At 36.1% G+C, this 113,761-nt stretch overlaps 4 protein-coding genes across 25 annotated transcripts; 1 reads left to right on the top strand and 3 right to left on the bottom strand.

Moving 5' to 3' along the window:
- Nucleotides 1–296: 296 nt before the first annotated feature.
- On the bottom strand, nucleotides 297–4,577 carry yy1a (YY1 transcription factor a). Its single transcript, XM_051868764.1, has 5 exons — nucleotides 3,907–4,577; nucleotides 2,247–2,409; nucleotides 1,776–1,836; nucleotides 1,406–1,564; nucleotides 297–1,285 (listed from the first exon to the last, which is right to left on the bottom strand). The coding sequence occupies exons 1-5, from the start codon at nucleotides 4,412–4,414 to the stop codon at nucleotides 1,103–1,105; spliced, it is 1,074 nt and encodes a 357-aa protein (XP_051724724.1). The 5' UTR covers nucleotides 4,415–4,577; the 3' UTR covers nucleotides 297–1,102.
- Nucleotides 4,578–5,569: 992 nt separating this feature from the next.
- On the top strand, nucleotides 5,570–11,562 carry degs2 (delta(4)-desaturase, sphingolipid 2). Its single transcript, XM_051868765.1, has 3 exons — nucleotides 5,570–5,824; nucleotides 8,714–9,456; nucleotides 10,375–11,562. The coding sequence occupies exons 1-3, from the start codon at nucleotides 5,743–5,745 to the stop codon at nucleotides 10,516–10,518; spliced, it is 969 nt and encodes a 322-aa protein (XP_051724725.1). The 5' UTR covers nucleotides 5,570–5,742; the 3' UTR covers nucleotides 10,519–11,562.
- Nucleotides 11,563–12,199: 637 nt separating this feature from the next.
- evla (Enah/Vasp-like a) lies at nucleotides 12,200–48,523 on the bottom strand. Of its 9 annotated transcripts, none has more exons than XM_051868750.1 (15): nucleotides 48,117–48,523; nucleotides 39,087–39,131; nucleotides 27,051–27,219; nucleotides 26,590–26,767; nucleotides 20,700–20,757; nucleotides 19,961–20,022; nucleotides 18,112–18,900; nucleotides 16,177–16,436; nucleotides 15,958–16,061; nucleotides 15,825–15,861; nucleotides 15,654–15,696; nucleotides 13,568–13,628; nucleotides 12,945–13,005; nucleotides 12,791–12,848; nucleotides 12,200–12,686 (listed from the first exon to the last, which is right to left on the bottom strand). In XM_051868750.1, exons 2-15 carry the CDS (start codon nucleotides 39,104–39,106, stop codon nucleotides 12,649–12,651), a joined length of 1,938 nt encoding a protein of 645 aa, XP_051724710.1. In that variant the 5' UTR covers nucleotides 39,107–39,131; nucleotides 48,117–48,523; the 3' UTR covers nucleotides 12,200–12,648. The 9 variants fall into 9 exon arrangements, with proteins under 9 accessions (XP_051724710.1, XP_051724711.1, XP_051724714.1 ...); XM_051868751.1 differs by lacking the exon at nucleotides 48,117–48,523 and adding an exon at nucleotides 43,152–43,450; XM_051868754.1 differs by lacking the exon at nucleotides 39,087–39,131 and having other exon boundaries at nucleotides 48,117–48,522.
- A 348-nt stretch (nucleotides 48,524–48,871) lies between these two features.
- On the bottom strand, nucleotides 48,872–108,472 carry eml1 (EMAP like 1). Of its 14 annotated transcripts, none has more exons than XM_051868732.1 (25): nucleotides 108,301–108,472; nucleotides 74,039–74,221; nucleotides 73,680–73,733; nucleotides 70,368–70,497; nucleotides 68,919–68,960; nucleotides 66,209–66,343; nucleotides 66,045–66,073; nucleotides 64,794–64,820; nucleotides 60,957–61,086; nucleotides 59,888–60,037; nucleotides 57,846–57,915; nucleotides 57,527–57,637; nucleotides 57,234–57,329; nucleotides 56,987–57,121; nucleotides 55,902–56,001; nucleotides 55,432–55,583; nucleotides 55,199–55,324; nucleotides 53,586–53,717; nucleotides 53,314–53,381; nucleotides 52,941–53,029; nucleotides 52,714–52,811; nucleotides 52,300–52,387; nucleotides 50,733–50,828; nucleotides 50,356–50,486; nucleotides 48,872–50,155 (listed from the first exon to the last, which is right to left on the bottom strand). In XM_051868732.1, the coding sequence occupies exons 1-25, from the start codon at nucleotides 108,455–108,457 to the stop codon at nucleotides 50,030–50,032; spliced, it is 2,655 nt and encodes an 884-aa protein (XP_051724692.1). In that variant the 5' UTR covers nucleotides 108,458–108,472; the 3' UTR covers nucleotides 48,872–50,029. The 14 variants fall into 14 exon arrangements, with proteins under 14 accessions (XP_051724692.1, XP_051724693.1, XP_051724705.1 ...); XM_051868733.1 differs by having other exon boundaries at nucleotides 57,527–57,634; XM_051868745.1 differs by lacking the exon at nucleotides 108,301–108,472 and adding an exon at nucleotides 106,410–106,491.
- Nucleotides 108,473–113,761: the final 5,289 nt, after the last annotated feature.

The raw sequence follows: 113,761 nt of genomic DNA, 5'->3' as shown, positions 1-113,761 counted from the left end.
GTAATGTAATGTTAGTGTTGTGATTTTTTTGTTACTGTAACTAAATATAATTATTACAGTTACATGTTATGATTGAAACAAACATACATTTTCAAATTTTACATTCACTGCTGCTTGTAACTGTTGTCTACTAATGCAATAATACTTTTTGACAATTACCATGAACCAGACCCATATCACTTTCAAGAGATCATTTGTGAAATCAAATGAAATTAAAAGCAAGGATTGTGCAGCTTTAAGTCAATTGAGGGCATTTAGCATACAACAGCATGATAAATTCAGGCTCTTAGCAACTGCACAGGGGAGTTTAGCTTTATTCCATATCATCAAATAAATTAGAGAATTCGATGGAAAATTGTCTTTTCACATACTGAGTAGATTGTTACCGTGTTACAAAAGAAGGCATGTGTATGTAGTAGTACTTCCTGAAGCTGGATAAAACTTTTAATTGGTTAAACACAATCTAATCAACATATCTATTATCTACATGATTTCAAAACATTTATACAGGTCAGGTATACAAAATGAGATACCTGCACAGGATACCTCTCACAAAGAAAAGCTGTATTTACATTGAAAAAGAAAAAAAAGCTGAACGCCAACTCATTCTCCTTGAAGAAAAGCATTCACAGATTTTAAGTCTCAGGGACAATACACGCACGCGCACACACACACACGCACGCACACACACATATTATGACAGCTCTACGCTCTAAAAAGTGTACAATATGCACACTTTGAAGACATCTAAAAAGCAGTCTTTGTCTTTGCAAACCAGTAGAAACAGACACACTGATGGACAATTTGCTTCTTTGGGCTCAGGATAATGAGCATCTTGTATGTGAATGAGGGTCCACAAAAACAATCACATCTTCGAAAGAAGAAATTCTCATAACCGGGAAGTTATTTAATTCAGGTCTATACCATGAGAAGGTTGACGGGATAGTTTGGTATCAGGTCCTCATTCACATTTCAAATCCCATCAAAATGTGTGCTGAGATTCTCTTAGAAAAGAATGGTTCTAGAAACGACATACAAAGTGGGTTTTGGAGCAGGAAGCTGTTGTCAGAGTCTTTAGGGAAACTTTCCTCAGCGAGCGATCTCACTGATTGTTTTTAGCTTTCGCGTGTGTCAAAATGTGAGACTTCAGGTTGGTGGACTGAGCAAATTTCTTGTTACAGCCATCAAACGGGCAAACATACGGTCTGTCTCCAGTGTGAATCCGCACATGTGTGCGCAAGTTAAAGTCCAAAGAAAAGCGCTTTCCACATCCTTCGAAAGTACACTGTGGAGGAAAAGATGATAAAACATTAGGACATTTATTATTTATATTTAATTCAGATCCACACTATTCTGAATAACATTATCCATTTTTTTTTTAAGCATTAACAAAAAATAATCTTACCTGGAAAGGTTTTTCACCAGTATGAACCAACTGATGTCGTTTTAGCTTGGAACTTTCCACAAACGCCTTCCCACATTCAGCGCAGACATGAACCCGTGGCCCATGGGTGTGCAAGTGCTTTCTCATAGCGGAATTGTCCCGAAACATTTTTGTGCAACCCTATTATAATAAAGACAATGATGATAAACAACTAAAATCCTAATAAAAAAAAAAAATCAAGATAAACTAGACAAAATCATTAATAAATATTAAACAGTGATTCCATCTTGAAACTGAAGCACAATATCCTAAATCAGCACTTCTGCTACAGAAATTGAACAATTCTCACAAATGCTAAAAAAAAAAAAAAATTAAAACAAAAGGCACTCACTTTGTGGGGGCAGGCTATCGTCCTTGGAGAATCGTCTTCTTTTATTTTCCTCGGCTTCATTCTGTATTGTGAAAAATATTAAGGGTAATCATTTGCATGCGTGTTGTTTAATCCAGGAGTTCGGTAATAAAGAACATACTTAAGTAAAAAACTAAAGGCAGTTGTGACGGTAAAATATAATTTGTATCTAAAACATACAGACTTGTGATATCAGTTATTTGTTTTTGTTTTTCAAAATGTTACATAAAAATCAAATCAATACAACAATAACAATGCAAACACAACAAATGTATAAACAGATTTATTTGCTGAACCAATTGGTTTTAAAATCTGCAAACATAAATTCTCTCATGCACGACTGCTACTTATATAAGCTGGTGATGATGATTGACAGGACTGAATGATTAGGCTCCTACCAAACCTACATTTGGAACTTCATATACAGTTTCAATCTTTTTGCTGAATACCCACCTTGCAAACTCTGCCAGCTGTTTTGGGTCTGACAGGTCAATACCAGGTATGCCACCAGGGGGCAGTTTTTTGCCTGTCATATACTCGGAGTAATCAGGAGGAGAGTTTTCCCCAATGATCTGCTCTTCCACCACTGTCTCGTGATCGACATCTTTCTTATCATCTGTCAAAACACAAGATGAAACGTTTAACAAAGTACTTAATCAAATCACACACGCTGTATTCATAATGAGAAAAACGTTATAAGGACATATATAACAAACAAAAACTAAATGCACTGATGACAGTCAACACTCTAGTCATGAGTGATTAATCTTCAGGATAAAATAAATTCTCTCTCCATTTTCTCTGAAACAAATGCATAAGCAATTAATATGCTGATTATGTTATTGTGGTGTACTTTCAATTTCAGTCACCGCACCCAAATATGGTCATTTTGAGAATATAGAAATGCAATGAAGAGCGCGTTTCATGTTTTTTCCACCGGTTAAGTATTGCGTTGTGTGAAACTGATGTTTCAAACAAACAGACGCGTGACGCGCATGCGCAGTGTGTTATGGATTACGGCACACTCTTGAACGAACAAACACTTGAACCTGCACCCTATGCTCATGTTCTTTACTTTAATATTCAAGTAATGCTAAACATTTTGGTCGTTAGAGCCAGGACTCCCATAAAACGACGCATCAAAGTGGAAAACTTAAGAAACTAATGAATAATACCCACAACAACAATAACGAATATTACTAATATAATGCAACATCCAGTAAAGCTGCTAGGCTCCAAACGTCGACATAAAATAACTGGAGTATACTAGTAGTTTAAATATTTGCATATGTTTCAGTATTTAAACAACACATTTTATTTAAAACTATTCCAAGTTCAAAGAGATGATATTTTTCTACACAAGTTTACACAGTTGTTTACCACAATTACAATCGCCAAGATTTCACAGCTACAATAAATACTTCTGTATTTTCCCAGATTACACAATTTGCTTTCCACCATAAATATTCGAATATGTATTAATAATAATAATAATAATAATAATAATAAATACGCAGTATTTTAAACATTAAATAGCATTTTAAAATCAATGCGGAAAATAAATCTGTCTGTTAAATATGTACTAATGCTAATCACGTCTTACTAAACTGAGAATTATCGCTCCACGGCACAAGGAACGGCTAGATGTATCCTAATTTGCCAGTTACAACATTTAAATACGCGGTAACATTTGTTTATTGAGGGAATGAAGCGCCGTGAGACAGATAGTTTGCAGACAAGCAGCAGATCGTGTGACTAGGTCCCTCCCCTTCTTCAAAATGAGCTGCGCCATTGCGGCCTGCAGCAGCGCGGCGGACTCACAGCGCCTCTCTCCGCTCCCGCCGCCATCTTTCCCCGCTCACACAACCGCCATGTTTCGGGGCCGCCGCCATAATGGTCTGGAGGAATATGGCGGCGCCCATCCACACTTAAAACATGGCTTCCCATCAAAACAAAAACATTTAGACCGGGGCCATACTTATAAGTGGCTTTTCGGTCTGAAAATCGTTTCTGGCACTGGGCTATCTGGCAGCTTTATAACAGGCTCGAGAGGAAGAGGGCCCACACGAGGCCTGCGCGAGAACAAAGCACTTGATGTGATGTCAAAACTTACCAGATGCCCACATAGTGACGGAAAACTCCCCCTCCAGTGTTTTGATCTGCACTTGCTTCTGCTCCCATTTGCGTCCGCTCGCCTCGGCGGAGTTAAGGAAGCTCTTTTTGACCACTCTTTTCCCGCTGCCTCCCCCTTTCTTCATCCTACCCGACGGATTCTTGCCAGACACGGTCACCAAAGTCTGCTCGATATATTCCTCCTCTGCCACCGGAACAGGGACGGGAATGAGGATCTGGTCCTCGAAACTGTCGTCTGCGTGGAGGTCTGAATCATCGCAGCCAACGACCTCCTCGCGAGTTTGGACCAAAATCACCTCCTGATGATTAACGTGGTTAGGATCGTCTGTAACCAGAGGCTGCAGAGCGATCATCGGCTGGTGCTCGTCGTCGTCTCCACCGACCACTGTAGTCTCGATAGTCTCAACTTCGATTTCGTGCAGCTCGACGATCTCGGCCGGCATCTCCGAGCCGTCGGTTTCAATGTACAGTGTCTCACCCGACGCCATTCTTGGCTTTCTTGCTCTCCGAACTGATTTCAAGCAAGCCCTGTGTCAAATCAACGACCCGCTCTCCCCCTCCTTCTCCACTAACAAACAGACAAAACTCCGTCCCACATTGACTGACTCCGTTCACGGACTCTGCCTGAGGATCAGCAAAGCGAAATCTCGCGAGATCTTGTTCTTCGTTTGACCTCATTCTCACCACTAAACTTTTGTAAAATAGTGGTGTTTAGTTTTTAATTCTTCATTGGCACATACTTTGAAGAACAGCTAATAAACTGCATATCCATAACAAAGTAAAAGAAGTTTATTTTGTTCTGAAACACGTAGTTTTAAGTTCAGTATTGGTTACTCAAGTAGGCAGATTTCTGTTGTAGCCACATGACACGGAAACTTTTTCATTGTGTATATATATTAGCAAATATATTTTGGATTGACATAAAGAGGGTTTATGTCAATAAACCTATAGATTTACAACTAAGTGGAAGTGATATACAATAAGATGGAAGTGGAAGTGATATACTAAGTTACATTTATACATAGCCTACAATGAAATGGTCCGATACAAATATTTTACTTTAACGTTTTGTATTTGTTGTGTAATGTAAAAGCAAAGAAATGTGATGAAAGCATGTGTTGTTATTATTAGGTATTAATAGTGAAATGGCATACTTTTCATAATTTTGTTTTATTTCTATATTTTCTTAATCAGCTATACTTTGTAAAATTATATATATAATTTGTGTTATGTGTGTGTGTGTGTGTGTGTGTGTGTGTGTGTTTCGTTTTTTAAATGTTCGTTTCTCTCATTAGGCCTTATACATTAAATGACACAAGCATCACATTACATCTAAATTTGTCTGTTGTTAAATGCTTTTTAGGCTATTTGATGGAATAATAATAATAAACGCCCCCTCGTGGTAAGGTGACGTAAACCTGTCTAGACCAGAATTACAGGACTGTGACACTGCTAAAATATATCATAAAAGGGGGGAAAAATAAATAAATAAATAAACCAACCTTTACTGTGTAATTCGTATATTGCCGCGCGTATATTTTAAATCAAATTGCCAAACATTCCACAGTCAACCGATTTGCGTCTGTGGCAAAATGTAATTTTCTTATTGTGACAAAGCAAACTGTATGGGCTAGGCTGCTCTCTGACAGCTTAATCTCGCCACTTCGTTAGGGTTTCGATTGAAGTTAGTTACCGTTGGTATAGACTTTCAGGCACACCTTCCATACTTGTCTTATCTAAGAGGGCGTGTCCGAAACGAGTCTAGTAAGCGAGGAATCACCTGAGCGCATTACACCAGCAGCACACAGGTGTAAAAATGGGGAAAGCAGTTGGACGCTGGGACTTTGAATGGGTTTATAATGAACAACCGCACACATGGAGAAGAAAAGAAATATTAGGTAAGTGTAAATCAAATGACAGAAATACAACTTTAAGTCAGCAGAATTCGTTAAACATGCTGTAGAAGTCATGTGGTTTTGGCTAGCCGACTGACTTAAATTGAGTTTAAATATCCACTTAACCATTTGGGAGCGTGTTAAATTTTGTTATCTGGTTGTATATCTTGTGTTGACAAAGATATATAGGGTGAATTCAGGTTGATTGGGACACTTTCCAATTTATCACAATGGCAAAAAGTGTCCCAATCACCATGAATTCACCCTATAGCTCAAATGTGTATCAAGAAGCACTTTATCTCATCATGACTGCCTATCACGGCATAACTCAAAATAATCACTGATTATACAGGAATTCGGACGATTAAAATGACATTTTAATTCTAATGTACATCTTCCCGAACTAGTTTAAAATTCTAAAAAGTATATTCAATATATCGTCCAATATAAGAAAAAAAAAAAAAAAAAATCCCATATCTTCCCCGGAAGAGTGAGCGCGTGCCGGTGACCCAGCGTGATTATGGGTGTGCTTGTATGTGTGAAGAGGGAGCGTGAAGTGAGAATTTTCCAATTTCTTTCTTTTTTTTTTTTCGTTTATATACTCTGTCGTCGTGTTATATATGCAAAATATTAACTCCTCTCATTCTACTTGTATTTGAGGTCAAGCACACTTTGCCATATGTTTAGTTTAATGTAGCCTAGTTAGACAAGACATAGGCTAGGTGTAGACAGGTAAAACATATAGATGTGTTTTTCCTGGATCTACCAGACAATGGCTTTAGGCGATAGTAATTTGTGTAAACTGATTCCAGGCATTATTGGCTCTATGGCAATGGGTCTTACTTGATGACAACATTCTAGTCTTATGACCATAACAGTAAAGATATAATGTCACAAGCTCAGTTCCCCTATAAAACACATTTATGAACAGCTTGGAGATTTCAACACAAAAATAACAAGACAGAAGGCCAGGGGGAACGTCCCCTTTACTGTAATTCTCCATCATTATCCCCCCAAAACACCTCTTGTTATTGATAAGATATTGTGAAGTCACACGGATAGCTTTACACCTCAAGATCTTTAAATATTAATAGTGTATTCTTTTATCATCTTGAGACCATTTCAGAAGGGATGATGACTCGGATACTAATATATATATATATATATATATATATATATATATATATATATATATATATATAAAATTTGATATTTTCAGTAACATGAAATACAATGTAAAATATTATATATAATATTGTATAATGTAAATATACATTATTTTATACAATATTTTTAAGTAACAGAAAAACTTGGTGTTAAAAATTATTGGTGTCAGTGCAATCCAAATTTGTTTTTAAATTATTCTTGTTTTGCTAAAAGACCATTTAGTTATTTGTATGCCAAAGCACCACCTTGGATTGTATTAGCATCTGGGAGTGGAGTTTGCGGTACCTTTTATTTACACACTTTATGGCATTTGGTTACTCATTACATGGATGAACTTGTACAATGTTCAGAAGCACAGAATGCAGGTTTGATTACTTTAGGCTTGAATACGACTTACAGAAGCCGAAACACAAACACTTTGTTCAAAATAAACCTGTTTGTGCATTTACATGACAATAAGCCATGACAGGTGTGATCTTGTTCAGATTACAGCAGAGACTCAAGGGGCAGGAAAAGTCGAATCAATGAATCTCCAACTGCATTTGTACACCTGCATGTTTTGTGAGCGCCATTTGTTTGACATATGTAAAATGCAAAGGCAAAACAAATACACAGATAATTTGACATATGGAACTGAAATCAAGAACATGTCCATGTTTAATGGTGCCCATTTCATGATTATCACTGCTTGTGACTGTATTACCCCTAGATAAAAAAATATGATTCGCATGTTCCCATTCACTCAAGCACAGACCAGTAGAAAACCTAGCAATATGAACAGTTTGCATACAGACATTATGCAAATTGCATGAAAAAAAAAAAAGTGTTATGGCAGATTTGCATGCAGGTCACATGTAATTGTACAGGTGAAAGTGGTCACTGTGAAATAGATGTTTGTGGAACTTAGATATTCTGCAGCAGCGGATGATAAACAGAACATTAGTAGGGTAAACAAATCTACTAATTAAAAAGGCACACAGTCCGGGGAGCATCTCCCGTGTGGGGAAAATTAGTAATAGGTTGACTACCCTACCCTTAACATGTTTAATGGGTTACCACTAGCAACTGTAATAGTCATATTATTTTTTGCAATGCTAAGTATAAATAACATGAACTTTTTAAGATGTTTGTTAATAGCATCGAATTAAGATGTTATTATAATAACATCTTAATTTAAAAAATAATCCGCTTCAAAAGTGATGCAAGCATAATTATTTTAAGTGTTAATTTAATGAGGTTGTGAAGGCTTAATTTCAAGTACAACCTTTCTTTAACCGAAAGTACAACACATCCTTGAACATGAATAAGACTTCAATAAAAATCTATAATAATCCCTGTAACAAGAAACTAATTTCAAGAGCTCAAAGAACAGTTTATATCCTTTGAAGGATTTTTTTTTTCTTTTTTCACTATTGCTGTCAATATAGGAACTATAATGGAAAAGGTTGTTGCTTGTGTTGTGAATATTTTTTTTATTTTTTTTAATGTGTAAGTTTTATGTCTCTCATCACTCTGCGGTCTCTTTCTGCTCATATTATAAAACAATTTCCCTCAAAGATGTATTTTTGTGGCAATTTGGTCATCTCAAATCTCTTTAGTGACACAATTCAGATCATATGTGTATATATACACACACACGTTTGTGTATATAAATGATAATAATAAAAAATGTAGCTTTTTTACTATTTAAACTATTTTTATCTTGACCTTGTTCTCTCTCTTCAGCAAAGTATCCTGAAATCAAGTCTTTGATGGGTCATGACCCCCAGCTGAAGTGGGTCGTGTCAGGGATGGTACTCACCCAGCTGCTGGCATGTTACATGGTTCACGAGCTCTCCTGGAAGTGGGTGTTGTTTTGGGCGTATGCATTCGGTGGCTGCATCAACCACTCTCTGACCCTCGCCATCCATGACATTTCACACAACGTGGCCTTTGGCACTAAAAAGGCTCGCTGGAACCGCTGGTTTGCCATGTTCGCCAATCTCCCCATTGGCTTGCCTTACTCGGCATCCTTCAAGAAGTACCACATCGACCACCATCGGTATCTCGGAGGAGATGGCTTGGACGTGGATATTCCAACCGACCTTGAGGGCTGGTTCTTCTGCACCCCAGCCAGGAAGGTGCTCTGGCTCTTCCTCCAGCCTTTGTTCTACGCGCTCCGTCCGTTGGTCGTGAACCCCAAGCCTGTGACCAGGTTGGAGATGCTGAATGCAGTCGTGCAGTTTGTGGTAGACATTATCATCTACTATTTTTGGGGTCTCAAGCCTATAGTCTATCTTATTGCTGGCTCTATACTGTGCATGGGCCTGCATCCCATCTCTGGACATTTCATCGCTGAACACTACATGTTTATGAAAGGTCATGAAACCTACTCTTATTACGGTTCTCTCAACTTGATAACCTTCAATGTGGGATACCATATGGAGCATCATGACTTCCCCAGCATTCCTGGCAGCAAATTACCTGAGGTACGAGTTTATTTTTAGGGATGCGCAATATTAAAATTATGATATAAGCCGATAATTATGGTAGATATTAAAATTGATACTATTTTGTTTTAAAAAAAAAAAGTCGCTGTTGCACACTAAAAGTGAAATTCACAACATTATAATGTACACAATGAAAAATCATTAATGAATATTAATTCAGTGTTTTAAAGATGAAGGTTAGATGATGACAAAGTTGATCTAAATATAAAAACGGAGGAAATTCAATATCCAATACTGACTGATGCTGTAAAAGATGCCAATATTGGCTGATAACCAATATTGTACTAGTATATGCCTATTGGATAAGTGTCAGTTTAGAGTTGCTGCCTTGGTTTATCTCACTCACACAAGAGATTCTTCATGCATAAGCGTATAGATGTGGTCCACTATGACCATTTACAGAAGGAGACCAGATTTTTAACTCTAAGTAAGTTTACTTTTCAGGCTAGTGCTCAAGTGGAAACGTCTTGGCAATGTAATGCTCTGTATTGATTTTGACACTGTTACTGATTAAGAGGAAGAATGTGACATTTGACATTTTGATACTAACTAGAAAGACAAATATTTGCTAAACTCTTTTTCAGGCTTCATCAGTGTCCATAATAAAAAATTAATTGCGTTCATAGTTTACAGACATGCCTTGGTTCTTTTTCACTGAAAGTGTGATGTCTGTAAGCTGATTGCTTATGCAGTACATTGTGTCTGTTAATGTTTAAACCATTAAGTATGATAGCACTAGAGACAGGAAACCAGCGCTTCATCTACACTTTACAATCTAGCTGCATTATTCTTCATTCATATTTCTTGGTTCACATAATGCATGTCATACAAAGTATATAAATAGAAATTTCGTAAGTAATATTTATGATTTATTTATGGATCTTTCTCATTTTACAGGTCAAGAGGATTGCAGCAGAGTACTATGACTCACTCCCTCAACACACTTCCTGGATGCGAGTGCTCTGGGACTTTGTATTTGATGACACCATCGGTCCCTATGCCAGAATCAAGAGACAATACAAACTTGGCAAAAAGGAATAAATTGGGTATTAGACTACTGATCTAACCAAAGAGTACTACACAGATCTGCAAATGAAACATAACTGGCACTTGCAGGCTATTAGTTGAAAAGGAACAAACCTTTTTTTACACATGAACCTGCAAACCTCTTCATTCTGTCACAGCATTTCATTATAAAGATCCATCGGAACAATATCCAAACTATTACTTCACATTCCCTGAACCTGGGACCATGTTACATGATTTGTAATTTACTGTTTAGGTGTATCAAAGCTCAGTTAACCTTCTCAAAATATTTCCATACATTCATTCCTACCCAAGATGTGAAACTTTGTATTAGATTCTGATATTGTTCTTATGGTGTATATGAACAAAATGAATGCAGTTGTTTTTGTGTATCATTGCCAATAGTTACTCAAATATATTGAACTTCTGAGATGCCAGTTAAGATGTACCTGAGGAAAGAAGTGCTGAGATGAAATGTGAGTTTAAGCAGATATGAAATGCCTTTTCATCAGTGAGGCCTTTTTGAAAATCTAATATTTTGTTTTGTGCAATGTTGTGTAACTAGAAGAGTCTTTAAATTGTGTTTAATATGTTCTGTCGTTTGCACTGTGACAGTTTAACTGAACGCCACTGTGATAAATATGTTGTGGAATATATTTGTTCAGCACACTGTAATTCAATAAAATTCTCTTACAAGATGAATCTGAATAACGGCTGACAGATTTGTTGAATTTTCAATGAAGATGCAACATTTGTTTTTATAGAAGCATGAGACAAGACTTTTTTTTTAAAAGGAGGAAAAGCTTTTAAAGTTCTTTAATTCCATCAATCTCACACTCTCACCATGTGATTAATTTAATTGTAATTTTTGTGAAATATCAACATCAACTTTTAAAATCAGGATCAACCTAATTAAACCAGGATACATTGCACAATCAAACATTTCACCCAATTCTTTCAATTCATCTCACATTGTTGTTTGTGTATATATATATATATATATATTTTTTTTTTCCATGTCCATCTCTTGAGCTCACCGAAAGAGCGTCTATATTTAACCTCATACCTCCAAATTAGTTTAAAACAAAGTTCTAGTGAACTTCTAGGGGCCTCATTTAAAAATGTTGCGTAGAAACCATTCTACATTTAATCTAAGATCATTTCTCAAATGTGCGTACGTTGTCTGAATCACACAATAGTTCTCTTTTCCAGAAATCTATAAAAATCGCAAATGATTTTGAAATTGTGAGCAGCTGAATGGTTTTAGATCTCCGCCCTGCAAACGCACCCTAATTAATATCATTAACATATAAAAGAGCACCAGTGAAACAGCCCAAATCCTTTTTTTGTAGAATGGAGAGTGGAAAGAATTACTTAGATTTCCAAATACCTGCAGACTCTCTGCCACAAGGCAGTGCGAACACCTGCTTAGAACCTGATGTGGCGCTAAGCACTTTTCCACGTCAAAGACCGTTTTTATAAATATGTGAATGTTGGTGTGGATTTAGGCGTACGCACGTTTTATAAATGATGCCCCAGCATTGGCCAAAACAACAACAACAACCACCAAAATGTCTCAAACTTTTTTAACTATAGTAGTTTGCTGACAGTTCACTAGCACAAATGTGTGCAGTTTGTACTTATTAAACCCAATGATTAAGAGCAGTAATATAAAATATAAAAGGCTGACAATAACTGTCGTGCAACTTTGTCTCTCTCTCATTTAATATAATACAATTCTTAACAATAATAACAATGACCGATGAAACAATATAAACTTAGAAAACAAAAATATCTTCATTAATTTCCAACTTGTTGACTTTAAGACTTGAAAGAGCGAGAGCAGCAAGCTGCACAGTGGACTGTCTCAACGTTCATACTGGAGGAAATAGAAAATTCAGTGTGAAGGTCTATATTTCCATCTGCTCATCCATACACACACTCACTCAATCCATCACTCCAATTCCTTCTGTTTCTCAGCTTTCCCTTGTCCTTCTCAGTAATTCCTTGTTTCTGCACAACATTTCTGCAACTGAATTTTCCGTACCATTGCAGACATGCTGCGAGAACGTTTTCAAGTGCACGTTCCTGTACTTCCCCGAACCTTCAGTCGTTATCAGTCGTCGTCATTAACATTTCATAAGACTATGTGGAGCCAATTCTCAGCAGTTCCCTTCTAATGGCTAAAAGAAAGAGAAAAACATGTAAATATTCTAAAAAAAACTGAAAAGATATGCACACATTTGTTTTAAATGATCATGCATCTCACTGTTCCCCCAAAACTTACCATCAATGATTTCTTCTTTTACTTTCTGCAATTCTCGCACAACCTCCTCCAAGATCTCCTTTTGGACACAACAGATTTTATAATAGTTAGCAGACCAGTCCATCCTCATTTCTTGCACAATAATAGTATATTCTGAATGGTTTTCTGAACTAACCTGTTTCATTCTGTCAAAGTCAAATGACTCTGCATCACTGGTGCTTCCGATTGGTTTTGCCCTGTATAATGTTCATAAACATTTAAATACAATTCGAATGATCAAAATTTTACCTGCAAGTCATGTTTGCTGTAAAAAAAAAAATTCTTGATGTATTAAATATTAACATGGCTTTCTGATGTAATCTCAGTTTTTATAAAGGGTTCATTTTCAGAGTTCAAAGAGGTCATTTTTTGTGTGTTTACACAAACACTCAATGCAAGCTTACACAAAACATAAAACCTGCATTTTTGCAGTTGTCAGAAAGCAAGCTGAACCGGCTTTGTATGCATTTAGGTCATTCCAAGCTCATGTTGCCCAATGCTTTACTTCCTTAACATGACCATTTTTATTGACAACCGAGGCATTTACTCACGTATGCAAACCCTAAGCTTGATAAACTCATTCATTTCACTGCTCTGGTGCAATCCATCTTGGAATGCCTCAACGAATGTCAATTTTAAAAGGAACCGAATGTTGTAAAATAACAAGAAACTTTACATGTCAGGAGACAAAGAACTCACTGAACATGAGTTCAGTGAAAAATTAAATGTTTACTGCACCATAAACCTGTTAAAACATACCTTGACACAGCTGAAGACTTGTCTGCAGAGTTTGCCCGTTCCCATGGCTTCTTCACAGGATCTAAGAAAAACATTTAAATAATGGATGATTCTTTTGCTCACCAAATCTCAATACACCTTATAATTAAATTAATATATTTTTATTTTGATAGTTTTTACAGATTTAACTTAAATTTACAGGAAAAATTTTCATTAACTGATATAATGTTAATTTACCAACCTACTGAAGTATTACTATCTGTTTTGTACCTTTATAATACACTGACAACCACCAAAAACAGAGGTGCACACACAGTGTCATTCAACACTAAACACCATCATGGTAACACACATGACATTAAAAAATGCAATAAACATTCATTTAACAACATCGTATGTAACATAAAACCCTAACAAACCTAACTGATAAGAAAAAAACTAAGAAGAATCATAGTGTCATAAAGGGAATTCTGGCAATGTCAATTTACTTTTTACATTTCTTGAGGACGGTATCAGACCTGCGTGAAGTTGGCCGCCCACCCAATAGTCTCAATGGTTCGCGCTCCGTTTGTGCTAGTTTGTGCTAGTGAAATTTTCCTTTGTGCTGCTTTGGTTTTTAAAATATTAAAAGAACATTTATAGGTCATTCTGAGGTCACTCAGCCCACCACATGCTCCAAATTCACCTAAAATAGTCTCGTTTGTTTGTGCTTCGTTTGTGCTGGTTTGTGTGGGTGAAATTTCATTTGTGCTGCTTTGGTTTTTAAAATATTAAAAGAACATTTATAGGTCATTCTGAGGTCACTCAGCCCACCACATGCTCCAAATTCACCTAAAATAGTCTCGTTTGTTCGTGCTTCGTTTGTGCTGATTTGTGTGGGTGAAATTTTCGTTTGTGCTGCTTCACTCCGCTCATGCATGCTCACTCAATGTCCTTGTCATGATATCAGCTGTCCGGATCAGTAGCACTTTCATCCTTAGCCTATAATCTTGCTGCTTGTCTTTTCAAATGTGATTATCTATCTGTCATGCTGTGAGCGCTGCTCCACTTTTATAGTTTTCACAGCTTTCTTATTAGAAAATTATTTGAAGAATCAGAAATTATATAGGCTATTGTAAGTCTTCAAAGAAATGTTTACTCTTAGCCAACTAACTTTACACTTGTGTATATAAAATATTTAGCCAAAAACGAAACAAGATTAAATAAAAAACATCTGACTCTTTTCTCTCATAATATGTAAAACCAAGAATAACAGTTTCATATGTCAAAGAAATATGGAATCATCACAGAAAATACTCCCGGTACACAAATCAACGTTGTTGAAAGGTTTATATAATATTGATAATTGAAATGATAATTGATCATGATTATATAATTAATTGATAATAATTCTTTATTTGTTTTTTGTTTTTTTCATTTTGTTTTTTTAAAGAAATAAAGAAATAACAACACTGGATGTTTTATTGGGGTCCGGTCCGTGTACCTGGTAGGCTAATTTGATTTTCTACTTAAAAAGAAATAAAGAGAAATAAGAAACGGTTTGATTTTTGTTTTTTTCGGTTTGTGTAAGAAATGGAAAAATGAAAATCAAGCCAGATTTTTTGTAATTTTATTCATGGGTAAAAATGAGATTATTCTTTAATATTTGTTTCGCATGAGTGGCGCCCTGAAACGCCATTCAACTCATCATGTACTCTGCAAATTAGTTACAATTTTTCTGTTTGGTTGTTTTTCTTAAATAGGCCTTTTAAGAATAAAGTAAATACAAAAAAAAATGTCCTCAATGTTGTTTTAGATCACATAAAGCCTGCATTGGGTGGGGGGCCGCAGGTCGAAAACCAGCATATTAGAATGATTTCTAAAGGATCCCGTGACACTGAAGACTGGAGTAATGATGCTGAAAACTCAGCTTTGCCATCACAGAAATAAATTAGATTTTAAAAATATATTAAAAGAGAAAGGAGTTATTTTAAATCTTAATACTATTTTACAATATTTCTCTTTTTACTAAAAAAAGAGCATTGTTTTAGTGTTTTAAAAACATCAAAAAACTTTTACTGACCCCAAAATTAACAAAAAATAGGTTTTGTAATAAAAGAAACACCACCTGAATTTTGTCCACGGGAGGAAGGGGATCCATTAGAATCCTCCTGCAAGAAGATTTCAGACTGATGTGATGTGATATAAGAATAATCACAGAATAATAACAGTGCAATAATCAAACATTAAGAATTATACAATCAATGTGTGTTTAATGAATAGTGTACAAAAATCATACATTTTGACTGTCTTCTGGTTTCTCTGAGGCCTTCCTCCTACAGAATGACCATATTTAGCAATCAAAATTTGTATAACCACAATTCATGCATCATTAGTTATGAAAAAGAGACAGGAAATGGATGTGGTCTGACCTCCTTGCTAAAAGGGCATTCATTTCCTGCATGAGACCCTCTCCACCTCCTCCACTGCCACCACTAGAGCGATTGGCATCGTTTTTGCTACTGCTTTCCTCCGGCTAGAGAAGATAAAACATGGAATAATCAGGCACCAAGACACCCTTATTGCACTTACTGCATAAAAAAAGAATTATGTGAAACATGTTGAGATCCAGGAAAGTTTGGGAAAGATACCCGCTGAACTTTACGCAGCTTGGCACCAGCCAGAGCTGCAGCCAGGCCTGCCGGAGCAGGACCTCCACCAGCCGGCAGTGGAGGTGGGGCAGGAGGGGGCCCTGTGGCGGGTGGTGGCGGCCCGGGTGGTGGTGGCCCAGGTGGTGGCGGCCCAGGAGGGGGCGGAGGGGCTGGTGGACCCGCCATGGGTGCTGAGGTAGGGGGGTGAATGGGAGGGGTGGATGAGAGCATGGAGGGATGACCCGGTGGGATGGGAGGACCTGTTGGAAGAAAGAAAAGAACTACTGTTGTATTCTAGACTGAGTGCTTAATTACATATTCATTGACATGAAATAGACTGCAACAGTGAACATTTGTGTTGACTTAAAGGTGAAGTGTTTACGTTGTGCATCACTAGCAAAATTGTAGAAACCGGAATTGCAAACAGGTTTCTGGTTCCCATCATCTGCTATTGGTCAGAAAAACAGATAGCCCCACCCCAAACTCACACCAGGAGACGCTCAAACAAACACTGCAAATGTTCTGATAGCACCACAGTGTTTACAGTTTTTGGGGAAATAAACCTATAAATAGACTCAGCAGCAAGGATTTTTTTTCCCTGCTGGCTCAGTCGGGCTGGTACTTTCAATTTATTACCCAGGCCAGTTCTTCCAAAAGAATGACAAATTGTTATTTTTAGCTGCAAAAATAACATGTAAAACATGTAAAAATCTTTTGAACTCTTCATCAAAGGATTCTGAGTTTCCGAAAAAAAAAAAAAAAAAAAAAAATCCACAGGAACACTAACCAGTACAACTGTTTTCAACATTGATAATAATAAGAACTGTTTCTTCAGCAGAAAATCAGCCAATCAGAATGATTTCTGAAGGATCATGTGATACTGAAGACTGTAATGATGCTGAAAATTCAGCTTTAAATTACAGGAATGTAACAGGAATAAATTATATTTTAAAATATATTCAAATTCTAATAATATTTCACAATATTACTTTTTGTAACTGTTTTTGATCAAATAAATGCAGCCTCTGTAAGCATAAGAGACTTAAAAAATATAAAAATAAAAATCTTACTGTCCCCCAACTTTCACATAGTGAATATTGTTTCTGTATGAAAATAATTTCATAAGCAAATTCACAAAACACACTGCTGAACAACAATGGCATACAATAAAATTCTGATTAGTGTGTGGTTTTCAAAAAAAAAAAAAAATTCTGATGCCTCCAAGGCATTTCTGCAAATTTGACTTAACTTTATTTATGTCAGCCAGCTAGATAATATTAACTTGTTGACAAATCAAAAGAATTTGAATTTTAATACATCACAGAAAACCAAGCATTTAAATTTGCAAAGTGGATGTACAACAATGAACATTCAGTGGAACAAAAGAAAGAACAAATGACTGGTCTGTCAAATGGCCTAATTCTCTCTTGTTGAGCCCCATCTTATTGTTAACCAACCGTTTTAACATCAAACAGTTGACACATTTCACTTTTATGATCTGCAAAGAACAAAATCTCTGAGAAAAAAAAAAGGAACATAGGGTTAAAGTGTGACGCATTGCTTAAACAATACGAACAAATCACCTTTGAGCAAACACAGATGAACATCACTGTGATGTAGATGAATGTTTACCTTAAAATCTTAAATCCTCCTTCCTCTATTCAGAACAAAGAAGGTGAGGCAGCTGCCATTTGTTCAAATGAGCTGCTGTGATTTTGTCGTATAACACATGTACAAAAGTCAACAGCCTCACTGACAATGCTGATGGGCCATTATTTGCATATGGTTTCAGTACAAAGACTGTACTGTTCTCTTTGGACAGCTTTTGAGATCAGCATGTCATCAGCCCAATTCCACAGGACAGGTGTGTGAAGTCTTTTGGTGGTGGGCAACTAATTACGGAGGGGGCAGCTGATGGGTGTCTGAAATACTTACTGCTGGACGCTGTGGCGTTCTGATAAACAGGCGAAGGAGACGTCTTGGGCGTGGTGTGAGAGGTGGGTGTGGTGTCGAAAGGGGGTGTGGCCTGGTATAGCTGCTGCGGGTGGAGGGCGGGGCCTTGGATGGGCTGGCCAATGAGAGGGGGCAGGGGGCAGGACAATTCTTGTATGGGATACTGTGAGTGCAGTGGTGCTCCGGAGGTGACCTGCGTAGGAGGGGTTTGGTATGGGTAGTACTCCTCTGCCTGGCTATTGGATGACTGCTGGTGCTGTGTTACAGGCACCAAGTGGGAAGAGTTAGCGGGAGCTTTAGGGCCACAGGTTGGGCCGTTGTTTAGGGGCGGCAGGGGGAGGGCGACAGGCAGGGCAGGTTGTTTGACTGGCACTGCCATTACAACGGGGGCCGATGTAGCAGGTAATGGGGCATACATGTGGGCAGAGGACCATGTGGCGTGTTTATGGTCCTGTTGGGCGGTTGGAGGAGAAAGAGGGATTTGCTTGACATTGCGAGGTGGAGGGGCGACACCTGGTTGTACTGGGGAGAAAGCAGAAGCCAGAGAGGTGGAAAGCTGGGAAAGCTGCTGGGCCTTTTTTTGAGGGGAGTCCACAGTACGGTAGCCGCTCTCCCGTTCTTGGGAGGAAGAGGAGGTGTGGGAGGAAGGTGGCATGGGGTTAAGGTGAGCATAGGAAGGGGGGAGAGTGTTAGCCCGATACTGTCTGAGGTCATGCAGAGCGGTTTCGGACTGAGAGGCAGATGCTGACACTTTAAACTGAAGGGTGGAGACTAAGAAACAAAGAAAGAGACAAACGGTTCAACACAAATGACAAACGAAAAGAGAGAAAATGTGAGAGTGACGAAAATCAAGCATCAAACTGTACAAAGCAACTGAAAAAGATGAAATGTGAGCAAAATATAAGATTTTTAAAGCACGTTATATGCTACAGGTGAATCTCACAAAAACATCTACATGTAGGCCAGATTTCAGAAAAGTAAAAAATGGAGAAATAACAGAAAATTAAGCATATTTTATGACCAACATTTTATTTCATTGTAACTCTATCTTCATGACAATTAAACAACCCTCCAAAATTTTAATTACAATAATGGATCCGTATGTTTTACTTTTGAGATTTTTTAACAATATTAGTTATTCTCAAAGGTGATTCAGATTCTCATTACTGTGACACAAAAGTACTAAAATTAATTACATTTTTCAACTGAGTATATAAATACAGACACATTTGACAATTTTAATAACTAAATAAATAATACTAAACTTATTAATGTAAACAAATATTCAATAACTACTACCATGATATGCATTTATAAATTATAAAATATGTCAAGTATATATATATATATATATATATATATATTATAGTTATTATTTTGCATTACAGAAATGAAAATGAGATCTGGATTAATTATCATGAAGTGCACAAACAAATCTTAATTGTCCTTCAACAGGCTTAATTTTCTTTAAGCAAAATGATTTCAACATGTTCTTGACATGTTTCATGAGATTCACCAAAACAGAACTCACAAATGCTGCTTATGGCATTATGAAAAACAACTGTCTTGAACTGATTAATGCTTAAGCAGGTGCTGAAACAGAAAGAGAGCTTGTGTGTATGATAGAGGATGGGCAGTATGTGCTGTTTGGAATAAGGATCTATTCTCCGGCCAGGGAATTTGATATTCCTCAGTGTTAACATTTGCCCAAGTATACAATAAAGCCTGCAGGGTAACTCTGTGGTTGTTTTACAAGTGTGTGTGTGTGTTTTAATTGCACAGTATGTAGTCTCATATCATATTTCACAGTGATGTGGCATCCTTAGCCTACCTGCAGAGCCAGATGTTCGTCGTTCCCTTTCCATCTGCATCTGATGCTGGTCCATCATTTGCCTAGAAACAAATGTTAACTCACTTAAAAGTAAAGTGAAATCTAAACACTCTCAACCCACTGTATAAACTGCTTACTGACATGCGCACTGGAAAATAAACATTTATGTGTGCTCACTGCTCACACTCCTGTTGTGCTCATCAAATTTTAAAAATGCTAGATTGCAGGTTTGCATTTGACCACTAGAGGGCACAATCTAGACTTCATGTCATGACAGCAGTTCAGAAGTGTACTCAATCTTCATGACAGCAATATGTGAAGAATACTGAGTGTAAAACCAATGAATTGAGTAATTTCTAAAACAGAATACACTGAACACACTTTGACCTGTAATGTTAAAAGTAAAGTGTGTAATTTCATTGCCAGCTGTAGTGGCACTAAATGAAAATTCAGTTTTGATTTAGTTTCCCAAACACTCCTTATCTGCAATTGGTCAGGCCGATATTCCCACCCCATACTCAATCACTGTCACTGTGTCAGAATGGTCGGGATGCTTAAACAAACAGGAATATTTTGAAAGTGCCACAGAGAAACAGCGTTTACGCCTTTCAGGGAAACCAAAAAAACATTACAGGCTTCACATTAGAAAAGGAGCATATTTTGTAATTCAGGCCAGTGTCCAATGTGACATGTGACAGATGTCTCAGAAAAAGGAAATGTCATTAGAGACATTCCGCACCTCCTTTGAGCCTCGGCGTCATCTGTCACCGGTCCATTCTGACGATGTGCTGCTGGACCTGAAGAAAAAGAAAATAATTGTACCTTATCATTTAGATATTTTATTTAATTGTCTCTCAGGAACTATAAAATGTGTCTGATTGACTTAATATATCTTGACACCTTATGGCAGACTTGATTAGTACAGTAGTTTTCAACTGGTTTTGTTTCAGGACAGAGATTTTGCATTGGGCAGCTGGTTTATGTCATCTGACACGTCTTGTATTCTTCGTTATATAGTATCATTTGGAAACGAAACATTTGACATTGGTCGGTACAAACCATGCTGCAGTTGAATCTATATTTAATACAATATTGATCAAGCTTTCTTTTAGTTTTATTAGTGATATTCACAAATCAGGGTATGTCAAAAAAAAACGGTTCACGTTTATCTGCCTACTCTGACTAGCTTCTACTAATTGAAAACTGAATGAGTTTGATAAGACACATGGCCTTTGACAACAACATCAAAAGATATAGGTAGTTTTTCTCCGTCCTAAACTAAGACAGGTAAGTGCTAACTAATCAAACTATTACAGTTCAATAAATCCATTATGAGACCAAACCATATTATGCCAAAACAACTATAAACTACAATAATGTCATGTCACAATTGCCCTCATACCAAACACCTCATTACTGGTAGACTTAGCAGTCGTTCTGAAGCCACCATAATTGTTCTGTTGAATTTGTTAGGGTGTGAAGGAGCTCTGCTAATAATGGCAAACACGGATCTCAGGTTACTGAGATGATGACTATTTACGTCATATGACATTCAGGAACTCAGTATGGGGCATGCATGGAAGCTCAAGGGAGTAAGGAAGGCCCTTCTGTTCAGAGAAAGGTCCTTAGTGTGGGCATATCTAATGTGGTTGATAATCTTTGGTTACTAGGCACCATCAAACATAATTGAGTTTAGCTCTATCTACTATGAAATTTAAGGTGGCAAAATAATGAGCTGTTCACACAGAGTATGCAGGGGTCACAAAACAAATAAAAATAAAACGCTAAAAAAAGATGGCCAAACAATGGCCTGTTTTTATAGAGAAAAACAATTAAAAAATATATATTTATTAAAATGTCTTGTCTTCTAAAGGCCCGTTCACACCAACGACGATAACTATAGCTATAAAAAGTTTTGAGTTTTAATAATCGTATCAATTCTAAGAGAAAGAAGGAGTCCACACCACAACAACAACTGTACCAACACGGAGGAACGATATTGTTGGAATCACAATGCTTTTTTCCAGCTGATGAATGATAAAACTCTGACAGCCAATCAGAATCCACCTTACTTTAAAGATCTTGAGAATTTAAAGTGGTAGACGACATACTAAAGTGTGTGCTTATGAGAAATATAATATAGTTATCTTTATAGTTATCATTATTGGTGATAACCGGCCTTAAAGCCACTATTTTGTCTATTCAGTGATCTGCCACAATAATGTCATGTATTATGTCATGTATAATATAGATAGACTATAAGTTACATTGCGTAATTCGTTAAATTAAAATCTGAAACATTACACAAATACCCCAGCCAGCATTTCAGTGTTTATTCTCCCATGAATCAGTATCATGGATCAAGAAAGAATCACTTTGGAATTTTGAAAACTGAATCAACGTCAATATCGCAACATTGTTTCAACGTCTCAATTTTAGTACAGATCTTCAAATTTCAACACTGATTTATATATATTTTTTAACCTTCTTATAACCATTTAGCATCAAACATTGTTTCATTGCTATATCAGCATTACTTCAACATTGAAACAACTGACAATATTTCAGCCACATTTCACTGTTGATAAAAAGTAGATAATCTGCGACTAGGACTGAACAAACAATAAAAAGCAATAAAAATCATAAGCGGATGTCTTGAAATAACACAAAACACACTGATCACAGTGACAGTTTATGTTTTCTATATTATACCTAAAAAGACTGAAAGAACCACAGCATTTAAATAGTTAACAACAAGGCAGCACTGCAGATTATCATAAACAACAACTCCTCCGCAGCACATGAAATACATATAATAAATACTAAATACAGCTCTGCTTGATGAATAAGTAAGGGAGTAACATATGCCGTTTCTTTGAACAGTTATTGCAGATTGAGTAAATAAGCATGACAAACGAGACAGCTCGAAGACCTTGGCATTAGCAGTTGTCAGCAGGCTCAGACTGGGTCTAAACAAGCTGCAGATGAAGCAGATGACAGGTGCGATTCAGCTTCCACATTTAATGATTAAATGATCCATGTCCTTAAGGTGATTATGGGAGCTAAAGTCTCACTGAATTTAATGCCATTATGCAGCGTCATATCCTGAAACGCTCTTAATGACTTCCAAAAAAAAAAATTCCTCCTTCAATTCAATACAAGATCCATATTTTAATGAGAGTACAAAAATATCCGTCATAAATCTCTGTGTAATAAAAAGTGCTTATTTAGAAAAAGGAATAGCTATAATAAAGTATGTACTCATGCTGATTCTAAGAGGGAAAACAGCTTGTCGTTGGCAAAAAAAAAAAAAAAAAATCTGAATAACTGCAGCAGGACTGAATATCAAGTCCCTCAAGCAACAGGAATGGGAATATATTCATACGTCACACGAAAGCAGCATTTCACACAGTGTCGCAAACATGCAATCCACCTGAGGTCCTGTCCGCAGCAGATGGTCCCATTTCATCTGTCCCTAAATCACTGATGAACATCATAACAGACACTATATAACTACTGAAACTCTTGAAATATTGAAAAGAAACATCACATACATCTTAAACTATAGGAAAAACTTAAAGTTAGTCAACTTTATAATATAACAAATTAGTCAATATAGGATCTCCATAAATGGACCAACAGCATAAAAATCAGAGGATCAAGCTTACTTAGAATAAAACAAATATACAATATAATTTCACAGACAGAGCCTTACTGAATAAGACTGCATCAGTACTGTGAGAACTTGGTATTTTTTATGATAGGCTAGGGACAGCCACGGAAAAGAGGAAATTCAACAGAATTATGTATAGAGATTTATGAAATGTCAATTTCCAGACCATAAATCATTAATCCAAACCCTGCTGAGCATTTTGGGTAATGCCGCATCGTCTCACTTCACCAGTGGGCAAATATAAAAGTATCTTTCTGCTAAGAGTTTGGATCAAGACGTGAAAGAAATATCTTAATATGGACACTTCTCTGACAAAATATAATTTTGTGTGCGATTCAACCATAATGCTTGATATCACAGATGTGCACTGTGTAACCAGACATCATATAAAGCAAAGATATTACTCCTGATCACATATCCATCTCTGCTGCAGGTCGTGGCAGCTTAATACACTGTGTGATTTATTTCATGAACTCGAATTGAATCCTTTGCAATAGCAACATGCTGATAAATGGCTGCAGTACGAGGGTATTAAAATGGTTGGTGCGACTCATGCTGAATAAAGTGAATGGATTCTTAGTTTTAAGTGCTTCCCGAGAGTTAAATCTGGAGCTCTGGATTTTATTGTGATATATGGTCAAAGCTCTGGAGGGGAAACACTAAAAAATCTTATGATTAATTTGTGATGAAGTCTTTGGACAAGCTTTTGAAGTAAAGTATAGTCAATATTTACAGTGCTTTATGACGCACATACCATATCATTTGGTGGCTGCGTGCAGCAGTAGAGTCCCTTTGTACCAAATACACATACCCTGGTGATCACTGAGCTGAAATGATGATGTCCACTGAGATAACAAGAAGTGGAAACACAGATACAATCTGATTGGATTAAGGGAACCGCTGGTCATTTGTTTGATAAACCCTGCCATTTGTTTATAACACACCACTTGCATAATATACATCTTTAGAGTATTTTTTTGAAATGTTAACATAAAAAAAGCTAAAATTAAAACTAAATTTAAGTGTTATATCAGGTAGAAATAGCTCCTTAAGGTAACAACTGCTGGTTACGATTTTTTACCTTTGCCTTCAATTACTGAAACTGATATAATCATTCAGACACTCTTTTAGCAAATATATAAATATCTTGCTTCAAATACCAGATTAAATCTGAAAAATGTGTTTCCTCTGTCCTTCCAGGGCTTACCAGAACTTTAACTGAACTGAATAAACACTGTTTGCATAAGCACAACATTTATTTGATTTTCATGTTGGTTTAATAAATGTTTTTCCTCAATTTTGGAAATGTTGAGATTTTTTTAATATTTTTTTAAAAGCTTGACAATATATTCAATGAAAGGATATTTGTCAGCTGTTACAAATTATTATTAATGATATTAATAGTATTGTTTTTGTTGTTTATCATTGTTATTATTATTTTTTATTCATTTGGCTTTAATGTGACTGATTAATTTTTTGCCATAGCCTGACAAACTCAATGAAACAATCGTATTATGTTTTTTTTTTTTAAACGGCCATATCAGTCATGCCCTAATGATAGTCAAAAAATAGTCACAACAAACACACAAGATCCCAAACCCGCACACGCCTCATCACGAGCTTCTGACAGGCACTGTGCCAAAAACCACTGAGCAGCTTCCACAACCCCATCCTCCATCAAAGACACCACAATGGCCCATCAGAGGCACCGCATCACATTAACACATGCAACTTAAACCTCCAGCTTCCTCTTAACAATACTTACTGCTGAGTTTTATTACTGTGGAGCTGATCCGTCGGATTGGCCCCGGGGAAAACTCCGGTCCAAGCATGGCTCTACAGCCCTCTAAGGTAACTTTAATCTATGTACAGATATCTATAATGGTGCAGTTTGAGCTCCACTACCAGGAGGGAACTGGTAATAACAGTCAGGACTCAGGACAGGTGAGTTCAGGCAGGTGAACACCAGCTTCTCTCTTCTCTGCATGCTAAGGTGCGAGTAGCACTTCTAAAAACCTTTGCAACCTTGTCTAGAAACATTCAGAACCCGTGGTCTGAGACTGTTTGGCTCCATGGATATTTTAACCAGGGCTATGACCCCCCCCACATACATCTTATAAGTAGCAGCAGCCTGAAACCAGAGAGGCCCATGTGCTGTTCTTAAATAAGAATTATACTACACTTAAGAGTACCACGTATAAGACCCAAACAACAATATTTTCAGTGTGAATTTACACTATATTCCAGACTACTAGTTGCCATTTTTTGAAAGGAATTACAGTGAAATGATTGTAACACAGCAATTTATTTACATGTTCATAGATAAGCGATAAACAATGATGTCAGTATTGGCCGACGCTGCTCACGTGAGCAGTACGACGCATGCTTGTGATGCTGATGCAGGAGCCGGCCAATAATGAGTCGGCGTTCTGACGTTGAACCTGGAAGCGCTGAATGTAAACAGCGTATGAGAATGGCACAGAAGAGAAGATATTGTTGAATAAAGTCGCTATTTTTGTTTTGTTTGGCACACAAAGAGTATTCTCGACACTTAAAATTAAGGTTGAACCACTGAAGTTACGTGGACTATTTTTATGATGTCTTTAGTACCATTCTGGACCTTGAAAGTGGTGGTTAAATTGCTGTCTATGAAGGAGTCAGACAGCTCTCGGATGTCGGTCTTATGGGTGTGGAATGACATGAGGGTGAGTACTTAATGAGAGAAATTTCATTTTTGGGTGAACTAACCCGTTAAGTAGGTTCGTATAGGATGTCATTGCAAATAATTATTCCCAAAAACTTACTTTGAATGCCTTTAAATTTATTACTCATATCAAGCTAATCTCTAAAAATGATAATAAATGACAGAAATAATCCGAGTAACACCTAAACAAACACCACGCAAGAGTAATGCAGCAGAGTGTGGCACAAAAAAATACAAGGTCATGTAAATTACCTGCATCCTGAGAGCTCAGGACATTGAGCGCAAAGAGCATGGCAGTGGAGAAGGTGGTGGCCTCCTCTTTGCTGGCAAAATTCAGCCCGTAAACTTGTCTCGCATCACGCCATTGGTGAAAAGTTGGCGTGGCCTGGTTATATTTCAGACCTTTCACAATGGAGTAATTTATAACGACCTGGAAGAGTGGCGATATGTGGTTATGTATCTGCATCTGTGACATTTTCTCTGTAATCAAACTATTTCAAATGCTCTTGAAGCAAAGGGTCAATTATACATTCACATAAATGGTGTTTTGGGAAACTACAGAAACAGAATTTAGATGTTAAGATGTAAAATGACACAAACCGAATGGAAAGTTCATTGAAAGTGACTGTAAAACTAAAGCACACACTGTGTACGGTAAGATCATATCATACAGTCTCTTCTTTTTGTGTTGTTGTGCCATGTTCGTATCTCACCTGCTGGTCCTGCAGTTTGACTCCCACCACACGGAAGCTATTGTTGACAGTGTTGTGGTAGATGTTGATGCGGCTGAAGCCTTGCTGGCCCGGTTTGACTGGCACCCATTTTTTGCTGGTGTCATCATAGATCATCACAGAGGCTCGGGCTTGACATATGCTCTGTTCACTGTGAGGAAAAAACAGGGACACTGATTCACTCTGCTCAACAACAAAAACCACAATGATAAATTACGATATGAGACAATGACATACAGATGTCAGACAGAAAGTGTCTCTTAGCAACAAAAATAATGTTGCAACTCGATTTGTGCATAATATTTAGACTCTCAAATAGTCAATGACATTAGATACAACCCGTCAGCTAGTTATGAAATAAAAGACTGAAGAAATCCTGTAAAAGAATGTTTATTCCAGAAGTCAAAAACATCCAAATCCATGACAAACCCTTCAAAAATGTCCTTCGCCCTTACTGTGACATTATGGCACAGTAATTGCCTCACTGAGTTTGTTTGAAGACACTGAGCAAGGAGCGGGTTTGTCATCTAAACTAATTATATAGTGCAATAGGCAGCTAACGAGAGAGGCAGGAATGTAACCGTGTTGACTGCTTGATATGAGACCACGTTTTAATTAAACATATGAGGTTTACTGCATCTTTAAAAAGAAATCTTCTGTTGACAGGGTGAACAACTAACATAAAGAGAGAGTAAAAAGTGTGTACTGTATGATCAGCATTAATATACCTTGCTAGCTTACACACACAAACATAATTATTAATTATTCCATATATATTAATTGTCACACTTTAGTTTAGGGTCCAATTCTCACTATTAACTAATCATTAAATTTCACTTTTGCCACAATAAACTCTTAATTACTGCTTATTAATAGTTAGTAAGGTGGTTGTTAAGTTTAGGTATTGGGTAAGGGATGTAGAAAATAGTCATGCAGAATAAGGCATTAATATGTGCGTTTTTAAGTACTAATAAACAGATAATATCCTAGTAATATGCATGCTAATAAGCATAAACTAAAGTGTTACCATATTAACATATAATTATACATACTAATTTACTTATTTTTATATAAAGAGGCTTGTTATTGTATAATTATAAGTATATACACAGTATATACAGTATATACAGTATATATATATATATATATATATATATGTATATATAAATATATACGCACACACACACACACACATGTATATATAACTACCTACATACATATACATATATATATATATATATATGCATTTTTTGCACATTAGATTGAAACATTGTGATCAGTACATATAAACTACTGTATATTCAAACCTTTCACAAACTTCAAAAATCTCAAGAGTCTGCAGACTGCAATTAAGTAAAAAAAAAAATAATAAAAATACTACAGCCTTGAAAGGTTCACACAAAGAAGATCATGCAGAATAAGGCATTAATATGTGTGTTTTTAAGTACTAATAAACAGATAATATCCTAGTAATATTCATGCTAATAAGCATAAACTAAAGTGTTACCATATTAACATATAATTATACATACTAATTTACTTATTTTTATATAAAGAGGCTTGTTATTGTATAATTATAATTATTGTATAATACCTTAATTTGATATATATACAGTATATATATATATATATATATAAATATATACGCACACACACACACGTATATATAACTACCTACATACATATACACATATATGCATTTTGTGCACATTAGATTGAAACATTGTGATCAGCACATATAAACTACTGTATATTCAAACCTTTCACAAACTTCAAAAATCTCAAGAGTCTGCAGACTGCAATTAAGTAAAAAAAATAAATAAAAAAAATACTACAGCCTTGAAAGGTTCACACAAAGAAGATCAGTTTCCTGTTGGTGTGCCAAATTAAGCTAGGCAGATTTCCACCATGACTTCTATACACCCTAAAACATACTGTACCACCACACCCATCTCCCACAGAAACACCCAAACCCAGCCACACGCGCCTTAAACCCAGCTGTATAACTGGAAGAGCAGCAGCACATGACCAAAGCAATTCTTACTGACACCAAAACCAACTGATAAGATACAGCCATTGGAAAATTGATCTGAGAATTAAAGTAAGATGAATCAGACTCACCTGTTTTGTGACATTATGCCAAAATAGAAAATTCAATGCATAAATGGACTTTATATAGAGTTGTTTAGTGGGGGCTGGACTACCGAAGAGAGAGAACTCATAAAGAAACAAGCATTTATGAGAAGTGAAATAAGTGAGTTTTTTTCCATTTTTTAAAAGATGTGTTTGTACAAACTCAGCTCAATTAAATACAACTTTATATCTGCACGTTTGATTTTCAAAATGTGTATGTTTTACCAAGTCATGGATAGAGGACATGAAGTACTTTTGGGATCAATATACTCTATCTATATCTATTTTAAACAGCATTTTGTATTCATGCAGCTTTAATGAGCTCATATTAATTGTATTAAATATTTGAAAAAAAAAAAAAAAAAAGTAAATCTATTAAGTATTTGTCACGCTACAGGACAAACTAGTATAGAGAAATTTAAAACTGATTTAAAAAAACAAAACAATAAAAATGGCCTATATATATTTTTTCCCCATAATATTATTTGAATTTATTAATATATATTTTAAACTTAAAACGTGATGTTAAAAAAAATAATAATAATGCATCAGCCACCCTCATACAATGTTACTTTCATATAATGTTACTATTGTAAGATGGAAACCGCACATTTGCACATTTCATGCTTTCGCAACAACATTTTCTGTCATTCACTACTCTCGGTTCTTCATTCTCCACACTTTCATGCTTGCCTTACGACAGAGCCTATTTCTAGCATCCATCTGGGGTTAGAGGGCGGCATGGCAGATTCTTCCCTGTCCTCTTGGTTTCATTTCTCCCCCCTAGAGCAAGTCTGAAATAAAGTACACAGTCTCTCCTCCACCGATGATGCTTGGTCGTCATAAATTACATCCTGACGGCTCTTTGCTTCTATAAACATCCAATATATTTAGACACAGGGCTATCTCGGTTTACTTCTTCTAATAACACATCACGCAAGGCCTCTCTTTCTCTCTGACTATTTATGCATAAAAACATGGGAAAACTTGCCAATGTTGTCTCAAATGGAACAAGAATAATTATCAAATAGAATCAGTATACCAAGACTTTCCAACAAAACCTGCACTTCTAAAGGGTCAGTGTCAGTAAAAGCAAGCTATAAATATCAGAGTCAGGCACATTTAAAACTTAGAAAGCTTTATAGTCTGTCCCAGAACTACAAAGACAGTAACTGAGCAGAGTTTTGATGTTCAAAATGTGAAACTACAGAACATTCTTAAAGTACTCTGACAACGGCAATTAATGTGTAGTAAAATTATTTAATATTTATTTAAAGGGGACCCATTATAAACTAAGTCTAGATTTTGGGATCTACCAGAGTAGGTTTTTTTGCCTGAATGTTCCAAAAAAAAAAAACCTTATTTTTCACATATTTTACATTGTTGCAACACCTCTCTCCCCAGCCTGTCAGTAACGCTCTGTTTAGTTCTTGTCTCTATGAGGCCCCTCCTTGCAAAAAGTGTGATGTCCTCTGATTGGTCAGCTAGACCGGTGTGTTGTGATTGGTCAACTGCTTTGAGGGTGGTTAGGAAATGTCCTGTCCCTTACCATAATTGGGAGTTTCAACACACTACTAATGCAACTCAATCAGGTCCCGCCCACTTTATTTTTGTATGCTTTGGCCAATGATTATTTAAATTATGAATATTGTGAGGTCTTTGTTCACGGAAGTAAACTCATGACTAATTAAGGCATTTCAGAAACAGTGCTTACTGATATAGAGAAAAATTCTTTGGAGTAGACTTTGTGATTTGTAACTTTGCAGAACTTGTTCATACTCAAACAGCAACAATACACACTAAATAAAGTTGAAAATGTAAAAAAGCATAATAGGACCACTTTAAAATCTCATGGGGTACTTTGAGCAAATATTTTAGGTCAAAGAGGTTCCCAAAAAAGTTTGTGAATCCCTGATTTAAGGGCACAGGTTGGAGCTACCATTATTTACAATATATGTCAATTTCAAGCTTTTAAGTGTCTGAAAATCTATAATATCTCTGCTATTTTTGAATGACTGTTAATAGAGAAAGATGGTGTGGCTATAGCATCTACCTGCAAATACCTTAGATTTTTTTTTTATTTATTAAAAACAAAGCATGAATTCTTGTTTGTCATTTTAGAGCTGTTTAAATTTAGAGCAAAGACATTTTATGAGTAATGTGCTGCATTAAAATGTTTGTGGCTGCTTTAGTTTACTCTTACAGTATCATATTTCATTAGACACAACAAAACCTTGCCAAATGAGAACAGATATTTGATCACTGATAAAAATGCACTAAACAATCATTTTGCAATTGAGTAAATCTGCCACAGTGCCCAACAGGCATGTGACTGAAAGGAGGCCACGCTGAGAGTCTGAATACCCCACAGATCTAATGCTTTTACTCCATAAAGCACCACTATGGGGCAGGGACCTCTTGGGCCTTCCAGCTATGACCCCATTAGCTGAATGCTCTCTAATGTGGATGAGTGCGAGTAAATGTTCAACTGTTAGTGTGTGATAGAGAAAGCCACATGAACCCGACTTTGTAAGGACACTACAAGACATGGGAATTCCTGATGAATGTATGCATAGTACTCACATGTCACAGGCACAATATACTGTAAGAATGTTTTCTGATGGCTCACGGTTGCCATAGGAAAGACCACAGTTTGGGAGAGATGAGTGTTGCTAAGTGATGGCAGGGTCAGGAACAGGCTAGACTCCATTGTTTGTCCATTACATAGCACTTTGGTGCATAATAAATATTATTTGTTTTTTATTATAAAATTGTTTGTTGAGCTCTAGACTGTTCTGCACACCTGTGCAAGTTTAATCTGCGCACTTTTAGTTACAGTATATGTGAAGAAAATGGGAATTGTTCAGAGGAAATGAATGAAAACATTTTTTTTTTAAATAATCCACAGTGACTAGTATGATGGACTCATTTTACAACAGTTCTTTCTGGTTCTTAAATCTGATTGGCTGAGAGCTGTGTGATATTCTAGTGATAACAGCACTCCTACCTTTTCACCGTTTGTATCACTCTGCTTGAAGCGACTGTAATGGCAGCCGAGCAAATCCACCATATTTTTTTACAAATATACACTTGTTGTACCACGAACTGTAGTTTTAAGAGTTTTTAGGCAAGAATATAGTTGTTTAGACCTGAAATTTGTGACTCATATTTAATTATAGCACATATTTTACAATTTGTTTAGACGTTTTCGGAGATGCAAGCTCCAGGCAGTCGGCAGCCGTTCAGTGCTCGTGTACCCGCAGAGAACGGCTTCATCTCGGCCAGTGCTTCGCTTCGGGGATTTGCTGCTGGCTCTTATAGTGTTCAAACATGAGATATTGCTCACATATATAAATATTATATATATATATATATATATATATATATACACACTACCAGTCAAAAGTTTGGAAACATTACTATTTTTAATGTTTTTGAACGAAGTCTCTTATGCTCATTAATGCTGCATTTATTTCATAATAAATACAGAAAAGCAATAATATTGTGAAATATTATTACAATTTAAAATTATGGTTTTCTATTTTAATATACTTTAAAATATAATTTATTTCTGTGATGCAAAGCTGAATTGTCAGCATCATTACTCCAGTCTTCAGTGTCACATGATCCTTCAGAAATCATTGTAATATGATGATTTATTATCAATGTTGAAAACAGTTGTGTTGCTTAATATTTTTTTGGAACCTGTGATACTTTTTTCAGGATTCATTGATGAATAAAAGGTTAAAAAGAACAGCATTTATTTAAAATATAAATCTTTTCTAACAATATAAATCTTTACTATCACTTTTTATCAATTGAACACATCCGTGCTGAATAAAAGTATTAATTTCTTTCAAAAAAAAGAAAGAAAAAAAAATTACTGACCCCAAACTTTTGAACGGTAGTGTATATTGTTACAAAAGATTTCTATTTTAAATAAATGCTGATATTTTTTAACTTTTTATTCATCAAAGAAAAAGTAAAAAGTATCACAGGTTATAAAATAATATTAAGCAGCACAACTGTTTCCAACATTGATAATAAATCATCATATTACAATGATTTCTGAAGGATCATGTGACACTGAAGACTGGAGTAATGATGCTGAAAATTCAGCTTTGCATCACTGAAATAAATTACATTTTAAAGTATATTAAAATAGAAAACCATAATTTTAAATTGTAATAATATTTCACAATATTATTGTTTTTTCTGTATTTATTATGAAATAAATGCAGCCTTAATGAGCATAAGAGACTTCGTTCAAAAACATCAAATATAGTAATGTTTCCAAACTTTTGACTGGTTGTGTATATTATATATATATATATATATATATATATATATATATACACAAATATACATATATAATGTGTTGTATACCTACAAAATATACAAAAAAAAATGATTCAGCCGAAGTGAAAATGTTGGATTGTAAGAGTTCAACTACATTTTTCCAGATTTTTTAATATATATATATATTTAATAACTAGATAGTTATTACATTCCTGTAACAGATGTTTGGTGATCTCTTTAAAACCAATCAATAGTTGACTATTCATTCAGGCAACTCACCAACTAATAAATTTTGAAAATATGTAGTTCTGCACATTCCAAGCCAAGATACTTTGAATTCTTTCAAGACGGCATAAGAGAAGGGCGAGAAAATCTGTTATCGGCCTTAGACTCCCAGTTGATAAGCTGCCATAATTAATAAAAGCTGTGAAAAGCCTGGCATTTCCCATTTGGCTTCTGCCATCATCATCACACCCTCAGTGAACCTGGTCTCCACTCACCCAAATTCTGTCTCAATAACCAAAAGAGAGAGAGCTTGACAGGGCTAGGCTCCTTTTAATCTCATGTAAAAAACATTTTGTCTCAGCTCAAGGCCAAACACAAGGTCCAACTCTGCTTATGTCTGGTCATAAGATCTTCAGTGCCTCGTTTGCCCAGATTTCAGAGGAAAATAACAGAATGTGCCTAAATTGGCTCTAAGCCTATAGTGTGCTTGTCTACACTGTGCATCTGGATATATGCCTGGATGTTACACTCTTCATCATTTGATCATCATTTAATGAAGAACCGATGCCATGATTAAAAGATGTACATAAACATCTCTTTTAAATTAAATTACTTTTACCGCGTGCTTTCTGCGGGTGATAACAGCGCAGCATTAATTGCACATAGCAAGTTTTGTAATTGGCACAATCTATAATAAGCCTAATTTGCATAGAAATAAGCAGAGTTTGACATGTATGACACTGAATTAATTTAAATACTTAAATGTCAGTGCTACTTCAGTGCACATAGCACCTGGTCAGTGAATAAAACCGTTTTGTTTTTGTTTTTTTGCATTTGAAATAACACGCAAACACAAGTATTTACTGTGAGACAGTTCAGTGAAGCACTTAGAAGTACACACTTAAAATTATAGTTAGGTTATTTTTAGCTTATAGCAAAAATGCTACACAAAATGAGCCCTGTAAATGTTTCTAAAGCAAGTAAAATATGGAAGTCCCCTGTTATTAGAGTGTGGGAGGATGGATCTGAAACAAATGAGAGTTTGTAGGAAACGGGGATGCATTTTTTAGCTTGTAACCCAGTAATCATTTTGGGAAGGGTGGGAACCAAGCTAAATCTCTGCCTATGAGGGACACTTCCCACTCACAGGGCTTCTGAGGCCTAAGAACCTGGATTACAGGCTGACTTCCAACAAGATCTGGATTTAACGTCTCCTGCAACACAGTAATCTACATCAAGCAAGTAAATGTCACAGAGCACAGAGGAAAACAAGGAACATAATCGGCCGCTACATAATCAGACTAGGGCTAGAACGACGCATCGGCAAAATCGATTATGCCGATTATGCACTGTTTATGTTCATCCCTAATCGTGATGCTTTATCACAATTGACAGTGTGTTATTAAAGGTGTGAGATCATCCATCAGAAACAACCAACAATGACTTGACAACAATGAAACAGTAATCGAGTGCAGAGAGTAGCCTAAGTTTGAACTCCACGCCTCGCAGCTCGCACCCACTGCAGCTCCGGTGGATCTGCAGATGGACGCAAATCATTTCTCTGTCTCCGTGAGTAAACTAAACCCATCATGATTGTGCAGTTCACAGTGGCTCTCACATTCTATGACATGGCAGACAACTAGTTGTCCAGTGCGGTTCCGTTCATTGAGTTCTGAGTCCTGAAAATGTGCAGGTGTCAGAATGGGGTTGTCACACATATAAAAAACAAAACGCTGTATGAACACAACCGTATTACACAGCCTTACTACCCATTAGCATCTGAATGAAGAGTTTTGTTTTATGTGAAACATGACAGGGGATTAGGGATGAACATAAAAAGTGTATAATCGACGTAATCGATTACGTTGACGCACCGTTTTCAGCCCTAAATCAGACTAATTGTAATTGGTTTTAGTTATTTCATGGTATGCAACGATGATAACAATAACAAACTACACTTTTGAAATAACATATGTTTATTTTATCAACCAAACATGATATTTAGCCAGATAGCTAACAAATATTGAGTTGAAATGACTATTAAGACTCTTTTGATCTGGCAGCCATGAAGGAAAGTCTCTTATTCTCACCAAGGCTGCATTTATTTGATCAAAAATACAGCAAAAACAGCAATAATGTAAAATATTACAATTTAATAGATGTTTTTGTAACATTATAAATGTCTTTACTGTCAAACTTTTGATCTGTAAGTGTGAGCTAGTAAAGAAATAAAAAAACACAAACTATTAACAATCATGAGAACACACATATCCTTTGCAGTGAAAACAATCCCAGAATGCATTGTACCAAGCTTAGTGGAAAAATAAATCCAAGGTGAGGTGAGCAAATTTTGAGTATCATACCATATTACTAAAGCCAGCAACTAGTGTCAGAATTTATGTTAATGTAAATATGATATTTTTTGTTAACTGTTTTAATATTAAACATTATAAAAACATGAATAAATAAAAACATTATAATAATTAGCCTGTTATACAACTACTGGGGCATAATGATACTATTAATGCAAAAAAAAAAAAAAAAAGTGAATGTAATTTATTCAGTAAAATTTGTAAAATAATGGCAGCATTGGCCATTTGTCCACACACCACGAATACAAATATGTGTCAGCTCCTAAAGAACATCACTTAACTTCAATGTATGTCAAATTTACCCTCCCCCCAAAATCCACATCCATACACACACAGGCTTCACTAAAGTTACAATGATAGAAGCAGTGCTGATAGCCTAATGGTCTTTTTTGCTTCTGAATTAATGTGCTTAAGTGCTCAGCTAAATGTTTCAGGCAGGGTTATGAGGTTTATAATGCTAGATTTATCCTGAACGAAGACTGTGGCATTATCTGTCATTCTCTAAGGTGCACGCTTTCAAAAAACTTACATTTCAAAAAAAGCTAAGATTACATTCAAATCTTGCTAATTTCACATATGGCTTTTGAGGTGAAAATTAAATGAGGTTTTGACTGAGAGGAAGATAATATCTAAAGAATGTTCTCAATAAAGCTGGATAGGGTTAGACTGAAAGCTGGTGCATGTCTTGTGTTTTACTGCTGGAGGTACTACAGAAACACTCACCACATCTTTTTAAAAGAGTCACTGGACCGAAAGTGAACATCTCCCCTAAAGCAACTCTTTCTTTAATAACGGCATAAATTAAACATGGTCCCTCACAGAACATCTTCACAGTGTTTCCACATAAACCAACCCTCAATAATAATTCATCAGTGAGCATCACTAGTTCTGCAATTGCTTGAAATGGTTCACACTAGCAAGTTAGCAACCCAAAATTGGGGTGCAAAACCTTCTAAATAGATAAAAATAATACAAATAAATAAATAACAGAAATATATATATATATATATATATATATATATAAACATAAATAAATATTAAAATAAAATACATTAAAATACATTCAGAACAGGAAAATAAATAGGCTTATCAACTTTAAAGGGGAGCAGAAAACACATCCTTTTTCCATATCACATACACATATAGTTTTTCTAAATTTGTGTACAATATTGATACTCTATTGCCTTGCCACTTGATGTTCTGAAGCATTTCAGATTCATGCTAGGATATAAACATAAACAATCAGGTTCCTTCTATTTCCTTGCGCCAAAAGAAACATCTTCAGACATGTTCTTCAACCATTTTAAAATGTTTAATAAACCTCACATTATGTTCCTGATGTGAACTGGAAATCACACTGACCTTATTTTGCATCCACTCGTATGAAGACCAGAGTCACTGTGGCTCTGTGGTAGGCAGAACTGGACAGAATGAGCATCCATCTCTCATAGATCCACAAAACAGACCTGTACTGCTCAACGGCAGATGTGAACCCTCAACCAAACGTGCTTTAATGTATCTCAAACACATACGTAAAATAGACCTGATGTAGTACAGCACAACAGATGTGTACTTCCAACCAAACAAGCTTTAAATCATCTAGAGAGCCGTTCCAAGATTAAATAAGCAGTTTTAAACGTCATAATCCCATCATATCCTCAAAAAAAAAATAAAAAAAACAGGCAAATGACAATCTGTAAGGTTGTATGCTCTCAGTTGATGTGACAAAGTGGAAAGAAAGTAAAAGCAAGGAAGAGAAACAGGGTCAACAGTGAGTGAGTGGTCAACAGTAGGGTCCCACTTTCTAGCACCCGGGTGTCACAGGATCAGGTTTTCCCCTGTAAGAGAACGGCCTGACAGTAGATGTGTGTTGTTTTGTCTAACCCTGAGGGGGATTACCTCATGACGCCCAACCCCCCATCCAGCTGTGACCGAGGAATTGAAAATGAGACAGTGCTAATGCTACTGCTGTTCCTTTTAGATGCTTCTTAATAACATTGCTGCATCATAATCATATTCTAACACTGTTCTAATCACGTGTTCATGTTTTCATAGACAGGTTTTCATGTCATATTTTTAACATTAATGGGCCATGCCCCGCCCCCCGCACAAGCCCCGCCCCTGAGTACTCGATTACTCGTGTTTGAAACCTATCGATGATTGAAATGAAAAATTGCCAAAAATGCCCATCCCTAGTGTTTTCAGCAGTGTTAAGCAGATTCTGATTGGCAACTCTGATTGGCCATTGCGTTCACACGTTCAACAGAAATGATTGTGATCGGCTACGATGCTCAATCCTTGTAAAAACACACTGTAAATAAAAACCTTTGATGCTTAGTAAGCACTTAAACAAACACAAACGAAAGTGTTTGAAAGCAACATGTACAACAACTTGTAGCAAAGATGGCATACAATTAAAAACTAGTGATGTGCTGAAATTTTTTGGCCGAAACAGTTTTGGAGGGCCGAAATCATTTACTGAAACGGTGACATTTAATTAGCGCTTTTCCAATGATGCATCTTGACTGTGTATCAGCGTCTGTTTAGTGAAAATGACGAGGATAAGCTACAAGTAAACCTGTTAGCTGTGAAGAAGATAGGGCTTGGTTAACAATATCCCTTTTTTATTTATTTATTTTTTTAATCAATCTTCATTTTGATGAACAGAGATCTTTAAGTATATGCTGTTTTTAGCTGATGCGTGAACAAAACTTCACTAAACATTATTTGTAGAGCACCTACCATCCAATAATCATAAACTTTTTGCTATGTTACTTATGATATAAAAAAGTCTTTCAAATTCTGCCAATTATAAACTGAAATTCAAACAATAAATGTGATTTGGTGCTCTTTAATGTGGCATGACAGATTGTTATAGCCGCTTCAGATCATGTGAACATATTACCTCTTCCTCTTTACTACTAGTTATAGCACGAAATAAACATGAATGAACATCAGAAGGAATTTTGAAAGAGACAGTACAACTTACTGAAATGTATCATGTCTCATGTACTCTCCAAATCAGTGTTTCAACCTAAGGAAGACATCAATAAATCAGCTTGTAGACAATGTCACGTAATGTTACATTTACCTCAGGAAAGTATTTAGTCAGCTACAAAAAATACCTCTCCTCTAGAGAAGAATTTTGCCAAACATATGCACTATATTACATAATCATTATATTTATATATAACATGGAAACAGGTTATTACAGCCACCTTTTAAATATTTATTTTTCAATAACAAATTGGAGTAGAAACAGAATTGGATCCTTAAAAAGTTTATAAAAACTGCCTTATGTGCAGTTTAAATGTTTATAATTCAACAGTTTTATTTGAGTGTTCATAATAAATCCGATCAATTATTTTTGGTTTCGGCGTAGAGTTTTTGGCTAAATGAAAACTAATTTCTGTTTCAGTGTGTCAGTAAAAAAATCATTCACCAAATCATTTTTGTGAGAGAGGAATGACAGTTTTACAGTACATTTACTACTTACTAGAAATGTCTGTGGCAGGTCACAAAAAGGACAGTCAGCCAGACTGTCACTGACACATTTAAAGTGAAACCAGAGGATATGCTAGCCAGCATACATTGGTCAGCATTTTATCACACAAGAGTGACTTTCAAAGAACTGACAAAATGAGAGGGTTGAGCACTGGAAACTAGCTGTCCACTTTAAATGATGACAATAGTTCTCCCATTTTTCAGTGACCTTGAAGTTTAACTAACTAAAGCTGGCCAGCATTAATTCCAGTATGTTGAGGCTAAAAGAGATATGAAAATATGAGATAAGGAAAAGTGCTATTGTATTAACCCAGAAGGAAGATTGGAAATGGGCCATAATGGAAAGAGAAACCAGGACTTATGCTTTATTTTAAGTCTTTATTTTATGCAAATCTCTTTAATCTTTACAAATATCAAAATAAGTATATTTTTTATAGTTATGATTAAATTTACTTGTAGCATTTAAGTTTTAAGTGTTTAAATATAACATTGGCCATTTATCAGTTATCAATTATAAAATTAAAACAACTGATTTATCGAATCAGCCAGAATTTTAATATTGGTGCATCCCTAGTTATTTTAACAAGCAAAAATTCATCAAGACTGCAATAAGAGCACTGCAAATATATATTTATATATATATATATATATGCTATAGGTGTGATATGGTGAACAGACAGATGTTTTGTGTCATAGAAGCTACTATATATTGTTGATTTCAGCAAGAATACTGTATTGAACAATCAGAAGCCAGGACTGGAACAATCCCTTCTATAAATGGCCTATACAACTCTCTTTATTTTTTGCAACATAATATGTCTCAATTAAAAAAATTTTTTTTTTTTTGTATGTTTGTTTTGTCCATGCAGTAGTGCGATGTTCCAATTCTTCAAAAAAAATCTTCCGTTATGTCATACAAGCTTGGAACAACATTTTTAGGTGAGCTAGCCCTTTAACCTACACTAAAAAATGCTGGATTAAAAACAACCCAAGTTGGGTTGAAAATGGACAAACCCAGCAGTTGGGTTAAATGTTTGCCCAACGTGCTGGGTTGTTTTATTTAACTCAACTATTGTTTAAAAATTACTGTATTACTTGCTTAAAATGAACCCACAATATGTTGAAAATTAACATTAATATGTTTAATAAATGAACATTTATTGATGAATGTTAAACTATAAACATTTACTAAATTGTTTATTAATAAATGTTCACCTTTTGATTATTATTGTTTCCTCTAGTAATTATGTGTCTGATTTTTAATTTCCAAACTATTTATGGTTCATTTTAAGCCAGTCATATATTTTTAAACAATAGTTGGGTTAAATAAAACTGCCTATGCAGCACATTGGGCAAACATTTAACCCAACCGCTGGGTTTGTCCATTTTCAACCCAACTTGGGTTGTTTTTAACCCAACATTTTTTTAAAGTGTATGGTTAAAAAAGACATGACCCAGGATTAAGTGTAGTGAAGAGCCTTGGCAAAGGCAGTATTTGTGCTCAAGAGCACAAAGATTGGCACAAGAATGGCCTCTTGCAGGATTCAAACCTATAACCTGGTTACATACCCAGTTCCCTTTACAACCATATCCCCACCATCATTCCTGCTGTACTGAATTAAACTTTAAATTGCATTTAACAGCATTTTCTCTGATCAGATAGCTATCCAACCATGAAAAGACCAGGTGTAAATTCCCTCCGAAATGCTTTTGAGACAAACCACTTCAGGGGGTGGTTTGGGATGCATTTCAGATGAAACTGGCAAAGTGTAAAAGCCATGTATGCAAATTTTACTACACCCAAAATGTTAGAAAAACAAATGTGAGAGTGTTATACCGGCTCCTGGTAGCCAGATATGACAACGCTACTGCAATACACCTCGCCACAGATATGGCCCAAATATCTGAACAGTTGAACGTCTTTCTTCAGCAAGCAGGCTGCCACAAATAAAATTCAATATTTGGCGTCACATTCTGAAAGCTCAACACAGAGTTATTTTCATAGTGGTGAGCGCTATATTCTCTCAATAATGCTGACGCAGCTCACTCTCCTATTGCGGTCTTTGATCTTGAAATAAGCTGATGTTAAATAAATTGCAGCGCATGTCTGTTGCTTTCGGTGACGTGAACCCTGTTGTATTTGCATATAGCATGGGAACTGAAGATCTCATATTCATTTTGTGGAGAGAGACACATGTGGTCAAGTGTAAATAAAACAGTTTTAACCAGTAAAAATGCATTAAGTGACAAGTGTAAATAGGCCCTTAATGGGGAGAAAAAAGATCAGGCTTTTATCACTTTTAATTGTCAAAGCAACTTCTATGAGCAGTGAGACATCTTATGCATTAGAGAAATGCATCCTATTGACTAGAATTAACCTAGACATCAGACCTTGGTATCGAGTTAGGAAGCAGTTTCCTTGGTGATGAGAAAAGTGGACAAATGGCCCATACCCTTCCCCCACCTTCTGGTCATAGTACACCAGGTGCCGGACACTCTAACTAATCCTTATCCTTAAAGGCAAATAATTTGAATAACTAGTGCGCTAGCAATCAGAAGTGAAAATAGGTTCATATTAGGTTACAATTCTTTAGAAGACAAATATAGAAAGAAAACAGTCAGCGGCAGACAGAATGAAAGAGGAAGGAGCTGTGTAGTCAGTCTAGTTTCAACAAATCTTCAAGGATTGTTTTGCCTTCACTGGTTACTAATAGGTTACCATGTGTACGTCCTGTAATACCATGAGTATAACTAAAAAATTGTCTCGTCACTGTCAGTACATTCTAACCTTGGTGTCTCTGAAGCAAAATAAAGAGCTTTAGTGAAGGAATTGTATGACAAAATTGGCTCTGCTTTGGAACAAATGCTCAAAAAGATCTCAAATTCAGGCTCAACCACACTGTTGTCCCTACATGGCACATGGCTTCACTGCCTGGAGTTCTTCCCAGTTGTGGGACATCACATTTTCATTTCCTGTAAACTATCTTGCCTAACTCAGTTTTTTTCCAGTTTTACATCTCCATTAAGCCAAAAATACTCAACATTTTCTGTCTTGAATTTCAAAGAACATTTCTTCCAAAGGCTCATCCACAACATCCGTATACAAAAACAATGTACTATACAGTATACACTGTAAAAAGATCCTCTAGTCCTAAAACAGTCTGCAGTACACAAGTTGCAGGATAAAACTCACAATGCTATAAAAATACAGACTGAAAATTCCAATCCAGTGTCCTGGTTTTTTATTTAAACCCATGTTTTTCCAAAATGCTAAATGACTCAACAGTAAAACATGGAGTGGGTTTGGGACTCCTGCACTGTAGCTATTGAACCCAAGCATGTTTTTAAAGGTTAATCAGTGCGTTCCACTCAGGGAACAGCTGGCGGGAAAAAAAAATCACTAAGTTAACATACTAAAAGGCACTTCGATCATTCGAAACCGTTATGAAGTAAACAGCAAAAGTTTTTTTTAAGGCGAAACGTCCGGTAATCCTCAGAGGAACTAAACAAAATAGGGTTATATCAAAAACCACAGAGGAAAGATTCTTACCCATAGTCATCAAAAGAATACATATTGGGAAGCTGGAGCGCCGAAGAAACCAAGGAGAAAGAAAATTCCTTACAGCTGGATGAAACAAAAAGAAAACAAGGAAAAGGAGGGGGGATCAAAGCGAGAAAAGTCTGTGCCTATTTCATCCCTCATCCTCTCAGCTAGGTAAAACACGAAGTGCACTCATTTCTGAGATTCAATAATGCAAAAACAGGCAGTGTGCGAAAGAAAAAAGAGATAAGGGAGGGTAGGAGAAGAAAACGAGAGAATGAGAGAGAGAGAGAAAAAGAGAGAGAGAAAGAAGGAGAGAGGGAGACATGTGACAGATACGGACCAGTCACCTTGTCCTGCTCACATCCATTCTTATCCACTCAAAGGATTGGAAGGCGGTCTGTGCCTTAAAGAAGTCTCTTTCCACAACAGAAATACAGCCGAGAAACAGCCACATGACCCTTAGACACACATACACATATTCTCATTCCTACAGTTAGAAGCATGCAGAAGAAGGCTGCTGGTATTCATTGGAAGAAAATATTTATCTTGATGAGTTTAAATCACACAGTTTAGTCCAACAAGCTTAATCAAGCATGTACATAGGAAACTGTAATTATATACATATAAATATGTATATATGCATACATGCAGTACATACTCTGTGTATATATAAATAATAAAGCATTCAATTTAACATATTTGATTGCTTTTTTAAATATAAATAACTATATTAATATGTAACCAACAATTAGCCTATATGTTAAGATATATGACATGGTAGTACATATAACACGGTAGGAGTTAGCACGGCAGGTTAATTTTGATTCGGACAAGAATAAAAGTTATGATGACTTGCGGTTCAATAATGAGTCAGATTGAGTCAGTACTGGTCTGGAAGATTCAGTGAATGATTCATTAGAATAATACAAACTAATACATGAGTCTATTTGACCAATACATTAGTAGTATTGTCTCATAAGTACGGACCCCGCACATTACATGCAGAAAACAATATATATTGTGGTCACGAATGAATGGTTACTTTCTATGACATATTAATTAGTTATTTCTGTTAAACTGTGGCCACATTTGAATAATCCTTTCCCTCGTTTTATGTGAATCATGGCCACACAGTAATAACGCTTTCCCTTGTTTTAATCAAATTGTGGCAATGATTCAACTAAAACGAAGGAACAAAGTAATAAGTTGAGAGACCTGGGAACAAATTCTTAAAGGGATAGTTCACCCAAAAATGAAAATTTGATGTTTATCTGCTTACCCCCAGGGCATCCAAGATGTAGGTTACTTTGTTTCTTCAGTAGAACACAAATGATGATTTTTAATTCCAACCGTTGCGGTCTGTCAGTCGTATAATGCTTGTCAATGGTAACTCCATCTGTAAGAGTCAAAAAAACATGCACAGACAAATCCAAATTAAACCCTGCGGCTCGTGACGACACACTGATGTCCTAAGACAGGAAACGATCGGTTTGTGCGAGAAACAAAATAGTATTTATATCATTTTTTACCTCTAAAACACCACTATGTCCAACTGCCTTGCGCATCCGGTTGGTGAGGTCTGAATGCGCGTTCTGATGACGGAAGTGATGTCTCAGGCTTATACTTCAATGAGTGTGAGACATCACTTTCGTCATCAGAACGCGTTCAGACCTCACACACTGGATGCGCAAGGCAAACCGATCGTTTCATGTCTTAGGACATCAATGTGTCGTCACGAGTCGCAGGGTTTAATTTGGATTTGTCTGTGCATGTTTTTTTGACTCTTATAGATGGAGTTCCCATTGCCATGCATTATACGACTGACAGACCGCAACGGTTGGAGTTAAAAATCATCATTTGTGTTCTACTGAAGAAACAAAGTCACCTACATCTTGGATGCCCTGGGGGTAAGCAGATAAACATCAAATTTTCATTTTTGGGTGAACTATCCCTTTAAATCATGACCACAATATCTTGGTGTTTTTTTGTTGACACATGCAGGGCTCTGTATATGAGATTCATTTGTTTGTGAATCTGACAACAATGATTGCATCATAACAAAACCTCCCAGAAGGAGTGAGTGATTGTTTTTACTTCCCCTCTAGAGGCTGTGCTTGTACTTCACTGGGTGCCATGGACAAAAAAAAAAGAAATTCGCAGATAACTGATATTTTGAAAGTTGATAATGAAACTTTTAAGAAACGTATATACACTGTGGCTCAATAAAATATAGTGCCATGCTGTAGTAAAAATTGTTTGTGCTGGAAGAGGAGTCTCTTGGTTCCTTGAAAATGACAGAATGAATCGTGACAGCTGGATTTGATACATCTTCGGGGTCTCAGATAAATTACGCAAGAGGAAACACTTCCAGGAAATACATTTGCTTTAGCTCGACAAGTCAAAAATAACGAAAAGACAAAACATCCTCATAAACAACAGCAAATATATTAAGCATTACTAGCAACTAGCAAATCTGACAGAAGTGTTTCAACCTAAAGAGACAGGCATTTGTATCATTCCAATGTTTAACCGAAAACAGGATCTTCTACATACTGTTGAACTCATACACGAAAACGAACACAATCCATGTGTTCGTATGGTTCAGCTAATCAACAGATCTCATTGCCAGTGAGTATAAAAAGCTCATTTTATACACTCATTACTGCCTGCCAACAAATTAGGGCCAGGTCTAAGTGGGGTCTAAGATTCTCCTTGTGCCCCCCTCCCCATCACCACAGGATTTTTGGGGAAAAAAATAGTTACACACACAAATTACTAGGGACAGTATGCGCTGTACTTCTCTAGCCCACCTCATGGTGTGCTCTTACAGCTCTCCCTCACAAACTCGCTCAGCACTTTCTAGCGTTCCTGAATTGAATCAAGTCTGTGAAGTGAATGCCCTAACCTCTCCATAATGGAGCACTAGTGCTAAAAATAGCCTATATTGTGAAGTAAAGACTTTTGCTCAGAGAGTCAAGGGTTGAATAAATCATTCCACTGAACCGGTTCCTCAGTTTCCTGTTGGCGAGAACGCAACCCGGTCCAGCACAATTTAAGACTTCCTTCTAGTCCAGACAGAGAGAGAATAAAGGAAAGGGAAAGCAGACACATGAGGAAGACTAAAGAGAGGCTGGAATAAATGCACTTATATGAAGATAATGAAAAACTTATGTGCATGTTGATGTTGATATTTTGTATGAACTTACTGTACATGCTTACTATACAAATTTACAAGTTAGTGATTTCACAATAGCTTAAGGGACTAAAATCAACTGTAGAAATCAGATTTTTATTTAAAACATCAAGTGAAATTTCTGCTCACTACAGTAAACCATTTTCCTCTATAATAATTAGTAAATTAACTATAAACAGTAGTCTTTTCTTAATTTTGAGAATTACAATTGTGAAGTGATAAATATCATGCTCACTCACTGTTATTTGTGATTTGATTACAGATGCATTTGTTTCCAAAGCACAACTAACCATGAATACAAGAATCGTTATTACCAGATTTACTCTGAACACACCCAGTGAATATCCACTGCACGGGTGGAGACTAGCGCATGTAATGCTCCATTCATTTTATTAACGATAAAATACTTTGTGTGGTCACGTTTATTGAAAGTTCAATGAAAATCATCATGGCCATCGGCATCAATAGCCTACTCTGCATCTCGGTACACTGAATAAGCGTTACACACCCCAAATACTGTCACTATCTCCGCTGATGTCAGCAGAACAGAAAACAGGTGAATAATCTGCTCTCTCATAAAGGGCCTCACCTCGAGCTTTCAGTGGCTGTGTGCCAAATCCTATGAGCTGACTACCCAGAAAGCTTTTCTGTGGATCGACTTCTGGGCGTGTCCTAATGATGGCTAATAGTGTTTGATTTGTAAACTCATCAATTATTTAAATTCATCTTTTTAAGTTACCAAATCGCTCCATGAACTGATTCATACTTTTAAATGCGAATATAGGAGCGGCAAATGGCAATCAACCTCGCATTTATTTTGTTGGACTTTCAGAAGGAATATGAGTCCATGGGTCCATTCGCAACCCCACTATGCTACTCTTACTACTTTTACCATATCTTTCTATGGCAGAATTGGTAAGAGTAGTACTCTTGCTGTTCCGAATTGAGCAGCTGTTTGAATCTGAACTAAATTTTGACCAGCTGAGATCTAGTGAAGAGCTTATAATATGTGTAAAGGAGTCAAAACAGTGGCAGGAATCTCTTTGTCACACACACAAACGAAGATCTGCTGCGAGGATACGCAATTCTGATGCCTGTACCAAACTGTAATGGGCAACATCGTGACTATAAAGATGTATACTTGAGCTTTTTACCCTTTTTAGGGTCGCATCTTGTGACATTTTGTCGTTTTTGGTTCGTTTACATGTCTTTGGTCCATGTTGCGTTCATATTTCAGTCGAACCACACCAGAGTTCATTTGGAAGCGGACCGAGACCCATATCTTTTCATTGGTCTCAGTCCACTTGTTTGGTGCGCACCAGGGTTCGGATTGGCAGATCCGTAGTCAATACTGTATTAAGGGTTTATAAAGATTTATTTTGATTGTGTACGATTTACCATTTTTAAGGAATCAGTTGAGTGAATGATTCAATGATTCACATAACACATATAAGGGCATTCACTTGTCGCCACCTACTGGCGAAACGGTGAAACTTCTAAAAAAGGTGACAGAACGAACGAGTGAACAAATCTTTTTTAGTGAACGGATAGATTCAAGTCACTGGGATGAATCAAAATCGCCAACTCTATATAGGCCACCCAAAATGCTGTCTAGATAGGGAACTCACAAGATTTTAAACAAACCCAATTAATAGCTGAGATTAGCAGTGTCAAGTGCTATAAAATACATAAATATCTATAGCAGTGCATTTATTTATATACACCAATGCATTTTAATGTATAAATTAATTTATACATGCAGTGTCAACACAGCTTACCTCATTTTCTGATGATATCCCCACGAATATGGATGTAATAAATAATTAAAAAGGTGAAGGAAAAAAAACTTAGCAAAGCCACAGAGGCGAGCTGCTCTATGTAAAGATATCAGCGCATAAATATGTATTTTACTGAGTATTAATACAACACGTGTACTATTCCATAAAACAATGGTCAGCTTGAATGTTCAATGCTCATCCAGCGATGCACAGCCGGTCCTCTGATCAGAAGCAATGCAGATGTCTCGAAAGATCGACAGCATATCGCTCTATGTCACCACAGCTGAATAAAACATATCCCATGTTTAGCTCATGGTCGCGCCTACAACATCGATCTGAATCGCGGACTGCAAACGCGCACTGGAGTTGCCATTTTCCTCCTCCGTGTAATGACAATGAGAAAGGAGCTTATCGGGATAGTGTAAAAACAAATACGAAGAACAGCGACCACTGGTGGCCAATATGCCGCACTGCAACTTCCTCTGAGCCCTGCCTCATTGGGTTACTGTTATTTCTCCTCTTCCTGTTATTCATGCTCATTTGGCTCTGTTGTATAAACAGGCAAAAACAAATTATGTTTGAAGATGAATTATGTTTAGGAATGCGTGTGCTGCTGGTCAGGGCTTCATTGTTTAGAGTGCAAAGGGTTTAACAAACAGATGTAGAAACTACTATATGTGTTTTCATATGACCCTCTTGTTCTACCTGGGTAGATGGTTTTACAGTACATTATATTTTCAAGGTGAAACAACAGATTCTTTTTCCTTACTTTTCCCATTTTATTATACATTCATATACCATGATATTGTCATGTGGCTGTGGATTTCCATTATCCTTCACACCAACCTTGATCCAAAAAGCCTATTTGGTTAAAAACACAGCTTTCTCAAATTTCAGAAAAATGTTTGCCCTCTCTTTTCATGGCTATGCCATATATCTGACAATGAATATGGAAAATAGGTTAGACAGTTACAAACAAGCTTGTGCATGCTTAGTTTTATTAATAATACTACAGTCATTTGACTGTAACTGTTTGTTTTCTCAAGCGGAGGTTATGAAAATGGAGCTTAACTCTAATGTAATTGTGCACTACATTATGACGTTCACTTAAGCTAGTTGATGCACAAAACAGATTTGATGTCAGACTGAGGATTAAACTAAATCAGAGATTGATGGCTCTAGTGATTTCACAAGTCAAAGTCATTGAAGGCCTTAATCTATTTGACTCTGCAATACAGTCACTTTGTTTCCCAAACTCGTGCTTTTTTTTCCCTTGAGAAGATTTTGATGGCTGATTTAAAAAAAAAAAAAAAACTTTTTACATTTCCAATTCATGGAACACAATAAATATTTGAATACAGCAGAGGATAGAATGAAATCAACCGTGGGAATGTGGCTGCAGTACCGCGACATACCAGACAGTGGCAGCAGAGGTTAAAAAAAGATTATGGAGGCAGATTTTTTTTTTAGTACAAAATGATGGTTAACGTGCAATTTATCAAAACACAGTCAGTGTGATAGAGTATAATTGATGGTATTTTTTAAGACTCTAAATGATACATTTGAAGTTACCATGTTACAGTGTTAGTGCTTTGATCACATATATTGGTCTTATATATACTGGACTGAACTATTCATTCCAAATATGTTCCTCCATGTGCTTTGGCATCACATTATCTTTGACCTTTAGAGCAGATTCTTTAGTTTGTTATTCAAAGACATCTCTTTCATAGCCTAGGGAGTGTGTGAGACAGTCAAAACAGAGAGTCATTTCAAATATTGGTGTCCTGAGATAACAATTAAAGGCAAATAAAGTCGAGACTCCACTTCAGTCTGTAGTCGATGGCTCCACTTTTGATTTCCCAAGCCACTTGATCCCAGAAAAAAGAAAGTTCAGTGTGACAGTGGTAGTTTTACACCACACGCCACTGCATTACGCTCATGTCCTTCCCTCCTGTAGAGACTAAGTGGCTGTCGTCAAACAGGAAGTTAACGTTGGTGACGTGGCTGCTGTGTCCACCGTAGATGTGACTAGGAGCCTGCAGAGGTAGATAGAGAGAAATAAGACCATATTTTAACATTACGTGGTGCTAAAATGAATATCTATCCAGGGCCATCGCTAGAGGGGCGAAAGTTGGTTAGAGGGGCCCAGCCTTATCAACCTCCCTCCCATTCCTCGATACCCCAGCTACGGCCCTGTATCTATCTGATGTCTAAAAGATTTAGTGCTGTTTCTTACTCGAGACTGAGAGCAGGGGAATGCGAAGAGATGAACTTTGCCAAAGTCGTCTCCGGTGGCGAGCAGCCTCTTTGCATATGAACTGCACACAGCATTGATGTCCGTACCATCTGAGCCATCCGGCCACAGTCCTAAAGAGTAACACAAACAGAAAATACATGACATTTTCGTATAGATTTATTGCTGTACACTTACATTTATAAAAAATAACATTACTAAATAACACTATTGTGCAGTTATGAACATATGAGGAAGACTGTGACATGTTCAGTTGAGCTGTATTTATTTACTATCACTACAAATTAAACTGAAATGTAGAAATTTAATATTTTTAATTATTTCACACTGCCATGCATTACATAAAACATTAACCTTACCAAAAACATGGAAGCCCAGTGTGCAGGTGAAAGTGGCCCATTCAATATCCCGGGTGGTCTCCACACTCACAACTTGCTTGCACACAGAGGGAATCCCTGAAAGACAACGATGAATTTATAGTATAAATGGATGGATTTAACAACAAGATGTTGTGGGTTGTGGAGTGTGCAGTCAAAGAAACAAGAACAACAACAAAAAATGTAATTTTATAAATGTTTTTCTTTATTTTGAAAGATGTGCATGAAAGAAAGACTATTCTGTCAGATGAGAAAGCTGTTGATTCAGTATCTGCTGTCAGATGAGATGTTGTCACTTGTCAAGCTATATGTCAGTGTCATTATTCGTAACTTGAAATAAAAAGACTCGCACCTCAAAAAATGAACTGTCCTGTCCTATCAGACGTTATACTGTGCTCCCACACAAATGCGGAGGAGTGTGGTGTATATCACTTCACTATATATAAAGACCAAATTAAATAACGAGCATGCAACGTCATAGTTACGTTGTCCATTAGTAAATCATGAAATTACCCAAAAGTACCAATAAATTACATTACTGGTATGTCATGTAGATGGAAAGGATTTGCATGCAGGTATAATGTTCATTTTATTCATCAAGATCAGTGTCCATGTGTTTTATTAACAGTTTATGTTAGTTTTGTATATTTACCAGTGTAACTGCTTAAACCAAAATACCACTTTATTTTCACTTTGTGTTATTTTCTATATTTTTGATGACTGTGGTGGATCATACCAACTTACTAACTTTATTGTATTAACAAAAACTAATTTGGGACTGCTATTTAATAGCCTTAGCTTATATTGTATATTCATCAGTGTTAGTGATAAGTAAAATGGGGTGGTACTTTTGTGTGTGTGTGTGTGTGTGTGTGTGTGTGTGTGTGTGTGTGTGTGTGTGTGTGTGTGTGAACCATTTTTGAGGAATAAATTTCCTTGGTACAAAAATTTGGGTCACAGCTTAATGACAATGGGAAAATGTGGGTCTCATGGCCAAACCAGTTGAGAACCACTAACTTGAAATGATTAAAATAATAAAAAGATTATCGGGTAGAAATCATAGGTAAAAATACTTGTAAAAACCCTTATTCAGTAAATCATGACTGGAAATGTCAAGTAAATTCATTGCGATCCCTAAAGAACATTCAGCTCTTAAAACTATAAATTATAATTATTTTAGTTGGTTATTTAAATCTATATGGACATACACACACACAAACTTTACAGAAAACCTATCAGTCTATATGAGGGGGTCTTTGAATATCATTGTGTACAATGGGGGGCTATCGAGTCAAAAAGGTTAAGAACCATTTATTTAAATAAAAGTTTAATATTGAGTATATTCATGTAACTGTGTTTGGTAATTTCAGCCATACTGTATTAAAATGTATTGATTAAATGAATGTAACTATGGTTGTGGTCAAGTAATGAAGGAAAATAACTATGCTGAATGGCTAATATTGTCCTGAACATGATCAATAACATCTAGAAAGATTAAAAAAAAATACTTTAGAAATAAAGTACCAGTCCTCACTGTAAAGATACTTACAGTAAAGGATCTCATAGTCTCCTGAGTTGGACACCAAGTACTGAGAATCCACAGACCAATCCAGATGGGTGATGAAACTAGAATGACCCTGTGAGCAAGAACAGACAGAGAGTACAAACATAAAAAAACAACATTAATTTGAGGAGAGATGTTTGTTTATATGTGAACAGAAAAAATATATAACATGGCAGTGTGTTAAAATTCTTAAAAATAATTTTCATTAATCAAAATAAAGCTGAAATAAAATATAAAAATAAAAGCTCATTCAAAATATTAATAAATACTATAATACTATATACATGATACTAACATAACACTGTGATGTGGTAGAATCAGTTGGTCTATGGTCTATAATAATCTATTACACACTTTAATTATACAAAACAAGTCATATTTTTGCATAAACATACTTACTGAGCACTTTCCAACTCTACTGTATTTCTTGCCATTTTCTGCCACAGCATAAATGTAGATATAGTTGTCATGTGACCCAACTGCAAGGAAATTACCATCTGGAAGAAATAACCGAGGGGTTTCAACTTAATCAATTGCAGATATTTTAATAAGTGCTAGTTTCTGGTTAACTTCCTAATGTTTTCCCAGCAAGCAGTGAAAAAGCTGCTAGAGTAATTAACTCTAACCTGGAGAAAAGCGCATAACCGACAGCTGCTCGTTCCCATCCGTGTGCACCGTGACGAGATCCTTCGATTCAGTATCAAGAACAAGCCACCTGCATAGATTGATAATGAGTGAAAGGACAATATTAAACACACAGGTCTGAAGAAACTGAAACATAATAAAAGGTTAGACTCCTAGATGAGGTCTTCATCCAAAGCCTTTATTAGGAAATCAAAGACGGCTGAAGAATGCTGCTGGGATGGTATTGTGTTCCTGTGTGGCATTAGCATAATAATAAGTGTTTGAGTCTTTCATGTAACACTCTATTAGACCACTTTCCTGAATTGTAATGATGTGTCAGGGACCCCATTGATGAAAAGAAATGGCTTGCCTCACCTGCCCATCTGTGTTCCTATAGCAACCGTTGCCCCAGACGGGTGGAAGCCGGCCGATTGAGCGGCGTCCTGTCCATGAGGGAAACACACATACATGCTCAATCAAACATCCTGTCAACACAAATGCGGTTACATCTCAGCCTAAGGAACAGCAGAGCTCTTTTCATTATAGTTGCAGTAGTGACAAGGTTTTCAATAACAAGAAACCCATACACAAGCTGTGAAATGACACTACAGTAATGCAAGTGAAATCTACAGAGGCAGGTCGCTCACCTCCAATGTTTTGGTCCAGATGGGCTGATGAGAGCCAGAGTCCCACAGGCAGACATGCTTGTCATAGCCACAGGTGAGGAACTGATGCTTCAGCGGATGTACAGTCAGGCCCCATAGCTCATCTGTGTGGCCCTAACAATCAAACGGATGCGAACATCAGTTTGGTTTGAATGTCAAAGAAAGTTTTAAACATCAATTATATTCTGTATTAGATCCACAAATTGAATTACTCTTTTACACTAAAAAGATTCATTTTGCTTCAACATTAATACATTTTAAATTAAATACAATACATTTTAAATATAATAAATTACTATGCCTAAATCATTTAAAAATAAAATATCAAAAACTAAAAGTTTTAAATGCTACAAGTGAATGTCGGCATCCTAACATTATGATGTACAGTATGAAAATGGATATTCATTTTGAGATTTGCTAAAGATTACATTAAACTGCTATTAAATTATTTATTTAAATATTTTAATAGTATAAATATTATATATGTAATAATAATTTTATAATTTTAATGTATTATATTTTTAAATATTTAAAGTTTCATCTAAATGTAAAAATAGGAAGAAATTAGCATAATAAATATCCAGTATCCAATATATATAAAATATTGACCAATACAGATAAATTATTTTGTCTAAATAATTTCATTTAAAAAATACAAAATTTAATTTAAAAATAAAACATCAAAAATCAAGTGATTTTAGGCATTACAACATTATAATGCACAGTATGGAAAATGGATATTAATTATGAGATTTGCTAAAGATTACATTAAACTGTGTTATTAAATTATTTATTTAAATATTTTAATAGTATAAATACAATATATTTAATAATTTTATAATTTCAATGTATTTTATTTTTAAATATTAGCATAATAAATCTTCTTAGCATAATAAATATCCAGTATCCAATATATATCAAATATTGACAAATATATATCAAATATTGACAAATCAAATAATTTTGTCTAAATAATTTCATTTAAAAATACATTTAATTTAAAAATAAAACATCAAAAACAAAAATCAAAAGTGATTTTAGGCATCACAACATTATAATGCACAGTATGGAAAATGGATATTAATTTAATTTTGAGATTTCATAATGATTTAACATTTATTGTTATTAATCATTAAATTGTTACTACATTATTAATTAAAATATTTTAATAATTTAAATATTTTATAAATGTGTGTGTGTGTGTGTGTGTGTAATATTTAAATATATAATAAAATATGTAATATTTAATATTTTAATTACTATTGTTTTATTTTTTAAAAATAAACTAATTATTTTATTAAAAATGTATTACTGAAAAGACAAATTTTAAGTGAGTTTTTGATGACAGCAAAGGTCTGAGAAATGAGCATGATAAATACTCCAATATATATCTAATATTGACCAGTATAGACACATTGTTCTCTAATAATTATTTAAGTAAATAATTAGATGTTATGTATATATTATATATGTTCTCAACAAACCCACTAAAGTATTTTAAGGACCCCAGCGGGCCATGGAAATCCTCAGTTTTACTCTATATACATTACTATATAATTTACTCTTGGGTATTGTACATATACTGGTAAACTTACCTGGGTGATCGGTATAAACTCCCCATCCAAACTGCCTTGTAGGACATAGTTTTTGGTTGTGCCAATAAGAACCGTTTCTCCCCGTCCTTCAGCCACAGTTCGAATAGGGCCATATAACTCAGGCACCTGGAAGTAACATACAAAATTGAGGGTAAATTATGGCTAACTGCTTGAATCTGGTACTACTATTCAAGCATATAAATGCACCAATATTATGTCTATGTATGCCTTACCTCCACAGTTTGAATTTTTTGATAATTTTCATCCCATGAGATGAGTTTACGGTCCTTCCCACCTGAGACCAGCGTCCCATTTCTCAACATGCAAAGTGCAAAGACGCTCGCCTCATGTGCTCCCTGAATGGCCAAGCTAATACGATTAGATCCTGTGAACCATGACCAGAAAACAAGCATTATATAAACCAAAATCAGTATAACAATCAAAGGTGTTCACAGCCTACATGAAAAGAGTCTTAATGATTTGTGTAAAAACAGAGCACAATTTTTCTTTTATCATCATTAAATAAAGAATGTTTTGTCGGCAGCAGCAGGGCCACCCTTAGATAACACACAGCTGTTATGCTTTACAAAATTCATTATTGTATTTTATAAAGAAGATATTTTACAAAGTTCAATGGAGGTAGGCTTTTACAAAACATTCAAATAAATCAATGAATAACTCAATAAACCTTTTATTCTTTTACCTTTGCCCCACACAAGTATATTTCCACTTGAGTCTCCAGTGATGGCGTCGCCATTTTCTGAAAAAGTCACACACAATACAAACTTGGGCTTCTCTTGTTTCTGCAAGAAACATAAATATGACTTTATTTTTAAAGCAGAAATGCAAAAGATGTATCACACACACACAAAAACAGTGATAATACATGTGTTTTATATATTCTACAACTACACAGTGAAATGTTTGGACACATTTGATTGATTGATTTATGTTTCTCATGATCTTAAGAGCCTTTAGAAAAAAGGCTTATACTTGAATGCCGGAAATTAGTTTTGGAGACAAATATAACATTCATGAAAGAATTTAATACTTTTATTCAGCAAGGACACATTAAATTGATTATAAAGACAAAATATTTCTATTTCAAATAAATTCTTCTTGTGAACACTTTCACTCATCAAAGAATCCAGAAAAAAAATGTATCATGGTTTCCACAAAAATATATATATATAAAAAAAATCAGGTTTTCAACATTTATAGCAAAAAGAAATGTTTCAAATCAGCATATTAGAATGATTTTTGAAGGATCGTGTGACACTGAAGACTGGAGTAATGATGCTGAAAATTCAGCTTTGCCATCACAGAAATAAATTACATTTAGAAATATATTAAAATAGAAAACAGTTATTTTAAATTGCAATAATATTTCACAATATTACTGTTTTTACTGTATTTTTAATTAAATAAATGCAACCTTGGTGAACATAAGAGACTTCTTTCAAAAAAAAAAAAAATTACAAAATCTACTGTATGCATTTCTTTACAAAAGTAAAATTTTAGTTCATTTTTTAGTTTATGCACCAGATGAAGCTAAAACAGTTTTAATCTGAACTTTTTTGGTTACTACATAATATAAATTCATATACTTCCATTTGTGCTGTTTTATATTTTTGATGTGTCTAAACTTTTGACTGCTAGTGTACATAATGCACAAGTTTTACCATATCTAAACATGCATCATACTATCATTTATCAAAAAAATGAAATTTAAATAATAAAATGGAAAAGTTTCATTGAATTTGACCACAAAGTCTTATGAGAGATTACCTCAAAAAGACCCTGTTTTTTCACAAGAGACCCTTTTTCTAATGACCAGAAGTAAAGATGTGATTTTCCACACGTGACAATTATATTAGCATCTGTCGGGTGGAAATCAGCAGCAAAGACTGACTCATTGGAGCACTGTGAGGGCAGAGAAAGAGAAGTCGTAAAGATGTTGCCTTTGTTGACATACAAGGTACACATAAAAATAGACACTGCTATCTGTCAATATACCACATTAGGAAGCACTCACCTTGACTTCAGCTAGTCTTTCTTCCCTCTGCCAGTCCCACACAGAGAGAATGTGGTCATTGGAGTCATCCACAACACACAACCAGCTTCCACCATTCTGTATGTTTTAAAAGACATTTTTATCACTCTAAAGCTCTTTTGACGGGTAAATTTAAAGAAAAGAAAAAAAAAAAAAAAAAAAAAAGAATCACCCATCCAGTACTTTTTATTTTATAATAAAGAAATAGGCTGTATTTTGCTGTGGCACATGAGAATGTTTGTTTGATAACATAATATAGAGTGACTGGCTCTTACCGACTTCGAGAAGGAGAGGCAGACCAGAGCTCGATCAAAGAAACCGGTTCCAAGGATGTGCAACGTGTTCAAACTCACAGAGTCCCACACTCGCACGTGAGGAGCCAACTGCTGCCAGACACAGACAGACTTACTGAGCATATTAGACCAATTAAACTTCTATTTGAAGTGGATTTGAGATTGTGATCATGCACATTTGTTATGACAGACCCCTGAGGCACGTGTGTTAATTAGGATATATTGCTAGATCAAGCCTGTTATATTAGCAGTAAGCTATTAATGTGCGCGATTGATATCGGTTTAAAATATCTAATCTTACTTTTCCATCTGAGGATGTGCCAGCCACTTGTCCTGTTGCTATGGTGATTTTATCAGGATGGACAGCGAGGCTGTAGGGGAAGAGAAAAGAGGTGAAAGATGTAGACAGCTGGGACTGTTGAAGAGGCGATGACACAGCAGTGAGAGGACACCACACATTTATGTCATGTGAGTCAATGCCGTCACAACGCAATGACTTTGCGCATTATGAGTCACAGGAAACAGATCTACATCTTAATCACAGGTCTTTGGTTTCTGTTTATGCTTTTCTTGCTCAAGGGCTTTGAATGAATAGCTTTGACATTCTGTAAATTCCTATACAGTTGAAAAAGTATGAAGTTTTACGTGTTTAGAACAAAGTCTTCTGACAGTAGCTGTGTTGTAGCTGTCTCTCAGCTGGAGGTCAAGTGGAAATGTACTCGCTTTGTCATATTTTTCTTCGTCCGATTTTAAGTTTGGGACCCCAGAGTCGTCATTGATACACAGTACCATTCAAAAGTTTGCGGTCAGAAACATAATGTTTAAATGTTTTCGAAAGAAGTGTCTTATGTTTACTAAGGTTAATACAGCAATGTTGTGAAATGCTACAATTTAAAAGAACTGTTTTTTATTTTAAAATTAATTTATTCCAGTGATGGCAAAGCTGAATTTTCAGCATCATTACTCCAGTCTTCAGCGTCACATGATCCTTTAGAAATCATTCTAATATGCTGATTAAATGTTCTGTACAATTGCACAGCAGAAAATTAAACAGCACTGCTCAGACATCCTTTATTCAGCATAATTTTGAAATATTAAAGCTGCAGAATATGTGAATAATAATTTAAGCAGCATTATGTTCTTTAAATATGGCCATTTATTAAAATATTTAAAAGGGGTGATATAATGGCACTTTTACAAGATGTAAAATAAGTCTCTGATGTCCCCAGAGTGTGTATGTAAAGTTTTAGCTCAAAATACCCCAAAGATCATTTTTTATAGCATTTTAAATTTGTCACTTTTGGAGGATGAGCAAAAACACTCCGTTTTTGTGTGTGTCCCTTTAAATGCAAATGAGCTGCTGCTCACAAGAAGAGGGTGTTAGCAACGCCGATTACCCCAGACTCACTGAAAATGTCAGAAACTGTTCAGCCTTTTATGTTCAAACCGGAGTCGGACAATAATGAAGAGATTCAAGAAGAAGTGACAACATGTAGAATGCAACAGGACATTTCTGAATGGTTAGTTGATGAATTTATGTAGCTGATGTGGAGTTAACTATCTTAAAGTCACTGATTAGCATATTCTGTCATGATAATCTATAAATCACTCGTGTGGTTCAATATTAATATTATAAAGTGACTAGAATATTTTTGGTGCGCCAAAAAAACAAAATAACGACTTATATAGTGATGGCCGATTTCAAAACACTGCTTCATGAAGCTTCAGAGCATTATGAATCAGCGTGTCGAATCAGTGTGTCGAATCAGCAGTTCGGAGCGCCAAAGTCATGTGATTTCAGCAGTTCATGATTTGACCGAATCATGATTTGACACGCTGATTCATAATGCTCCAAAGCTTCCTGAAGCAGTGTTTTGAAATCGGCCATCACTATATAAGTCATTATTTTGTTTTTTTGGCACACCAAAAATATTCTCGTCACTTTATAATATTAATATTGAACCACTGTACTCACATGAACTGATTTAAATATGTTTTTAGTACATTAATGGATCTTGAGAGAGGAAATGTCATTGCTGGCTATGGAGGCCTCACTAAGCCATCGGATTTCAACAAAAATATCTTAATTTGTGTTCCGAAGATGAACGAAGGTCTTACAGGTGTGGAACGCCATGAGGGGGAGTAATTAATGACAGAATGTTCATTTTTGCGTGAACTAACCCATTAATTATTATTACTCAGCACTTAAATGTATAATTGCACTGTAATACTGACACCTTAAAATAAAGCGTAACCCCAATGATGTTACCAAGTGTGACATCGGTGTATGCTATAATGACCACATGGACAATGACATAGTATGTACAGAAGTAGAAGTCTTACCACTTGATATCATCAGTATGTCCAGTGTAGTGTCTTTGCAGTTGCTCATCCACATTATACAGCACGACCACAGAGGCAATGAAGTAAACCGTTTCCCCCGTTGGAAGCAAGTACAGGTTGGATCGACAGTCGCGGCCCCGGTAACCATAACTGGATCATAGTTAAAGTCATCATGAAATTAAAATGGACAATTCTTGTTTTTTTACGGAATATTTCAGTATTTATTATAAAAGATTTATCTGTGCACATCACTGTAATATTTAATCAAAGGAACTTCCCCTCCCTATAGCTGCGACATTTCTTCTCTTCTGTGATGACATGTTTACTGGCATGAGCACGGGACAACCTGTCACTCACATGAGCACGTCACAACAATAGCAAACCACAACCATCCAATCAATTCCTGATTGACAAAATCAAGCCCCGCACTTTTTTTTCTTGTTTGACAAGCCATTTCACTCAGATATACGTAACAATAGGGAAGAAAAGACTATGGCAACTTCTGTTTCATGCTGACTTTATGAGCAAAAACTACTCTAGATGAGCTTAACAATGAACAAACCTCAGCTATGAAGGGCTTTTTCTGTGAAAGGGAAAAAGCTTTACATTTTTATTTTTGGTGAAGTTCCAAGCTGACCACTTAATATTTTCTTTAATTTTTATGTTTCATTGATTTCTCAGTTCTGTCTAACAAAGTCCTTTTCAGAGAATGTACCAATGCCTTATGGGTAAGATGTGCAGAAAATATCCCACTCTGACAGGCTGCAGTGCTCAGCAGAGCCAGAGAGAAACCAGGGTATATGATAAGACATCATTCATGCTTCAAAATTCAGCAACTTTGAATGTGAATATGGAATTAGTACATCACAATGAATTTTACCCCATTTTAAGGTCCAAAGTTTTACAGTATGCACAATCATTTTTTAATTTTGACCATGACATTTTTACCACCTTTCTGTGCAATAATAAATCACAGTTTAATTCAATCTCACAGCAATGAGCGTTTCAATACAAGAATCAATCTAAATGCAACTCCATTTCTATTTCACATGCAGCAATAAAAGGATACACCCAGTCTAGTTTCAGTTTTTTTGGAGGCAAGTCAGCCTTTGTTTCCAGGCAATATGTGTCCACCAGGTCTTTGGGCATGTACATGGTGATGGGTCGTCCCTTCAAATACATTTTGACATACCCTTCATCTAGAAAAAGCAACACAGATTTTTAGAGCAAGAAAATGCATGGGTCACTGAAGGATTGCTGTGATCTGTTGTGGTTAATGTCACCAGATTTTGATTGAGATAGAATAGTTAATTTGATTGAGATATAATGAAGACTACTGTTCAAAAGTTTGGGGTCAGGGACTTTTTTTTTTTTGGAAGAACTATACTTTTATTCAGCAAGGATGCATCAAATTGATCAAAGTGACCATAAAGACATTTGTAATAATGTACATGTTTTAAAGCTTTTTAGCATCAACTAAAAATATTTAAAATGAACTTTGAACTTTCTATTCATCAAAGAATCCGGAAAAAATGTCTCACGGTTTTTACAAAAATATTAAGCATCACAACTGCTGTATGTTTGATCAAATAAATGCAGCTTTGGTAAACAAAAACATTAAAAAATTGTACCGACCCCAAACTTTTGAATGGCAGTGTATTTTAAGAGGTTATTAAATGTTAATTCAAGACAAAATAATAGGAATTTTATCCCAAAAGGAAGATTAGAAGGAATTGCAACATAGTGTTTAGAATAATATATATTATGTTCTGAAAATAATAAAATAGGTCAGTGAGTTTTAAAAGGAAATGCTTTGATACATTTTATTAAGTACAGTATTTGAGATACAATGCAAAGTCAAATGCAGAAGCAAGTGAATATAGCATTTTCATGGTTTGATAAATTAGTAATAGACAAAATAAAGTCACAGATAGGCATGCATGCAAACACAAAGGAAAAGGAAATGTACAGTTAATAAAATGCACACTTGAACAAAACAAACCTATCCAAAAGCAAAAAGACAAAAGTGTGAACATGCAGCTTAACATACACAACATGAAACTCAACCAAATGAAAGTGAGACAATCAAAACAAAAAGAACAAAACAGAACAAAAGAATCATAAAGATCCTTAAAAACACCTGACTACGGCTAATATTACAGCTGTTTTGATCAGTAACAGATTTGAAAATACTGGCTGGGAGATTTGATTGGGCTCCTGTAAGTGGTCATATCTAAGGGCGAATGGACTGACTGAGAAGTACACTTCCTCAGAGGAAGGGTAAACGGAGGGATCTTTTGGCTTCCAAGCCGGGCTGCTCTGTCAGGCAAAATCTTGGCCTCTGGTGGGGTGTTCGCAGACTGCGAGGGCACAGCTGACGTGGATTTGGGGGGTTCGGTAGATCCGGTCCTTTTTGACGGTCGGTGCAGGTAGATCTGCACGGTTACTAGGTGAAGTGGTCAAATTGGACAGGGCAGGTGCAGGAGAGGGTGGAGAGGTGGGATGAAGTATAATCATGATCAGACATGGTCCAACAGCTTTAGATTCCACCATACTAACAAGACGACAAGGCTTCCACAGTACTAAGAAACCACACTGCAAAAAATTCTTTTTCACAATCAGTATTTTTGTCTTGTTTTCTAGTAAAATATCCAAGATCAATTTAGCAAATAAGTGTAAGACAATTTCCAGACAATATCTCAAATTAAGAAGCTTATATTTGTTATTATTCTGGCAAAAAAAATTAAAATTCTTCTTGTTTTAAGAAAACAAGATAAGAAAAATAAACTTTTTTTAAACTAAAATTTTGATCTGGTTTTAAATGTATATTTTTTTTTATTCTTTCTGGAAAGCAAGCTAAAAATGCTGATTACGAAAATGATTTTTACAGTAGGTAGGGGAGGCACATGGGAATCTATTATCCTAGAGGAAAACCAGAAATACTGGAAACAAACTGAAAAAACATATTCTGAAGAAACATTACTCTAATTTCCCAAGTAATATTTGGTATTTTCATTTGCTTGCCTTACAAGTTTTTTGTGACTATAAAACACAATGAGTCATTCACCAGATGTTGCATCAACATCTAAGACTAGTTTGGGGAAAATAATTTCCACTTAGTGACATACTGCACATAGACCTGCATGTGTCTGACATTTCATTTCAGATTTATGATAAACACCAAACTACAGTTTCAGAGCGGGAAAAAAAACAAAAAAAAAAAAAACAGAAGAGCTGGTTGGCGCAGGATGATAAATGCCCTTTACGGGACGGAAAGAACAAACAAGTGTGCGTGGAGAAAAAAAAGTGGCATTAAACTATTGGACTAAAAACCATCCAGCGAGCTGCTGTGTGACTGCAGGAAACTGTTGTGTTCCCATGGTGCATGTGGAAAAACAAGTGCCATGAGCAGTGAGCAAAACACCCAGGAGCTGTCAGAGCAGCGTCACTCAAGAGTTAACAGCTTGTGTTTTAGCACCACTGCAATCAACCACAGGTTGGCATCACTCAGAAGGGTTGTTACAGAGAGTGTGCATTAGTTTATTGGGAAGGGTGGCATTTCTGGAGGAAGGGTGGGAACTTCTATCACACACGCATTTGTCTAATCAACCCCATTACGCAAGACAGCTCTGTGGATGCTGATTCTGTCATAATATGAAGCCAGAGCTGTCAAAGTCAGACAGATTACTGTCCCATAGCAGTATAAACTGTTTAAATGGACATTTTACAGCAGAAACAATCAATGTAAAAGAGTAAAAAACCTCTTAAAGACTCCTAAAAATCACAGGTTTGTGGCAAAAATAATTTAGTTTAAAAGACATATGCCAAGTTCTTAAAAATGTACTCTTTTTATTAGTGTTGGAATCATATGGTTTCAAAAAAAAAAAAAAAACATCTATCCCATTTTCAAAAACGTTTATATTAATGAAAAATATGTTCCTGAAGCCCAAAGTATAGTTCACTTTTTATGTGCACGCGAGGGTCAGCGTACAGTGTGCATGACGCGAATTTCGTCATCAGAAGAGTACACGCACAGCCAGATCTTTGTAATCGCACGTACTTGTATGCGCAAGTAGCACATGCATTTTTTTGCAGTAATTAGTTTATCCACAAGGTGGCAACCATGCCCTGGGGGCGTCAATTCACAAGGTAGTCGAAGAAAAACCGCATAAACAGAACAGAATGGAACGCATGCAAGCTACAGCGACAATGAAAGCCTACATAGATGAGAGATTGTGCGAAGAGGTTAGAAAGTACGCTTATATGTACAACACTAGCATGAAAGAATAACATGTGGTGAGAGATTGCTCAAAACTGCGTGTTGCATCGAACGCCTGTGTATGCGTACGAGTCAAATGAAGTATACTTAGCAAGGCTGTACGTTCGACTGAGCGTGTACACTAGCGTACGCGTAAAAAAACGAAGTATACCCAGGGCTTTTAGATCTTCTATACATATGAGTGTGCACATCCTAATTATTATTTTCAAAATAGTTTTTAAATGTTTTTTCAGAGTAAGTTGTTTTTTTTTTTTTGTTTTTTTTTTTTACAAATAACATTAATTATCATAATTTGTTTGAGTTGCACCACATGACATTTTACCTCCTGCACTAACCTTGCCTTGTCATAAAAAGCTCAAATTATCTGATATTTTAAGCAAATTATGTCATTTCCTGTCATATCAAACACTGGTTGTTCATGGGGTCTTTATTAAAATAATTTTACAGTATCTGGCACTTCATAAATAATTATTCTCCACTCCACCAGCTGTCATTGCATGTGTAAGCAGAGTTGTAATTGCCTTCTTTATTTGTTGAAGTGATTTAAATAACTTCCCTCTGGCTTTGAGAACCAAGTTTTATCCACAGAGCTGCTCACACAAAGGGCAGTTGACAAACAGTGCCTACCTTTGCAGTGCGTCACACGTCGCATCCCTTTGTGAACGTACAGAGACAGAGACAATCATGTAAGATGGCAGAAGACGGCTCATGGAAAGACAGATCCCTGTTCATAAGATCCCAGGTTGCCATGTCTGGGTAATTACTCTACAAGCTCCTCCAGGAAAGTCGTTTCATTTATCAAGCGCTCTATTTAACAAATCTCCACTGGTGTTTGATTAATTTGGTGTGCTGTATATTTAACATCTGGAATTGCTGTCATGATGACTTCAATTAATCACAGTATTTGGCACAGTTAAATACAGCAGCTGGGTCAAATGTACAGTAAGGAACATGCAAATCCAGCCTACAGGCAGAACAGCTAGTTTTATTCCGCCTCAAGAGGCTGCGCACACTGGACGCTCTGCTTTTACACTGACACCAAATCAAATTTGTTCTGACATTCCCAAGAACTGCTCCTGAATTCCTTTGTACTCTTTAAAAAAAAAAAAGAAGCCTGCACAGCTTCTGACCAGAACTGATGTATAATAATAGATAAACACAGTGACTATAAACGGCTATTGGACCTTGAAAATTTCATGCTTCTTTTTGTTCAATAAAGACCCTGTACTTTACAGAATTATGTTAATTACTCTCTCAGTACAGTTTCTATGCATAATAACTATAACAGAATTTATATTATATTATATTATATTATATTATGTTATTTTATGTTATATTATATTATATTTAAAATTCTGATTTTGTGACCAAATGCATCAAAATTATAAATTTGACAATAAAATTGAATAAATATAAAAACACAAAATATAAGTATACAAACATAAAAATGAGAAAAAGTGAAAATGGTTTTGGTAAGAGATGATGTTACTGATAAAATAATAGCAGGTAATTGAACTGTGAAATGAACTGAAATAGATTGTACAGCACAATATAGACCAATGCAGTGACAGTGACCTTCATGAGCCATGACTGGAGAGCACACAGGCAGAAAGCTCTGAAAACCTTTTTTTCCTCCCTTCAATTTCTATCCCTCATTACAACATCTGTCCACCTTCTAAATGAGCTGCTAAACAAAAGAGCTTCTGGGTGGTCAGCCATTCATTTAATGGACATGTGGTTTACCAGAGCTAGCAAAGTCTGCACTTTTTGGAATGTCCGGTCAAAAAGAGAAATTACAGTATAACCGTTGCTTTGTTTGTGACTGATCCAGTCATGATTCACACTCTATCACATTGGAACAGGGCACCCGACTCTTACCTGCGCTGAAAACAGGTTCCCTCTGTTTGCTGCAGGGGGTGAGAAAGGGAACATGTCACCCAAATGTGCTTGTCTATGTGTGTGTGCAATGTTTGATTGTATGAGTCATTCTTATTCAGTTACCCCTATTAGGTAAGCATAATTTAATTTATTAATTTCCATACTTTTCTGTGGCTTTCTTGCCACTGGAGTTGCTCCCTGTGGAACCAGTGCGTGTGCGATTGTTTTTGGAGTCCACACCACTGTCTTTCCTGTTGTTGGGGCCGACTTGCTCGGATGAACTTGTTCTCTTCACAGTGCTATGGATGATAGAAAGCAAGATATTAACATCATTTTGGTCATTAACCAAGAAAAGGCACACCAAACCACCAACACTTGACAATGCTAAAATATTCCTGAAATGAAACATACTAGTGAATGGGAAAATAGAGCGTTTGCTTTTTTTAATATGACACACAAAATGTTAGATTTGAAGATACTGCTTGAATTATTCATTTTAGAATTTATTTTAGAATTGTTATACACACACACACACACACACACACACTGGCGTTCAAAAGTTTGGGGCAACAGTTATTTGATGAAAAATACAAGAAATAACTATTGAAAAATATTTTTACAAATTAAAATACCTGTTATTGCTGTGATGGCAAAGCATCCTTCAGAAATCATTCTAATATGCTGATTTGATTATTAATCTATGGCCTGGTTTCCCAGACATACAGGGCTTAGATTACACCAGGATTAGGCCTTTTTCAATCAGGACATTTATGTAGCTTTTATAAACATGCCTTAGAAAAAAACATTACTGGTGTGCATCTTGAGACAAAACAATGGTACTGTATATTTTAAGATATGTCAGTGCAGGTTGCTTTCAGTTAAAACAGCTCAAACACGCATTTTTGTCTGGAATCAGGCTTAAGCCTTGTCTGTGAAACGGGGGGTAAATGTTTCCATCCAAAGTTGCAAATTTAACTTGTGTGCAAAATTGGATTATCGCATAAAACATTTGGGAATAAAGCAGCGTTTCCATCCCATGTGTTCAAGACAACAAAATTCTCACTTCCTGGGAAATTGGTGCAAAATCTCTGTAATAAAAATGTAAGTTGCTGCAATCAGGGAAGAAACTGTGACTCTTGTTATCTTGTGTTTGGATGCTGGTGTTTGGGAACGCAATCATGGGAGACGCTTATGGGAAGTCATTATACCAAATCATTCTGATGACAGACTTTGGCTCAGGCATTTCAAAGTGACTAAACCAACATTTGAGTGTCAGGGTCACATTTAGATTCATTGGGTTTTTGTTCCTGTGTTTCCTTCAGTTCATCCTCCCTGTTTGTAACCTAGGTTACTGATTACCCCCACCTGTGTGTAGTTTAGTTCTCTATGTAAAAGTACTCCGTTTTGTTCAGTTCACTGCTGGTTATCGACATTATTAAAGTGGTTTTCATCTATGTTCTCCTGAGAGTCTGCTGTGTATTTATGTTTGTGGATTAAAGATGAATTAGATTGAATTCCTTCGTCATTTGTGTTGGATTGCAACCACAAATGTGACTGATGCTGTGCATTGTGTGCAATGAAATTGGTCTGCTTGTTAGTTCAGTTATCCAATAATATCCACTGTTGAGGCAAAGTCACATGAGTTTTTTTGTCATGAAGGCATTTATTTGGTAAATGTGTTTCCGTCGTAGTTAATGCACGTCCTGTCGGATGAAAAATGTATCCGCCTCAATTGAGCGCATATGTTTTTTTTTTATGCATATTTTTTAGAATTTAAGGCTGTCCAGAACACATGCAATAAACAAAAGAACCAATGAAATATTAATAACTACAACTATGTAGTCAATGTATGCTTATTCTTATGAGCTTTTAGTTTTTCTAAGCATTGTTTGCATAGTAAAATAAAACCTGTAGCTGTTTACCCATTATTTGACAAATAATTTTGTCAGATAAGTACCTTTAACTGAAATGTTTAGAGTTTTGTTCTTCCCTCATATTTAAAATAATACAATTTTGACAGTTTAATCAAACTTGTAGGTTCATTAAAAACAAATCCCCATAGCCTATACCTCAAACAGAAACATTTACAGAGAAAAAAGGAAATGGCAACGTAGAGATAATACTGGCAGCCAATCCCAGCCAATTATAATAGACAGCCAGCACCGGCTATCCACAAAGAGGCAAAGCAAACATATATAAGACAAACAATCAAAAGAAATGTATTCAATTTTTCCTCTCTCTGTGACATGTTCATGCCCTGATTTGTTGTCTTTGTGCATTAGAAAGGAGTGAATTGAGCCTGGGTGCCCTTTAAAACTTGTCAACAAAAGAAAAGACCCCATCAGCAGTCCACTGGTTGCCAGGCTCAAGTCTAATCCAGACAGCAGGTCTAAAGTTCATTTGGCCCAGCCATTGGCGGATGGTGTTATCCCATGTTAAATAGGCTGCAGGATCTTCATGCTTTGTGAAGCTTTTTGTCAATAATGGCACTTCAGGCATACAAGCAAGTGGGTATAAAGTTAGTCTATAGCCTGCACAGGGCTCTCGCTTCAAGGCATGATGGGAATAGAAGCTTTACAGGCTGCATTGAAAGAGTGCCTGAAGAGAAGCTGAGGAAAAAAAAAAAAAAAAAAAAAAAATCTCCAAGCCAAATAGTGCCCAGTTTCACAAGAATCAAAGCAAAGCTTATCTCCCAGTGCAGTGGTACTTCCTGTGGGATCCCCAAACTTTCACAGACTCAGTTTGCTAGGGTTTTAAGCTGTTCTCAAATAATGGTTTAAAACCAGGCCTTTAAAGCATTTTTGTTATAAAATATCAGAAGTCCACAGCACTTTTGAGAAGATTGCAGATCCTTTTGGAAAAAAAAACTCTCACCTGTAAGGTGGCCTTAGAAGAAACCTGGGCAGATGGGACAGACTAGAACATGCAACAGATAGGAAGAAGGGAAGGGGACAGAAAGGTCTCACAGGATGACAAATACATGTGACAGACAATTGGCACTCACAAACAAAGACACTTAGGGGAAAGCAGCAGTCGTCAACTGGGTTGTGTCTCATAATAATAAATGTCTGTTTATTCATTAATTCAACTACATGATGTGGGAATTTATTAAACAAAGAAACATTGTTGCTGCACAGCTGGAGAATTCATGAGAGTGATTGTTTCACGAATATTGTTTTTATTGTCATTTTGATTACCATTCAAAAGTTTAGGGCCAGTAAGCTGATTTCTTTTTTTAAAATAAATGAATACTTTTATTCATCAAGGTAGCATTAAAATGATCAAAAGTGACAGTAAAGACATGTATAGTGTTACAAAAGATTTCCATTTAAAAAAAGTGCTCTTCTTTTAAACTTTCTGTCCATCAAAAAAATCCTGAAAAAAATGTATCACAAAGTTTCTCTATCTGCTACCTAATTTAAACCTGTTCTTTGTCATCTAAAACCAAGTTGCCCTGCATTCCTTCCTACATCAAAGATGACTCGCTTGAGAACCAGTGTCTTTCAGGTTTAGCTTTTTTTTTTATCATGAAGACATGAGCTGACCTTTATAAGACAAAACCATGCACTGTTATCTTTGTATTTGTATGCACTGGATGAAATGTCTATTATACTGAAAGCTGATCCAGCATTGTACAGCAAAACAATACAGACAATTTCATCTCCACTCCACTAAAGTAAAAAGACTGAGAATAATATTAACATTTTAATCTTTATTTCTAAAATGAAAAAGAGCTTAGACTAAGCCTTCAGTCATTTATGGATTAACCAGACAAAGATGACACAAATATTTGTTGTTTGACCAATGATGAATTGACTAGATGAATTGATTTGATAGACAAAGTAGTCTTGAGTTTTAAGAAATACACTACACCACATTTAAAATATGAACGGATTTCAAAATACTAGACATCATATACATCATAAACAACTGAGGGACACACACTACCAGATTTTCAAGTCGTTCCGAACACAACAAACTCACACAGAAACATGCGCCTCGCTGCTAGGAGACTCATGACAATTGAAAACAATGTTCTAAAATCGTCTCAAAATATCAAACATGTTTGGTATCCTCTGACTGGATGAAATCAAAGTCTGAAGCTAGTCTGTGCCAATCATAAGCTCATTTTTTGTGGAGTCTGTCAACTCTGATCTGCACAGGTCAAAGTAAATCTGGCTCAACTTCACCCACTCACAAGGTGCATGGAATAAATCAAATAAACACATTTTTGTCAACTACATCAACTCCTCCAGACTGCAAATTGGGATAGGGACAAAAATCTGGACAAAGTGTATTCCAATCCAGCCTTTAGTCTCTTACCTTTTGGTTGCTGGTGAGTTGTTGTCCTTCTTGGAGCTGGAGGGTGATGGCAGTGTACCGCCTTTCTTTGACAGGACAGTACCGTTATTGACCATGGGTCTCAGGGGCAGGGCTGCAATCATCGGTCTAGCTGAAAGATGGAACAACACATGGGCAGAATTACACACAGCACTGCAGTCAGATGATCAGTGTCTGCTGTTTCTGTTCTTTTTCTAAACTAGCTCCAGTTCACAGTATGTCAAGCTTTTAATAGCCAATTTTACATTCTCAAAGGCCCCATGAAATTAATGTGTGACGTATTTCCTATTGAAACAGGAAGTTTGGGCGGGACTCATCCCTTTTGTTTTAAATGACCAATAGGCTTATTCATGTCATAGTCATGAACAATCATTTGTTATTTGCTAGTTGGATGAATGTGATATTAGGGACATTCTCATTTTATCATCTGATTGGACAAAAATCTGTGTAGTGCAGGATGAGTCATCAATATTCTTTGTTATCCCAAAAGATAAATGTGACCCTGGACCACAAAACCAGTCATAAGTAGCACGGGTATATTTGTAGCAATAGCCAACAATACACCGTATGGGTCAAAATTATCGATTTTTCTTTTATGCCAAAAATCATTAGGATAAAGATCATGTTCCATGAAGATATTTTGCAAATTTCCAACCGTAAATATATCAAAAATGTATTTTTGTAAGTAATATGCATTTCTAAGGACTTCATTTGGACAACTTTAAAAGGGTTTTTTCTCAATATTTTTTATTTTTTTGCACCCTCAGATTCCAGATTTTCAGAAATAGTTGTATCTCAGCCAAATATTGTCCTATCATAACAAACCATACATCAGCTTATTTAATCAGCTTTCAGGTGATGTATAAATCTCAATTTCAAAAAATTAACCCTTACGACAAATATAGTGTATTTAAAGTGAATTTTGAGTGAAAAAAGTGAATTTTGAGTATATTGGCATATAAATAAGTCTATAGATAGAGTAATTCTGGAAAAAAGTAACAGAACTCTCATTTTAATTTCTTATTATTGTTGAAAACAGTTGAGCAGCCTAATATTTTTGTAGAAACTGATTTTTTCTTCTTTCAGGATTCTTTGATGAATAGAAGGTTCAAAAGAAAAATAGAAATCCTTTGTTACAATGTAAATGTGTTTTACTGACACTTTTGATCAATTCAGTGCATCCTTGCTGAATAAAACCATTAATTTCTTTACAAAAAAGAATCTTACTGACTCCAAACTTATGAATATTGTGTGTATATTAAATAATTAATGGACCTCACAGTAAACATTTTCAGATGTCACATTCAATCAGGAATTTAGGAAGAACCAGAATAGAACAATAACCACAGAATTCCTGAGCTGTTTTTTTCTGGCTTCCTCAGACTGTCCTGCAAGAGGCTGAGCCATGAATAGGCTCCATTAAAATGCATTTGTGGTTCACAAAAGTCTTGGATGGTGAATGTCCTTTTGTGCAATTCAAGTACTTCATAGTGCATCCACACCTGCAGTCTAACTGCTGATGGCATAGATTTTTGGAGAGCCTTTATTTACTTTATCCTATGAGTCTGCATTATTAAATATTCATCACAGCAGAGCTGCTTGAATGTGTGATGAATGTGTAGGCAGTGACACAGAGATAGTAGAAAAAAAATAAAAGAAAGAATGAAGCAAAAGTGCAAGTGAGAAACAGAGGAGGATTTTTTTGTTTCAAAGACATCAGCCCGCAGAGAGCGTGAAGGACTTTGCAGAAGCATAGCATGACTCATCTTGCACACCCTTGGAAACAGGCAGAGGAATGGATAAACTGAACATAAGCTAGCCAAAGTACAACTAACTAAGCATTTCTTTAGCGGTTTAATGGAGGAGTCTTGGACCTCATGTTGACATTTGGTAGCACAAATGCAGTCTGGCTAATTAGTGTCTGACACCAAAGCAGAAGTGTGTTTCAAACCTTTAAGACGGTAAAGACATGTGACTTTAAGTATCCACTTTATCCTAGAGTTCAAAGGATTATGTGGATGTAGAAAAGCTTTGTTAAACAAATAAAAAAAAATTAAATAAATAAAATAAAATAAATACTCAAGGCAACAAGCCACTTTTCATGTCTGTTAGACCAAAAGTGAGAGATATTAAAATATGGATGTGGTAGATTGTCAGTCGAGCATTAAATGTAATCAGGACTGAGAGTTTGTTAAGCACACTAACAAGAATCTTATAGTGTTAATCTCATTAAACTCACAAGAACTCTAGACATTTAAGCCAGGGCTTTATGTCACACATGCTGGAGTGAAATTAGGGATGCACAATATATCAATGATATTAAAAGTATCAGCCAATATTTGTGTTTTTTAATTGTCTGATTAGGTTGACATTGAAAGAAATACCGTAAGTTCCACTCTTTTCATGAGCATTGATTTAAAAGTATATTTTTACTATTTATTTTTCTCCTGTACATTATGATAATTTTATCCATGATTTCACTTACGTGAAAGTTTATTCACTTAAAGGGCTAGTCCACACAAATATGAAAACTTTGTCATCATTTACTCACTCTCATGTCATTCCAAACCTGTATAACTTCAACGGAACACAAAAGAAGATATTTTGTAGAATGTTGGTAACCAAACAGTGTCAGTTCCCATTGACTGTTTGATTGTATCTTGTATGGGGAACCAAAACCAACATTCTTACCAAAATACCAACATTCTTCAAAATACTTTCTTTTACCTTCCACAGAAGAAAGGAAGTCATAAAGTTTAAAACGACATGATGGAGAGTAAATGATTACAATATTTTCATTTAGAGTGGACTGTCCCTTTAATTGAAATTTAGTGTGAATGCTGTACCATATTTTTTTTTATCAGACATAACAGAAAAATGAGTGTTAATTAAAATGAAAATAATTAATTAATACATTTGAAAAGAATTTAGTATGATATAAATTATTAAGCATCTTTAAATTGAAGCCAGTAGATTAAGATTTAATCTCTCTACAGGATTCCTGTTACATAACTCATGATTTATGCATGTAAATTGAAACGGAGTCACTCAAATACTCACATTGTTTAATATTATAATAAACATCAGCTTGAAAATTACAGTATTCGCTTTGCATATTAATCAACATGCTATAATTACAAAATAAAATCAATATCAGCCAAAATGTCTATATCAGTGCATCCCTAAGTGAAATATAACGAATATAAAACTCATTCCTCAGTGGTCATGCATTCTGAAGCATGGTGAAGAACACAGATCCAGTGAAGTGACTGAGACACGAGCCCCACTCCCTACCTGGCTTCCCAACAGTGCTGTCAGAGGAGGGAGAGTCTCTCCTCACTGCTGCTTCTAAACACGTTCACAGTATAAGAGAACAGTTGAAGGAGTATAGGAAAGTAGAGAAGATAGGAAATGAAGAGCAACGTGACAGAAAACTGCAGCCGGAACATGGATGGGATTGAGATGAAAACAAGAAATGGCCCACAGGTGGTTCTGTAGAGAAACGTTTTCCAGCGAGGCTTATAACAAACACTGAACACTTTCTAGCAAAGCAGGTGAGATAGAATGCAAAGCTGAAATAAACAAACAGCACAGTCTGGAGACTCTAGATGAGGTGACAATGAGTCCAGTCTTGTGTGAAGGCCTTGTGTTACCTTTGGTTGGTCCTTTCCTGTTGAGCATGGCCTGCTGCTCCTCTGAGATGTTCAGTCTCCTCACCACGTCAGCCAGCGCAGACTTGAGCAGCTGAATCTCATCCTCCTGCATCTGAACCCGCTGTTCCAGAGAGGCGATCCTGTCTGTCACCTCCATACTGCTCGCTGCCGAGGCACTGTCATCTATAACACACACAAAAAACTCAAATATACGGAAAAGCAATGCTAAATAAATTCAAGATTTTATCCAGTGTATCTATCAAATTCATAACAGTTATTAGTAAGTACCAACGTTAAAGTCAGTGTAATGAGAAAAAATGTGGGCTATGACTGGATTTCATCCTCGGGAATTGATTGGATCATAGGAAGATGGGAGTTGCTAACTAAATGGAGGCAGATCAGAATATCATTTTGAAGTCAGCTGTGGAAGATATTTAGTCCCACCTCCACCGAGACATGCATCATGAAGAGAACAGATGCCGTTTTGAGGGGGAGCTTAACATTTTTGATTAAAGATTTTAAGTGCACATAAATTAATGGTAATTTAAATATAATGTTGGTCCCCAAATCCCAGTTTTAAAAACCTTACCAGTACGTAATATTAATAGTACAATAAATGTTCTGTGCAACTTAAAAAGGTTCTCGAATGGCATTAGGCTAACTGAAACCTGAAATGTCAAAAAAAAGCTAAAGCTAAAAATGTCAACCAAAGTAGACATCACACATCCCACATTATTAATAATGCAGTCCATTCCAGTTTATTTGTACCATATGTGACCATTAAATTTTAAGCCAAAGCTTAATTCAGCAGAGTGCTTTTGAAAGAGTCAGTGAAGGATGGCCTAACATCTTCATTACATACAAACATGCTGATGGTTTTTGTAGCACCCTTATCTAATGGCTGCTGACCCTAAAAAAAAAACACTTTCTGTTTCTGTTTCTCTCTCTCTCTCTCTCTCTCACACACACACACATAAAAGAGCAACTCAATTTTTGCTAGGTGATTAGGAAGCTTTGTAAAATCAGTGGTATGAAACATTTATGAAAATTAGTGCTTTCAACCCTTCCTTGAGAATAACATCTTCATTAATAATTATACACTGACTGGGAGAAAGCAGCTGGTAATTAAAGCAATAAAAAAAAGAGCTATAACATGGTACTTTTTTAATATTTATAATGAAGCCATTCAGTTAATTGGGTGTTTTAGTATATATATTTTTTTAAAAATCTACATCTTTACATCTGTACAATCTTATTAATTAAACATTGTGTTTATATCGTTTTAGGTCAGATTGGTACCATGAAATATGTGGGTGACACATTTTAACAGTTAATGTATCATGAACACACATGAATTACCAATGAACAATAGTGTATTTATAAATTAACAATAATCTAGGTTAATAAATGCTGTAAAAAATGTTTCTTGTTTTTCTTAATACCTAATGCATTAACTAATGTTAACAAATTGAACCTTGTTGTAAAGTGTTACCAGCAATTGGTTAATAATAATTTACACTAAAAAGTCTTGGCTTTGAATTAACATTTAGTAATAGTGTTTAAAATATGAATTTATAGAAAGTGTGACCTGAATTATAAAAATGCAAACTATGAGTCATATTAGCCTGAGTAACTGGCAGATGGGGAGCTTGAGGCAAAATAAAAAAAAGGATAGTTTTGAAACTGAAATTTAGATAAGTACCTTCCACTGCAAACATTCAATCACTCAGTGTTTCCTTACCCCAGCTGAGCTGTATAATTATACACTAACACACACACACACACACATCAGCTCAGCGCATCTAATGGCCTCCAGCCATTTCACTTAAAATTCAGTTGCTCACCCTGCAAAAACTATCATAGTCATTAATGTTCAGTGGTGATTAATCACCTCCTGAAGATAAGCCTCTTTATGCAACACTATTTCACCCTGTCAGGATATTCAGATAACCCTTAGATTTACACCTACCTGCACAAACCGGCCCACCTTACCCCTGTGTATTGGGAAACCATCCCAATATCGCAACATTCAAAAGGTTCCTGTTGCTGGATCACTGAAGGCTGCACTAAAGCTTTTTATGAGTGCATCATGAACAAAGGAACATACAATGTGAATCTCTACATACGCACACACATGCATCAACCGCAAGACAAAACCTAATAAAAAATGACTACTAATAATTAGAGCCACAAATCATGCTGTTTGCATTGAAATTGCCTCTTTGATGGATGAAATTAATCACTGATTGAAGCCTTCCCACGGCTTCGTCTTTTCAAAAGCTCCATGGGGAGATTATTCAGTTTTTACTCCGAGCACAAACCCAGTTTGCAATCGTTCTGAAGCCGCTGGTGGCATAATGCTAATAACTAGCACAATAAATGACTGTCACATCTGCTCAAAGGCTGAAAGTGCTTCCTGTTCATTTGACAATTTCACAAAATTATACCGCACTTTACAAAATTGTACCTGAATGGTCAGAGATAGAGTATGTAAACATACACTTATTTAATACACATATTTAATTATATTCCTTGTAAACGCTAATGCTCTCCAGTGAACTTCTCAGCTACGCATGACTGCAGATGAACATCAGGGACCGTGCACTTCGACCACATTAAAAAGCATTAGCGGGAATATATCAGTGCAGCATGAACGGACACAAATTGCAATTCTTGTTGCTGTTCGTTTTGTAAAAACAGCAGGATTGGCAGACATCCATATCTGCTAATGTGTTTCAGAAATCAAATTAACTGCTAAGACTGGGGATGCACTTCCCTTGCCATTGTCTCTCTATCTCTGTCTTTCTCCCACTTCCCTGAATTCAATCTCGTTTTGTTTCACTGTGATTGGATTGGACATTGGCCCATCTCTAGCTTTATGTTCCACTGAAAATGACTGTGTTCGTTAGCGCATCACTATCCTAGCTAGATCTCCTTCTAACTTCTGTTGTTCAACACTGAACATCTCATCTCAATCTATTATCGGGTGATTATAGAAGCTCACACCAAAAAAACTGAAAAGTAAAAAAAAAAAAAAAAAAAGAGATTATTCTCTGAAAATCTTGACATATGTCCTAGATGAGAAAAACAGCAATGTTCTAGGATTCTTTTTAGTCAAATCTTTTTAAAGTGCCCCTTTTTCAAATATTACCTTTCATGCAGTGTGTAATATAGCTGTTTGTGAATGTAAAAAGTCTGCAAAGTTTTAAAGATCAAAGTGCATGACAAAAAGTTATTGTCTCCTAAAAGAAAGAATTGATTCTGAACTGCTGAAATAAACAATTCCAGTCTCACTTCCTGTTACATACCTATGTCAATGTAACAAATTTTTATAATTGACCCGCCCTCAAATACTGTAGTTGTAGTTGAGGCCTGGAAGAGTTTGGGTCGTGTTGTTGACCATTTCTGAATCCACTTTGCATGCACTTCAAATGGACAAGGACTCAATACGGAATTAATACAGAAAAACCAATGGCATCGCTATTATTGAGTATCATGTGCTGAGGAAGCCTCTGGAGCTGAAATTCAGACGTGGTAATAGGCGTTTTGTTTCTGACACGCACTGTAAGCAGTAGACCAATCACAACAGACTGGGCCGTCTGACCAATCAAAATAGAGTAGGCATATGGAAAAGAGGGGTTTAGAGAGACTGAATCTTTGGGTGCTTCTCAATTCTTATTTTTGCATCCTCGTTTCCTTTCCTCACGTCTTAGCTCCACCCCTTTAGGATGCAAGGGAAGGACACAAGGAAAAGACGCGAGGACAGAGGAATTGAATCAAGTGAAATTACATCCTCGCTCCCATTAGCGTCACTTCAAAGCGTCATCAGCTGCACTCGAGGGATCTGCCCATATGTTGTTAAAGTTTGGTTATTTAAAAAAATTAAAATAAATATTAATAAAGCAAGATGCCCCGTTGAAATATGTGAGATGTAAAGTTTATTTAAACTGCAAAAGTAAAGCATACCATTTAAATTATTGTGACATATGAAGGGGGAGGAGAATTTATACGTGCGCCAGGTTTTTAGACGAGAAAGACTTCCGCAAAGGATACACCCGTGTATCCTCGCTCATGACTCCTCAGGAAGCTTTCTCACTCCTTGTTCCTCGCCTCCTCGCGGTGCAATTAGAGAATTGAGATGTCCTTCAAGTTGGCTGAGTTCGATCGGTTTCCGGGTCATAGGATGGAGGACGGAGGAGCGAGGAAACGAGGAGGGATATTGAGAAGCACCCTTTGAATGAACTGTTTTCAGACACTTTGAGAAATGAGGTGATTATTATAAGAAAATGAAAGTGTTTTTTGACCTTGGATGCATGTAAACCTATTGTAGGAGACCTCCAAAACAAAATTAGGAACCTTTAAAATAGCATAATAGGGGCACTTTAATTAACTAGTTGATCCAGCTCACAAAATTACTCATTATTATAGATAGAAAAAGAGTGGCATAGTCTTTAGAAACTTCATTTGTGTTAATATCGGCATAAGATTGTGTTGTCAGAGATGGTCTATTGGATTTTACAGCCAGATTCGTCACTAGGAACGGCTCAATCCTATTTTGCTTCAGACAGTTTGGTGCATGAATTGAAGTCAGATACAATACCTGTCCGTCTTATTTTCTATCCTCTTAAGAAAGAGACACAGAACTGATTTTATACAGATAGACATGACCACCAAAAGATAGACTATGCTCTTACTGCACACAAAATGCGATAGAAAATGAAGTCCAATTCGCGACCTACTGCCCTGACTAGGCACAGACATTCCTTCCCTGTTTTAAAACCACTGCAAAGAATTGAAATGTAAATTGAAAGCACACTGCTAGGAGAATGTCCAGGAAGTGCAATCTTAGCTGCAAGATATGTAAATCTACTATAAAGTAACAAGTGGGGCACAAACTCTAAAAGCTGCACATAAAATACTAAAGAAATATGAATTCATATCAGGTTATTTAGCAGAAAACAATGTAATGTAAAACCATTTAGAAACTGGAAAAACTGAAACTTAACTAAAAGATTGTCATTGCTCAAAAATCAACTAAAATAAGTAAAAAAAAATATATATATTATATTTAGTTTCAGTTTTGATACAATACAATAAAATAAAGATAACTTTAAACCTTTAAAGTTTGCCAGCTACTTATTGCTCATCAATAAATAAAACAGAAAAGAATGAAACCGCTGTATTAAATAATTAATTAATTTATTAATTAATTTGAATTTAGTAAATGTGTTAACTTCTAAATAAACTTCTGAACAGTTCTAAACATTTTTTTAATTAATGTAAGATAACAAAACTTTGAAAAAGTTGTAAACTAAAAAAACAAATATAGAACCTAAAACTACTAGAATTACAAAGTAAGAATTTACATTTAAAAACTATAACTGTTCTGATACACATCAGTGTGTATAGTCACAATCTGACATTCAAAAAATAATCCCAATGAAGCTGCTTTCAATCTGTGAATAATATTAGCATAAAAACTACATAAAAGACAGAAGGGCAAGGGAGAAAATGTTCATGGATTATCAAAGCAAAGCGGACTCCCTTTAATGTCTCCCTCAAAGTGCTAAGGCTGATTAATAATGCATATCTCTGGTCTCTCTCTGAGTCTGAACCTACTAGCTGACTCACTCAAACCTTGAATCTGCCCATAAATGAGTCTCAACAGAAGCAGGGTGCAAAGATTTGTAAGGATTATCATTACGCTGACATTGAATGTGATCATGTTTCTTTACATTGGAGGCTTGTCTAACCATAAAAGAAAGGCAAATCTAGACTATCCCATATCATGCTTATGAGCTCCAATACAATGCATGTCACATTGTATATTTCTAAGGCCTAGTGAGCTTACTTACGCTGCCTTCTAAGATACCATATTTTAACCAAATTCTAATCCCAAAATGCACTGTGACAAGCTCATTGAGAAATAAGTCCAAGATAGCGAATATGGATTTATAAACATATTTCATTCAATACTGAAAAGTAGAGCTACACGATTAATCGTTAAAAGATTGCAATCTCGATTCCAACACCCATGCGATCTTATTCCTAAATGATCACGATTCGCCTGTGTCTATTAAACATTTGACAAAATCACATTTCTGTCTTGCAATAATTCTAATTAATCACAGAAGTACTGGGATAAAAGTTTATAGTTCGGATATAAACACTGCTGTCTACAGAAACAATCAAAATAGAGCAAATTTTGAAAGTAACATGGCACTTCAAATAACAAGTAGGTGGCGACAAGTGACTGTTAAAAAAAAAATTTATTTGTCATTGAATCATTCATTCAAGAGATTCGTTCACAATGCTGATTCATCCAGTAATGAAACAAGTGAAGTCTTTATGAGTAAGTCATTGAATCATTCCTTCAAACCAATTTTTTTTTAAATAATTCAAATTAATTAAACATTTTCAAATATACTGAAACAACTGATAATTTGTCAGAACCTCTAATAAATTACTTGTTATTTTGTTTAGTTGTCTGTTCAGAATCGTGAGAGAATCTCTTTTTGAAACAAAAAAAAAAAATCGTGATTCTCAATTTATCCAGAATTGTGCAGCTCTACTTAAAAAGTATTGATTGTATGGATAAAAAATTAGCACACTGTAGTTAATCAAAATAGGCATGAAAGGCATGTATTTTTATGCTTATTAAGAATATTGTGCAGGTAGCTTAGCAACAATGGCAAACTTAAAGTCGTCATGAAATCAAAATTGACACTATTTACTTTGTTAGTGCATATTACTAGTCGTGTGTTGAACAATTAATCCGTGCAAGTTAATACACAGAAAAAAATTGTTTGTCGTGGTAATCTTTAATCAAAAACTGAAAAGTTACTTCCGGTCTGGAATGGAGTTCCTTCTCTGTTGACATCAGTTTGATGGCTTGGGTTGAAAGCGCTTAAACCACTCCCCTCCAACCGTTAGTCTGCTATTAAGGAGAGATGGAGAGGAGGAGCGCTAAAATAAAACCCTGTCCTCTGTTCAATATTCCGTTTCACTTGGAAATACGTCACAACACTGGAGAAAAGTCGTTTGCAACTTCCAGTTCACGGGCTTTAAAGCTTATGTAGGCAGTAAGCCCCGTTTGACAAAAGACTTTTTCCTGAAAATATATTTCAATTATTCTAAATAGCCTTTATGTTGTGAACAGCATGGCTCAAGTTGAAAATATATTTCATTTAAACCTTAAATACCAAAATATATTACAAAACATATGTCAAAAATACATTACCAATCTTAAAATACACTTCGGTTAAATGCAAATGCATTTTAAAAACATTTTGGACAAAATAATTATAGACCAAAAAGATTAGATAAATATAATAATTTAAACTCGAGTTGAAAATATTTATTTAACAATACTGTATATTGTGGCTATTTTTGTGTATTTAGAAATATATTAACATATATATAACAATACATATGCATAAAATATATCTTTTTTGTCTTATGGGGCAGCTCACTAGGTTTTATAACAGCCTTCGCCTAAACAAAATGCATCTGGTCTCAGTGAGTATCAAAGTGAATCCTCCCAGAGCTTTTCACAAACAATTCTCATCAACGAATTGGCCTTTGAGATTGGCCTCTTACATAAAGAGTTCACGCTGAGAGACACAGGGAGGGTCTATGAGAGAAAGTGAGTAAAAGGTTTGTGTGTGCTTTAAGAGGATTACAACCGCCTGCTTTCCCCAACCGCTTTGTTTTTGCAACCTGAGGTCATAGATCCAAGGTCAGTCCTTTGAGGACCCATCTGGAACTCTGGTGATAGTAAAACAGTGTGTTGTCTTGAGGTGTCAGTGATTCAGAGATGGTGACTGGACCGTTATATAATCCAGCACAGTCACAAATGAAGCGAAAGAATAGTGTGCTGCCAAGCTATTTCCCAGATTACAGGTACACAATGCAGAAAAAAGATGGCCTTTACTAAATAAATAGGACTTAGGAGATAAAAATAGACCCATGAGATCATCCCAGAAACCTCACTCGTGACCTCCGGCATGGAAAGAATAGGAGAAAAAGGCGAGGAGGAGGAGGAGAAAGCAGGGAAAAGGTGATGAGCAGAGCCAAATTGTCCCCATGAGAGAGCCAGAGTTTCAATCCACCTGACATCAGCAAAATCTTCCCTTAGGTCAAGCTGTAATCAACCTATTAAAGCCGACACCTTCTCTATTCTGTGTTTAAATCCCTCGTTAGGTTTTTATTGTGCTGCTATTTGGTTGCTACAGTATTCTGAGTTGTTTTAAAGTGTTGTTATGCAGTTGCTGGCGGGGGAAGGGCTATTGACACGACATCTTAAAAACGTGTCACTCAAGACATAAGATGCTAAAAAAAACAGACTCATCACAATAGTCAAAGACTTCTATCTAGTGCATATTTAAAGTCAACATAAAAATTAAAATTCAATTTTCTACATGTCAATTTTCAATGATTCAAGCATATGTTTGACCTGTCAAAAATGTCATAACTCAATCTTCCGCTGAAACAACAGTAGTCAAACCCCGCCCCTTTCTAATAATTGACTGCAAGCTCGCATTATGATCTGCCTCCATCCAATCAACAACCGATGGGCAGAACCAAGTCCAGCCCTACATTCTTTTCAATCCTTTTCACTTTGATGTATATGACAACACGGAAGAAAAGGTCTGTCGCTATTTCCATCACATTGTGACTTTTAAAACAATTTGAAAAACAGCGCAGACAGATTCAAGAACATGTCCCATGTGAATGGCCCCTTAGCAAGCACCGCTAATGAGAGTATGTTGGGAATTATAAAAAATGAGGACATAGAGGAGAGGGCTTGCCAAATGACTTGATGGGAATTTAGAGTACGTCTTTCTATCGCTCTCCCTCTCTTTCACGCACTGCTTACTAAAACAAGCCTACAGACACTGTTAGTATGCTGCCGGCACTTTGCCAGCACGTGTAAGACAGGCGGCAGTAGCTATATGTGTTTACGTGTGTGTTCATTAATCACACCAGCCTCCATCCCCACAGAGAGACTCCAAAAAGGACCGAGTCAGTGACAAGTGATGCGGAGATGTGTTGTTCCCTGTTAATCTCCTCCAGGCAGCCAGGGAAGCAGAGAAAACAACTTTGTGTGAACCGCAGAGGCAGGGTGTTTTCCACCCCCCTGATACCACCCTGCTCACTGGCTTAAAACCAAAGAGGGTAGTTTTTTAGAGACGACGGCACTCGAGCCCCAAGCCTTGCTGTTGGGATGCAGGAAGTGGTTGGGCTAAGAGAGGATTAAAGGGATACTGAGCCGATCCTGATCAGCGGTTATCCCTGTGCCCAGGGAGAAAGTGCACTGGCTTAACACGCTCTGATGTATGGGTGCATGAGACTATTGAAAACAGAGCTTGCGTGTTGTTTTGGGATCAAACCAGACAAATGTTGGTGTCCTACAAATGAGTTGCTGGCCAGAGATGAGATGTGGCTTTGCAGTTTAATGTGAACATGGCCAAATATCAGCTGATTATTCATTTTGGCCTGGGCTACTTTTTCCCCAAAAGGATCTTGAGCCCAAGTTGATCGTGAAGACCACTGCTACCAATATGCTCTACAATCCTCTTTATAGCTCACGTCACGATGCTTTTGAGAAACGCAGCCCTGGCCGATATATCGGTTTATCACTAGTAAGAATTATACTTAACACGGCAGTCATTTTTTAAATAAGTCTTTTATGCTCACAAAGACATTTATTTGATCAGAAATACAGTAAAAAATTAAATAAAAATTTTGGATGAAACAAGGCATAGTGAATGTAATGTGGTGAATTATCAACAAATTATCATGCAAAACGTGTTTTATACTGTATTTTATATTCCTATCATTTTACACATTATTAAAAACATTGTAAAATAAATGGCAAACATAATATCTATCCTTTTTATGCAATTTTTGGGATACAGAGTCAAAATCTGCGAAGGGGTAATTAAATGTAACAAATCATGTAAAAATGTATCTTTTATCGGAAAATTAAAAAAAAAAATTATCAAACTTTGATAATTGCCTTAATCCTTTAAAAAACTGACAAGATGGTGATCAAACTACATTTTATAAAAATCACCTGTCAAGTTTAATGTATATATGCATAGTTTGTGCATAAAAAATGTCTGTCAAAACCAACACATTGAACGATGTTCACTAACCCGGCAAAGTTTTTCAATTAGATTTTTTCTCTTTGGTATACAGTGTGAAGTATTTCACTTAGTTCCCTGATCATTCTGATTCAAATTCAAAAAGTGAAGACCAAATTTATACTCCAATGCATTATGTATTAGGTACATTATCATCTCTGACTGACAGCATGTTGAAGCCGCTCAGGCTTTTCTCCCTCTTCTCATGAATACTACCATGTATTGTGCATGTTATTTTTTGACAGACATCGATGTTGAAATATTCAAATTATGTGGATTTAAAAACAGATGTATTGTAAGGTAATAATTGTTTATTTCTTAGCCAGCAAGTATTCACTGAAGTGACTGATGCCCATGAATGTGTCATGTCGATCTTTTTAGTTATATTATTATATAATATCAAACTATAATACCAACCAACAAACAACCAGCCTAAATTTTTGACAGATGTGATAACATGCATAAGGGGTGAACTATTTTTGGGTAATTATAAAACATTCTTGCTTTTTGCGTAGTTCATTTTACTTCTTTTACGGAGTTTAAGTTTATTTCGTGGCTTAAATAAATTACATATTACTCAAAGACTGACATGTTTGGCTTGTCAAAAATGTTATATTCCGCTGTCATAAATATGTTGACTTTTGAAAATTAAAGGGTTAGTTCACCCAAAAATGAAAATAATGTCATTTATTACTCACTCTCATGCCGTTTCACACCCGTAAGACCTTTGCTAATCTTCAGAACACAAATTAAGATATTTTTGTTGAAATCTGATGGCTCAGTGAGGCCTCCATAGCCAGCAACGACATTTCCTCTCTCAAGATCCATTAATGTACTAAAAACATATTTAAATCAGTTCATGTGAGTACAGTGGTTCAATGTTAATATTATAAAGCGACTGGCTATGGAGGCCTCACTGAGCCATCAGATTTCAAGAAAAATATCTTAATTTGTGTTCCGAAGATTAATGAAGGTCTTACGGGTGTGGAACGGCATGAGGGTGAGTAGTAAATGACATTATTTTCATTTTTGGGTGAACTAACCCTTTAAGTTCATTTTTTACCAGGAAAGGAGTGGTTTTGATACACAAAGTTGTTGCTATTGTCTCTTATAACAAAAATCTTTTATTTAAATCCATGAAAATGCATATCTTGTAAATAATAGTAAAAAATCACTTTTTAAAACTGTTGTTCCATTATTACCACTTAGCAGATTTTGACTGTACTACATAAAAAAAAAAGTGCTGGATGAAAATGCCAAGATGTGTATAAATTAGAAAAATGTGCATACTTGCGCGCTCAATCGAGGCCGTTAATTTGTTTTTACTATAAGACATTTACCAAATAAATCCTCGAAGCACAACAAAAAACTCACATAACTTTGCCTCAACAGAGGATGTGATTGGATAACTGGACAAACCAACTGACCAATTTCATTGCACGTCATCTCAAATGTTGGTTTGGTCATTCTGATATGCCTGAGCAAAGTCTGTCATCAAAATGGTTGAGTATAAATGCCTCAAAAAAGTGTCTAACATGATTGCGTTTCAAACACCAGGCATACGCCTCCGAATGCAAGATAACATGACAGCGTTGTGTTTAGTCTGCGCGCTCTAAGGCACAAATCATTTATGACATACGAAGAAAGAGCCACAGTGGCTTCCCGATTGCTGCAACTTCCAATTTTATTACAGATATTTTGCGCCAATTTCCCAGGAAGTGACGATTTTGTTTTCTTGAACACATGGGATGGAAACTGTGCTTTAATCGCAAATGTTTTATGCAACATTGCAATTTTGCACATAAGTTAGCATGTAGCATAATGGCATGTTTTCAGACAACAAAACACACTAAACAATATAAACCGAGCTCCAAATGTCATGCTCCCCACCAACCACATTCTCCTTGAACTCCATTTCAACATACTAGTCAATGAAGAAAGCCCACTCGCTTTCTTCATCAAGAAGTCAAAAGGTGACCTTACTGTCAACTACAGTGAGGAACGGCACACAAATCCTCCAAACAACAAAACACTTATCTGTCTCCATGTTTAATCAGCCAAGGCCTCTGTTCATGGGACCCACCCTGCGGCAGACCCTCTAAGTCCAGCACAGTCACCATAGAGATGAAAACACAAAACTGACCTGGAAAAGGCACGCTGGAGTAGAGCAGTAACTGTGGGTTGTGCTGACTCATGCTCTCCTGAGAAATGGTATAAACGGCAGGGAGCTCTGGTGGCAAACAAGGCAGGGAAGGAGGAAAGGAGAATTTTGAAGGAGTCGCAGAGGGTCTGACTAAGAAAAGTAGGGCAGCATTAACTCATGGCTGGCTCCGCTTCTCTGACACAATGCTCTTTTCAGTGTGTTTGAAAGCCAGGGCTTTCTTCTCCTGCAGAACCCAGGGCATTGTGCACACATAACAAACAGCCCAGAACAGTGGGTGGGTGGGTGTTTTAAATAAACTGAAGTGTTGTTCTTAGGGTGGGTTGCGGATGCCGTGCAGTAATGACACTGGATGTTACATGCGGAAAATCATATGTCAAGCCTCTGCGCAGCACAACTGAGCTGATGGAAAACAAAGTGTGTCAGTGCTGTTATTGTTAACTTAAACTAATGCTACATCAAGTCTTTTTACCCTAATTGAAATAAACCTGAAATAAAATATAAATGTTTACTTAAACCATTTAAACAAAAATTATGTTGCTTTGGCAACTAACTGAAATAAAAGTTACTAAAACTGAAATAAAAAAGCTATATATATATAGTAAAGTATTTTTAAAAATAATAAGAAAAACTAAAATGTAAACTGAATTGAAAACTGAAAATATAAAAATAAAAGCAAATACTATAATAGCATATAAATATACTAAAAAAAGTGTGTATTTCCATAATTTTTTTTTACAAGCTTCTGCTTTTGTGTGTGTGTGTGTGTGTGTGTGTGTGTGTGTGTGTGTGCGTGTGCGTGCGTGTGTGTGTATAATCTGTTCTGAATAAAAGTACAATGGGAAAGGCTTGCCATGGCTCTCACTTTCCCAGTGCTACAACTTACAATTCTAACATTTCCATTGGATAATAGACATTCAAACAACAATTACTGAAAAATGCAAATACTGTACACAATCCCAGAAGGCCTTTGGCTGGACTTATTCTGGTCAACACAACACACACGCTATATATGAAAGAAATGCACCATGTTTTGCCATTGCAAAGCATTAGCATATTTTGAAGCAAAATTTGAATAATCCTGTCTGCTTGACACCCTTACAAAGGACTCTTTGTTTTGGAAGCCCTCAAGGGTGAATGAGCGAGTGGAATATTCCAAAAACCTCCTTAATGTACAAAAATAGCACAATACTATGCCTTCAGCGCGACATGTGTGCTTCAGATATGACACCTTCAACACTGCATTGCTCATGACTGAAAGGCCCAATACAGCAAAGACATCTTTTGGAAAGTCACAAACGTTTTATGATAATGAATTTGATCATGAATGAATAGTTTAGAAATTATGAAAGCACACTCCTGCCTCAGAATGAAAATTAAAAAAAAAAAAAAAAAATTATATTATATATATATATATATATATATATACACATATATACATACTGTTATTTTGAACATTATATGTTTCTATTTTTTACTTTATATTATAAGATAAGATAAGATAAGATGTTTCTTGAGCACCAAATCAGCACATTAGAATGATTTCTGAAGGATCATGTGACACTGAAGACTGGAGTAATGATGCTGAAAATTCAGCTTTGCCTTTCCAGGAATAAATTACATTTTAAAATAAATTAATAGAGAACCGTTAATTTGAAATAAAATATCAATAATTATTTAAATATTATACAACAATATTACTGTTTTTACCATTTTGATAAAATAAATGCAGCCTTGGTGAACATAAGAGACTTCTTTCAAAAACAAAAAATCTTACTGACACCAAACTTTCGAACGGAAGAGTATTTAGAAAAAGAAAAACATACGAGAGAGAGAGAGAGAGAGAGAGAGAGAGAGAGAGAGAGAGAGAGAGAGAGAGAGAGAGAGAGAGTAGCACTAATAGCTTTGGACTTTCAGAAGGCCCTGCAGATGGTTTCAGAATGTTATCAGTAGCGTAATGGCAGAGTACGCCAGATAAAGAACCAATGCAAGTCATCTGGGGTCTGCTACATAACAGACAAACAACGGCCATGTCAATATCTCCCATTTAGGGGAAGATGACTTTTATCCCTCAGTCTGCAATTTTTTACGAGACCGCAGATCAATGAATAACAGCAGAAGAGCCATAACACTAAAGGAAATCGATGGCTAGCTTTAACGAATTGACAGCGTGGAAGAGTTATTTTTTATGTTTCAATATTTACCTCCAAATTCAAGTGACAGCCTTGTAAGGTCAATGAGGAAATGATAAATGATTGCTTCCACCTGTGCCTCTTATGAATTGCATTAAGATTTCACATTCTTGCTGCCAAGGTTGTGAAGAGCTCAAGTTTAGAGGCAAGTGGAAGCTTTTGTTCATGACATTCATTCTTACTCTCTTTAAGTTTTCTTGTCTAGTTCGGTCGGTAACGTGAGCAGGTCTTTAATCCTAATCCTGTTGCACATGCATCCATCAGTGGCTCAAAGGACAGCCAATAAGAAGAGAGAGCCGAGTGCCAAGAACACTTCTTTGGCAGCAGAGGCTGAATGAGACAACAGCAGTCAGAAGGACTGGGACGTCTGGTAGAGGTTTAGATGCCAGAACACCAGATATCCCATTACTCCCTTTGCCAGAACTCACCGCCAATGTTTAATCTGAGTAAGGACATGAGGTTATTTTCCCCCCAGAATCCCTTTAGGAAATAGCCAAGATGATGGTCACGTTTTGGCTAAATGAAAACAATCATTTAAAGGTTGATCTTAAAGGCATAGTTCACTCAAAAATGAAAATTATTTCATCATTTATTCACATTCATGTCATCCCAGACCTGTATGATTTGAGGAGCACAATTTTAAACCATTTTTATGAAAACAAACAATATCAAACAATATCAGACCCCATTGACTTTCATTGTATGGACACAGACATTTTTCAAAATATATTATCTTTTACATTTTTGTTCCATGAAAGAAAGTCAGACAGGTTTGATATGACATGAAGGTAAATAAATTATGTATATTTTTTTCATTTTTGAGTTAACACACCCTTTACGATAAACATTTAAATGGCCATCATCTTGGTTGTTTTCTAAACAATTATGGAGGCAAAATAATCTAATGTCCTTAAAAAATATCAATTTTTGGGTGAACTATCCCTTTAAGTGTCTATCTTTTCTTCAAATAACAGAAAGCAGATGAGTCTGAGGCTGTGAACTCTTGTAATGCCTATAAAATCTGCCTAGGAAATTGGTTTGCTGACCCAGTATCCCTACATTAGTGTGGCTGGCTGATCAGGAACTCTTGAAGCGTTTAAGAACAAATGACTTCATAGCAGATCCAGAGCACCGTACTGCCCGATGACCTCACCACAGCGCTCTCCAGCACACCCTCATTCAATTACCCACAGTCCTACACTGGCCTGACAAGCCAGAATACAGGCCAGCCATCACAGCAACTCTCACTCTCATTCAGCCAAACAGACAGAAAAGCAGAGGGATTGTCTTTTTTTCCATTTAAGAACCTGTAAAACACAACGTTTAGATGTGTAACTGATGAATGAGGCATACAGCAGATTAAAGGGCTTTTTGATGCTGAATGGAAGACTTTTTATAGGCTCCATGTCTTTCAAGATGATGAAAGAGAAGATCACACAATGCAGCTTTGGGATGTCACCACAACCACACTATCATATCATAGCTCCAGTGTAAACTCAAGTTAGTAACCTCTGATGATCTCTATAGCCACCCAAGCGCACACATGGTAGATACGCAGCTGTGCCACATGACCCCAGAAAAAAAATATTTTCAAACTAAAATACGCTTTAAAGGAGATTTTGGAGAGAGCACATTAGAGCTGCAACGATATTAAAAAATTCTGTATGATACTGATAAGCTGATAATTATTTTCATGGTTATGGCAGATAACCAATTAATAGTCAATATTCCAATTCAATCCTATTTTGTCTATAATAAATGAATAACAAAATACTAAACTAAAATGAATCATTTAGGCATCACAGCAATAAAATTTACAGTATTAAAAAATGAATATTCTTTTTAAGGTTTTGCTAAATATTACCATAAAATTATTATAAAACTAATTAACAATAATACATTTGAATATTAAATTAAATTTAAATTATTCACAATAATTTAAAAAAATATATAATAAATTAAAAAAATAATTTTAAGAGAGTGACGATGATAAAAAATAATCTAAATGTAAAAAATAAGAAAAGAAAAGAGCATAAATATCCAATTTCAGCATATATGTATCCATTGATAAATGATCAAATCTGTAACTGATATGTTACGAATAGCATAAATCCTGACCAATAAAGGGTTAACTACAGTTCAGTAAAACATCTAATGTAGAAACTCATGCAACAGCACAGCATCACATTGTACATAAGAGCAGGGAGAACTTTACTTTTAACTGCTTTCTTGAACGCTGTTATGTCATATAAGGTCCGTTTTTGCAAGTGATTAATGGTGTTTGACAGAACAGTGACACACACTTTTATTCATCATGGAACAAGGAAATCCCTAACTACCTCCCACCCCCCTCCCACCTCTCCTCTTCTCTTCTTTTATCATCAGCCCTTACCCAAAAGCCTTGAAGCACCAGCCAGAATACATACACATGACTACAGATCACAATCAGGATAGCAGAACAACAAAAACACCCTAAAAAATGTCATCCTCATTCTTTCTCTTGTCGGAAAGGTCTTAAGTTTCATTTTCAGTGTGGAATAGTCTGATGTAATAAGGGGTAAGAGATTTTTCACTGCATTGTTTCGTTCAAAACAAATCTGTCTCTCTGAAAATAACATCAAACACCTTCAACCTCAGGAGTGACTAATATGTTAGAGCTTAACTAAAAGCTTAAAGAATCTTGAAAACATGACATTTTGAGAGATTTCCTTCTATAATCATTTGCTTTGTGATCACATCAGCTAGAAGCCTGAAAGAAAACTGTAAACTAGTATCAATCCTTTCGAAATGATCCATCACAGTCAAGAGGATTGAAAATCTTTGTGCCAAAGTTGAGGGAATAAAGAAGGACAAAAAGGTTAAGTGCAGCACTTGAGGCACCACAGTCCAACTCCAGGCAACATGTTTACCTGAACTTGAGGAGATACAGATCATAAGATGGACAAGTTGTCAGATTAAAGACAAAAAAATGTGATGGGTTTACCATTGCAGAACTGCAGCAGTGAGGAGGTGTCATAGAGACTGCTGTAGCTGGAGAAGCCGTCCTCCATTCTCTTCCTCTCTTCTTCCCTTTCTCCGATAACTCCCTGTTACTTTCGCTGGTTGGCCACTGCAGCTCTCTGTCCATTCAACATCCAGTCTTCTTCTGGGGTCAGCCTGCCAGTGTCAGTCACCATGACAACCCATTCACCTAATGCTCAAGTCACACTAACTCAGACGCTATCCTTGAATAGGACTCCAAAAAAAGAAAGTGAAAATATTTATGAAGTTACAAAATGCGGGTCTTCTTGTGCACTTTTTCTTCCCTGATCCTTTTTGTGCTGTGTTCCTGTTAGAAATCTCCAGAAGAAAAATAAGCCAGTACAGGGCTTGAGCTCTCAGAGGAGTGCGTGCGAGTGTTGAGAGTGTTTGTGTAATGTCGAGGACTCTCCGTTGAGCTTGTCTGTGAGTCCCGGTCTGACAGTGGTGAACGGACCAATCAGAGCGCAGGGGGTGGAGCCTCTCTCAAAACATAAACCCTCCCCCTCCAGCTGACTGAGACTCCACTCTGATGCTGTAGGAAACAGTGCTAGAGAAACTAAGCCAGAAAAGATTACTTTTTTACTGCACTAGATATGTTTCTAAAATTGGGACACAAGTTGGTGTGAATCAATATTTAGAGATGGTAAAGGGCTACTATTGATTAAATGTATTTGTGTGTGTTTGGACACACAGATTCAGAAATTCAGCTGTACTTAAATCGTACACTGGAGTAAAGAGGATTATGACAGTGTTGTTTGTGGGTGAGGCTAAATTTAAGCTTTCACGTTTCATGGAAGCAGAAAAGACGCTGTTCTTTGAAACACATTTCAAGGCTGAACTACAATTCAAATCCATAAATCAACACTACCATTCAAAATATTGGGGTCGATAAGATTTTTACATTTGATTTAAAAAAAATGTTTTTTGAAAGAATCTCTTATGCTCAGAAAGGCTGCATTAATTTGATCAAAAATACACTAAAACAGTAATATTGTGACATTTTATTACAATTTAAATATAAAACAATTTAAGTAAGCTTCGCATCATGCCTGCAACCCCTTCAGCCGTGACTTATTCACGATACAGCACTAGCCTCGAGTACCTTATAGCTTTTATAAAACGGTTACCACACAATACAAATATTAAAGCCAAAAATATGTATCAATGCAACTTTCACTAAAAGCCTTCCTTCCGCCGAAAAAAAATAGTCCCTGACCGTGAACAGCAACAGAATTTACATTATTATGCCATTAGATGGCGCAAAGACTGTCTTTATGAGAGTGTTCTTTATTAGCGAAGACTTTTACATTAAAAAGACTGAATTGTTGTGAACACGGAACAAGACGCAACTGACATTGACTAGCGCTGTCAGTCACGGGAAAACCCCTTAACTGTTAAAAGGACAAGATAATACATCAGACATTTGACATATTTTTTATTATGAACATAGGACTGACCTGAAGGAAAATGCTAAATCTGAATGCAGGTAATAAACTCACTCACTCGATCTTTTTCTCAATACTCTTCTACATAATACAGTAAGCTTCATTGAACAATATCAATTGAGAACTTAGTTTACGTTGCTAAGAGTGGTTGCTAAGGGTGCTGTGTAGTGATACACAGAACCGTTGGGTGAAGCGGTCATAGCCATGTTTTATTGTGAATAAAACACAGCTATTGACCAATCAGAATCAAGGACAGGAACTAACCGTTTTGAACATTTTAATAAAATATACAAATATTATATTTTTATACATTTTAATAAAATGCTGAATTTTCAGTAGCCATTATTCCAGTTCTTCAGTGTCACATGATCCTTCAGAAATAATTCTAATATGTTGATTTGGTGAAACACTTCTTATTATCAATGTTGAAAACAGTTGTGCTGTTTAATATTTTAATGGAAACCGAGAGGCATTGTTTTCAGGATTCTTTGATGAATAGAAAGAACAGAATTTATTTGAAAAATATATTTTTTATAAAAAAAAATTTTTTTTTAATAAATTTAATCCATCCTTGCTTAATAAATATATTAATTTCTTTCAAACAAAATCATACTAACCTCAAACTTTTGAACAGTAGCAAACATATAAAATTATACACATACTGTATATGCATATGTAAATGCTAAAAGTGAATTTTGTGGTCATTAGCATGTCGTCATTAGGTTTTATCTGACATTTTTGTCAAAATTGAGTTATTCACATATTCTTATTCTGTGACAAATTATTTCCATTATGTGATTTTTTAAGTTGTGTACATTTTGGAATGGAATGCAAAAACTTTGAAGCTCAATATCTCGAAACTGCTCAGAATGCAGATAGAACCTTAAAATTCCAAGGTGGCGATATGATGACCTCAAAGCTGGAAGACATTTACTGTTAAACTGTTTTTTTGTTGTTGTTGTTTGTTTTATTGTTTGTTTTAACTACACAAGATACTAACAAAAGTCAGTTAAATACATTGAAGCTACTGTATATGGAAGTATCTTAAAAAACTTATGATGTATTATTTTTTGTTTGCAAACAGAACAATATTTACTGGCACAAAAACAAAAACCCACTAAAATGACTTAAATGGGTAATGTCTTAAATGGGTACATGAACACTAAAAACAACCAATAAAGTTAAAAAGGACCACAGTTTATACAACAGAGTGGCAAAATAGGAGCCTGGTCTCATTAGAAAAACGTACCTGTGGGAACGTTTTCACGAGTCGCAAAATACGTACCAATACGTACATATCACTGCAGTTTCAATGTGAAATGTCCACTGAGTGGCACTAAAAGCATGTTCATATTTTTGCCGGAACAGACAAACGTGAATATGGTAAGTTTTTACGACGTTGGTTTTTATACGAATCATCCAGTGTTGCCAAATTGGGCTACTTCTAGACCAGGGGTGCCAAACATACGACCACTCAAAGGTGTCCAATCCGGCCCGCGGGATGATTTGAATTATAATTTTTTTTAAAAATGTAAAAAAAGAGATGCACTAGTCCACTAGTCCACTGGTCATAAATCCAATTTTTTTTTTTTTTTTTTAAAGGTTTATTTTGATCAATTTTTATTCCGGCTTTGCAAACAAAGTGCTTTGTAATAATTTCCCAAAATTTAATTTGTGTGGAAATATTTACGATGTCTGTGAAAAGGACATTAACACACAGGCACACGCTGAATATGGACAAAAAAAAGGAGAACAGACGCGCCAGCAGAGAAAATACCATGCACAAGCTCACTGTTCGCGAAAAATAGGAAGAATAATATAAATATTAAATTGGGGTTGATATGAATGTATCTCTAAAGGTAACTGTCTTCAGAAAAGTTGATGGCTTTTCCTCTTATCTCCGTATAAAGTAGTGGCCTATTTATAAACGCAGCACTGCTTTGTGTATAGCTGTAACCACGGAAACGCTATATCACTGCTGTTCCATAAGCGCCACCTACTGTCAGAGAGTGAATTTGCATTTTCATTCAGTCCGTCTGCTGATTTTGTTTTGTGCAGGTACCTTATGTAGCATAATTTCACAAAGCTAAAGTCACCACCATGCTGTTTTTGCTGTTAATCTTAAAATTATACAATAATTTAAATTAAAAACTACTGCTCATGCGCATAACATCTTTGTTGGGATTGTGATACAAATGCAGTGTTTGCCTCTAATATCAAAGAGCTACACATATTTTTTGAACAAATAAACAACACATAAATTTGCTTTTAAAAAAAACCTGCAACCAGTATCAGAATCGACCAATTTGCTTCTAAAAAAATTGGAATTGGCCAAGAAAAATAGGTGCATCACTAATAAAATATATATATATATATATATTTTAAAAAGCATTATTTTAAAAATCTAACTTTTTTTGCTGTAAAAACAAATGCAGTTTTAAGGAGCAGTGTACTAGTTTTCTTTCTGCAAAATTATTTGTTGTTTATATGGTTAATATTAATGCAACTATCAGCGCACTAAGTTTTTTTGTTTGTTTGTTTTAATTAATTCGGCCCCCACATGGTTATTTATTTCCAATCTGGCCCTCAACCTAAAATGAGTTTGACACCCCTGTTCTAGACTGTTGTCACAGGTTGTTTTTCATGTCCACGGGTTGAAGCGACCCCAAATAACATGATATTTAGCCCCTGGAATGCGACTTTTACCTGGGGAGCCCCGCCAAAAACGTGGATTTTAGCCCCCGGCACGCAATTTTTACCGTGGGACCCCCCGTGAAACGTGATTGGTCTAGTTTTGGTCTAGTTTTAATCTAGTTTTGAGTAGCAATTGGGTGGGTTTTGTGAGGTGAGTGGCACTAAAAGTGTAGTGCTCCATTATTTTTTAAAATAACGTACCACCAACACTACACCTAAACCTACCCAACAGTGTTAACAAAAGGAAATGTAACATAAAAAGCATCTGTAATCGTGCCGTTTTAGCTTGTTTTTATCTCTCATCTTTGAGCTCTTTTACAGTGACTCGTTTTTCCCCTGATTTGTACCTAAGGCTTCTTTGTCACAAGTATCACAAGTATTAACTCAGTATCAGCTGAGCTACAGAGCAAGCTTGTCATGTCAGAAAAGCGAAACATATGGAGCTGGTTAAGCGATGCAAAGTCCAAAATATATTCGTTTACAAATCGTGCCCTTTGGTAAAAAGCGTTTTGAAGTCATAACATAATATTGTGCAAGGAGACGTAAAAACAAGTCTTTATTAATCCATAATCTGACCCTGTAATCGTAACTGTGTATGAAAACGATTAAAAGTGCTTGCTGTTTTACTGCCTCTAGTGTTCATTTCTTTTGGAAACTGCAGTGATATGTACGTATTGGTACGTATTTTTGCGACTCGCAAAAACGTTCCCACAGGTTCATCTTTCCATGAGACCAGGTTGCAAAATAGTGATTAATGGCAACATTTAACTAAATATTTCACTACAGCAAATCAGAACAACAACAAAATCGTAAAATGTTACACATGAATGTTTTTTCTAATCAGTTCAAATGAATCCCCTAAATAATCTGATACACTTAAAAATGAATCAGATTTCCAAATGCTTCTTATGAAATAATGAGTTTAGTAGACATTTAGGTAAGCATGTTTGATTGTACAGATCATTCAGCTGTAAATGCAACGCAACAAAATAGTGGTGTATTGTAGAGTTGTTACACTACACCAGAGGTAATCAGAAAAAATAGCTACACTGCTACGCTGTTTTGAAAAGCTGCCGTTACATTACTTAAAAATTGCAGTTAGTTACCCCAACACTGTAGACAAAGAAATACAACAGTGCTTTCCTCATGAGGAGTAAGTTTTTTGGGGACTTTTCAACATATGAGACACAATACATGACCTCACACTTTCCACCCATTATTCCATAATCCAAACAAGCTTGTAGTGTAAAATAAGAGCTAAGCATTGACTATGCAAACCTTATCAGCCTTCAGACAGGCAAAGCTGTCTGGAACACCATCAAAGACAAACCAATGTTGGCAGAAAGAGAATGAGAGTGTATCTCAGTTTTGACTGTGGGTCATCACAGGGGAAAACCTTTTTAAATTATTCAGGAGGCAGGCGCATACGGTGGAATATGCATAAAGACGACGACGTGGCCTATATTTACACGTCTTCAAACAGACAAAACACAGTCAAAATGAAAAGAAAAAGAAAAAAAGCACAGAAAAGCTAGAAGAGCCTCTTTAAAGATTATTCTCCTGACCCCATCCCCCAACATGAAATAATGGCAAGTGGATGAGAGCTGTGTGTAAAATTGGATTTCTGGGGTTTCTGTGTCCAATTTGGCCATGGCTTTACCTCAGAAGCCGAAAAAAATTGAATGATCCAAGGTGATGAGACATTTTCATGTCCCATTGGTGTCTCTTTCTCTCTCTTGTCCTGAGGCCAGCAGTGCTTCTTGAATCTGGCATCAGAGAGCCTATAGTGTTTATTCCTAGGCCCTATGACAGTGCTGACACAGACACTTTTGTCTGTTCGCTAAAGATCAAATCAAGGATTAGCCCCAGAAGGCGACCATCCATTTTTTTCCCTGCATTTTTCACACGATGTGGTCTCTTCCTCTAAAATCATTAATAATGGGACCTTTGATCATGTCAACGAATTGTTTTCATTTTAAGTTTGCCATTTTTTAATGCCATTGCACCAGTAATACAGTCTTCAGTTGCGTCCCAATGTACTATTCTATGCCGTTTTGTAGTATAAATAGTGTGAGTAGTGTGTTCACACTGAAAATTCCAAATAGAAAATGCACTATGATGAATGGATGATGCACTTAATTAACCGAAAAACCAAGTGTGGATTGTTGGACACTTCATGCACTCAACTGGCGCAGCTTTAAGGTCTTTGCACACTGAGTCCGAAATACGCGTCCGAAATTTTTGCACGTTAAATACAACCTCATGTTGTGTCAATCACGTTTACACACTGTCTCCGAAACTTTCGTCTGTCATAAAAAAAAATTCAGATTGGGTTCAATTTTCTGTTTTTCACATCAGTAGCAAGCATTTTGACAATTCAGAGCCACCGTACAAGCAAACGGCAAAATCCAGAATGGCGTCTGACAAGTTGACCCACTTCGTCTCACAGCACAAAGCACTGTATGACAAAGTGCGGAATACAAAGAGACGGAATGTAAAAGTTTTTATGACTATGTATAACACCAGTATTTCCCACACCTAAAGTGATTTCAGGATAATCCCGCAGCTCCTTGATCCAATATTTCCTCTTTCTTTTTCTCTTTTTAAGAAGAGAGAGGACAACAAAATCATCCTCACTGCTTGAAGACTCCATTTTGTATTGTTTTGCCCATTTTTTTTGCAACGGATTAATTAATACGCATTGGACCCAGTGTGCAAGGTTTCTATGCGTGACAAATTTTTAGGATAACGAATACGAAAAACGCATACGAAAATTTCAGTTTTCAGTGAAATTTTCACTGACCTTTACTTGTGTAGCGAAGGGGGAGGGGCTAACAGATTCTGATACTGAATGACAAAATAACCGTATAAAATTCATACACTACACGGTTGAGTACATAGTGCATAAGTACATAGTGTATAAGTGCATAGTGCGTCATTTGGGACGCAACTTTTGTTTTATAACGTAATTAAATAGAGGCAATGTTGAGCATGTTCATGAAGGATTTCTGGTTCAATTTTTTTTTTTGTTAGAAATGAATTATTGAGCCAAGTGCACAAAAAAGTTTTTGTCTTTGCCTGGCTACTATGAAATTGTTAATTTAATTTTATGGGAGCAGTTTATTATTTTATTTTTATAACCTAAACTGTGTAACAGCTTTAAACATGGTTTTATTCAAGTACAAAAAATAAAAACCTTATACATCTACTGAGATACAGTTCTGAATCCTGGGGGGAAACCTTTTTTTACGTGAGTTTTGCCTCTGCACCATGCTTCATGCATGGATGAATCTGATGAATTGACAGTCTCCTGTGATCACAATATCAAAGCAGCAGTGACAGCTGAGAATATAAATCATTATTGTAGGCAATAATGTAATGACATACTTATTTTACATTAAAAGTAATAGCGAAAACATTAGGAAAAACCACTCGATTAAATTTCACTCTATTCCATATTCTATGATTTCCTTTTCCAAATTTGACTTTTACCAGTGACATTATCATTTTGCTACAGAACAGCAAAGCTCTTTTTGATTATTTTTCGGCATTGCCTGTGTGTTAATCGAAGCCCAGGGCAAACAGAGGCAAATATAGTACAGTGGTGGTGCTGTGAGATTAAAGCCCCCTGGAGAGAGACACCAGCTGGGGGAAGGGAGAGAGGCTGGGAGAAACACTTCATCATCTCTGTGTAAGTCTGGGGATCCCTCGGGTGGCAGCTGGACAGAGCTACACCCTCCCATTGTTCACCAATTATGCTGGCTGCACCTTACTCACACAAACACATATGCACATCACAAACACAAGATTATATACAAATATACAGCATAAAGGGGCTTGTTGGGAATCAGTTATAGTCTGCTATAGTTTTTTGTGAAGGAAATTATACAGTATAATCCAAAGACTGCTACATTAACATTCCTGCACATCCACAGAAGCTTATATTCACAGCACTTTATAACTAAAGAAAAAGAATTGCATCTAAACTATATTGAACACAATAAGAGTTATGGCTCTAAAGAGTAGTAATCAATCCACTGTTAAGCCATCAGCTGCAAATAATAATTTGCCAGGTATCCTACAAATGTGAAACTGCATGGCCTTTTCTTTAACATTAAGTTCAAGCTATTGTTAAATAATAGTACAATAATAGTACACAATAATATGCCTACCGTACATGAAAAAGGGCATTAATGTTTGTAATCAGCTGACATTTTTCCTCCACCAGTAGTACAACTGCTTTAATGGCATGTCATAAGCAGTGTCAGGAGGTTGTGCTGATAATCTCAGGGTAATAGACCATGCCAGTGCCTGAGGTTTAGACTAAAATAGCATCTGCAGCTTTCTCTGCTCCAATGCCTATTAGTGAATTAACATTCATATGAAGCACAGACTCAACCAGCTCATTAAAAATGTTTACATGTGCAAGCTTCTTATTATATAACAACTTATAATCATACATGTTGTGAATGAATGACTCTTTGTGAAGGAATGACATAATCCCCAGTGACACTGAAATTTCTATTCAGGTCAATTGAAAAATAAATAAATAAATAAATAAAACCCTGGTCTAATGAAGTTGAAGCTTTCTGAATCACTTCTTAGTCTTTGAAATTAAACTCTGAGCTGTGCCAATGTTGGATACTGGATAATCTCATGTTAGATTAGCACCAACAGCATCTGCACCACAGCATTCACACAACCATCAGTCTGAACACTTGCTTACTTCTAATATACACTATATTGCCAAAAGTATTGGGACACCCCTCCAAATCACTGAATTCAGGTGTTCCAATCACTTCCGAGGCCACAGGTGTATAAAATCAAGCACCTAGGCATGCATACTGCTTCTACAAACATTTGTGGAAGAATGGGTGTGAATTTAAGCGTGGTACCGTGATAGGTTGACACCTGTGCAATAAGTCCATTCATGAAATTTCCTCACTACTAAATATTCCATGGTCAACTGTTAGTGGTATCATAACAAAGTGGAAGCAATTGGGAACAACAGCAACTCAGCCATGAAGTGGTAGGCCAGGTAAAATCACAGAGCGGGGTCAGCGCACGCTGAGGCGCACAGTGCACAGAAGTCGCCAACTTTCTGCAGAGTCAATAGCTACAGACCTCCAAACTTCGTGTGGCCTTCAGATTAGCTCAAGAACAGTGCATAGAGAGCTTCATGGAAGGGGTTTTAATGGCCGAGCAGCTGCATCCAAGCCTTACATCACCACGCCGCCACTGGACTCTAGAGCAGTGGAGACGTGTTCTCTGGAGTGATGAATCACGCTTCTCTGTCTGGCAATCCGATGGACGAGTCTGGGTTTGGCGGTTGCCAGGAGAACGGTGCTTGCCTGACTGCATTGTGCCAAGTGTAAAGTTTGGTGGAGGGGGGATTATAGTGTGGGGTTGTTTTTCTGGGGTTGGGCTTGGCCCCTTAGTTCCAGTGAAAGGAACTCTTAATGCTTCAGCATACCAAGACATTTTGGACAATTTCACACTCCCAACGTTGTGGGAACAGTTTGGGGATGGCCCCTTCCTGTTCCAACATGACTGCGCATCAGTGCACAAAGCAAGGTCCATAAAGACATGGATGAGCGAGTTTGGTGTGGAGGAACTTGACTGGTCTGCACAGAGTCCTGACCTCAACCCGATAGAACACCTTTGGGATGAATTAGAGTGGAGACTGTGAGCCAGGCCTTCTCGCTAACATCACTGCCTGACCTCACAAATGCGCTTCTAGAAGAATGGTCAAAAATTCCCATAAACGCACTCCTAAACCTTGTTGAAAGCCTTCCCAGAAGAGTTGAGGCTGTTATAGCTGCAAAGGGTGGGCCAGCTCCATATTAAACCCTACGGATTAAGAATGGAATGTCATTAAAGATCATGTGCACGTAAAGGCAGGCGTCCCAAAACTTTTGGCAATATAGTGTACCATAACCAACAATTTTACACTAAAATGCATAATAGACCATTAGTTGTCTTGACTGCCAATAAAATGGCCCGCAGCTAAAAATGGGTAAAAATGTCTAGCAGTATTTAGATTGAAATATTGATATACAGTTTAAATTTAGTTTAAAGGGGGACTATTTCAAATCCACTGTTTGGAAGTTAGTCGGGCCGAGTCCAACAACAAACATCTAACCAATCAGCATCAGGGGGCGTATGATGGTCGAGGAGAGAGAACAAGCAAGAGGCAGATTTGAAAATAAGAAGAAAAAAAAAACTGCAGAACGAGAAATGGGACACAATACAAAACATCTCAAAAGAATGCCTGGGCAAGCACTTTAGGACCCGGTTTATATTAGAAAAGCTTTCCAGCGCTGGAGAGAACTAAGAGGGAAGGCCTGAAAACTGCTTTGATCCTGCTTCTCATGTGAGTACACTGGGTTTTGATTGTCTGGAGCTGCTGTGCTGTTTGCGACTAACAACGAACACTTTGTATTTACTCATGTGTACTGTATGTTCATTTTTTGTGTGAAGCATTTTGTTGCATGTCAGCTGTAATAAACAGACATTCACTTGCATCGCGTATGTAACAGTGGCGAGATAGTGAGAGTTGAGCAGGTAAACCACTGCATACTGATGACCACTAGAGAATGTGGTGCTTAGCATCATTAGTAGTGCATTCACCTCCCATGGCAGCAGCGATTGGGCAGTGGTTCGAGTCTGACTCGGAGCTTGGAGGTTAGAATTGAAGTGTGAGTTTTGGAGGCGGAGCAATGAAGAGAGGGGTATGTTTGTTTGGGCTGATTTCAAATATCAACAATGTCCAACAGTGTAGTTCAAATACAACTTACTGCACCTTTATGGGTTAGTTCACCCAAAAATGAAAATTCTGTCATTAATTACTCACCCTCATGTCGTTTCACACCCGTAAGACCTTCATTCATCTTCGGAACACAAATTAAGATATTTTTGATGAAATCCAAGAGGTTTTTTTTCGTCCCCCATAGAAAGCAACGCAATTACCACATTCAAGGTCCAGAAAAGTAGTAAAGACATTGTTAACATAGTCAACATGACTACAGTGGTTCAACCTTAATGTTATGAAGCGACAAGAATACTTTTTGTGTGCAAAAACAAAACAAAAATAACGACTTTTATTCAACAATTTTGTCTCTACCCTGTCAGTCTCCTACGCTGTTTACGTTGTATCTGTATACGTTGCTTTCTATGGGGGACGAAAAAACCTCTTGGATTTCATCATAAATATCTTAATTTGTGTTCCGAAGAAGGACGAAGGTCTTACAGGTTTGGAATGACATGAAGGCGAGACAGCTTAGCAATCATACAAATAAATGTATTATTATATTTTAAAATATATTTAAACAGAAAACAGTTACGTTAAACTGTTAAACGTTAATAATATTTCACAATATAATTGTTTTACTGTATTTTTATCAATTAAATGCAGGCTTGGTGAGCATAAAAGACTTCTTTCAAAAATATTAAAAATTTTTACCCTAAACCTTTTGAATGGCAACAACGAAGCATCGCAATGAAACTGGGATTCTTGTATATCTTATAAAATGCTTAATTCTGTAAATCTCTCTCTAATTCACGATTCTTTACGTGACTCTCTCTGTCTCACATTCATCCTTTCTATCTTAAAGTTATCTGCCCCTGAACAGGGATCATCTGCTTTAGGGACTGAAATAGCACTCACGATGATCCTCCAGGCTGTGAAAAGATGTTAGTTCAAATCCAGAATTAACTGAGAATCCAGACATCAAATTACAGAATTGCAGACGTGTTCGATATATGTGTGTCCAACTCTGCTCTAAGCTAATCAGTTAACATCATTATGAGTCAAACAATGTTAGTCAAGCCACAGTGACATCATTTAAATGACATCATACACAACTGCAGTTAATTTGTCCAATAAAAGAGTACAGATCAGTGGAAAGAAACAGATCAGTAGAATTAGAGAATTAGTAAAAACAGCTTTTGAACATTACACATGAAATCCTGCAGTATAATCATAGTCACAGATCCATATACTCATAACAGACAAACACAAGGTCAGTCCACCCAGATTCAAAATCAAGATCTGCATTTCCCAAAGCTTTTACTTCCGGCCCGTTTGGACTCGTGAAACAGCTGGTGTGGGTGGGAACCTGGGCAACCAGCCATGCGGACTCCCCTGTGGCATTATTCTCTACAAACCCCGGACCACCACCTGGTCAAGGCCCTGCTTGTAGTCTGGATGGACCAACAGGCAGGCAAATGGGGAGAGGGAGCAGGGACATCAGGGACAACATGAGTATGCCACCCCCTACTGTTCCCATTCAGATGATGATGTCATTAAACCTTACATCAGCGCTCATAAATTCACTCCAGCACCGTTAAAATGCACCAAATGAGCTGCAATCCCCAAATATGATACGTCATCATATGACAAACACAATCAAATATTCCAGACAGACATGTAGCAAATATCTGAAAATGAACTATAAACATACTGTGGCTGTTGTTTTTATTAAAATATATGTGATCTATGTGGGTTATATATGACACATGTGATTGAAATGTTCTTTCCTTTGTGATGATTATATAAGGCTCTCCTGCTTACAGCTCCGTATTCTGTGAAGCAGGGAAACATTAATCATATCTGACTTGGCTGCTAGAAACAAGGAAGCCCCTACCCTCCTCCCATCCTACAGTTACTATATTAGGAAGAACATACATAATGTTCTATATAGACCTATACAACAGAGCCCTTTCAAAACGCACATATTCTTTCTCATATAATATACATCATGATCTCGGATCCATAAGAGTTTTGAATGGTAGTATATGGTTTCAGGTCATTATTAATAATGACTGCACTGCACTGTAAAATGGCAAATTGTTATCTTCAGGATCTATTTCTACTTGCTCTGACCATTAAAAATGACCTTCATTGGTTTTAAGCCAATAGTGAGGTTGAGTAAGTCACAATAAATAATATATTTGACCAGTTTATTCAGACAGTACTACATGAAGTACATTTTTAGGTTATTTTTAGTAATGTGCTGATATTAAAAGTCTGTCCGAAACAACAAGCTGATAAGCTGTTAAATGGTTTAAATTAAGAATAAGAATTTTTTTTTTTTTTTTTTTTAAATCCACCCATTCAGTTTATACAGTATAAAACACTGCTACAAGTGAATTTAGGCATCAAAACACTATAATGAACAGTATTAAACATTAATATTCATTAAAAGATTACATTTACCATTTAAGTTTAACTTTAAGGGAGTGTTAAATGATTGCAAATGTGATCTTGATGTAAAAAAAAATGGTAAACTGAGCATGCACAAATAAATATCCAATATATATTCAATAAATAAATTGAAAAAAAAAAAAAACAGCCCATACAGTACTAATATATCATGCATCCTTAGTTATTTTGGAAAGAGGTTATATTCTATAAATTATATAGTCCTCACAGACTTACATCTTAAATGTATAATGTTACAGTATATCTAAATCCAATAACATGACTAGTTCACTCGTCAAACCAATTAGTGTCCAGTTCAAAAAAAAGGGCTCATAAATCACGTTGCTCTAATGGGATAGAAGAAAAGTAGGTGTGCACTTGCTTTTACTACTAGGCCCTCACATTACCAGTCTCAGACAGTCAGGATTACTCTGGTCGATCAATATGCTATCTTGAATAACTCTGCCCGCCAGCACTAAGATGCTGAAATTGCATTACGGGTGGAAATGCTCCTCCCCAGACCAGATGAGTGCAGTCATTAATATCTCTTGCAATGGAAAATACAGCACGCTTTTCAACATGAAAATAACACAATTACCTTCTAATGCAGCAAAGACAAACATGGATCATGCCATGACAGATGTTTGCACTGTAAATTGTAACTGTACAAACTGCACTACTTAGGGATTCTCCATGTATGAAATGATTTTTTGTTATTTCTCATTCCATATGACAACAGAAATCAGGGTGGGGCAGTAAAACAATGAGAAATGCTTCTTCTCTAGTCTGCCAAAATATAAACAAATGAAGGCTGCTGGCTGTGTGTCACACCCCCACAATCAGATGACCAGAGACTATTGTCGTGTCCTTCATAGAGAGTACTATACTATACTAGTCTGACTATATTAGGTATTAGTACGGCACAAAGTTAAAATAAACAACATAATTCTCCCTTGTTATGAATTATCTGGCCTTGAAGCAGGTGGGCGTACTGTGTGAACTGTTTTAAATGGCTGTACAGTGACACCTTGTGGTTCATTTACAGTAAGCATGTGTAAGAAATTTCCCCTTAGTTCAACTATTATGCGAGAAAAGTTTGAAGTATACTGTTGTTAGTTAACAAATCATCGGTGTTCCTTCATCTATGAGCACTTTTGTCCCTAGGACTACAAATAAACTCTCTTAAAACACACACTGTCGCTAGCTTGTTTGTTCACTAGCAATGCCAACAATGAATAGAGAGAGGAATTCTCTTCTTTTTTTCTTTTTTTTTTAAACCATCAGTATATCAACTTATTATGCGATTAATAGCATTCCGTGGATGAAATGTCACTGTAATCATTTTTTGGGGGGAAATGACCGACCTTGCTAACGCTATTCTTATAGCTAGCGATTTATTTACCCGAATTAAAGTACAGCATTAGAAATATTTCCACGCTTTTTGCGTAATTGAACAACATTATTTCTTCACTGGAAATTACATGCAATAAAATAAAAGTGAAATTTACCTTGACTGTTCTTTGTATTTCCACAGATACCGTGTCATATCTAATCTCAAGCATGCTCTTCAGTGACACGTTTTCTCCTTATCCTTGGTAACCTACACTAACTTTCAAAAAAACTTTATTGAGGCAAAACTTTTTGCTGTGGGACAGTCGTATTTATAAAAATAAATACATTTAATAAATAGTTTTCACATGTAAATGTTTTTCACTTGTTCAGATATAGTTTTAAATGAATAATTCATATTTGTATATTTATTGTACAATTGAATATTGAAAGTCTTGGTCTGGACAAGCATGAAGCAATAAAATCTTTCAAAAAGAAGCAAAAATAAATAATAAAGTCTTGTTAAAAAGACAGCTTTGTGTGAGGTTTATCTAACAAAAAAAAGTTAATTTTAATTTTTAAAAAAAAATCTAACTATGATTTAATTCAGTTAACTCAGGCCCAAACAGAACACTCTCGACAAGTTTTAAGTAATTTATTGGACTGCGTTGCTTTTAATTATAACTGAGAAATAACAATCACAATGTACATTAAATCAGATTATTTATTTAGTGCCAGGCCTGCAGTTAATTTGGGACATTTAAGGATTCAGTCAGTGGAAAACAAATGGCCTTCTGTTACACAGAGGCTCGATAGTTATACAAAGTGGGTTCATTAAACAAAGACGTTCTTCACAATTATGAAAGGGATTCCAAAGTGCAGCTTAATTAATTAGTTCTGTAAACAGCTCAAGGTTATCTGTTTATGTGCTGTCTCATGACTGGAACTACTGCACAACTTCTCTCAAGAGATTCAATAACAAAAAAACAGAGTTACAGGATAGTTCATAGTGAAGTTATTATTATTAGCTCATCTGAAAAATATAATGTAAATGGGAAAAACACAAATATGTTCAATGGCTCTGCTGCACAAACAACTTTACTGATCACAGACTAAAAATCACTGATATACTGATCACTTATGTACAGAAATTCTAGATATACAGTTCTAGCACACTACAGTAACAATCTAGCAGCAAACATACATTTTCAAACTCTGATGTATGTGAATACCAATGCATGTCAGATTCCTAACAACACATAAAGCTGACCTTGGTAAACACATAACAGCAATGAGTTATTAAATGTGACTGCTGATAACACCCACAGAGATTTGGAAGAGAATGCATTGAACAAACCTTCAAATATTAAACATTCTATTATGGCATAATCCTCATACCTGGAGGCATTCATGGCAAAACAGAAGGATGCATTTCATTACAAATCATTTGGAATTTAACATTAATATGCTTGAGTTTATTATGTAACAGAACAGAGAGGTATTTTACCTCAGACTGCAGTGTTACATGAGCCAGGCTAGTATAATGCATGAGGAGGTCAAATGCCTAAACAGTACTGTTCCTCGCACCAGGAGAGAAGGTCTATTTATATCTGATTGTTTTCACTGTGCAGACAGCCAGCTAACGTTCAGACTTTCCTAGACCGTACTCTATGTGAGGGAAATGATCCCTTCAAGCGTGGCTTATGTTTATGTGTTATAAATGTACTGCCATGAAGAAACCCATGCGGAAAGCACATAACAACTCGTTATAAATAACAGCTGCATAGATGCTCAGCTGTGATGTATGATCCAGATAAATTATTTGTGGAGACTATAACACATACTTTGCAACAGAAACACACATAGAGCTGAAGTACATTTGTAAAATGATAGTCTCTCTCTTAAGATGTCCAATGATAGAGATGGTCAATCTGAGAGCAGCCATATATGGCTAAAACCTTTGCACTCTCATCAAGCAGAATATGAGAACATATTTGCGGGATGAGTTGTCAGCGTGGAGCCAAGCCAAAAACAGGATAAATCCAAAATTCTCTGACACTGGATACTCACCCATGGGAAGCCCCTCACAGTCTGACATTATGGAGTAAAGTGGAAAACTCTCTCTGAATGGATAGTGTCCAAGACAAAACTCTGACGATGAAACAAACAGCTCTTTGAGATTGCGTACACCATCAGACCTCTCTCCTTCTGTCCTGCTGAGAACCATGGGATGCAAAGAATGCATATCAAGCACTCATGGCCCCGGCCACTATTGGACGATAAATATGTTTACACCCTCCCTCTTCCCTCTGGAGGCAATCCATTTAATCTAACCAGACCTGCTAGTGCTACACTGAGAGGCTCCATTACAGGATACAAATGCTGTCACTCTAGCTATTTTAAAGCCAGCTCGAAACTTGAACACCTTGAAATTTACCAGTGGCTACAAATGAGTGATAGCAAGTTTAATTTCTTCAAAAAAAAAAGAATCAAAGACAAAAGGGAATTGTTTATGTAATGACTGTATTGTTGTATCAATGTCACATGTGTCACAATAACATTAAGTTCGGAATTTATAGGTAACCGTACAGTAAATCACTGTTATAAGGGGATATTTTATTGGTTATTCTTGTAATTATTATTATGTTGCCTGCCACTTTCCTTTATTTACTTTAGTACATAAAGATATTCACCATTGTTAGCAAACAAAAGAAAGAAAGAAAGAAAGAAAGATTTTATGCTAAATGCTTAGAACATAATATTAACGGAAACATGCTGCTGCTAGAGAGAGGGAGACTATAGCAGATCTAGGCAGGTGGTGCTGGGGAGGTGGAGGGCTAGAATAATAATTTGCATAGCGCGCAAAGATAGTGTATTTGTTTGGATGCATTGTGGTTATAAAAAGGAAATGGTAATGAATATGTGAAATTGATTGGCTGAGAATGTTACATTGAACTAACCAATAGGAAAGAATAGAGTTTCATGGCTGAACTATTCATATTTACAAGTATCACTGTTATATTGCAATATTTTATTGTTTGAATATTCTATTGTTTGCAGTATTGAATTTCATTATTTACTTCATAATTATCACATTATTATTACTACTACTACTACTACTACTACAACTACTTCTACATAAAACTCAAAACATGTTTCTTGGTCAAAATGACTCAAAATAATGGAGCAAGTTACCAATGAAATTATGGTAATTCTTGATATTCAGATGTTCTATCAAACGAAAAGAAAGAAAGAAAGAAAGAAAGAAAGAAAGAAAGAAAGAAAGAAAGAAAGAAAGAAAGAAAGAAAGAAAGAAAGAAAGAGAAAGAAAGTGTGCCTTGTGACATCAAGATAACACATTCATACAGTGGGTGCATTGGGACAGTTTGTAAGCACACCGCCAGGTGGCACTGTTGTAGCAAAGTTAGATTTGAGAGCTCTATTTTATTTATTTGGTTGTTTTGTACCTGTGCTTGAAATGGAAAACACGTTACGCTTAGAATCAACTGTATTCAGCTAAGGTAATTAATATTAAGATATTATCTATATTTTAAGTAACGTAAAGTGCGTAAAGGGAATTAATTCAGTGTTTTGACTTATGTACCACCACAACCCTATCAACACCCTTCATTAGCACAAACCTGAAATGTGTTCCTTTCATCACATTATTCTTTAAATCAGTTAGCATTATCATTAATGTTAATTAAAAGTATTGCAATTCTTGAGTAAAAACACACTCAACACATTTATAAAACTTTTTTCTCTCTCTCTCCTTAAAAACGGACTATTGTTTTTCTGTTTTATGGTTTCACAAAGCAAGAGCAAAATTACTTCTTGGAACCTTCTTTAGTCCCCCCTGCTGTGTATGGACCTCTGGTTAGAAATCACTGGATTAATTGACATAATGCAGTTTTGAGCTTATCATTTGGAAGCTTTTAATAGGTTTATATACATATTTGCCTCTAACTGATCATCATCATCACATGTATTTTGCATTTTAGAGAGTTCATGATAGGTTACAGTAAACTAGGCCAGTGTTGACTTTCAAAAATGTGTTTGCTTTAGGGGAGTCTCTTCGAAAACACTGAAGGTCAATCTTAGGTCCCCATCAACACCTTGGTAGGTTTCAGCTGGGCTTTTTTAGAGATGTCATATCACTTTTGAGCTCTTGCTGTATTGTTTAGGCTGTGGATATTGTCAGGAACCTTCATAAGAAAGTCATTCACATGGCTCTGAATCAGTGCTCTTTGCCTCATTCCCCATTCTCTGCTGGACTTCTGTAAACCCTTTGAAACCTCCACATGGTTGAATCCTTATTTGCAAAAGAGCATGGGGGGGCTCACTCTCTCCAAACGTAACTTCACCCGCAACCTCTGAACGTAACCTCAACCCCCACCTCCAACAGCAACCCCTCCAGCCTCTTGGAGATTGGATCAGTCCAGCTTGTTTTCTCGGCGTAATCACTGAAAATTACTTTTACTGCCCTAATGTACTCCTGAAACACAAAATTGGTTCCCATTATCACAAATTGATCGTAAAAAGTCTGAGAGTCACGCTAAATAGTGTTTAAAGAGGACCTTGTACACATGACAAAATTTACAACACCAAAGATTACGTGTCTTTACATATTAAGTGTAATTAAAAAAGAAGGTGGACATTTCACCTCGGCCAAACCTTGCCAGAACCTCCCTGACAGGAATGACAGAAAGCCAGTTTCGTGACTCGTTAGTCCATTTGGCTGTAATTTGCATTTAATTAATATTCCTGAAAGAAATGTACTGGCTCCATTGTAACAATGCTGACTAATGGACTCCTAATGGTGTCAAATTTAACAGTCTTCTCACTGATTCCTTAACTGTTTTATGGATATTGGGGCAATCTGCTAATTACAGTAGAGAATTAACACATTGTGTCGGTGTCTGAAAGTTTTATGCAAACTGTGATAATAAGACTATTGAATAAACAACCCAGGATACTCTGTTACAGTCAAAGGAAATAAACAACAGTTCTTGTATTTGATTTGACAAATAGATGTAAATCAGTGACAATATGATAATGTAGAGCTGGAACTTCTGGAGTAACTTGTAAATATGAATTAAAATAATGTATTAAAAAGTATTCTTACTTTTATTACAAAATGTATTTATTAAAATTCATATCTATTTTGTCTTAGCTGCTTAAGTATTTAATTTAAATATATCAATAAAGGTAAAACTTTATTCATCTTTATTAAAAATTATTCTTTACTGTTTAATAGCTGCTATTAAACTTTGCTACAGTTAATTTTTTATTCATCTTTATTAAAACATTTTATTAAAAATTAATGTATTTATTTTGTTAAGGTTGCTACTGATCTTTTTTTTTTCGGTTAAAACTTTATTAATGTTTATTAAAATGCTTTATTAAAAATGAATCTTTACTCTATCAGAGCTGCTATTGAATTTCAAAAGTTACATTGAATAATAAAATTAAATATTATTAAATAATAATCAATAAACATTTTTGGGTGAACTATCCCTTTAAGGTATATTTTTCTCAGACATACAGATTGAACTAAAAAAAAAAAAAGCTTTAAATGATTTATCTTCAGTGAATCTCTCTGTTGATGTTAAAGACATCAAATAAGCATGTCAAGTCCCCTGAGAAACTGTCAAACAGGCACAAGGTTAGAAGGCCTTCAGAAACAAAAGGCTTCCAACCTTTGATTTCTCTACCAGCTGGCCCAGCACCAGAACCAGAGCCTCCAGCTCTCTGCCGGCGTCTCTAGCCCCGAGCGCTCAGGCCAGCCAGACCAAGAATGATTTACAGAAGCTATGTGTCAGTCCACAACAGTGAAAAGGAGACCTGGTGGACCCACTATGATGGATGACCCTTAACTGTGGCATGACTTAAAGGCATTTGAGGAGGACAAGGAGGAGGAGGGGGCATTAGCTTCAAACACCAAGCACATGAAGCGCTTTAAGTGGGAGTACAAGCATTTATCTCGAGACTTTGCTGTGTTTCTGAATTTGAAATGTATAAATCTTGAGGGGTGAAAACAAAAAGATGTTAAAAGATGTATATAATTAATTGTACAGTCAGTGAATGCTTTCATGAAGCTGTGAACTTCAGAAAGGATCATCCTTCTTGTCTAATCTCATTTGAATCTGATTGGGGAAACGGATCTAAACGCCACTACAATTAGAAACACTTGATATGGTGGCGCATTAACTAGACCAGCCTGAAAAAACGATTTTAATTTAGCATAACTGCGACGTTGCATCATGCTCTTAATTTCTTTTGCGCTTTTGAAGCGAAATACAGCGCGCGTCGCCTCATTTGCGCGTGCAATTGAAGAGTGCACGCTAGGAGCACAGCGGCTAACAGGACAGGAAAGTTCGTTTTTCTGAGGTGAGACTGAGAGACCTTTTATTTAGTAACAGGTTACGAAAATAAAATTTAAATAATGACACTGATATATAGCTAGCCTGATATTTAATCTGACCGCAGATAGGCCTATTGAATCAGGACAACGCGTTTTTCTCAGGCACACTTCACTAAACTGCATCTGACTATGTCAACAGCTTTCACGCACGTCTTTCAAAATAAAAGTCTCGCATCAGAAGAACATTGGCCCGGTTCCACAGACAGGGCTTAGATTAAGCCAGGATTAGGCCTTTGTTCAATTAGGGCATTTAAATAGCTTTTATAAACATGCCTTAAGGAAAAAATACTGGTGTGCATCTCGAGACAAAACAATGGCACTGACATAGGCTATTTTAAGATATGTCAGTGCAAGTTGCTTTCATTTAAGAGAGCTCAAACATGCATTTTAGTATGGGACTAGGCTTAAGCCTTGTCTGTGAAACCGGGGGATTGCTTCTTTCACTTTAGCACTCCGCGACCCACTCAAAACGGTTTTGCAACCCTCTTTTTGGTCGGGACCTACCAGTTGACAAACACTGGGCTAAATGATACCATTAATGTAAAATTTTATTGCTTATTTCTGATTCAAATGTTATTAAAACATGGTTTTGACAATCCAGTCTTTCCTCATTCAAGTAGACAGGAGATGTATTGCCTATACAGAAAATAGCTGCCTGGAAACACAACCAAAATGGCCAAATGAACTGCATTAAAAGGACTTTAGTTATGCTCTCAAAACCGGGACTGCTGAAGCTTATCCTGTATTAGCAGAGACCTGAATCCTTCACAGAAATCTCTTGAAGTTCCTCACGGCTTTACAAACACAAATGCAACATATTTCTAAGCCACAAGCTCTGGCTTGCTTTTGGGCTACATATCATTTCCAGATGGAGGTCATGAATAAGAGTGATAGAAATAAGTTGAGTGAAACAGGAAACTAAAGAAACAAAATGGCAGGGAAAGAGCAGGGTGCAATAACAATCCACTTCAACGCCACACAACTGCCCGGCTGTCAGGTAAAACCACAGCAGCATAGAGCCTCACTATGAGACACTGGGAGGTAAGGACGACAGGAATGTCTATGTATCCTTACACTAAAACAAACAGCAGAAATGTACTGTACATT

Source organism: Ctenopharyngodon idella, chromosome 17 (genome assembly GCF_019924925.1).
Source record: "Ctenopharyngodon idella isolate HZGC_01 chromosome 17, HZGC01, whole genome shotgun sequence".
Lineage (NCBI taxonomy): Eukaryota > Metazoa > Chordata > Actinopteri > Cypriniformes > Xenocyprididae > Ctenopharyngodon > Ctenopharyngodon idella.
Note: the sequence above shows the minus strand (reverse complement) of the source record. Positions and strands in the feature narration are given on the sequence as shown.

What these genes read in the sequence shown, in the direction of transcription:
- eml1 (XM_051868732.1), bottom strand. Translation starts at nt 108,457, where the DNA reads ATGGTTCTCAGCAGGACAGAAGGAGAGAGGTCTGATGGTGTACGCAAT. An exon ending in AGACTATGAGATCCTTTACT is followed by an intron (nt 50,829 to 52,299) that starts GTAAGTATCTTT and finishes GTTGTCTTTCAG; the next exon opens with GGATTCCCTCTGTGTGCAAG. An exon ending in TCCCCTGCTCTCAGTCTCGA is followed by an intron (nt 50,156 to 50,355) that starts GTAAGAAACAGC and finishes CTACCTCTGCAG; the next exon opens with GCTCCTAGTCACATCTACGG.
- evla (XM_051868749.1), bottom strand. Translation starts at nt 43,174, where the DNA reads ATGTATTCTTTTGATGACTATGG. An exon ending in GAACGCCACAGCGTCCAGCA is followed by an intron (nt 16,437 to 18,111) that starts GTAAGTATTTCA and finishes TTCTTCCAACAG; the next exon opens with GTCCTCCCATCCCACCGGGT. An exon ending in AATGCCCTTTTAGCAAGGAG is followed by an intron (nt 15,862 to 15,957) that starts GTCAGACCACAT and finishes GTCATTCTGTAG; the next exon opens with GAGGAAGGCCTCAGAGAAAC.
- degs2 (XM_051868765.1), top strand. Translation starts at nt 5,743, where the DNA reads ATGGGGAAAGCAGTTGGACGCTGGGACTTTGAATGGGTTTATAATGAA. An exon ending in GAGAAGAAAAGAAATATTAG is followed by an intron (nt 5,825 to 8,713) that starts GTAAGTGTAAAT and finishes CTCTCTCTTCAG; the next exon opens with CAAAGTATCCTGAAATCAAG. An exon ending in CTGGCAGCAAATTACCTGAG is followed by an intron (nt 9,457 to 10,374) that starts GTACGAGTTTAT and finishes CTCATTTTACAG; the next exon opens with GTCAAGAGGATTGCAGCAGA.
- yy1a (XM_051868764.1), bottom strand. Translation starts at nt 4,414, where the DNA reads ATGGCGTCGGGTGAGACACTGTACATTGAAACCGACGGCTCGGAGATG. An exon ending in CGTCACTATGTGGGCATCTG is followed by an intron (nt 2,410 to 3,906) that starts GTAAGTTTTGAC and finishes GTGTTTTGACAG; the next exon opens with ATGATAAGAAAGATGTCGAT. An exon ending in CAGCTGGCAGAGTTTGCAAG is followed by an intron (nt 1,837 to 2,246) that starts GTGGGTATTCAG and finishes TTCACAATACAG; the next exon opens with AATGAAGCCGAGGAAAATAA.